At 46.0% G+C, this 144,179-nt stretch overlaps 1 protein-coding gene across 1 annotated transcript; it reads right to left on the minus strand.

The window, feature by feature from the left end:
- Positions 1–34,804: 34,804 nt before the first annotated feature.
- On the minus strand, positions 34,805–114,196 carry PEMT (phosphatidylethanolamine N-methyltransferase). Its single transcript, XM_040440883.1, has 7 exons — positions 114,000–114,196; positions 111,061–111,168; positions 83,417–83,532; positions 67,768–67,913; positions 46,431–46,542; positions 36,372–36,446; positions 34,805–35,180 (listed from the first exon to the last, which is right to left on the minus strand). Exons 2-7 carry the CDS (start codon positions 111,151–111,153, stop codon positions 35,126–35,128), a joined length of 597 nt encoding a protein of 198 aa, XP_040296817.1. The 5' UTR covers positions 111,154–111,168; positions 114,000–114,196; the 3' UTR covers positions 34,805–35,125.
- Positions 114,197–144,179: the final 29,983 nt, after the last annotated feature.

Raw genomic sequence — 144,179 nt, forward strand, 5'->3', positions numbered from 1 at the left:
ATAGTAGTTATATTCTTGTACATAGGAGCAGTATTATAGTAGTTATATTCTTGTACATAGGGGGCAGTATTATAGTAGTTATATTCTTGTACATAGGAGGCAGTATTATAGTAGTTATATTCTTGTATATAGGAGCAGTATTATAGTAGTTATATTCCTGTACATAGGAGCAGTATTATAGTAGTTATATTCTTGTACATAGGAGCAGTATTATAGTAGTTATATTCTTGTACATAGGGGGCAGTATTATAGTAGTTATATTCTTGTACATAGGAGCAGTATTATAGGAGTTATATTCTTGTACATAGGAGCAGTATTATAGTAGTTATATTCTTGTACATAGGAGCAGTATTATAGCAGTTATATTCTTGTACATAGGGGGTAGTATTATAGTAGTTATATTCTTGTACATAGGATACAGTATTATAGTAGTTATATTCTTGTACATAGGAGCAGTATTATAGTAGTTATATTCTTGTACATAGGAGGCAGTATTATAGTAGTTATATTCTTGTACATAGGAGCAGTATTATAGTAGTTATATTCTTGTACATAGGAGCAGTATTATAGTAGTTATATTCTTGTACATAGGAGCAGTATTATAGTAGTTATATTCTTGTACATAGGAGGCAGTATTATAGCAGTTATATTCTTGTACATAGGAGCAGTATTATAGTAGTTATAGTCTTGTACATAGGAGGCAGTATTATAGTAGTTATATTCTTGTACATAGGAGGAGTATTATAGCAGTTATATTCTTGTACATAGGGGGTAGTATTATAGTAGTTATATTCTTGTACATAGGATACAGTATTATAGTAGTTATATTCTTGTACATAGGAGCAGTATTATAGTAGTTATATTCTTGTACATAGGAGCAGTATTATAGTAGTTATATTCTTGTACATAGGAGCAGTATTATAGTAGTTATATTCTTGTACATAGGAGGCAGTATTATAGTAGTTATATTCTTGTACATAGGAGCAGTATTATAGTAGTTATATTCCTGTACATAGGAGCAGTATTATAGTAGTTATATTCTTGCACATAGGAGCAGTATTATAGTAGTTATATTCTTGTACATAGGAGAAGTATTATAGTAGTTATATTCTTGTACATAGGAGCAGTATTATAGTAGTTATATTCTTGTACATAGGAGGCAGTATTATAGTAGTTATATTCTTGTACATAGGAGCAGTATTATAGTAGTTATATTCTTGTACATAGGAGCAGTATTATAGTAGTTATATTCTTGTACATAGGAGGTAGTATTATAGTAGTTATATTCTTGTACATAGGAGCAGTATTATAGTAGTTATATTCTTGTACATAGGAGGTAGTATTATAGTAGTTATATTCTTGTACATAGGAGCAGTATTATAGTAGTTATATTCTTGTACATTGGAGCAGTATTATAGTAGTTATATTCTTGTACATAGGAGGCAGTATTATAGTAGTTATATTCTTGTACATAGGAGGCAGTATTATAGTAGTTATATTCTTGTACATAGGAGGCAGTATTATAGTAGTTATATTCTTGTACATAGGAGCAGTATTATAGTAGTTATATTCTTGTACATAGGAGGCAGTATTATAGTAGTTATATTCTTGTACATAGGAGCAGTATTATAGTAGTTATAGTCTTGTACATAGGAGGCAGTATTATAGTAGTACTTGTTATTATTGGGAATTGCATTTTAAGTAAGACAAAAGCTTCAATGACTATAAACTTTCTTTGATAAGTTGTAAATAACACTCTGTAAAGATCCTTGGTGAATCCTAAATTGGAGTCAGGTCATGAAATAGGTCAGGTCATGAGAAGGTCTCGCTCACCTGCTTAATCCCCAATTTATATTTTTCGTTCTCAGATAACCTGCAACATGTTGTTACTCAGAGAATGAACTCTGTATAATTAGAAAATGACAATCTCTGATTATAATCTCAGGCTATCCGTTTGCCGAGAGTCTCTAAGTTGGTAGATGAGGGGTTTATGTGACCTTGCTACCGTATATACAGAAACAATGTGTAGAACCATAAATGGGTTTGATGATTGCTGTCTATAGAAATCTAGTTTATTAGGGCAAACGATAGGCAAAATATTCACATACTTTATAATACAGAAAGCAGAAAATGATATCTGTACATTATTAATTTCTGGTAAAAAAAAATCTGCCAGGTTCTGGAGCAGCAAATATTCTGGATTGCTGGGTCATCATAGACATTTACATTAAGACTTATGTCTATATTCACACATTATATTATAGTTTAGATTTATATTTGAATCTATATATCTACTTTACATATATATCTAATGTGTACATACATTACATTACTTATCGTGTACTGATCCTGAGTTACATCCTGTATTATACTCCAGAGCTGCACTCACTATTCTGCTGGTGGAGTCACTGTGTACATACATTACATTACTTATCCTGTACTGATCCTGAGTTACATCCTGTATTATACCCCAGAGCTGCACTCACTATTCTGCTGGTGCAGTCACTGTGTACATACATTAGTTATCCTGTACTGATCCTGAGTTACATCCTGCATTATACCCCAGAGCTGCACTCACTATTCTGCTGGTGGAGTCACTGTGTACATACATTACTTATCCTGTACTGATCCTGAGTTACATCCTGTATTATACTCCAGAGCTGCACTCCCTATTCTGCTGGTGCAGTCACTGTGTACATACATTACTTATCCTGTACTGACCCTGAGTTACATCCTGTATTATACTCCAGAGCTGCACTCACTATTCTGCTGGTGGAGTCACTGTGTACATACATTACATTACTTATCCTGTACTGATCCTGAGTTACATCCTGTATTATACTCCAGAGCTGCACTCACTATTCTGCTGGTGGAGTCACTATGCTAAGCTGCCGGAGGGGAATTGGCAAGAAATGACGCGAAGCACAGATAATGTTCCTCATCTCACCGAGCGCCTCAGGATCCCTTTGTGTTGGATTACAGATATTTACTTTCCTATATTTTATTAGTTTATTTTGATGCAGTCACTGATTCAGAAACTGGGTCACGGGGAGGAGAGGAGCAGCAAAAATCTACAAGAAGCAGGATTCAGATAGGTAAGAACTGGAAAGTTAGAAATGGGTTGGAATAAGAACATTTTCTTTGCCAAGAAAACTACTACCCCTTAGAATGAACATGACCATATGCCCTCTCTTGCATTGCATTTTGGCAGACGTATTTTTTTCTCCATTAATACTACAGCAAAAAACTTTGCTCTTTACAGAAACTAAACCAGCAGGGGCTGCTAGGAAAGGTGAAGTCAGAGCTAAGAAGGTAACCCTTGATCTGAAGATCTAAAATGATCTAACGAAATTAGAAGTACTGTCCATATTCTTTGAGCCCTATTCCTTTCCTTGGAAAATACTTCTACCCCTAAACCTTCAGTGCTGTTCTTCTTTCACGAATTATTGCTCTATGCATTTCAAGTACAGAAAAACGAAAAGACCGCACAAATAATCTTCACTTAAAACCTTCCATTTTGTGCATATGGCTCCTAGGCATTCTTATGTGTCTCCTTGGTTACCCCCCCATAGAACTGCCTATTCTTGTCCGCGATTGCCGACAAGAATAGGACATGTTTTATTTTTTGGCGGAGCCGCGCTCCGGAAATGCGGACGCGGAGAGCACATAGTGTGCTCTCCGCATCTCTTCCGGCCCCATAGAGAATGAATGGGTCCGCACCCGTTCCTGATATTGCGCAACGGATGCGTACCCATTTGCGGACGTGTGAATGGACCCTAACATATAGTTACAAAAGACATAAGTCCATCAAGTTCAACCAGTTTCGACTTTCTTAGGCCTCTACTGACTAAAAGGAAACTCGCGAGCGCGGGATCAGACGACACAGGGTTTGTTATGTAGTCTGTAACCATGGAGACAGATAGCTCTTCATGAAGGCTGTATGCACTAAACAGTAGGAGATTTATAATCCAAATTACTTACCAAGTTGCTGCAGATTTTTAAATGTTTGCAAAAGTATTCATGCCCTTTGTTGAGAAAGAGTCAATAGGGCTTCTACTGAAGGGCCGTGGGGAAATAATATGAAGCGCACAATGTGTATCATGTATGGGGGAAATCGACATGGAGGATAACAGAGAGACGCGGGACATTATGGACATCACTGTGAATGTGCTGTATAGGTCCATCTTCTCTAGGCCATTGCGGACTCTATAGGATCGGACATGACACTCATCTTGTTCAGCACCAGGGACAGCGCCCATTATACAACTGAGCAAACAGCTACAGCCATCGGTCACAGCTCATCCAGAATTCTCACGAAAGGGACGCTAACCCTAAGTCCAGAAGCTGAATCAGCTGCTATCTGTTGAAACATGGACTCCACAATACCTCCGAAGGCGTCCTGTGGTATCTGGCACATTTGAAGCAGGTCCTGTAAGCTGCTCGATGCGGCCTCCATGGACTTGTTTCTCCAGCACATCCCATAGATGGCGATCGGCTTAAGATCTGGAAATGTGATGACAAGTCACCAACCACCTTCATCTCTTTGTCATGTTCCTCATTCCTGGACAGTCTTTGCAGTGTGACCGGGGAATTATCCTGCTGAAAAAGGGGATATGGCTGCCATTGTATAGGTAGGTGGTCATGTCATATCCACATGGTGCCAGGACCCAAGGTTTCCAGAAGAACATTGCCTAGAGCATCACATTGCCTCCACCAGCTTGTCTTCTTCCCATAGTGCACCTGGTGCCATCTCTTCCCTAGGTAAGTGGTGCACATGCACCCAGCCGTCCACATGATGTAATATTATTCAGCAGACCAAGCCGCCTTCTTCCCATAGTGCACCTGGTGCCATCTCTTCCCCAGGTAAGTGGCGCACATGGCCTTGGCCGTCCACATGATGTAATGTGATTCTTCAGACCAGGCCGCCTTCTTCCCATAGTGCACCTGGTGCCATCTCTACCCCAGATAAGTGACGCGCATGGCCTTGGCCGTCCACATCATGTAATGTGATTCAGCAGACCAGGCCGCCTTCTTCCCATAGTGCACCTGGTGCCATCTCTACCCCAGATAAGTGACGCGCACACACCCAGCCGTCCACATGATGTAATGTGATTCTTCAGACCAGGCCGCCTTCTTCCCATAGTGCACCTGGTGCCATCTCTTCCCCAGGTAAGTGGCGCTCATGCCCCTGGCCGTCCACATGATGTAATGTGATTCAGCAGACCAGGCCGCCTTCTTCCCATAGTGCACCTGGTGCCATCTCTTCCCCAGGTAAGTGGCGCTCATGCCCCTGGCCGTCCACATGATGTAATGTGATTCAGCAGACCAGGCCGCCTTCTTCCCATAGTGCACCTGGTGCCATCTCTTCCCCAGGTAAGTGACGCACATGCCCCTGGCCGTCCACATGATGTAATGTGATTCATCAGACCAGGCCGCCTTCTTCCCATAGTGCACCTGGTGCCATCTCTTCCCCAGGTAAGTGACGCACACGCACCCAGCCGTCCACATGATGTAATGTGATTCTTCAGACCAGGCCGCCTTCTTCCCATAGTGCACCTGGTGCCATCTCTTCCCCAGGTAAGTGGCGCACATGCACCCGACCGTCCACATGATGTAATGTGATTCATCAGACCGGGCCAGACAGTTGTAGACCAGACCATCGGACCTGTTTCTTCCATGGTTCAGATTTGATGCTCATGTGCACTTCATAGGTGGTTTCAGCAGTAGACAGGGGTCACCATACACAGCAAGCGGCAATGTCCTGACACCTTTCTATCATTGCCAGCAGTAATGTCCGAAATTTGAATTTGTGTGACAGTAGCTATAACATGGGATCGGGCCAGAGGTGCTAGTCCTTAAGAGGAACATTACAGGTGATGAGCATGCACCTAGGAATTAATGACCTCATTGTATGGTGGTGACTTCACTTTCACTCGCTGGCACGTGCCCGAGCTGCCGGTGATCATAACAATAAATGCATTGTCACCTCCTCAGACAATGTTGGTTTATCTCTGAGTCATCTGAAACTTCCCATTAATTAAAGAAATAACAAACATGATGGCATGTCTGGTATGTTCCTCTGCATAGGTGTGACAAACCCAAATCCCAGGTCCATCTTCGATCATGACTGGTGCCACCTGGGCCAAGCCTTTCTCTAGTGCCATCTAATGCTATATCTGCCATACAGGAGAGCTCTTCCCTGGGAAGCCGTCTTCCATAGGCGCTTATCTGCCAATCTTGTGTTATTGGAGAGGGCGGTCATATAAGTTACAACCCAACCTTCCCAAAAGCAGGTGACAAAAGTGACACAAAAGGAAAAACGTACGATTTTTTTTCCAGTTGTATGTAAATAAACAATCTACTGTAATCTACCTTGTATTTCAATACCTCTGCTTGCTAGATTGGAACATTTTTAATGCATCCAGAGGCCTCAAATGATTCATGTTCATGAGGTGCGAGGGGAGCTCTGATACATTGTTGCGTGAATGGGTGTTTCCATTCGCTGAAAGCAAGCAGAAATGTCAAGGACTTCATTTGTGTCTGATGACAGAGCTCCAAATCCCCTGCAGGAACAGAAGTAAATAAGTCTGTCTGCAGCCACCACTAGGGGGAGCTCACTGCATACTGTTAAAGGGGTTTTCCAGGATTTTAATATTGATGGCCTAACCTCAGGATAGGTCATCAATATCTGATTGGCTGGGGGCCGGTCCGACTCCGGCCACCCCCACCAATCAGCTGTTTGAATAGGTTCACGGCGTTGAAGTGAGTGCCGCGGTCTCTTCCTCGGCCTGTGACGTCACGTTCATCGGTGACATGAACTAGCGCAGTTTAGTCCCATTTAAATGAATGGGCTGCAGTACCAAGCACAGACACTATACAATCTGCGGCGCTGTGAAGAGGCCGCGACACTTACTGGAGCTCCATGGCTTCTTCAAACAGTAGATCAGTGACAGTGCCAGGGGATGGAACCTCACCAATCAGATATGGATGAAATATCCTAAGGATAGCCCATCCATAATGTACTCCTGGAAAACCCCTTTAATAAATTGAACTCAATAATAACACAGTCTGTGGTGAGCTCCACCTAGTGGTGGCTTCAAGCAGACAGAATTTTACCATTGTTATACAGTCATTTATGAGGGGTTATACACCTCTATATGGTATCTGATAATATAGAAATGTACTGTGCCCTGTGGTCTCTTCCAACCTCTTCATGGTCTCGGGCGGACAGTCTACTTGGCTGCTGTACAGTAAAGTCACACGACAAACCTCCATCAGCCTCACATTTCCTTATAACGTCCCGACTGCTGCCAAATTTTTGTTTGTCATCTGAGAGGTGCTGGGAAGTTTCCCTCCCATGGACTCAGATTACAGTAAGAAGGTGATATTGCCGTCTCTTTAAAGGGAACCTGTCACCTCAAAATGGCATCTGATGGCGATTAGAACATCGTTTTTGTCATGTATGGAGCATCAGATTACCGGATCAAACACATCATTAATAACAGACTGGGGGCCACTATAAGGTAATGCTGGCGGTTTTATATGCGATTTTGAGGTGACAGGTTCCCTTTAACAACATTTCCTTGTGAAGTCATCAGGAGGGATTAGGAGATGGCATCTCTGTAATGTTCGTCTGTCGACCAGGAAGTCCTAAATATTTCCACCCAAAATAATTTTTAAAAGGGTTCTCCGGGAATAAAGAAAATGAAAATACTTAAATGTTACTTTATTATAAATATATTCCCAAATACCTTTAATTAGTTATAATGGCTTGTTTTGTCTGGGGAGCGATCATTACGAGAAATAAAATGGCCGCTGTCCTATTAGTACACAGAAAACCTGTCCTAATCACACAGGAGGACAAGTTACTTTAGAGCACTGAGCCAAACAGCTGCCTCATCCTCCTCTCCCCTCTGCTTGTCAGGGATTATGATCCTGAATACAGCTGATAAGATCTTCAACTGAATCTCTGTGGGAATGGAGTTCATGAGTAGACTGTGGTAATGCAGGCTGCATACAAGAGCTGCTGCACATTACTACATCCCCACCTCCTCTCTGTACTTCATGTCTCCTCATGATCTTCATTCCTATAGAGATTCAGTTGAAGATCTTATTAGCTATATTCCGGATCATAATCCCAGACAAGCAGAGCAGAGAGGAGGATGAGGCAGCTCTTTAGCTCAGTGCTCTAAAGTAACTTGTCCTCCTGTGTGATTAGGACAGGTTTTATGTGTACTAATAGGACAGTAGCCATTTTATTTCTCCTAATGATTGCTCCCTAGGCAAAGCAAGCCATTATAACTAATGAAAGGTATTTGGAAATATATTTATAATAAAGTAATATTTAAATATTTTCATTTTCTTAAATTCCTGGAGAACCCCTTTAAGGACCATTAATGTGGCCGCCAGTACTCACCCCATAGGGGTTATCTTGAAGATTTTCTAGACCGCTAGCATATCAAGACAGATTTGCCAGTCAGGAGCTTGGGATAGTTGGGTAGGAAATGAGGTGCTATGGAGGCCATGTTGGTTTCCCTTGACATTCAGTCATTATTCTGGTTATATAGCGGGTTTGATAAATCACAACACAAATGGGCAGATTTGCCATTCAGGAGTCTAGGAAAGTCGAATGACGATCCTCACATTGCAAGTGAACGGAGACCATCCTGAATCGGCCTGGTTGAGCAGTGATATAGCAGGGGTTAATAAATCACAGCAGATTTGTCATTCAGGAAAGCTGGATGATGACCTCGCTGGGAACGGTGATGGAGGCCATATTGGGTCACTACAGTCTTGAATCTATGTCGAGGTGGCAGCAGTTCATAAATGACAGCTTCATAGGGCAGATTTGACGTTGAGGAGTTTGGGAAAGTTGGGTGACCAACCTTACGGAAGGTAGGATGGAGGCCATCTTCATATTTATTGCAGTCTTTCCAGGTGTTGTGAAACTGCAGATGACGGAGGATTTGCCATTCAGGAGAGTGGGAACGGTGGGCGAGATCTACTGCAGTATGCAGGGAATAACAGCCATCTCTCTAGACCCCCTGTACGGGTCCATGTAGCTCGTGTCGGAGTCTACACAGGGCTATACCTTTCTAATTTTAGGAAAATCCCAGAATTGAACGAGCGCCAGTATCCGCTCGGGAGAATTCTGAGGAAATCGGCCTTGCAGTTGGGGTCAGTGATGGAGAAAGGTCCCAGGAGACGTGAATCTGAGCAGACGTGACAGACCATAGCAGCGCTAACCTTACCCTGCATCCCAGGAAGGGGTGAGAATTCATTATTATTTGGTTCAACGGAATTTTCTTCTGAAGTGCAGATTTCTATTTCGGGAGCTCTAGATAATCAGCCTCGTTTCTAGATAAACTCCACCGACAAGTCGTTTTGGAAGAAATCTTTTTCTAAGGCCTCTTTCACACGGGCGTCCCGGATATGCTCCGGATGCGTCGTGGGAAACCCGCGCGAGTGCGCACGCAATTTCAGTCAGTTTTGACTGCGATTGCGTTGTTCAGTTTTTATCGCTCGGGTGCAATGCGTTTTAAAAAACTGAATGTGGTACCCAGACCCGAACCCGGCCTTCTTCCCTGAAGTTCGGGTTTGGGTTAGGTGTTCTGTAGATTTTATTATTTTCCCTTATAACATGGTAATAAGGGATAATAATGCTTACTAAAACGTCGATGGAGGGGTTAAAAAAATATATAAATTTAAACTCACCTTATTCACTTGATCGCGCAGCCGGCATCGTCTTCTTTCAGGACCTGCAAAAGGACCTTTGATGACGTAATCGCGCTCACCACATGATGAGCGCGGTGACGACAGCGCAGGTCCTGCTGAATGAAGATAGAAGATCCTTCTATCTTCATTCAGCAGGACCTGCGTGGTGAGCGCGATTACGTCATCAAAGGTCCTTTTGCAGGTCCTGAAAGAAGAAGAAAGAAGACGATGCCGGCTGCCGGATGACGGGAGTTAATTTTTTTTATTTTTTAACCCCTCAATCGACATTTTAGTAAGCAATCTGTATTAAGAACGCTATTATTTTCCCTTATAACCATCTTATAAGGGAAAATAATAAAATCTACAGAACACCGAACCCAAACCCCAACTTCAGTAAAGAAATCAGGGTTCGGGTCTGGGTACCACATTCAGTTTTTTCTCACACGCGCGAAAAACGCATTGCACTCGCACGGAAAAAACTGAACATCAGAACGCAATCGCAGACAAAACTGACTGCAATTGCGTGCCTACTCGCGCGGGTTTCCCGCAATGCACCCTGAACGCATCCGGCCCTCATCCGGCAGTGTGAAGGGGGCCTAAAGGGGAAGTCCACCTTACCATGGAGTCAAGTGGGACAGAGCTGGGATGCCCCAAATAAGGGGCCATGATGGTATTTAGAAAGTTAATTAGTACTGGTCAACAATCTGCAAGAAAGTAGTCCTTTAGTAATTTCCAACTGTACTTAAAGGGGTTTTCCTGGCCTAGAAAAATAGGGCTGCCTTCCTTCCTTGAAGAAACGCCTGTCCACAGATTAGGTCTCCTATTGCAGCTCAGCTCCATGGACGTGAATATGTCTGAGTTGCGATACCACATACAGCCAGCAGACAGGGGTGGTGCTGTTTTTTGCAAGGCAGTGGCCATGGTTTTCGAATCCTGTACAACCCCTCTTACAGAATGCTGTGGCCTATCTGTTCCTGGAAACGTTGAAGGTTCTAGCCCTCAGACCCCTTATCTATATACAAGTTCATAGCTTTCCCCTTTAAATCTTTGCCTTTTATTACGGGATTCAGCCACCGCGTCTCACCTCTGCCAGACAGTAGTTTACACATGTATAGGTTTTTAGTTAGTTCCGCTCAATTTCATCCCATAGTTCATTGAGTTCATTCCCATTTCACATGCAGAGAGGCAGAAGCTCAAATTCTATGGAAAGTGAAGTTTTTTTGACTTGGAAATTTACATTTTTATGAGGCTAGAAAGTTCACCTAACAGACCTTCAGAAAACACCCCAATCAACTTAGTCCTACAAATCCTACTCTGACAGCAACAGTGCATTTATATATATTTTTTATACATTTTTTTTTAAAATATCATAAATAAGATGTCCAGGACTCTCATCTATTTGTCAGAGTGTAGGGTGAGTAGGACCCAAACATCCAAGCATTACATAGACAGGTAATTTCTAAGTGCAGCCTGTAATTCCTCATCTGCCCTGTGGTGGAGCTGTTGGGAAACTGAACACTTGCTGCTGGTTACTTTCAGCGATCGCAGCTGATTGCTGGGAGTCCTTGCTGCAGAAAATCCTGCCATCCGATTATCATAAAAAAAAAAACTTTAAAACAAAAATCTGAGATGAACCCACTCATATGATTGTCATTTAAAATATGCAACAAAGTAGCCCTGTAGTAATTTCCAACTGTACTTAAATCGGTTGTCCTGGTTTAGAAAAACATGGCCTCCTTTCTTCCTTGCAGAAACGGGCCACGCCTGCCCATAGATTAGGCCTGGTATTGCAGCTCAACTCCATTGAAGTGAATATGGCTGAGGTGCGATACCACATACAGCCAGCAGTTAGGAGAGGAGCTGTTTTTTTGCAAGACAGTGGCAATGGAATCGTGTACATCCCCTCTTATGCTGTGGCCTATCTGTTCCTAGAAATGTTGGAGTATCCAGCCCCCAGACCCTCTATTTTCTGACATCTATATATATAAGTTCATTGGATTTCCCCTTTAAATCTTTTCTAATTAAAATTATGGGATTCACCCATCGTGTCTCACCTCTGCTAGACACGAGTGTAGGTTTCTGGTTAGTTCTGCTCAATTTCATCTCGTAGCTCATTGAGTTCATCCCTATTTCACATCTGGAGAAGCAGAAGCTCAAATTCTAAGGAAAGTGAAGTTTTTTTGACTTGGAAAATTACATTTTTATGAGGATAAAGAGTTCCCCTAACAGACCTTCAGAAAACAACACAATTAACTTAGTCCTACATATCCAACTCTGACAGCAACTGTGCAATTACGGTATATATATTTTAATACTTTATTTAAAAATATCATAAAAAATTTTATTTTATTTTTTCTCTCTATTTAATGGTTATGGGGGGTCCCCCGTTCAGGAACCTCATTTATTATAGAACCCAAACATGGACAGGCCATTGATTTCTAAGTGCATTTGTAATTCCTCATCTCTCCTGGGGAGGAGCTGTTTGGAAATTGAACACTTGCTGCTGGTTACTTCCACAGTTCCACGGTTACTCCACAAGGATGGCCTTACATAATATTCGAATTTTCTGATGCACTTACTTTTGGGTTTTTATTAGCTGTAAGATATAATCATCAACATAAAAAAAAAAAAAGTATTGAAATAGATCCCTCTGTGTGTAATGAATCTATAGGAGCCTCACTTTTTTAAATTGAATTACTGAAATAAATTACATTTTTAATTATCTTCTAATTTATGGAGATGCACTAGTATAAAATATAGAGGTCAGTGCGGCTGTACTGGTAAACACTAAGTGCCCCCATATACATACCGTCCTATATACACATCACAGGCTATGGTAGGTCTCATCTGGGACATTAACATTAGCTCCTCTTCAATACCCCGCTATAATGGTTAACCTCCATTAAGTGACTAGACATGTCATGCTGGCAGAGCGTGATCCCTCCACTACACACATGTTTCAGGGTATCGGGTTCACAGCTCACTTCCAGTAAGGACGCAAACGCTCCATATTTAAAGGGACATTTTAATATGCAATAATGTTTGCACCTTCTGCTCTGAGCTCCTGCAAATCACCTAAAAATGTTTATTGAAATCATGAAATCCTCCTTCCCATCATAGAGAAGACGGCTGTTGTCTGCCATTTTTGGAAATTTATATTATTTTAAACTTAAAGGGGTTATACAGGAAAAGATATTTATGACTTATCCTCAAGATAGGTCATCAGTATCAGATCTGCAGGGGTGCAGCTGTTAGAAGTGCTCTTGGGCGCCGCAGCGCCTCTTTCCAAGCCAGTGACACTTACCTTGTTGCCATGGATCAACCACTTTAATATAACATCCTTAATGGTATAGGGTGATGAAGAGGTTAATGTGACATTCCTGGTGTTGGGGTTAATGCAGTGGCGACTCTAGGAACAATATATAGGGGGGCACAAAGATACCACAGTCAAAAATGGGGGGGCAAAAACAAAATAAGTATATATAAATAAGATTACAAAATACGGAGAATTGCGGTCTGCAGGGATACATTTATACTAAAACTATTTACTTACAAAAGAAGCCATTCAGTCGTCTGCTGTGCCGTCCTCTGCTTGCTTCCGCGGATTCTTTCCCCTTCTTTCTGTCTCTCATCAGTGCGCAGGCGTACTGTTATGGTGGATCTGTGGAAGACACACTGTTATGGGGGCATCTGTGGAAGACACACTGTTATGGGGGCATCTGTGGATGACACTGTTATGGGGGCATCTGTGGAAGACACTGTTATTATGCCTCTTATTAGCCCCCATTATGCCTCTCATCACTCCCATATCAGCCCCCATGCCTCTCATTAGCCCCCATATCAGCACTTATGCCTCATTAGCCCCCATATGCCTCTCATCATTAGCCCCCATATGCCTCTCATCATTAGCCCCCATATGCCTCTTATCATTAGCCCCCATATGCCTCTCATCATTAGCCCCAAATGCCTCTCATCATTAGCCCCCATATGCCTCTTATCATTAGCCCCCATATGCCTCTCATCATTAGCCCCCATATGCCTCTCATCATTAGCCCCCATATGCCTCTCATCATTAGCCCCCATATGCCTCTCATCATTAGCCCCAAATGCCTCTCATCATTAGCCCCCATATGCCTCTTATCATTAGCCCCCATATGCCTCTCATCATTAGCCCCCATATGCCTCTCATCATTAGCCCCAAATGCCTCTCATCATTAGCCCCCATATGCCTCTTATCATTAGCCCCCATATGCCTCTCATCATTAGCCCCCATATGCCTCTCATCATTAGCCCCCCATATGCCTCTCATCATTAGCCCCCATATGCCTCTCATCATTAGCCCCCTTATGCCTCTCATCATTAGCCCCCATATGCTGCCTCTCATCATTAGCCCCAAATGCCTCTCATCATTAGCCCCCATATGCCTCTCATCATTAGCCCCCCATATGCCTCTCATCATTAGCCCCCCATATGCCTCTCATCATTAGCCCCCCATATGCCTCTCATCATTAGCCCCCCATATGCCTCTCATCATTAGCCCCAAATGCCTCTCATCATTAGCCCCCATATGCCTCTCATCATTAGCCCCCCATATGCCTCTCATCATTAGCCCCCATGTGCCTCTCATCATTAGCCCCCATATGCCTCTCATCATTAGCCCCAAATGCCTCTCATCATTAGCCCCCATATGCCTCTCATCATTAGCCCCCATATGCCTCTCATCATTAGCCCCAAATGCCTCTCATCATTAGCCCCCATATGCCTCTCATCATTAGCCCCCATATGCCTCTCATCATTAGCCCCCATGTGCCTCTCATCATTAGCCCCCATATGCCTCATCATTAGCCCCCATATGCCTCTCATCATTAGCCCCCATATGCCTCATCATTAGCCCCCATATGCCTCATCATTAGCCCCCATATGCCTCTCATCATTAGCCCCCATATGCCTCATCATTAGCCCCCATATGCCTCTCATCATTAGCCCCAAATGCCTCTCATCATTAGCCCCTATTATGCCTCTCATCACTCCCATATCAGCCCCCATGCCTCTCATTAGCCCCCATATCAGCCCTTATGCCTCATTAGCCCCCATATGCCTCTCATCATTAGCCCCAAATGCCTCTCATCATTAGCCCCCATATGCCTCTTATCATTAGCCCCCATATGCCTCTCACCATTAGCCCCCATATGCTGCCTCTCATCATTAGCCCCCATATGCCTCTCATCATTAGCCCCAAATGCCTCTCATCATTAGCCCCTATTATGCCTCTCATCACTCCCATATCAGCCCCCATGCCTCTCATTAGCCCCCATATGCCTCTCATCATTAGCCCCAAATGCCTCATCATTAGCCCCCTTATGCCTCTCATCATTAGCCCCCATATGCTGCCTCTCATCATTAGCCCCCATATGCCTCTCATCATTAGCCCCCATATGCTGCCTCTCATCATTAGCCCCCATATGCCTCTCATCATTAGCCCCCATATGCCTCTCATCATTAGCCCCAAATGCCTCTCATCATTAGCCCCTATTATGCCTCTCATCACTCCCATATCAGCCCCCATGCCTCTCATTAGCCCCCATATCAGCCCTTATGCCTCATTAGCCCCCATATGCCTCTCATCATTAGCCCCAAATGCCTCTCATCATTAGCCCCCATATGCCTCTCATCATTAGCCCCCATATGCCTCTCACCATTAGCCCCCTTATGCCTCTCATCATTAGCCCCCATGTGCCTCTCATCATTAGCCCCCATATGCCTCTCATCATTAGCCCCCATATGCCTCTCATCATTAGCCCCCATATGCCTCTCATCATTAGCCCCCATATGCCTCTCATCATTAGCCCCCATGTGCCTCTCATCATTAGCCCCCATATGCCTCTCATCATTAGCCCCCCATATGCCTCTCATCATTAGCCCCCATGTGCCTCTCATCATTAGCCCCCATATGCCTCATCATTAGCCCCAAATGCCTCTCATCATTAGCCCCCATATGCCTCTCACCATTAGCCCCCTTATGCCTCTCATCATTAGCCCCCATTATGCCTCTCATCACTCCCATATCAGCCCCATGCCTCTCATTAGCCCCCATATCAGCCCTTATGCCTCATTAGCCCCCATATCAGCCCTTATGCCTCATTAGCCCCCATATGCTGCCTCTCATCATTAGCCCCAAATGCCTCTCATCATTAGCCCCCTTATGCCTCTCATCATTAGCCCCAAATGCCTCTCATCATTAGCCCCCATATGCCTCTCATCATTAGCCCCCCATATGCCTCTCATCATTAGCCCCCATGTGCCTCTCATCATGCCCCCCCCTAGCGACGCCACTAGGTTAATGTAACAACTCGAGTGATCAATGGTAATGACAGGGTTAACTTATCATCCCTGGTGATCTAGGTTGGTGAAGGGGTTTATGTAAAATCCCTGGTGGTCTAGGCTGGTCAAGGAGTTAAATGTGACATCAATGATGGCCTAGGGTGGTGAAGGGGTTAATGCGACATCCCAGGTGGTCTGGGGTGGTGAAGGTGGTCAGTATATCATCCTTTTTTGTCTAGGGCGCTGAAGGAAATCACCTGAGAACCAAGCGCTACTCTGAGAAACATATAAAATGGGATGCTTGTTTTTAGGATTTGACTACAGGGTAAACCAGAGATGGCCCGCACAGCATGACAGCAATTTTTTCAGCTTTAGGACTACCCTTTAAATACCCTAACCCCACCTCCATTACGTCAGCAGCACCCATCAGACAATACTGCATCTAGGACAAACGTCAAGCCCTTAAAATTGGGCCTGCTATGCAGGCACCTACTAAGCCGCCCATTAGTAGTATCAACTAGCTGTGCTTGACCCCACCACTTGGTTTCAATGACAATTCAAAAGTTTAAGACCCCTTTACTTAATGGTGATCTCTCACAGGGGGTAAATACTTTAGCTCCTTAAGTGGCCACGTTCTTTAATTACCCATCCTCTTATATTATACAGTGGAGCTTGAACCCTTCAGAAATGTCTATATTTCTGCAAAAATTTGACTTAGAACTACATCAGATTTTCACGCAAGTCCTAAAAGTAGATAAAGATGACCAAATCAAACAAACAAACGAGTCATTATTGAGGAAAATGATCACGTCTGTGAACCTTTAAGATTAGCAGATATTTGAAGTTGATATTAGAGTCAGGTGTTTTCAATCAATGGGATGACTATCAGGTGTAAGTGGGCGACCTGTTTTATTTAAAGAACAGGGATTTGTAAAAGTCTGATCTTCACAACATGTTGTGGAAGTGTATTATGACAAGAACAGGAGATTTCAGAGGACCTCAAAAGAAGAGTTGTTAATGCTCATCAGGCTGGAAAAGGTTACAAAACCGTCTCTATAGTTTGGACTCCACCACTGTGCAAACGGAGGAAATTTAAGTGCAATAGTGTAATAGGTCACAAAGGCCTTTCTCACATTAGCTAATGTTAATGATGTTTATGAGTTCACCGAACAATAGGGTGCATGGCAGGAATTCAAGGAGAAAGCCTCTGCTCTTCAAAAAATAACATTGCTGCCCATCTGCAGTTTGCTAAGGATCACCTAGACAAGCAAAGAAGGTTATTGGAACAATGCTTAGTGGATAGACGAGACCAAAATACATTTTTTTGGTTTAAATGATAAGAAACCTCATCCCAGCACAAAAACCTCATCCTATCTGTGAAACATGATGCTGGTAGGATCATGGGTTGGGCCTGTTTTCTGCATCTCAACGAGGGGTTTCTGCCATCATCAATGGAACAATGAATTATACCAGCAAACTCTAAAGGAAAATGTCAGGACATCTACCCGTGAGCTTCATTTCAAGAGAAGATAGGTCATGCAGCAAGACAACGACCCTAAGCACATAAGTCGTTCTACTAAAGAATGGCTAAAGAAGTTAAAGTTTTGGAATGGCTGCGTCAAAGTCTTGACCGTAATCCACTAGAAATGCTGTGGAAGGAGCCGAAGTGAGCAGTTTAGGGGAGGAGACCACCAACATGGCAGGGCTGAAGCTATTTTGTAGGGAGGAATAGGCGAAAATTCGTCCAAGCCGATGTGCAGAACTAATCAGCAATTACCGGAAACATTTAGTTGCAGTTATTGCTGCAAAAAGGGGGCCATTTTCCTCAATAAATAAATGACCAAATCTAAAATGTTTGACTCATTTGTTTGATTTGGTTATCTTTATCTACTGTTAGGATTTGAGTGAAAATCTGATGATGTAGTTTTAGGTCAAACTTATGCAGAAATCTAGAAAGTGTGGAAGAGTTCACAAACTTTTGAGAACCACTGCATTAACCAACCAACGAAGAATCTTCTCTGAATGTTTTTTTTTTACCCCTGAACGTCCATTTCCTAAGTATTCCTGAATCACTTGTTTTCATTTCCCATGAATTTTTACATGTAGTTTGTAAACAAGACGTCTGACTCCTAAAGGTAAACAGAGCCCCCCAGTAGTCACGTGCGGAGCAGTGGACCCGTGGAGACATCTCTCATTCCACACGTTAGTTCTCAGCCCTTTCTGACCTCCTAAAGGCCTCCCAGTTAGTAAGGACCCGGCACATTCCAGTTCTAAGGGCTCCTTTGGTCTTTGCTTTTGAAGTGACTCTCAAGAAGCTGTGTGTAAACATTACAATGAACGTGAGCCTAAGGTTACAAGGGTCGCAGGCAAGTTCCCTCCATGTGGCAAAACTTTGTGAACCCCCTGACCTATATGTGGTTAATATTTATTGTACTTTTCTGCTGATCTGCAAAACAGCAAAGGCTCATACTAAGAAATAGGACTGAGTGAGCAGGAGTCTTTGATGTCAGCAACCTAGTATGTTGTAGGACTGGTGGACCGCCTGGAGATACCTGATTGTCCTGTGAGGTACTGTTGCCCAAACATCACTGCACCCATCCAACGACCCTCGAGACAGCGATATTAACACACATGCAGAAAATAATATAAAACATCCTGTGAAATATATCATTAACTTTATAGTCAGAAAGGAAGCCGTTACTAATATGGGGGCTTCTGGAGGGGTGTGTAGACTTCTGCACTTCAGATTTCTCAGAACTTGTTGCGTCTTCTCATTTTTCTTGCTTCATAGATAATAAAAAAAACATTCTCCTGCCGAGAATGAAATATAAACAATGACAAAGAAGCCAGAAGCTAAAAGCCCGGGGCATCTGTGCCAAGTCTCCTTCACCCACATGTTCTATAGATGACACTGAAACCGGTTCTTTCAGAATCTGTCAGGTTAATGTTAGTTTCCAGGAAGGAGTCATTTACACTAAATACATAAAGATCCAGAAAATGGTAAATGATGACAAACAATCACTACACAAGCCTATAAATAATAATATATACAGAAACTAGTATAATACTGTTCCCTATGTACAAGAATATAACTACTATAATACTGCTCCTATGTACAAGAATATAACTACTATAATACTGCTCCTATGTACAAGAATATAACTACTATAATACTGCTCCTATGTACAAGAATATAACTACTATAATACTGCTCCTATGTACAAGAATATAACTACTATAATACTGCTCCTATGTACAAGAATATAACTACTATAATACTGCTCCTATGTACAAGAATATAACTACTATAATACTGCTCCTATGTACAAGAATATAACTACTATAATACTGCTCCTATGTACAAGAATATAACTACTATAATACTGCTCCTATGTACAAGAATATAACTACTATAATACTGCTCCTATGTACAAGAATATTACTACTATAATACTGCTCCTATGTACAAGAATATAACTACTATAATACTGCCTCCTATGTGCAAGAATATAACTACTATAATACTGCTCCTATGTACAAGAATATTACTACTATAATACTGCTCCTATGTACAAGAATATAACTACTATAATACTGCCTCCTATGTACAAGAATACAACTACTATAATACTGCCTCCTATGTACAAGAATATAACTACTATAATACTGCTCCTATGTACAAGAATATAACTACTATAATACTGCTCCTATGTACAAGAATATTACTACTATAATACTGCCTCCTATGTATAAGAATATAACTACTATAATACTGCTCCTATGTACAAGAATATAACTACTATAATACTGCCTCCTATGTACAAGAATACAACTACTATAATACTGCCTCCTATGTACAAGAATATAACTACTATAATGCTGCCTCCTATGTACAAGAATATAACTACTATAATACTGCCTCCTATGTACAGGAATATAACTACTATAATACTGCCCCTATGTACAAGAATATAACTACTATAACACTGCCTCCTATGTACAAGAATATAACTACTATAATACTGCCTCCTATGTACAAGAATATAACTACTATAATACTGCTCCTATGTACAAGAATATAACTACTATAATACTGCTCCTATGTACAAGAATATAACTACTATAATACTGCTCCTATGTACAAGAATATAACTACTATAATACTGCTCCTATGTACAAGAATATAACTACTATAATACTGCTCCTATGTACAAGAATATAACTACTATAATACTGCTCCTATGTACAAGAATATAACTACTATAATACTGCTCCTATGTACAAGAAGTTAACTACTATAATACTGCTTCTATGTACAAGAATATAACTACTACAATACTGCCTCCTATGTACAAGTATATAACTACTACAATACTGCCTCCTATGTACAAGAATATAACTACTATAATACTGCTCCTATGTACAAGAATATAACTACTATAATACTGCTCCTATGTACAAGAATATAACTACTATAATACTGTTCCCTATGTACAAGAATATAACTACTATAATACTGCTCCTATGTACAAGAATATAACTACTATAATACTGCTCCTATGTACAACAATATAACTACTATAGGGAGCCTGGCTGTGTAGCCGAATGGCTGCTAGTTTTTGAGCTCCTCATCCTTGCTGGTGTTTTAACCCCTTTTTAAGCCTAAAAGCATCGCACAGATGGGCAAAGTGGGGAGAGATCGCTCCAAAAGATCAACCAGAACCCACTCCGGTTCGGTCCAAACAACCAGATATGGACCAATTCCTGAAGAAACAGCCGAAACCTCGGCCTGCAGAGACACCCAAGATGGCGCCGAATGCAGCTCAGCTTTCCGACATGGAGGACTACTCCGATGCTGGCAGTGCTTCTGATGCCTCTACCTGCAAGTCCCGCAGACGAGGGGGCACCTTCTCCAAAGAAGTGCTTCTTGAGGTACTGGACTCAGCCCTGGCCCCTATCAAGAAAGATCTGGCTGATATTAAAGAGGATATCCGCAACATGGGGCACAGAGTAGCGCAGCTCAAAAATTCGCATGATGTTGCCATCAAGCGCGAAGAAAAGACCTACAATGTTATTCGGGCGCATGCCGACCTGCTCAATAATGCACCTCTGTGAATTGAGGATCAGGAAAATATCAATCATCGAAAAAAATCTGAGGATCTGAGGCCTGCCGGAAATCGGGCGCATCCGAAGCGCTGAATAAGGTTGCGCTAGAAATATTCGCGGATCTCTTAGGCCTGGAGAGGCCTGCGAAAATCATAATCGAACGTATTCACTGCGCCTTGAGGCTTAAGCCTAAAGCCTCTGACCCCCCTCGAGACGTCATTTGCGGTCTCCTCAGTTATGTTGACACGGCCGCACTTATGAAGGCTTGTAGAGAGGTGCGCCCATCCTGTTTTTCCAGGACCTGGCTCCGTCCACCTTGGCTAGAAGGCGTCTACTCCGCCCGCTACTTGAGGCACTCAAATCCTAAGCCACCCCGTTCCGGTGGCTATTTCATTTTGGCTTTGCCGTCATGAAAAACGGGCGACAGATCACTATGCGGATTTAAAAGCGGCGTGGGGACAACTGGGACTTACCCCTATTGAGATTCCCTCGTGGATGCCGGCAGACCTGGAGGAACCACCACTCCCACCTCCCCGGTCGGAAGAATGGTGCCCTGTCTCGACCAGAAAAGCGGCCAAGCTCAGTAATGACCGATTGCTCTCAGCAAAAACCTGAACTAACAATCCTTACTGAGGTCCGTGAGACCCATCATGATTCTATTCCGCTCGCTCAGAGCCCTACTTTTTCTGGCCTGTTTAGTTTTGTGCCCCATTGGAACTCTGCAAGCATCTAATCGCCTCCGGGCCAAATGAACCCCGGCTCTGAAGCTCGCTGCTGTATTGCATGGTTTACTAATTTTGTGTTTCATGGTTGTCTTACTTATTACCGTTGTCCTGCTCACTTCCCGTCCTAATTAGCTGGGGTTAACTTGGCTTTTCCATCTGTCTGATCTTTCCTTACCCTGATGGCCGTTCAGTGGCCCTCACTAGCTCTACGGGATCCCCACCTGACAGACCCCGGTTGCTCGCCGTGATGAAAAAGGGTCTTTCTCGAGTCAGGTGCTCAGTGGAGCTATTGTTTTTGGCTCTGTATTTGCTCTTGCTTTACCTGTTCACTGTGTTCCTCCCCTACCTCCCTTTTGTGTCTTTTTTCCGTCCCCCACAACAGATGTCGTCCAAAAACCGTTTAGAAGGCATGCTTTACTCTCACACTTTAGAATGGCGTCCGTCATGATATCTTCTCTCAACGTCCGGGGGCTGAATGAGCCATGCAAACAAGGTGTCGATTGCCTACTTCCAAGAAACCCATTTCCGTAAGGGTAAGATTCCTACCTTACCTCCCAAAATGTTTTCTGAATGGTTTCACAGCACCTATAGCGCGGCTAGCAGGGGTGTCAGCATAGCGATTCACAAACAGCTCCCATTTAAGCACTCTACTATCTCTTCAGACCCTGAGGGTCTCTATCTGTTTGTGAAGGGCACTATTGCTGACACGCCGGTTACCCTAGCGAATGTTTAGGCACCTAACCAGGGTCAAGTAGCTTGGCTTGTTCAAACCCTCGCCCAATTAGCCTCTTTTAAAGAGGGTATGGTGATTCTAGGGGGCGCTTTCAATGTCACCCTTGAACCGGCCTTAGACTCATCCAACAAGAAGTCAGCTGTCACGCACACCCGTCTACGACGCTTGAAACTTGCTTTGAAGAGGCTAGGTGTTCTAGACGTGTGGCGCATCATGAACCCCTCTGACAGGGACTTTACCTTTTATTCTAATGCTAAATCCTCCTACCACAGACTGGATTATCTTTTCCTCTTCAACGCACATGCCAATAGGGTCACCCTGGCCAAAATAGGGAATATTACCCTTTCAGACCATGCCCCTATCTTTTTAAATATTTCCCTGCGAAGCCTCCCAAAGAAGGAATGGAATTGGCGCATCAATGACACTCTTATCCTAGAACCATCTTATGCTTCTAAATTATCCTCTTCATTAAATTAGTTTTTCAGGCACAACACCTCTGGCTCATCTTCCCCCTCCCCGTCCATTACATGGGAAACCCATAAAGTTGTCATAAGGGGGGGAACTGATCGCCCTAGGAGCCCACCTTAAAAAACAACGTTCGCAGGCCGTGACTACGCTGCTTTCTCGCATAGAAACCCTTGAACTAGCCCACAAACACTCCCAAGCCCTTAAGTGTGATGCTGAGCTCTCGGAAGCTCGAGCAAAGCTCCAAAACTTGTTGAATGTTACCTCAGCTAAACTCCTTTTGCACTGTAAGTTCTGTTCCGATGCCCACGGGGACAAGGGTAACATGTTGATGTCAGCCTTAGTTAAAAAAACAACGCACTGACTCCTTTATTGCAGCTGTCAAAGATGCTGGAGGCGCACTACATAAATCTACCCCTGATATAGCGAAAGCCTTATGTGCTTTCTATAAAGATCTTTACAACTTAGCACCTACTAACCAATCCACGCCGGAGCACATCTCAGAGGCAACCAAAAAATTCCTTTCTTCCCTACAGCTCCCATCCATCACCCCCTTGCAATCATCCCAGCTGTTGGCCCCAATTACCGACTCTGAAATCCTTACGGTCCTCTCTTCTATCCCCTCCGGAAAGAGTCCGGGCCCCGACGGCTTTTCTATATCCTACTACAAAACCTTTAAACATATATTGGTACCCCATTTCAAGGCCCTTTTCAATTACCTACTCACAGGAGGTTCCCTCCCTCCCCAATCGCTTTCGGCCCATATCACTGTCATCCATAAAGAAAACAAAGACCCCCTAAGCTGCGGTAGTTACCGTCCAATTTCCCTATTAAATACCAACGTAAAATGGTGGGCAAAGATCCTGGCCCAACGGATCCAAGCTGTCCTCCCCGATATCATCAATAGGGAGCAAGTGGGCTTTGTCTCTGGCAGACAGGGGAGCGAGAATACGGCCTGTCTGATACACTTGATAGCTTGTGCTAGACAGGCTTCCGCACCTCTGGCCTTACACCGTACAGACGCGGAGAAGGCCTTTGACAGGGTCAATTGGCACTTCATGGCCCGGGCCCAGTCAAAATTTGGCCTCCCTGACCAATTTATCTGAGCTATTTTTTTCTTGTACTCGTCCCCCTCTGCCAGGGTCAGGGTCAATGGTACCATTTCACCGGCCTTTTCCATCACCAATGGCACAAGGCAAGGATGCCCATTATCCCCGGCCCTTTTTATCATAGTCATTAGAAACCCTGCTCGCTAAAATTAGGCAAGATCCGGATATCGAAGGGATCCGAGTGGGCTCGCATACCCATCTTACTGCAGCCTTCGCAGATGACCTTATGGTGACCTCCTTCCCTAAGCTACAAGCCCTCTTTGAGGAGTACGGGTTGATCTCCAATTTCAAAATTAATTACAGCAAGTCGTTGGCCCTAAATGTCTCCTGCCCAACCGCTATAATTAAAGACCTCAAACGCTCCACCGCTTTTTCTTGGGCTTCCAAATCTATACCCTTTCTAGGCACTCACATCTCGGCAAACCCTGAAGACTTGTTCATCCTGAACCAGGCCCCCTTACTAAGTTCTATTAGGTCACACCTACGTTCCCTGAGGCACCCCTTCATCTCGTGGATAGGTAGGAAAAACTATCTTAAGGCCTTCATAGTCCCTAAACTCTTATACTTAATTCAGACACTACCAATCTGGTTGCCCCATTCCTTCTTTGTGGAGGTACTCCAAATTTTCTCCTCTTTCGTGTGGGATGGTAAATTCCCTAGGATTGCTTATGCTACCTTGACACGGGAAAATAGACTGGGAGGTGTTGGTCTTCCCGATATATATCTATATTATAAGGCTTCGATACTGGGTAAAGGATTTAGTCTCCTTTCCAGTCAACCGTCAAACCTCTGCTCCCAACTGGAACGTGACATACTTACCTATAAAGAAAAGTTAGTCCTATGTGGTTTACATTCATGCACGGCTAATAATAGGTTTCCATCTCCCATATGGAAAGGCCTCCTAGTAGAATGGGCCAAATTGTATCGGTCCCTAGATCTCAAATTCCCTAGCCCACATCTACCCTTGCACCTCCTTCAGTTTCATATACACCCTGCCACCCTCGAGCCTTCTGGGATATGGCCCCTACTATCAGACCTCACTCTACAGGATATTATTTCTGAGACTGGAGTAAGATCTTTGACCTTTCAAAGGTCAAAATGGCCTCATTTCTAGCCTCTATGGCCTTTCGGAAGGATTTAACAGTTCTCGAAACGTCACTCAGGCCTACTGATGATCCCTCTTGGCTGGAGAAAAGGCTCTCCTCAACTCGCCTTCCGTCTAAGCCCCTCTCTACACTACATAAGGAGCTGCTCTCCTCCGCACCCCCAGACTTACAGTTTCTGAAGGCCTGGGAGAAAGAGCTCTCAGTAACTCTGTCTGAGCCTGACAAAGCTTTTATCATTACACACTCCCATGGCTTCAACCGATGCATCAAGATCCAGGCTAATTCCTAAAAATTATTGACGAGTTTGTATAAGACGCCGGAGTGCCTTCATAGGCTCAATCCTGACATCTCGGAGCTGTGCTGGAGGTGTGGAACAGAGGTTGACTCGCTCTCCCATCTATGGTGACATTGCAGTAAAATCCGCCCTTTTTGGTCCCTGGTTGAAAATTTGTTGAACCAGATCTGTGTTTCACAAGTGCAGCTAGACGCTAAACTGATTTGCTTTGGAGCCCTAATGGTTCTCTGACTCCCTCTAAATCCAATCTCCCGACCATGCTTCTCACCGCGGCTCACTTATTGATTCCCCTCCCTCCATTGCGGCATGGATTAAGAGAACAGACCAAATATTTAGATTTGAGGAACTGGCCCATTGGGAAATTCATTCTAAATCTCAGTTTCTGAAATTATGGCTCCGCTGGAAACAATTCCGAAATTTTTAGATTCCTAAGAGAGACGACATTCTACATACCCCCTTCCTAATCCCCTCCCTCCCTATTTTCCCCCCTTGTCCACCCCCCTACTGTTTCTCATGTTTACACATGTTTTTCTTTTTATAACGCAATGTGATTGATGTCAATGTCCAAGACTGAATTAGATATTGAATTGTGCTGCCAGCTGCGACTGGCTTCTCGGGACGACATGTCTTGTCCTTGTTGACATCTTGCCTCTTAATAAAGAGAGATTTGGTTAAGAATATAACTACTATAATACTGCTTCCTATGTAAAAGAATATAACTACTATATTACTGCTCCTATGGACAAGAATATAACTACTATAATACTGCTCCTATGTACAATAATATAACTACTATAATACTGCCTCCTATGTACAAGAATATAACTACTATAATACTGCTCCTATGTACAAGAATATAACTACTATAATACTGTTCCTATGTACAAGAATATAACTACTATAATACTGTTCCTATGTACAAGAATATAACTACTATAATACTGCTCCTATGTACAAGAATATAACTACTATAATACTGCCTCCTATGTACAAGAATATAACTACTATAATACTGCTCCTATGTACAAGAATATAACTACTATAATACTGCTCCTATGTACAAGAATATACCTACTATAATACTGCCTCCTATGTACAAGAATATAACTACTATAATACTGCCTCCTATGTACAAGAATATAACTACTATAATACTGCCTCCTATGTACAAGAATATAACTACTATAATACTGCTCCTATGTACAAGAATATAACTACTATAATACTGCTCCTATGTACAAGAATATAACTACTATAATACTGCTCCTATGTACAAGAATATAACTACTATAATAATGTTCCTATGTAAAAGAATATAACTACTATAATACTGCCTCCTATGTACAAGAATATAACTACTATAATACTGCCTCCTATGTACAAGAATATAACTACTATAATACTGCCTCCTATGTACAAGAATATAACTACTATAATACTGCCTCCTATGTACAAGAATATAACTACTATAATACTGCTCCTATGTACAAGAATATAACTACTATAATACTGCCTCCTATGTACAAGAATATAACTACTATAATACTGCCTCCTATGTACAAGAATACAACTACTATAATACTGCTCCTATGTACAAGAATATAACTACTATAATACTGCTCCTATGTACAAGAATATAACTACTATAATACTGCCTCCAATGTACAAGAATATAACTACTATAATACTGCTCCTATGTATAAGAATATAACTACTATAATACTGCTCCTATGTACAAGAATATAACTACTATAATACTGCTTCTATGTACAAGAATATAACTACTATAATACTGCTCCTATGGACAAGAATATAACTACTGACCTCTGACCCACCGCGGGATGTGATCTGCGGTCTTCTTAGTTTCGTGGATACAGCCGGCCTCTTGAGAGCAAGCAGAGAAGCCGACAATCTGAGGTATGAAAATTCCCCCCTCCTGTTTTTTCAAGACTTGGCACCTACTACATTGGCAAAGCGGCGTATTCTCCGTCCATTACTGGACGCTCTGAAAGCATCTGCTACACCATTTAGGTGCCTATACCCCTTTGGCCTGGCCATCTTGAAAAATGGCAGGCAATTCACGGTTCGCACGCCGGCGGACTTGAAATCCATCTGGGGTCCGCTCGGCCTAGCGCCCATAGATGTTCCCTCTTGGATGCCTGCAGATCAGGGGGACCCCTTGCCTGCCCCACCAAGAGTAGATGCCTGGCTGGATGTATCCCCAGGGAAAGCCGAAAGAGCCGAAAAAGACCGGCATAACACCTGAAAGCTGTGATTCATGAACTTTGCTACCTTAATGGGGTTTTTCTAATAGTAGTTGTATCTGTGCCTCAGGCTACCGGGCTATGTGCCTATTTCTCCAAGTTCTCCATACATACGCGAATGGAGATGTTTATGTACCGAGCTTTAAACCCCCTGAAGTTTTGTGGGGTCTCTGTTAAATGAAAAGAGTGCTGCTGTTATACTGGTGGACTGCTGTCCTCACAAGTCTCCGTTGCATTGTCCTGGTATGGATGTTTGTATTTGCACCATTACCCCACCCCAGTTGATCAAGATCTGGGGTCACACCGGTTCCTCACATTGAGATGTTCACCCCCCCCCCCCCCCCCCCCTCTGAAAGCCTCTCAGTGGCTCTCAGTTGTCCCATGGAAGCCCCCCCCCCCGATGGATCCCCGCTTGATGTCGTGATGAAAAAGGATCCTATATGCGTCAGGTGTTTCATGGGACTTCTCCAGTGTGTTCTAGAATGTTTGTTGCCATCTAACATTCATTTGTTCTTCTTCTACTTTTCCCTACAACTGTTGTCCTGCCCTGTCTGTCCGATTATCCTTTCCTTTTTGTCCTCCTTCCCTGATCTATTGGAACCTGCCATATGTTCTAAGATTGTACCCTTCCAGAGGATTATGCTCTTCTCCCCACCCCTTGATTGGTTACCATGACTACCTTTGTTGTATCCTCACTGAATGTCCGGGGTCTGAACGAGCCATGTAAAAGATCTCAGGTATTGTCATTTTTGCAAAAAGATAAAACTTCTATAGCTTACTTTCAAGAAACGCATTTTAAAACCGGAAAAATTATGAAATTACCAACTGCGAAATTCACCCAATGGTATCATAGCACTCATTCATCAGCTAGCAAAGGGGTCAGCATTGCAGTGCACAAAAGTCTTCCGTTTAAACATACCGCGACTTCCGTAGATCCTGAGGGGCACTTTTTATTTGTCAAAGGCCTCATTGCTGACACCTCTGTTTCACTGGCGAATATATACGCCCCCAACAGGGGTCAGATCCCGTGGCTCGTTCGGACCCTTAGATAACTGAGCTCCTTTAAAGAGGGAATGCTTATTCTAGGCAGGGATTTTAATGTGGCCTTGGAGCCATCTTTGGACTCCTCAGTGGGCCGGTCGTCTATTACGCACAGGCTTTTGAGACGTCTTAAGGTTTCTCTGAAAAAATTTGATGTATTAGATGTGTGGCGCACATTGAATCCCTCGGGAAGGGATTACACTTTTTATTCTCATGCAAAGGCTTCATATCACAGGATTGACTATCTTTTCCTTTCATCGGCCAATGCCCCATTAGTCTCCAATGCTAAAATTGGGAATATTGTACTTTCAGACCATGCCCCAATTTTCCTAACTCTCTTAATTACCGGCCTCCCAAAGAAAGATTGGACGTGGCGACTAAATGATACCCTTATCCAGGACCCTGATAATATCTCCAAGCTATCAGCCTCATTGTCTGAGTTTTTTAATATAAACACATCTGGTCCCTCTCCTCCATATATCCCCATCATTTGGGAGACGCACAAGGCCGTGATTAGGGGCGAATTGATTGCTCTTGGCTCTCATGTCAAGAAAAAACGTTCTCTTGCCCAGAACCTGTTAATGTCCCGCATCACGGCTCTGGAGCTCACCCATAAACAATCTCAGGCCTCCCATGTGGCCACAGAGTTGTATGAAGCCAGAAATGACCTGAAAAATCTTCTAAATGCTACCTCCGCCAAATTGCTGTTTCGCTCTAAGTTCAAGGCTTATGCCCATGGGGACCTGGGGAATAAATTGATGACAGCCCTTTGTAAACAACAACAGATGGATTCCTTTATCCCTGCTATTAAAGATGCGTCGGGCATCAAACGTAAAACCACGCCTGACATAGCGAAGGCATTTTGCGCCTTTTATTCCAAAATTATACAATTTACCGCCCCCGAATCAAGCAACTCCAGAACTGATAGCCAGAGCGTCGGACGAATTCCTCAGTGCACTTAACCTCCCATCCATAAGCCCCACGCAGGCCTCCAAGCTCACCTCCCCAATCACAGACGCAGAGATACTAAAAGTGCTGTCCTCAATTCCCTCTGGGAAGAGCCCCGGCCCCGACGGTCTGAATATCTCATATTATAAGGCCTTCAAAGAAACATTGCTGCCGCACTTTAAGTCCCTCTGCAACTATTTACTAACTGGAGGGTCTTTGCCGCCACAATCCCTAATGGCCCATGTTACCATCCTTCCAAAGGAAAATAAAGATCCCCATGAAGGCGGCAGTTACCGCCCCATTTCATTATTAAATGTGGATGTCAAGTGGTGGGCGAAGATCTTGGCCCAACGTCTCCAATTGATGCTCCCTGATATAATTTATGGCGAGCAAGTTGGGTTTGTCCCTGGCAGACGGGGCAATGAGAACACCATACGTCTTCTGCACTTGATGTCTTGGGCACGGAATAATTCAGTGCCAGTGGCATTGCTGAGCACTGACGCAGAAAAAGCTTTCGACAGGGTGAGCTGGTCTTTTATGTCTAAGACGTTGTCGAAATTTGGTATACCAGAGCAATTTATTACAGCCATCTTCTCATTGTATCTAGCCCCCTCTGCCAGGGTCAAAGTCAATGGGACCCTGTCCCCAGCATTTGACATTACCAATGGCACGCGCCAGGGATGCCCACTTTCCCCGACCCTTTTTGTCCTGGTAATGGAGACCTTGCTAAGCAAAATCCGCCTATAATCTGAGATTGAGGGCATCACTGTAGGCTCTCAGAGACATCTGACAGCTGCCTTTGCGGATGATCTCCTGGTGGGGACTTCGAACCCTAAAGCATCTTTCCCCAAACTACTCACTATTTTTGAAGACTTTGGCTTCGTTTCCAATTTTAAGATAAACTATTCCAAGTCCATGGCCCTTAATGTCTCCTGCTCTGCAAGCTTAGTGCAACTTCTTAAAGATTCCACCCCTTTCAAATGGGCCTCAAAAGATATACCATTCCTTGGTATCCGTGTGACAGCAGATCCCAAAGAGTTATTTTCCTCCAACTACCTCCCTTTACTGCAATCTGTCAAAACGCAGCTTCAATCACTGAAAATGCCATTCATCTCCTGGATAGGAAGGAAAAATTATTTAAAAACATACATAATCCCCAAGTTCTTGTACCTTATACAGACATTACCAATCTGGATCCCACAGTCGTTTTTCATAGAGGTCCGCCGGATGATGTCCCTCTTTCTTTGGAGGGGTCAGTCCCCTAGGGTGGCATACACCATTCTGACTAGGGAGAAGAGGTTTGGAGGATTTGGGCTGCCTGATGTACATACGTACTATGAGGCCAATCTTATGTGTAGAGGCATGAACCTCCTCTCAGAACATCCTGGGAATATTTGTTCCCATTTGGAACAGACGTTACTCACTAACCGTGAGAAATTGATCATGTGGGGGGTCCGTCCATGTTCCCCCACAGCTTCCAAGTTGCCTCTGCTGTGGAGAGGGTACCACTCACCTGGTCTATGTTATATAGCTCCAAGACACTTAATTTCCCCAGCCCCGAGCTCCCATTACACCTACTGCAGTCCTTTATTCATCCCTTAGTTCAAGATGCCACGGGAGTCTGGGCCCTGCTCAAGAATCACACCCTGCAGGATGTGCTGTCACTGGAGGGGGAACTGGATTGGGATGGGGTTCTCCAATTGCCTAGAGTTCGCTCAGTGCCGTTTCTACATCTCCATAGTTTTAAAAGGGACATAAAACATTTGCAACTGCAGACCTCTCACCTTGCCTCACCTACTTGGTTGGAGCGGAGGCTGAGGTCCGCGCGGCCCTCCAGCAGACCTTTCTCCACGATGTATAAGGAACTATTATCCTCTACCCATTCCGACCCACATTTCCTGAGTTCCTGGGAAAAAGAGTTATCCATCAAACTATCGGACCCAGAAAAAACCTTCATATTGACCAACTCACATGGCTTCAGGCTTCAAATCCAGGAGAACTCGTATAAATTGCTCACCCGCTGGTATAAAACACCAGAGTTCCTTCATAAACTTAACTCAGAGATTCCGGAGGTCTGCTGGAGGTGCGGGGCGGGCGTCGGCTCTCTGTCACACATCTGGTGGAGCTGTTCAAGAAAACGTCCTTTCTGGAGCCAAGTGGAGAATTTAATAAACAGAATTTGCTCCACCTCCATCGTCCTGGATCAAAAACTGATCCTACTCTGGTGTCCTAATGCATCACTCACTCCGGCCAAGTCAGATTTACCAACTATACTCATTACAGCTGCCCGTCTTCTGATTCCCCTGTTATGGAGACAAACCCTATCTCCTACCATCTTGGGCTGGATGGAAAGAATAGACCAGTTATGCAGGTTTAAGGAGTTGGCCCACGGGGAGTCACACTCTCGCATGAAGTACCTCAAAACGTGGCTTCCCTGGAAGAACTTTAGATATCCCACCAACTAGGTCAGGAATATAACTACTATAATACTGCTCCTATGTACAAGAATATAACTACTATAATACTACTCCTATGTGCAAGAATATAACTACTATAATACTGCTCCTATGTACAAGAATATAACTACTATAATACTGCTCCTATGTACAAGGATATAACTACTATAATACTGCTCCTATGTGCAAGAATATAACTACTATAATACTGCCTCCTATGTACAAGAATATAACTACTATAATACTGCCTCCTATGTACAAGAATATAACTACTATAATACTGCTCCTATGTACAAGAATATAACTACTATAATACTGCTCCTATGTACAAGAATATAACTACTATAATACTGCTCCTATGTACAAGAATATAACTACTATAATACTGCTCCTATGTACAAGAATATAACTACTATAATACTGCTCCTATGTACAGGAATATAACTACTATAATACTGCTCCTATGTATAAGAATATAACTACTATAATACTGCCTCCTATCTACAAGAATATAACTACTATAATACTGCTCCTATGTACAGGAATATAACTACTATAATACTGCCTCCTATGTACAAGAATATAACTACTATAATACTGCTCCTATGTACAAGAATATAACTCCTATAATACTGCTCCTATGTACATGAATATAACTAGTATAATACTGCCTCCTATGTATAAGAATATAACTACTATAATACTGCTCCCATGTACAAGAATATACCTACTATAATACTGCTCCTATGTACAAGAATATAACTACTATAATACTGCTCCTATGTACAAGAATATAACTACTATAATACTGCCTCCTATGTACAAGAATATAACTACTATAATACTGCTCCTATGTATAAGAATATAACTACTATAATACTGCCTCCTATGTACAAGAATATAACTACTATAATACTGCCTCCTATGTACAAGAATATAACTACTATAATACTGCTCCCATGTACAAGAATATAACTACTATAATACTGCCTCCTATGTACAAGAATATAACTACTATAATACTGCCCCTATGTACAAGAATATAACTACTATAATACTGCTCTTATGTATAAGAATATAACTACTATAATACTGCTCCCATGTACAAGAATATAACTACTATAATACTGCCCCTATGTACAAGAATATACCTACTATAATACTGCTCCTATGTACAAGAATATAACTACTATAATACTGCTCCTATGTGCAAGAATATAACTACTATAATACTGCCTCCTATGTACAAGAATATAACTACTATAATACTGCCCCTATGTACAAGAATATAACTACTATAATACTGCTCCTATGTACAAGAATATAACTACTATAATACTGCCTCCTATGTACAAGAATATAACTACTATAATACTGCCTCCTATGTACAAGAATATAACTACTATAATACTGCTCCTATGTACATGAATATAACTAGTATAATACTGCCTCCTATGTATAAGAATATAACTACTATAATACTGCCCCTATGTACAAGAATATAACTACTATAATACTGCTCCTATGTACAAGAATATAACTACTATAATACTGCCTCCTATGTACAAGAATATAACTACTATAATACTGCTCCTATGTACATGAATATAACTAGTATAATACTGCCTCCTATGTATAAGAATATAACTACTATAATACTGCTCCTATGTACAAGAATATAACTACTATAATACTGCCCCTATGTACAAGAATATAACTACTATAATACTGCTCCTATGCACATGAATAGAACTACTATAATACTGCTCCTATGTACAAGAATATAACTACTATAATACTGCCTCCTATGTACAAGAATATAACTACTATAATACTGCTCCTATGTACAAGAATATAACTACTATAATATTGCTCCTATGTACAAGAATATAACTACTATAATACTGCCTCCTATGTACAAGAATATAACTACTATAATACTGCTCTCTATGTACAAGAATATAACTACTATAATACTGCTCCTATGTACAAGAATATAACTACTATAATACTGCTCTTATGTACAAGAATATAACTACTATAATACTGCTCCTATGTACAAGAATATAACTGCTATAATACTGCTCCTATGTACAAGAATATAACTACTATAATATATTCCTGTACATACAAGGGCAGTAACTATTATAATACTGCTCCTATATACAATAATACAACTACTATAATACTGTTCCATATGTACAAGGCATTATCTATCATATCTGTGTATCTTTTTGCAGTGGCTCTGGTTTGGTGACTCTGTGTGATGGGGCAGGAGGCTGGTTGAGGTCTGCAGGCATTGTGCCATACCGCTCGCTGCGCCTGCAATCACACAGGACAATTATGTTTTCTTCCCGCTTACTAAAAGGAGCCCTGCGGTATAATTAGGTGACACAATGTGCCGGTAGGGGAACATTACTCTAATTAGCCAGGAATGTCTCAATGTGAAATTAGATAATCAGAGGACAGAATACAATTTCCACCTTCTCTCGTCAATGACGGCCACCAAGGAACATTTTTTGTTAAAACTTTATTATTCGTGACTTTTCCAAAGAGGTAAAACACATAAAATTAGACAAAGTTTTCTCTCGATGGTCTTGTAAACAGTAAAACAGCTTCATGGTGTAAAACCTAGTATTATAACGTAAGCTAGAAAAAAACAAAACCTGCAGGCAGCCATGTTGTATGGGGATGCAGACAATCAGCTGAGGGATCAAGTACTCGGTGCCTCTATCAGGTTATTGCTTCCCCGAATACTGTTTAATCGCTTGCTGTATGAAGCACACAATGGCGGCCCATATGATGTACGAATCCCCTCCCCCTCGCTGGACCGCGGCAGCGATTAATGGCTCCTCTTGCTTTTTGCTTTGTTTCTGTAAATCTTCTCAGTAAAAGGCCTACAATGGAGGAAGAAGTGAAGACGTCAGAGACATTTACAATAATGGCAGAGCATCGCTGCAAACTTAGGGGGCAGTAGAACTTGGCGCACGCGAAGACCGCCTCCCATCGTTTTCTACAGAGGACTGCGGATTACAGGCATGATAAGAACATGTCCTTTCTTGGTGTGGCCATAAACCTCAGCCGCATGAATGTCAGCTTGGCATCCCATTAAATACAATGGGAGGCGGATCATTCACGGCCAACTTCTGGTACGGAATCCACGCCAAATTCTGCCACGTGAACGGCGCCTTAAAGGGCACTCTCCCCTTCCTAAAATCCATAATAAACATAAAGTCCTCAAGTGTCAGTTGGTTAGACATTCTCAATTATCTTCTAGAAAAGCTGGGTGACCACCAATATGGCCGCCACTGCCACTTCCACAGTGGTGGTCACCCAGCTTTCCCAGAATCTGATATAAGAAACGGCTGAAGACGGACTATCAACACCTGACGTTGTCCTCTAACTTAGAGGACCCCTGCACCCCTCGTGGTCCCCGGGTAAGGGCCTCGCTGGGTTATGCTTCGAGTGGCCTTTAAATTACCGCCGCGGCCGGTTAGGATGCACTGCTGAGGACTTGTGAGGACAGGTCCGGGCCCCGTGTGCCTCAGGTGGACGCTTCATTATCGGTCACCTTATGGAGCCCAGATGCAGGCGGTGGTGCCAGGTCTGTGTGCGCGGCGGCGCAGCCTCTTATTTCGCCTCAGTGACTATCGCTCCCTCTGTTTTCCGGTAATATCCCGGACTAGACACACATGTGCTGGAATATCTCACATCTCCTCCGACCTGAGATTCCACATGTGCGCCCGTCATTTCTGAAATCACACAATATTTCTCATCTCTCGTATAGAAAGACGTCTTAGCGGCCGGCTGTGGACTTCATAGCGCTAAAAATAGAGGAAAATTGCAGCAAAAATCCCATAATTTCCTCATAATTACCTTGTCACCCAGCTCGCCGAGACGCCTTCACAGAACTCATACACACACACACACACCTCTTCTCTTCTATTGCTCTATGTATGTGCCAGTTTGAACCGTAATTTTGGTATTGTATTCATACTATAGATTAGCATAGCAGACTAGGAAAAGCTTGAAAATGAGCGGTAGCTGGAGAGATGTGTGTCCATAAAGAAACATGGGAGATCACCTACCCTTCAAACCAGATGGCAACTTTGTAGCATAGGGCGACCACTGCTGTGAGGGCGAGTCCTGCCGGGCTGGAGTTCCTGCGGTAAACCAAAAATATACAAGAACATAAGAGAGTACACCGCAGGCAGTATTATAGTAGTTATATCCCTGTACATAGGAGGCAGTATTATAGTAGTTATATTCTTGTACATAGGAGCAGTATTATAGTAGTTATATTCTTGTACATAGGAGCAGTATTATTGTAGTTATATTCTTGTACATAGGAGGCAGTATTATAGTAGTTATATTCTTGTACATAGGAGGAGCAGTATTATAGTAGTTATATTCTTGTACATAGGAGGCAGTATTATAGCAGTTATATTCTTGTACATAGGAGGCAGTATTATAGTAGTTATATTCCTGTACATAGGAGCAGTATTATAGTAGTTATATTCTTGTACATAGGAGCAGTATTATAGTAGTTATATTCCTGTACATAGGAGCAGTATTATAGTAGTTATATTCTTGTACATAGGAGCAGTATTATAGTAGTTATATTCCTGTACATAGGAGCAGTATTATAGTAGTTATATTCTTGTACATAGGAGGCAGTATTATAGTAGTTATATTATTGTACATAGGAGGAGCAGTATTATAGTAGTTATATTCTTATACATAGGAGGCAGTATTATAGTAGTTATATTCTTGTACATAGGAGGCAGTATTATAGTAGTTATATTCTTGTACATAGGAGGCAGTATTATAGTAGTTATATTCTTGTACATAGGAGGAGCAGTATTATAGTAGTTATATTCTTGTACATAGGAGGCAGTATTATAGCAGTTATATTCTTGTACATAGGAGGCAGTATTATAGTAGTTATATTCCTGTACATAGGAGCAGTATTATAGTAGTTATATTCTTGTACATAGGAGCAGTATTATAGTAGTTATATTCCTGTACATAGGAGCAGTATTATAGTAGTTATATTCTTGTACATAGGAGCAGTATTATAGTAGTTATATTCCTGTACATAGGAGCAGTATTATAGTAGTTATATTCTTGTACATAGGAGGCAGTATTATAGTAGTTATATTCTTGTACATAGGAGGAGCAGTATTATAGTAGTTATATTCTTATACATAGGAGGCAGTATTATAGTAGTTATATTCTTGTACATAGGAGGCAGTATTATAGTAGTTATATTCTTGTACATAGGAGGCAGTATTATAGTAGTTATATTCTTGTACATAGGAGCAGTATTATAGTAGTTATATTCTTGTACATAGGAGGCAGTATTATAGTAGTTATATTCTTGTACATAGGAGCAGTATTATAGTAGTTATATTCTTGTACATAGGAGCAGTATTATATTAGTAATATTCTCATACCTATACGCAGTATTATAGCACTTGTACATAAGGGACATATAGCCTACAAAGCTTGGTACATTTAGATATAAAAGAAAGATCTGGAAGCATTGCCTTTCGCACCTCTGTGAATTTGTGTGGGATTTCTGAGGCACAATAAATGAGTGCAGGGCTGTTTTTTCTCACTTCTGAGGCTGCAGGCCGAGCGGTGATATTATTGTCATCAATGCCATGTTGCAGCGAGTGTACAGTGAGTCCATAATATAGAGCTATGGGAAATATTCATCACTGCAGGTGAGCGGTGAGCGCTATTTTTACTTCCAGCCGCCGCACTGCTAGAGGCAAGTCTATGTTCTAAGTTTCGAATTAATCATCACATAGAGCGCCAGGTATAAAGATTTGTGATGACATCAGAAATCAGGCGGCGTGAAAGTTATAACACCACGTCACTTCATGACAGGAATATTTTTAGATTTCAGGTTGTGAAAAATCACATAATGAACATGAGCCAAAACTCACGGGCCATGCTTGCGCAGTTTTTAGCCTGAGGGGGCGGTCCATGACACAAGGTTTTACAAAAAGAATATCCCTGTGTCGTGCTCTGCCCCCTCAGTCCTTGGACAACTAAGGCCTCCTGCACACGGACATTTTTTTTTTCCGTTTCCGTTCCGGTTTTTTTGCTTTCCGTATACGGAACCATTCATTTGAATGGATCCACACAAAAAAACGGGAAAGTACTCCGTATGCCTTCAGTTTCCTTATTTCCGTTCAAAGATAGAACATGTCCTATTATTGTCCCTATAACTGACAAGGATAGTACTGTTCTATTAGGGGCCAGCTGTTCCGTTCCGCAAAAATAGGAATGCACACGAACGTCATTCGTATTTTTTGCGGACCGCAATAATACTGAAAAAGCCATGCGGTTGTGTGCAAGAGGCCTAAAGGTGCATTCTGCTATTGAACGCTATGACCACCTTAAAGGGGTTGTCTAGGATTTTTTTTAAATCCCCCTCTTCCCCAGATGGACGTCCGGTCCCCACTCATCAAATTCCACATGGACGTGGTCACTTGCACAGCCGCAACCAATGACTGTCCTCCCCGATGTTGTGTCGTCAAGCGGCATATGACCCTGCAGTCACCAATGAGGCCAGGTGAGTATATGTTTGGCTGGGTGGTGGTGGTGGTAAATTAATAACATCCTGGGAACCCCTTTATGACAACTTGAAGGGGTTGTCCAGGATTAGAAAAACATGGCTGCCTTCCCACACCTGTCCATAGGTTGTATCTGGTATTCCATCTCAGCTCCACTGGACTGAACGAGGCTTAGCTGCAATACCACACACAACCAACTGAAGGCAGCCATGTTTTTCTAATCCTGGACATCCCCTTTAATCATTGTATACTGAACAGTTCTGCAACATTTTAATATACTTTGTGTTTCAATTCGTCACCATGTTCAAGATGTCTGCTTGCTGTCAATCATTAGGAACACACTGCAGAGATCTAATACATCTCACAGCTTAGGGTTTGCCACCATGGTTTTCAGTCTAGACTAGGCGATGCCCAACCTGCGGCCCTCGAGCTGTTGCAATACTACAGCTCCCAGCATGCCCTAATAGCTGTAGGCCAGGGATGGCCAACCTGAGGCTCTCCAGCTGTTGTAAAACTACAATTCCCACCATGCCCTGCTGTAGGCTGTCTGGGCATGCTGGGAGTTGTAGTCTTGCAACAGCTGGAGGGCCGCAGGTTGAGCATGCCCAGTCTAGACAATCCTCCCAAGAGGGAAACCATCCGATGCTACTGCCTGTACCTAACAGAGGACTGCCATCCTAGACTGACACATAATAGCAAAGCCTCAGCTGTGTGGGCAGGACTAGTTCAGGAAAGCTAGAGCCGTCAGCATCCTTCGGCACTCCAGCTGCTGTGAAACTACAACTCCCAGTCTGCACACTTGCTTGGTTTTTCTTGTAACTCCCATAGAATTGAAAAAAGCATGCTGGGAGTTGTAGTTCCAGAACAGCTGGAGTGCCGGAGGTTGCTGATCCCCGAGCTAGAGGATGGGAAGATGACCTAGTCCTTCTACCATGTATCAGTCCTGACAATCCTCTTGTCAGCATCTCTCTCCTGTCCTAGCATTTTTGCTACAATGTATCAGTGCATGTACACTGGACAGTTCAGCTCACAGAGGATCGTCTAGATGCGATCCAGGTTTCATCCCTGCAGGCGTATATATATACGGACGCCGTGTCCCTCCATACAGCGGTGTCAAGAATCGCCGCACACTGAACGCCTGACACTCTGCGTATTTAAAAGGAATTGAAGGCTTTGATGTGCGGTAAGAAAGACGTTGTATCCGTCCGATTTCTGTCTGGCGGTATCCACAGCTGTGACGCGATGCGGCCGCCCGGATGACCATCTCCTAGCTTCCGTATTGACCGGCTGCAGTTTTTCATCTAACTTTATTGTCACTGATTTTATTTTTGTTTTTTCTTCGCAATATGGATCAAGGTCACATTTTTTTATTATTTTCAATTTTTTTCCCCTTTTGTGTAAAAAGTCCAAAAAGAGCCCCACACTTGTCCACGCGTGGGGTGTGGAATTGCAGGCCAGCTCCACTGAAGTCAATGCGGCTGAGCAGTAATACCGTACACGACCCGTGCGTGGTGCCGTTTTAGGAAGAAGGCAGCCATGTTTTTCTAGTCCTGGACGGCCCCTTTAACAAACTTTAAAGGGTCGTGCCAAGAAGGGATATTCTCCTTAGGGGGCGTTCTCATGCTGCAAGGCGTGCATCTGACCCAGTTGAATGGAGTCAATCCACTTGGGAAAACTGCGGCAAAAATGGACGTCAATTTTATATATTTTTTTCCTGCAAACTGGATTTCCAATCAGGCCGCAGCGTGCGTGGATCCCCATTACAATCAAAAACACTGCCACGCCTGCCCACAGGCTGCGTGTGGTATTGCAGAACGTACATTTCATTGGAGCTGAGCTGCAATACCGGACACAACCTGTGGACAGGTGTGGCACTGTTTCTGGAAGGAGGCAGCCATGTTTTTTCTAATCCTGTACGTCTCCTATAACAGGTTCCCTTTTAAGGGCCGATTTATTCTGGCCACTTTGCCCCTCTGGTCACCGTCGCCCGCTGGTCATCGAGGTCGTATCCTGTTCAGGTGCCAAGACTCGGACGGGTAAAACTCCCTGATCCGCGACAACGTTTCCTGTATAAATGATGGGGACAAGAACATCCCGCACAGAGGAGTGCACCGATTGCCGGGTCCGAGAGTTCAGATCCTCCCCTCTAAATGACAGGATTCAGTCCGCGAGTCTAAAACAAAACATCCTTATCCGAGAGGGACCGAGCCGGGTGACGGGGTTCAGCTTAAAGGGCGTTTGCCGTTCAAAAATGTATAAAATAAATCTCCAGTTCTACCGACTGTTATCATATCTGTTGCTGGAAAGCTGGGTACAGCCCGATGGTGCCACGTCCACTGACGCATGATTTTACCACGTAATCGTGTGGTCATTGCTCTCATGGGTGGGCGTGGCTTGGCTGCATGTGGTCAGCTCTGACAAGGTTAAAGGGGTTATCTCACTATTTTTTTTTTACATATTTCAAACAAGCCCCTAGATCTGAATACTTTGATAATTGCAGGTAATTAAATACATTTTGTATAGACACTGAGCAAATCAATAAAATCTGCCACCTGCTGTTTGTTCTTTTCCTTATTTCTATGTCCACCTCGCTGAGGTGGTCGCACATGCTCCGTTTAAATCTTCAGCTGTCTCCAGTTTTATCTGTGACAGTGCTGCAGCAGAAAGAACACGCCCCCTGAGAATGTATACGCCCCCTAAAAAAATAATAATAATCCAGCAGGGCAAGTGGAGCAATGAATGGGGAGATCTCTGGATCCATTTGGGGGTATTCTTTAAATGAATCATGGGAAAACTGCTTGAATTGATATCTAACTGATTCAGGCTGTATATGAGATGTTGGTCCTCACCCAGCTTTCTCAGAAACAGATAACTGGATAGAATATTTAAAGGGATTGTCAGGACTTTACTACTGATGGCCTCTCCTCAGAAGAGGCCATCTATATTTGATCAGCAGGGGTCTTACACCCTGCAGATCAGCTGTGCTGGAGCTACACAGCTATGTCCATAGTCTAGTGGTTCCCACCGAAGGGGATAAACTGCAATACACCACGCGACCTGTGGTCAGGGGTGGCGCTGTTTTGGAAGAAAGCAGCCATGTTTTTCTAATCTTGGACAGTCAGGGGTTCTCCACTTTGGACAGTCTATTTTGTTAGACGAGGCCACCCAACAATAAGCTGATCCCACGGTGACATACTAGTCACTTTATTAATTGGAGAGGTCTTTAAGACACTGGCTGGTTGGGGTCTGGCCACTGGGATCCCGAGCGGTTTTATCCTTAGAAAGTTGTCCTCACTACAACTCCTAGCCTTTGGGTACAGGATCCATGATCATCATAATTGCAGCCAACCATGGATCATCTGTGCAACTAGTTATGCCTGAACCGCTCCGGAAAACTGATTAATACCGCCTAGATGAAAGGCTCCCAAAAAAAACCACTCGGTGTACATGACGTCATGTGTCCTCGCGTGCTCCACTAGTTACTGAAGGTCCTGCCTTGTTTACCTGCTCGGCCTCTGCGCTCAGGGACGACGGCGTCTTACATAATGGAGAAACAGATTGAAATTGACAGAGTTCAGGCTGCAATGGCGGCGGAGATCATGCGAGGTGAATGGAGATGCTGTATTTACAGGAACTCATAGGACACCAGGTTGTCAAGCTGTCAACTAAAAAGTTTCACCACCAAAATACTTTTTTTAACAAAAATCTGATTAATAAAGGCGGAATGAGAAGAGGGGTGTCATCTATTTATCTGCTATCAACTCAAAATCCAGTCTCCAGTGTCTGCCAAGCTGGTTGCTAGGGAAATATTACCATAGTTACGGTCATCTTAACAAGGTTCTCAGGCAGGGAGTCCTTAAAGGGTTCTCCGGGAATTATTTAAAATGGCCTAGAACAGGGATCAGCAACCTCCGGCACTCCAGCTGTTGTGAAACTACAATTCCCAGCATGCTCCATTCATTTCTATGAGAGTTCTGAGAAGAGCAGAGCAAGTATGCATGCTGGGAGTTGTAGTTTCACAACACCTGGAGTGCCGGAGGTTGCCTACCCCTGGCCTAGAGTATGAGGAAGACTGGTTGACACCATTTGTAGAACTGCCTAAAGGGGGTGAGAGGGAGCGTGTCCTCACTACAATAGATAGTAATGAAGTGATCCTGTCTAGGATATGCCATCATGGCTGAGCAGCCTGAGAGGAACGCTCACCAGTGTGCAGTATATGCCAGTAGTGAGGCGCACACCCCTCCCCTGCAAGCGATGGCAGACAGTCCTCCTCACTTTCTAGGAGAGGTTGCTGGCGGCCATTTTAAATCATTTCTGGAGAACCCCTTTAGCAACCGGTCTGTAGATTATTCAGGCCTTCACTTTAAATAAGTGTCGTCACTGAACAGAGGACAGAAATGGGACGAGGGGACTTGTCAGGAGAGAAATCAGACCTTTCGGTGCCCCTACCTATATTTTGGTAAATTTTAAAGGGGTTTTCTCATCTCAGACAATGGGGGCATATCGCTAGGACCCACACCTATATCGAGAACGGAGCCCCGAAAGTGAAGGAGAGCGCACTGCGCATGCGCAGCCGCCTTTCATTCCTTTCTATGGGGCCGCCAGCGCTCGGCTATTGCCGTATGCCCCATAGAAATGAATGGGAGCATGGGCTGCGCATGCGGGGCACGCTCCCATTCACTTCTATGGGAGAGGCGGGGATTAGCGCTTGGTGGTGGACAGACCCCGGGAAATCTGGGGTCCTCTAGCCACAGCACTCCCCGCTCCGTTTCATCGATATAGGTGAGGGTCCCAGCAGTGGGACCTGCACCTATCAGACAATCGGGGCATATCCTAGCTATAATGAGTGTTTAGGAGGTCAGAGAGCAGAGATAAGGAGCCATAAAAATACAAATCCTGGTGTTAGAGAATCTCAAGGCTGTACAGAGAAAGGGGCTCAACATTTTTAATAAAGACCAACTAGAAAAAATATTTTTATCTCAAAATGAGTATAATGCAACAATTAAAAACATTGCCCCAAAGGGGTACATAGCCTTTAAGGGCCAGTTTAAGGACAGAGCTAAAAGTGATGCAACCAACACATGGGAAACCTGTCCTCCAGTTCTGGACGGCTTTGGCCACCAGTTTATGGGCGATTACTGGATTCAATGTCACGATCAAGGTCGGCCTGGGACAACGGCTGTCCTGTTGAAGCCTTCCATGTGCAGCCTTAAGGGGCCACACACTTTCAACAGCTTAGACCAACAGCTATTTTCCCCCCATACACATGCATACTCGGCTTGGCAAGTGTGCAAGTATTTTCAGCGGGAAGAGAGTAACAAGCCTCTACCACCTCTGAAAGTGACAGTCTCTTGGTCATGTTGAAAGGATCGGGCATTTTGAAATCCCTGCCAACCAGTGGACCCCCCCCCCCCATTGTTTTACGGGATTATCACAATTATTACTGCTGGTAATTTTTCTAAACATTCTCCACAGGTTTTTTGTGTTTTTTTTTTTTTCTCTTTTGTCTATATCCAACCAAAACGCCAATGTTTCTTGGCAGCTCGGCGCAGCAATATTCCCCCGTCCCCCTGGGATTGGTCTGTTACACTTTCATGAAATAACATTTCTGCCGGTGACTTATTACACAGAACAGCGTTATTACAGCTTGGCCGCGCTCCGGCTTTCTTTCTAGGCCGTGTTCCGCTGGCTGAGCCTTGCTTTTACTAATACATCTCCTATCAGGTCCTTGATTTATTTATGCAAAGGAGAACAAATTTACATGGCCGCGGTAATTGACTAACTGCGCTCGGTCCCCAAAGGCAGAGCATGGTTAGACGGCATTAACTCATTAAACAAAAGCCTATTGGCGAGCCGCCTGCCTTCTCCCTTATGTTACCGGGGCCTCGTTACTATAACTGGCTGGTGATATACATTAAATCAGTTCATAATCGGCTAATGAGGACAATAATTAGACAATGTACTTTCTGCAGTTAGTGATTCTTGCACACCAGCTGTGCCGAAAAGCTCCTGGAACAGTTTATTCAGTGTCCCTGGGGAGAGGGAAGGGATGATGGACATACGGAAGGTTCTAGAACTTACCAGTAGGGACTAATTTGTAGAACAGATTAGGTACAGTTTGCAATACAAAAGTTAAGAGCTCCAGTCTTTTTCTTCTAATGGGTGGGTGGGGGGCTACTCAGTGACATTAGTTACCTCCAGACATGCACTGGGGTATCTGGGGGTAGCCAATCAGAGTGGGCAAGGTAGCATAGCAATATAATGCTAATGGACATTAGTGGTGGAGAGCTGATTGGCTATAGGGTGTTCTATCTCCGCCCACTTCATAAGAGATCTGCTGTAACCATTGGTGTGATTTCATTAATTAGTGAGTGTTCTATCCCCGCCCACTTCATAAGAGATCTGCTGTGACCATTCCTGTGATTTCATTGGATAGTCAATGTTCTATCTCCGCCCATTTCCTAACAGGTCTGCTGTGGCCTTTCCTGTGATCTGCTTTACCTTCTGCTGCTGTGATCTGTTCCATGACTTGATTGGCTGCAGGACACTCTATTTTCACCCATTTCAACACAATGGACTGTTTGTATTTGGCTGTCTTAGGCGGGGTTCACATCACGTTTTCTGCCTCCGTTTGACGTGTACGTTAGAAAAAAAGGATCCAAAAATGCAGCGCACCACGTTCTTGTATCCTGCACAGTCCGGTAAAAAAAACTTATAGGTTTGTTTATTTATTTATTTACAATAGAACTCTATGGTGAACGGATGGCACTGTATGGCATCAGTCTGGCATCATAATGGGATGGGAAAAAACGTGATGTGAATCCAGCCAATCTGGACATTCAGTGGTTAAATACACCGACAACAGAAGAACGACCATGAGATGCCCCCTACTGACTCCTCCTAACCTTCACTGGGCATAAGCACCAAAAATAAAATGTAAGCTTGACTGATCAAGGACACAGAGTCTGATATGTGAAGGTTATAATACATGTACAGTGCAAAATATCTATCTATCTATATATCTATCCATCTCATATCTATCTATTATCTATCTCATATCTATTATCCATCTCATATCTATCTATCTATCTATCTATCTATCTATCTATCTATCTATCTATCTATCATCTATCTCATATCTATCTATCTATCTATCTATCTATTATCTATCTATCTATCTATCTCATATCTATCTATCTATCTATCTATCTCGTAGCTATCTATCTGCCCAATTCTTCATGCCCTAAACAGAGGTGCGCAGACAAAAGCAGGCCATACAAATCAGACATACATTGGTGAAGCTGCAGATTCTGGCAGGACCTGCCGACCATCTATGAGTATGAAACATTTGGCTGCCATTGGTTTGACGTGTTAAGACAAAAAAAAAGGGATTGGACATGCTGAATTTCAACATGCTGGATCCTCTATTCTCCAACTCCGCTCCCTATTGAGAACACATGCATGCTCAGTCAAATCGTGTGGACACAATCTATGGGGAACTCATCAGGAACAACCAGTAGGACCCCAGCTGGAGAGGAGACGGTGGTCAGGACTACTTACAGGAGGGCCAGACCCAGGTAATTGGCTGTACTCCCCCAATACATTGGATTCTCCATGACATTAAATGGGAAGCCGGTCACTTTCTCTTCCATCAGGATTCCAAAGTAATCACCTGCAAGAAAAAAAGAAAAAGAACAGAAGTCATCTCGAACCAGCGCTGACGAGAAGATCCAGCCATTCCAATCACTAGTGACCTCACTGAGGCGCCCTGAAGCTCATGCCTCAATGAACCTAATGCATGGTCTAGCCTCGCCTTACCTTGGGATAACAAAGCAAATTACATTTAGTTTGCACTAATAAATAGGGTGAAAATGGCTAAATCCTACAGATGCCTTCGCTATAAGACCCCCCTATAAAAACTCAAACCCAAAATGTAAGAGTAAGTTCCTTGGTTCAGATACTTTTGCCATCTGTATAGTGGCTGATGATCCGTTTTTTCCCCTCCATAGACACAGCCTTACAAGTAATTTTGCTGCTTGCAGTCACCACTAGGGGGAGCAATCCAATGAGCGATAACGGCGGCAGCATGTCCGGTGAAAACTGCTTACATGCAAAACGTGTTTACAGAAAAGTTGCTACGTTTCGGCTATAGCATAGCCTTTATCAAGCACAATGTGATCCCCAAATGACCCTGCTTAAAAAGTGCAAGCCACACCTCCACAAACCGACGTGGCCAATCACATGATACATTAATCATCCACAATATATCCACTTTAGTTCCTTCCTACGTAGGATTCGGCCCCTATCCTACTGCCTTCCCTCAATCGGTCAATTTGTTGTGACACGATATCAATATAGTGCAGTGAGCTCCCCCTGGTGGTGGCTGCAGGTAACATGTCACTAGGTTTATGCAGGAGATTTGGAGCTCTGTGTCAGAAACACAAGCGATAAAGATATATTAATCAATGCAGAATATTGAACGTATTAAAGGGGTTGCCCGGCACATAATAAAAGTCTTTTAGGGCTAAATGGGTTAAAAAACAAGTTAAACAAGCAATACCTCACCAATCTAGCGCTGCTGCCTTTCTGATGCTACCCCTGGTCCCATCCTGACGCACAGGAAACGCCCGTTCAGCCAATCACTGGCCGCAGTGGTGACCCGTCTCAGGCAGTGATTGGCTGAGCAAGCATTTCCTGTGAACCGAGATGGGACGGGGAGGTAGAGATGAGCTGGGCATGGGCAGCGTCATGTCAGAAGTGGTCTGCTGAGGTGCGGATTGCTCATTTTTATTTTTTTAACCCATTGTGCCCCTGTTATAAGAAATTTTCAACAACCCCTTTAAGGATAGAGGGGAGGGGGGGGGGGGGGGGGGGTTGCAGCAAAAATGCTGATAATAGTGATACAACACATTACGGATGAGGGATAAAACAAAGTGACCTGTGTCCTGAATGACAAATGGCGACAATTACATTGGCGCTTACGTAATTCTGCAATTTTTATCCGGCAAAATGTCAAGGGTCTAAAGATACGCGCTATTGTGTTGGGATGGTAATGAGGTCTCCAGCAAAACTCCTCACTAACGAAGCAGCAGTTTCATGCGGTGACATATATGTTCGATGGAACAATCTCCCGGGGAGACATGGAAATTTATGTGACGGCGTATAATGTAGTCAGATACGTAATACTGCAGTAACGAGGGACATTTATCCCGGGGACGGGGATAGCATAAATGGGCTGTATGTATCATTCCTGATTAAATCTCACCACATTTCCTCCCAAAAAAGGATGGAAAATCCTCAGGAACTGTATCTGTGCCTGGGAAAGCCGGGTGACATGAACATGACCACACTTGTCCCACAGGTTCCCGACCATCCTGCACAGGTATTCAGTGGCATTACTCCTTCTCAGTAAAACCAGGGATGTGTCCATAGGGGGCGTCGCACCCCAGTATTATAAATGGAGCACGCTAGGTGGGGTGCGGGCCCCTCAGTTAGGTCCCGACTCACGGGCTGCGCTCCTTTTTGATGGATGACACTTTTTAATACAGCAAAGTCACGATGAATAACCGGGGCAGCAATCTCCAGCAAAGCAGGCGCACATAACATAATGACACACAGGACCTATCGGGGCCGAGCTCCTTGTGAGGCGGCTGCTAACAACCTCCGCTCCATCTCACCGTCTCCGATACAGAAATGAACAAACGGCTATCCGGGTCATTCATTGGATGAGGGAAAAAGAGAGGAGGGAAGGAAGGAAGAAGGAAAGGAGGTGGACGGAAGGTGAAGGGAAAGGAAGAAGGAACGAAGGATAGGAGACAGACGGGAAGTGAAGAGGAAGGGAGGAGAGGGGATTGATGGAAGGTAAAGAGGAAGGTGAAGAGAAAGGAAGGAAGGAAGGAAGGAAAGAGAGGGGGTGGACAGAGGTAAAGAGAAAGGAAGAATGAAATTAATGAACAGGAGTGGATGAAAGGTGAAGACTAAGAGAAAGCAAGGAAGGAAGGAATGAAGGAATGAAGGAGAGGAGATAGACGGGAGGTGAAGAGAAAGGAAGGAATTAAGGAGAATGGGTGGATGGAAAGTGAAGAGAAAGGAAGGAGTGAAGAAGAGTGGATGGGCAGATTGTTAAGAGGAATGAAGGAAGGAATGAAGGAAAGGGGGTGGACAGAAGGTAAAAAGGAAGAAGGGAAGGAAAGAGGGTGGACGGAAGGTGATGAGAAAGGAATGAAAGAAAGGGGGTGGACAGAAGATGAAGAGAAAGGAAGGGAGGAATTCATGCACAGGGTTGGACAGAAGGTGAAAAGGAAGTCAAGAATCAAAGAGTGTGAACGTAAGGGGATGAAAAAGGAATGAAGGAAAGGGTGTGGTTGGAAGGTGGAGAGGAAGGAAGGAAGAAATAAACGGGCGTGGACAGAACGGTAAGAGGAAGGGAAAGAAGGAAGGAAAGAGAGGGGGTGGAGTTAAGTTGAAGAGGAGGGAATGAAGTAATGAACAGGGATGGATGGAAGGTGTAGAGAAAGGAAGGAAGTAATGGAGGAAAGGGGTGGACGGACAGTGAAGAGAAAGGAAGGGATGAAGGAAAGGGGTGGAGAGAAGGCGAAAAGGAAGGAAGGACAGAATGGAAGGGAGTGGACGGAAGATGAACGGGCGTGGAAAGAAGTGTAATGGAAGAAAGGAAAGGAAGAAGGAAAGGGGGTACATGGAAGGAACAGAATAGAGAAAGAGGTGGAGGGAAGATGAAAGAATAAGGCAAACAAAGAAAAAGAAAAAAGTAGGGAGGAAGGTAGAAAAGGGGAAAGAGGGAAAAGATAGAAAAAAAGAAAATAAAAGTAATAAGAATGTAGCAAAGAAAGAAGAAAAGGACAGAAGAAGACGCCTTCTGCGCGGACACCACCGCTCCGGCCTTCGTGCTGTCGCTGTTTTCTGAGAGCCAACAAAGCGTTTAATATAAAATCCTGCTAAATTATTTGTATTCTGAGGAAAACGGCTTCTTCTGACAGGTCCGGGGTTCTGTAGGGGCCTCTACAATTCACTGCTCACTCATTCCACATAATTGGCAGACGGTATGAGCCGGCCCCATATGTGTTCTTGCCCCACTTCTACAAATATCACCCTGGTAAAGTGGGGCACAGCGGGTCAGCAGACAGAACAACAAGCAAACCAGCAATCTACGGAAATAAACTCCAGCGCATTGATTCTCGCAGACGTAAGATGAAGCAATTAACTGAGGAGAAGAGAGAAATCCATCAGCACTCAATTTACTTCATTTAAAAGCCGCACTGTGACCTCTTCTGGTACAAACAATCATAGGCGCCCCGTCTACAGGGATACAACACCCCGTCCTGATCTATAGGGTCAATGCCCTGCAGAACCCCGAATCACCTAGTCAACGGATACCACAATGGGACAATGGCCATTTACAGACAGACCACAAGGACACACTGACATTTGGGGTACAGGATAAAGACACTGACACTCGGGTTACAGGATAATGACACTGACACTCGGGGTACGAGATAATGACGCCGACACTTGGGGTACAGGATAAAGACACTGACACTCGGGGTACGAGATAATGACGCCGACACTCGGGGTACGAGATAATGACGCCGACACTCGGGGTACGAGATAATGACGCCGACACTCGGGGTACGAGATAATGACGCCGACACTCGGGGTACAGGATAATGACACTGACACTCGGGGTACGAGATAATGACGCCGACACTTGGGGTACAGGATAAAGACACTGACACTCGGGGTACGAGATAATGACGCCGACACTCGGGGTACAGGATAATGACGCCGACACTCGGGGTACGAGATAATGACGCCGACACTCGGGGTACAGGATAATGACACTGACACTTGGGGTACAGGATAATGACACCGACACTCTGGGTAGAGGATAATGACACTGACACTTGGGGTACAGTATAATGACGCTGACACTTGGGGTACAGGATAATGACGCTGACACTTGGGGTACATGATAATAACACTGACACTCGGGGTACAGGATAATGACCCTGACACTTGGGGTACAGGATAATGACACCGACACTCTGGGTAGAGGATAATGACACTGACACTTGGGGTACAGTATAATGACACCGACACTCTGGGTAGAGGATAATGACACTGACACTTGGGGTACAGTATAATGACGCTGACACTTGGGGTACAGGATAATGACGCTGACACTTGGGGTACATGATAATAACACTGACACTCGGGGTACAGGATAATGACATTGACACTTGGGGTACAGGATAATGACGCTGACACTTGGGGTACAGGATAATGACACTGACACTCGGGGTACAGGATAATGACGCTGACACTCGAGGTACAGGATGATGACACTGACACTTGGGGTACAGGATAATGACGCTGACACTTGGGGTACAGGATGATGACACTGACACTTGGGGTACAGGATAATGACACTGACACTTGGGGTACAGGATAATGACACTGACACTTGGGGTACAGGATAATGACACTGACACTTGGGGTACAGTATAATGAAGCATGGAATAGAATGCAATATCGGGGGCCCTTCATTTGGACTTTTCACTCGGATCACCATCTTCCTTATGAAGACTCCTTTGTCGGGGATGGTGCGACTTCTCAGAAGTTGGGGGGGACGTCAGCGGGGGCTCCACTATTACGCTCTCGGCTATTACTCTTTGTTGGGCAGGCGCTGGTCCCTGCGACGTGACGCGGAGTGTGACACGGCTCTGTGAGATCAGACAGTATTTGATTCCTAGGTGCGATTTTCTCGTCTCCTCGAGGAATGCGTTCTCCATGGCGACAGCAGCGCATGCAATACGGGGCTCTGAAACGACTGATCGGGAGGGGGCGGGGAGGCAGACGCCGATTGTTCGGGGCCACCATTATCAGTTTCGTGGAACACTCACCTCGCATACTCTCATCTCATCTCAACAATACCGAGAATCGCTGCACAGATAATTGCGGCCTGTAATGGGGTATAATCACCAAGTTAGCGCACAGGAATGTGCGGCGGGTGACTCGCCCATTATAATGTGTAGCACGCTGGTGCACGACTAGTTCTAACTGACCTTGAGAAGGCAGCTCGGTGAAGCAGGGACAAAATCTGGGAGTTTAAGGGGTCTTCCAGGACGTAAAGAGGACCTCTCACCTCTCCCGACATGTCCGTTTTTAGCAATCACTTGCATCCCCCGTGTAATAACAATTCTGGAGCATCGAGTCTAAAAACTCTATGTTGTGCCGTTCCTGTATTATTCCTCCTAGAAGTTATGAACGAATTATTAGCAGTTTGCAATAAAGATCCAGATGGGTGTTACCAGTTGGGCAATGACACTGGCAGCCCTGACTGGATGTTGTCAGGCCGAGCAGGGGCACTGGTAACACCCAGCGGGACCTTCATAGCAGACTGCTGGGAATTCATTCATAAAACGTCTAGTAGGAATAACAGAGGAAAAGCATAACAGAGTCATAAGAATAGATCCTCCGGAATTGCTATTAGTAAAACGGACATGCGAGGCGAGAGGTTCTCTTTAAGATAAGCCACCAACGTTTGGTCATGGAGGACCGCAGAATGAAGCCGGCACAGAGACAGCGCCATGCATACAATGTGGCTGTTCCTGGTACTGCAGCTGAATCCCATTCGCTTGACTTCAGGGTCGGACCCCCCATTCATCAAACATCAATGGCCCACCCTAAGTGCTAGGACCTCTTTTATGGCCTCCCTAGGGGGGCATTTATCTTCACCCTCTTCCTGGTCAGATCTGATAATGAGAGGAGATCGGAGGCGTAACCTGAAGCTTCTGTAACAGCGCCCCCCACCTACCATGTGGCAGTTATAAAACTAGATCCTTCTTATACGGCAGAGGATCTCGGGGCCCTCTAATGGGCCAGGGCCCGGCTGCTACTTATTAATTTCTCATGGCTACGTCCGTGGATGACATTACCCAACTGGAGATGTTAGGAAGGGGGAGCGGGAACCGGACACGCTCGATAATGAATATATTGTGTTTTGCGGAGCGAGCGGCTGTAGCGGTGGTTATTACGGACGAGGATGCTCGTTATCTGATGTCATTACCTCTGCCGCCAGGTCCTTGTACTTCAGCCTCCCGTCACAAACAGCACAAGAGGCAGCTGCTTCATGGCGTGATACATGTGAAGTGGTCCTCGAGGAAGACGAGGCCAGGGTACAAGAGCGAGGAGAAGTCAAGCCTGACACAACATGGCGGGGACAGGAGTCGTGCGCAGCCCTATATACAGGGGCAGGCTGCACGCACATCCCCAAATCCACATGAACCCTATATTAGTCGTCATTACTATGCTGTGGTCACCCCTTCCACCGGCTCCCTCTATCCTACAATGCTATTCGTGAACCAGGAGGATCAGGATGAACGGTGCCACGTCCTCCCCAAGTAACGCTCTGGGAGGACACAGAAAACGGTGAATGTATCAGCGTATCACTGAGTAACACTGCAAATTGGAGGGAGCTGGAAATCCCTTTAAAGGGGTATTCCGATTAGAAAGAGTTATCCTCTATCCGACTGCCGAGCCCCCGAGAAATGGACGGGACGGCCAGTCGGAAAAGCGCGGCACTGCTCCATTCACTTCTATGGGAGCGCCCAGTACCGCACTCGCCTGTCTCCCGCGCTCCCCAACAAATGTAAGGAGCTGCGGTACGCATTTCCAACAAGCTGCTCCGTCCGTTTCAGTGGGCCCCCCGTTCTCCTGATCAGTGGGGGTCCCAGCGGTAAAACCCCCACCAATCTAATATATCCCCTATGTGGACAGGGGATAGCTTTCTCTAACCGGAATAACCCCTTTAAATTCGGAGGGTCTCCCAATATGAAGATGGACACAGGACATCCTGCAGCTTGTGGCTGGGACCCTCAGTGATCAGCTGTAATCCGGCAGCAGGTTTCAATGTCTCTGCAGCACCTCTGCAGGGGACATGAGGTATTACACTGTGTCCACCGAGATCAATAGGCTGTTTGTGTAAAGTATGGACATGCCGGGTCCTCCATAGCCATAGACGCTCCTGACAGATCGATTAAGGCATGCTCAACCTGCGGCCCTCCAGCTGTTGTAAAACTACAACTCCCACAATGCCCTGCTGTAGGCTGTTCAGACATGCTGGGAGTTGTAGTTTTGCAACAGCTGGAGGGCCGCAGGTTGAGCATGCCTGGATTAAGGGTTTGCTAGGCCAGACAGCCCCTTTAAGGCCGCAGTTTGCAGTCAGAGGGGGTTAAGACGGCTGTGTAATCACAGATCTTGCAGTGCTATAGGCATGGTAACCGGGAGGAGACGTGACATGAGCACAATAACCTTAATGCATTATGTATGCCGTGCTGCGCCTCTAGGTCGTTTAATCATGTGCGCAATTTAAGACGATGTATAGCGCTCTGGTTTTATGCACGATCTGTGTCAACACTCCCCCCACCCCCCATTCACCTCGCCTCCGAGGCTGACGCCAGTCGTTCAGTGGGCATCGCGTCAGAAAATAGATGGCAGCAGGTCACCCCGTTATAGTGTGGGCTCTGTCACTGCCTTAAAGGTACCGCCGCTTAAATATCCGACTATTAATGTGTATCCCCCTTCAAGCAGATTTCAACCTGTACGATCCATTGTCTTCCCTGAAGATAAGGGGTGTCAGGTGAGCATGGCAGCCGCTTATCCTCTTGACTGAAATAACATGCCAAGCTGAAGGTATATTTTTATAGGGGCGTGAGAATGATGCTATGGACGGTCTGCTCTACGTAGATATATTTATACCTGCAAGCATCGCTGGCGCCCATAAGGCAGCATTAATAGGGACGTCTGCCCCCCACAATGCAAGTGACTAGAACCAGTACAAAGGCTCCCGCTGTTCTGTTAGTCATCGCTCTCCTTACATCTCCAGTCACTTTCAACATCACAGGCACAAAGAATCAACGCTAAGACTGGTGGCACAGAGAGGAACAGATCATAAATACAGCATCAAACCCTCTAGCCTAGACTGCAGCACAGAGTGTTTCAGGCCATACATGTAAATGACCTTAGTTATTGTACGGATTCTAAGTTATATCCTATATTATACTCCGGAGCTGCACTCACTATTCTGCTGGTGGAGTCACTGTGTACATACATTACATTACTTATCCTGTACTGATCCTGAGTTACATCCTGTATTATACTCCAGAGCTGCACTCACTATTCTGCTGGTGGAGTCACTGTGTACATACATTACATTACTTATCCTGTACTGATCCTGAGTTACATCCTGTATTATACTCCAGAGCTGCACTCACTATTCTGCTGGTGGAGTCACTGTGTACATACATTACATTACTTATCCTGTACTGATCCTGAGTTACATCCTGTATTATACTCCAGAGCTGCACTCACTATTCTGCTGGAGTCACTGTGTACATACATTACATTACTTATCCTGTACTGATCCTGAGTTACATCCTGTATTATACTCCAGAGCTGCACTCTCTATTCTGCTGGTGGAGTCACTGTGTACATACATTACTTATCCTGTACTGATCCTGAGTTACATTCTGTATTATACTGCAGAGCTGCACTCACTATTCTGCTGGTGTAATCATTGTGTACATACATTACTTATCCTGTACTGATCCTGAGTTACATCCTGTATTATACTGCAGAGCTGCACTCACTATTCTGCTGGTGGAGTCACTGTGTACAGAATAGTGAGTGCAGCTCTGGAGTATAATACAGGATGTAACTCAGGATCAGTACAGGATAAGTAATGTAATGTATGTACACAGTGACTCCACCAGCAGAATAGTGAGTGCAGCTCTGGAGTATAATACAGGATGTAACTCAGGATCAGTACAGGATAAGTAATGTATGTACACAGTGACTGCACCAGCAGAATAGTGAGTGCAGCTCTGGAGTATAATACAGGATGTAACATAGGATAAGTAATGTATGTACACAGTGACTGCACCAGCAGAATAGTGAGTGCAGCTCTGGAGGGGGGGAATGCAATGTATAATAATTTGGGGTACAGCAATCCTTACATGAAAAATGCATCCTAAATTCTGTTCATTCCCAGCTCTCACTTCTGGACCTCAGCTCTGCTATATCTGGAGGAGGGGGAAGGGGGGGGGGGGGGGCAGGGTAATGTAATGTATGCATATTCACCTGTAATAAATGTCACGTCAGAAAGTAGGACAGAGAAAGACAAAGATAATTTTTTTTTTAAATGAGGAGGACAAGGTCTGAAGATGAATACGATGGGAGCGCGGTGGTGCGGGCGGCCGGGCCGTCACAGATAAGTTATTATTTATATGAGGACGCGGAGAGCAGAACAAAAGACGCCCGTGAACAATGGACGCAGGCAGCAAAGAAATGGCGTGGCACAGTAACCCAGTGGGGACGTCACACCAGTTTAACCTACATTGTAGACTTCTAGCATTTTCCAAATGTCTCTGGGACACAAAAGAAGTGATTCAGCTTCTTATATAAGGGGCCGATATACGACGCTGAGCGCTTATATAAAGGGGCGCCGCGCACGTCCGCCATTGTTACCTGCAAGAAATGTTACATTGTAACCGGGGCTGAAAGCAAGAAACATGGGATCTGGGACAAAGAGATACAATGTATTCACTCGTAGGAACATCTTCTGTCCTGAGAATGTTTTCTCCTTTTCGGTTAAGTTTCTTAGGTTCTGTTCACATAGGTATTAGCACAAAATGCGCAGTTTCTGCCGCAGAGGTGCAGTGTGTAGTTCCATGGGGCGAATTCGAATCAGGCTTATCCACACTGAATCCGCTTGCCTTATTCTTCACTGTTTTATTGTTTTTTTTTGTGCACAGAAATTTTCTATGTCATGTGACTACGGTTGTGGGATGGTCACTGGATGTGGAACACTGTGGAGCACTGGCTCCGCTATTTCCGTCGGCCCCACAGAAATGAATGGGAGCGGGGGGACGCGCGTGGCCGGTACGCTCCGATTTACTTCTATGTCCTCCAGCCACCACCTTGCGGGGCTCCGTTCTCGATATAGGTGAGACAGAGATGGGACCCGCACCTATAAGACAATGGGGGGCATATCCTAGCGATATCCCCCCCCCCCACACTGTCTATGATGAGACAACCCTTAGGGGCTCATGCACACAAACTTATTTTTTTTGTCCTTGCCCGTTCAGTTTTTTACGGCCTGTATGCGGAACCATTCGGAAATGACTCCGTGTGCATTCCGTGTCCGTATGTCCGCAAGTCTGTTCCCCACAAAAGATAGAACATGCCCTACTCTTGTCCATGTTGCGGACAAGGACAGGCATTGTTACAACGGATCCGTAAAAAAAAACGGATGTAACACGAACGTTACACAGATGTCATCCTTTTTTTTTTGCGGATCTGTGTTTTGCGGACTGCTAAATACATACAGGCGTGTGCATGAGCCCTTATTCTGTGGATAAGTGTTGTTAATGGTAAACCCCTTTTAACTAACCGCAGTAACCGAGTTCACACGGGCGTTGCGGGAAAATGTGCGGGTGCGTTGCGGGAACATGCGCGATATTTCTGCGCGAGTGCAAAACATTGCAATGCGTTTTGCACACGCGTGAGAAAAATCGGCATGTTTGGTACCCAAACCCGAACTTCTTCACAGAAGTTCGGGCTTGGGATCGGTGTTCTGTAGATTGTATTATTTTCCCTTATAACGTGGTTATAAGGGAAAATAATAGCATTCTGAATACAGAATGCATAGTACAATAGCGCTGGAGGGGTTAAAAAATAAAATAAAATTTAACTCACCTTAATCCACTTGATCGCGCAGCCCGGCTTCTCTTCTGTCTTCTTCTTTGCTGTGTGCAGGAAAAGGACCTGTGGTGACGTCACTACGGTCATCACATGGTCCGTCACATGATCTTTTACTGTGGGGATGGACCATGTGATTGGACCATGTGATCTGACGTCACCACAGTTCCTTTAGCCGGCAGCTTATGATTAAAGTAGTAAGAAGAGACCGGCAGCTACGCGATCAAGAGGAGAAGGTGAGTATATTATTTTTTAACCCTCAATTGACCACCTACTAAGCATTCTGTATTAAAGAATGCTATTATTTTCCCTTATAACCATGTTATAAGGGAAAATAATACAATCTACACAACACCGAACCCAAACCTGAACTTCTATGAAGAAGTTCGGGTCTGGGTACCACAGTCAGTTTTTTATCACGCGCGTGCAAAATGCATTGCACCCACGCGATAAAAACTGAACAACGGAACGCAATCGCAGTCAAAACTGACTGCAATTGGGTACCTACTCGCGCGGGTTTCCTGCAACGCATCCGGACCTTATCCGGACACACTCAGCCTAAGGCTTCTTTCACACAAGCGTGACGGATTAGGTCCAGATGCGTTTAAGGAAACTCGCACCAGTTTGCAAGCAAATTCAGTCAGTTTTGTCTGAGATTGCGTTTAGTTTTTTCCGCGCGGGTGCAATGCGTTTTTCACGTGCGTGATAAAAAAATGGAAGGTTTACAAACAGCATCTCCTAGCAACCATCAGTGAAAAACGCACTGTATCCGCACTTGCTTGGGGATGCAATGCGTTTTTCACTGAAGCCCCATTCACTTCTATGGGGCCAGGGCTGCTTGAAAAACGCAGAATATAGAACTTGCTGCGTTTTTCACGCAACGCAGAACTGATGCGTGAAAAACAACGCTCATGTACACAGTCCCATTGAGATGAATGGGTCAGGATTCGGTGCGGGTGCTATGCGATCACATCACGCATTGCACCCGCGCGGAAAACTCGCTGGTGTGAAAGAGGCCTAAAGCAATGCACTAATATTGATGGACTATCTATATTGACCGCTTTCGGTAATGGCCTATCCGCCAGCAGCAAATGCTACATTGCAGCAACACCGTACAATGCTAGGATCGGCATAATAAGAAGGAAATACTTGCACCCTCCAGGGTCTTCTGGACCATACCCCGGCTGACCTACTACTTGCAGACAATGGGCCATTACGCAGTCAGGCCGACAATGGCGCTTTTCATTCTGACACGAAGGTTGATGTGCTGCTCGCCGTGACACAGAAACCTTCATCCGAGCCGGGTCTGCATTGTTCACCTGAGCAGCCTCTCGACGACCGCCGGTGACACAGGAGGATAAAAGCCGATCCCTCCCCATTCATTGGGTGTCCTACTGACCGCAATAATGGGGAAACGTCCAGAGAAATCACCCAGCTTTCCTACAATCCTGAATATCAGATACACCTACTGATCTACAAGTGGCATGATGCCATTCAGTACCTGATGGCAGCCATACTGATTGGAACCTAAGAAGTTTAAAAAAAACTATTTCTAAATATGCTATTAGAGAACTGTGAGTTAACAGGGGAGGGGGTCCTACTTCAGGGACTACAGGGCAGCTTTAAAGAGCATCTCTAGCTCTGGAGGACCCCAGCCTGTCCATACATCACACACAGCCCATTCATTGCAAAGAGTGTTGTAATACTTAATTTCGCCTGTGGTGGCACTGCAGGGAAACTGAACACTTGTTGCCTGGCCCTCCCACAGATGAGAGCCGATCACTGTGATCAACTTGTTACAAGGGACCCTGCTAAGAATAGAGGATTGTCCAAAGTGGGTTGGCCCACAAATAATAAACAATTATAACCTATACACCGAACAGGTGAAAGATGTATGATCACTGGACGCGCGATCCCCACCGGTCATGAACAGGGGACCTCGAGAATGGTGCAAAGCATGCTCACTACCGCTCCAATCAATGTCTGTGGGACTGAGATAGCGGAGTCCATCCCATAAATATCGCATGCGTGGATACCGCTCCATGTCTATGGGACTGACTGAGATAGCGGAGTCCATCCCATAAATATCGCATGCTTGGCCACCGCTCCATGTCTATGGGACTGACTGAGATATCGGAGTCCATCCCATACATATCGCATGCTTGGCCACCTCTCTATGTCTATGGGACTGACTGAGATAGCGGAGTCCATCCCATCGAATGGAGTGGTAGTGCACATGCATGGCCACCACTCCATGTCTGTGGGACGGACTGAGATATCGGAGTCCATCCCATACATATCGCATGCTTGGCCACCTCTCTATGTCTATGGGACTGACTGAGATAGCGGAGTCCATCCCATCGAATGGAGTGGTAGTGCACATGCTTGGCCACCACTCCATGTCTGTGGGACGGACTGAGATATCGGAGTCCATCCCCTAAATATCGTATGCGTGGATACCGCTCCATGTCTATGGGACTGACTGAGATAGCGGAATCCATCCCATCGAATGGAGTGGTAGTGCACATGCATGGCCACCGCTCCATGTCTATCGGACTGACTGAGATAGCGGAGTCCATCCCATAAATATCGCATGCGTGGATACCGCTCCATGTCTATGGGACTGACTGAGATAGCGGAGTCCATCCCATCGAATGGAGTGGTAGTGCACATGCATGGCCACCGCTCCATGTCTATGGGACTGACTGAGATATCGGAGTACATCCCATAAATATCGCATGCTTGGCCACCTCTCTATGTCTATGGGACTGACTGAGATAGCGGAGTCCATCCCATCGAATGGAGTGGTAGTGCACATGCATGGCCACCACTCCATGTCTGTGGGACGGACTGAGATATCGGAGTCCATCCCATAAATATTGCATGCGTAGCCACCGCTCCGTTCAAACAGGAGTCCATTGAACCCCTATTCTGGTCATCTGTGCAAGTCCATGTTTTTCATGGGGCAACCACTTGCCCAACACGGCCCACCTATGCAACCAGCCACTGGCCAACCTGCTACTGGTGCATCCCAGTTACTGTGTGGATATATTATGTATACCCAGCCTCTCACGTGCTGCCTCGGGCTTTACGAGGACATTTAGCAAAGAAAAACAAGTTAATTACATACAACATTACGAGGAATCGGCTGCTATTACAGAGCCGGACTGACCTGGCGTGTACCGGACGCAGGATCATAACACGGCCAGTGACTGCTATTATTTCGCTCCAGATTAAACCAACTTTCAGGCTGTGTAAGAATGCACAAGCGCACACATCTACCTGCAGAGGAAGTCCCTGATATACCGCTCTCATCAGCGTATCGTCCTTTAGAGGAGGTCGGCTGGCTGATTTCCCATGATATACGGGTTTTTTTTACGCGAGTCTGTGCATGCAGCTCCACAGGCAGAACACATGGCATGTGGTGCTGGAGGCTGTGACAACCTCATACCGTATGTGTGAAATGGTTGTCACCGCCACTGGATGACACAATACAACGCCTGTGAGGGTTCGGTGGATCATATGAGCACCTGGTGGACAAAGGGTATCATGGACAAAGCCATGGGCAGGAGCATATATGGTGGGACATGATGTCCCCTATGGCCTGAGACCTTCTCCCTGTGCGTGTAGTGTACCCCTAACCCTCTAGGGCAATTGCTTGCATGACATAACCCCTTTAACACTTTCCCTGCCAAGACAGTATCTACTATGTCCTGGAAGGGAAGCACCAGCCAAAGTCATATCTGACACGTCTTTGCTACCAAAGGGTCAGGATCACGCTGGATGGTGGCTACAGCTTTTACAGGGGCTCTGCTCGCTCTTATACATTTTTTGACCTACGATGTATATTTTTCTACACATTCCACACAAGGGAGGCAATTTCCCAATGACGTCAGATTTCAATGCCTGAGCCAATCGCGTTCGGCGTTCTGCAGACCTGGACAGCGTCAACCATTGCTGCATTTCCCATAATCCATATATTCTCCATGTATGAGCTGGGATGTTCTGCGTTCACTCCTAGTCATGGGACAAGACCTGGTCATCGCAGATTCCAAGGAACTGAATTCATTCCTTCTTCTGTTGACTTTTCGGCTTAGGACATTTCAGGCTTCGCCCAGTTTACCGGGGCACGGGCGGAAAGCTATGTTTTTGCAGACTATTACTTCCTACTTCACTGAGGTTCTGCTTATGCTCTGCGCCAGTCTGTCAGCAGCCTCGTGTTATGTCATCTACTGAGGAAACTAAAAAGGCCACAGCGACATCAGAGGATTCTACTGGAGACGAGAAATAAAAGAAAAACTACGAGGAAAAAAGCCGTGAAAATAAGGGGGAGATCTTTCAAGATTGGTGCAAGGGATAAGCGGGGGTGTTGCCCACTGTATCCAATCAGATTTCAGCTCTCGTTCCTCAGGGGCATTCTGGTAAGCAGACTGATGGCGAGGGGCAACGCCCCTGCTTATACCTTTCATCATTTCTCCTCTCCTCACCACCACCTCAAGGACTCAAAGTGGAATTTAGAATTCTGGCCCCTTAATGGGTTCAATGGCCTCCTGTGGAGACACACCCCAGATAAAAAAGTGACGGTATGTCACGCCTAAAAGGACACATTTTGGAGTGAAGGTGAATATGAAAGGGTAGGTATGGTGTAAAAATCGGGCCCCCTCCCCAATCACTAGAATAGGGGACACCAGCCCACCAGGGGACAGCCAGACTTGTAGAAAGTTATTGTCAAGCAAGCTCACTTCCTCTCCGTGCAACTCTAGGAGTGAGCTCAGCTATTTCTGTACCGCCCACACGGAATAGTAGTGAGCATGCTCAGCCATTTCTGTACCACCCACACGGAATAATAGTGAGCATGCTCAGCCATTTCTGTACCGCCCACACGGAATAGTAGTGAGCATGCTCAGCTATTTCTGTACCGCCCACACGGAATAGTAGTGAGCATGCTCAGCCATTTCTGTACCACCCACACGGGATAATAGTGAGCATGCTCAGCCATTTCTGTACCGCCCACACGGAATAGTAGTGCGCATGCTCAGCTATTTCTGTACCACCCACACGGAATAGTAGTGCGTATGCTCAGCCATTTCTGTACCGCCCACACGGAATAGTAGTGCGCATGTTCAGCCATTTCTGTTCCGCCCACACGGAATAGTAGTGCGCATGTTCAGCCATTTCTGTTCCGCCCACACGGAACAGTAGTGAGCATGCTCAGCTATTTCTGTACTGCCCACACAGAATAGTAGTGAGCATACTCAGCCATTTCTGTACCGCCCACACGGAATAGTAGTGCGCATGCTCAGCTATTTCTGTACCGCCCACACGGAATAGTAGTGCGCATGCTCAGCCATTTCTGTTCCGCCCACACGGAATAGTAGTGCGCATGTTCAGCCATTTCTGTTCCGCCCACCCTGAATAGTAGTGCGCATGCTCAGCTATTTCTGTACCGCCCACACAGAATAGTAGTGCGCATGCTCAGCCATTTCTGTACCACCCACACGGAACAGTAGTGAGCATGCTCAGCTATTTCTGTACTACCCACACGGAATAGTAGTGCGCATGCTCAGCTATTTCTGTACTGCCCACACAGAATAGTAGTGAGCATGCTCAGCTATTTCTGTACCGCCCACACGGAATAGTAGTGAGCATGCTCAGCCATTTCTGTACCGCCCACACAGAATAGTAGTGCGCATGCTCAGCTATTTCTGTACCACCCACATAGAATAGTAGTGAGCATGCTCAGCTATTTCTGTACCGCCCACATAGAATAGTAGTGAGCATGCTCAGCTATTTCTGTACCGCCCACACAGAATAGTAGTGCGCATGCTCAGCTATTTCTGTACTGCCCACACGGAATAGTAGTGCACATGCTCAGCCATTTCTGTTCCGCCCACACGGAATAGTAGTGCGCATGTTCAGCCATTTCTGTTCCGCCCACCCTGAATAGTAGTGCGCATGCTCAGCTATTTCTGTACCGCCCACACAGAATAGTAGTGCGCATGCTCAGCCATTTCTGTACCACCCACACGGAACAGTAGTGAGCATGCTCAGCTATTTCTGTACCGCCCACACAGAATAGTAGTGAGCATGCTCAGCTATTTCTGTACCGCCCACACGGAATAGTAGTGCGCATGCTCAGCCATTTCTGTACCGCCCACACAGAATAGTAGTGCGCATGCTCAGCTATTTCTGTACCGCCCACACAGAATAGTAGTGAGCATGCTCAGCTATTTCTGTACCACCCACACTGAATAGTAGTGCGCATGCTCAGCTATTTCTGTACCGCCCACACGGAATAGTAGTGCGCATGCTCAGCCATTTCTGTTCCGCCCACACGGAATAGTAGTGCGCATGTTCAGCCATTTCTGTTCCGCCCACCCTGAATAGTAGTGCGCATGCTCAGCTATTTCTGTACCGCCCACACGGAATAGTAGTGCGCATGCTCAGCCATTTCTGTTCCGCCCACACGGAATAGTAGTGCGCATGTTCAGCCATTTCTGTTCCGCCCACCCTGAATAGTAGTGCGCATGCTCAGCTATTTCTGTACCGCCCACACGGAATAGTAGTGCGCATGCTCAGCCATTTCTGTACCACCCACACGGAACAGTAGTGAGCATGCTCAGCTATTTCTGTACCGCCCACACAGAATAGTAGTGAGCATGCTCAGCTATTTCTGTACCACCCACATGGAACAGTAGTGAGCATGCTCAGCCATTTCTGTACCGCCCACACAGAATAGTAGTGCGCATGCCCAGCTATTTCTGTACCGCCCACACGGAATAGTAGTGAGCATGCTCAGCTATTTCTGTACCACCCACATGGAACAGTAGTGAGCATGCTCAGCTATTTCTGTACTGCCCACACAGAATAGTAGTGAGCATGCCCAGCTATTTCTGTACCGCCCACACGGAATAGTAGTGCGCATGCTCAGCCATTTCTGTACCGCCCACACGGAATAGTAGTGCGCATGTTCAGCCATTTCTGTTCCGCCCACATGGAATAGTAGTGAGCATGTTCAGCCATTTCTGTTCCGCCCACACAGAATAGTAGTGCGCATGCTCAGCCATTTCTGTACCGCCCACACAGAATAGTAGTGAGCATGCCCAGCTATTTCTGTACCGCCCACATAGAACAGTAGTGAGCATGCTTGAAATCTTTTCCATGGACCCCCAATTATAGTGATTGAAGGGCTCTAGGTGGTCAGGACTTTTTGATCTAACACAATGTGGCTGGTCACTTCTTAGACTTCACATAGTTAAAGGGCACCTGTCAGCCGGATCTACCATATCAACCCAAGCATAATGCCCGTTAGGGTTGACCAGGCTGATTAAAAGGATACCCGTCTTGTAATAATCGGTTGCAGTGTTCTCCAGAACAAAGATTTTTTTTTTGTTTATGCAAATTCTGGATTCTGTGCACCGAGGGGCGGGGCTTACCCATTTAGTGCACCTCAGCTTTCCCGTGATGGCCACGCCCCTGAGTAGAGTAAAGAATAAAAAGTATTTTTCCTCTGGAATGCCACAAAAGATTTTCACAAGACAGGTATCATTTTAATCAGCAGGGTCAACCCCGCCAGTCAATATCCCTGGTTCAATTGGGTTGATCAGTGCTCTTTGCATTACAAGGCCCATAGGGGTCGCCACGATTACTGCCGGCAGACCACTGAATAATACACAGATAGACACTGTCACATTTCCAGCTCCATTACTCCTCTGCCTGTTTGATTTGATTTTTTAGAGCATTTTTTTTTTTTTTTTTGGAAAGTTTGTGACATAAATTCCAAAGCTACGTAAGAGGCGGATAAGGTCATCTTAACGCCACTTTAAAAAATTCCATTTTTTCCTCCTCCAATACAACCCTGGCCTTATTCACCGCAGCGGACGGTGAAAAACAGGAGGGAAAAAAATAAATAAAAAATAATCTGGCTGAGAAAGGTCATTGTGCTCTGCACTGGGCCGGTGACGCAAGCACGCAGATTACAAGAGCCATACCTTGTACTCCTAGCAAGCGTCTGTTTAGGTGAAGCTGTCAGTGCATGCAGCTGCTCTGCAGAACGCCCAGGGCCGCTCACCCGGGGGTTAATGTGCGGCATGCCGTCTCATAACCCGGCTGCTCAGATCGCATTCAGCTGGAACCGACTGATACAAACAAGCTGCTGTGACCGGCAAAAAATAAGTGAACCCCTGACGTTTTGTATGTCCCTATGTTTTGTGTAAATACTAAAATCGGGCTGATCCCACGTCGAGGAATTTCAAAAATTCGTACACAAGGGAAATCTCTAACCTCCTGCGGATTAATTTTTATTTATTTTTTGTTTTGTATTTTAGAGGAAAAAAACAAAAACAAATTTTTTTTTTTCAGTATTTGTTTTGTATTCTATAAAGGCAGAATTATACCCTTTCAGTGCCAAGCCCCTGCAACTGCCCCTCCCCCTATAATGGCTGTAATCTGAAGGGGCAGCGACTCGCACGTTTCGGGATCCCACACACCTAAATGGTAATTTCGGTCGTTTTATTTAGGTGAAGTTTGTATATGGTTGTTGTTATTAATTTCCAAAACAATTTTCTCTTTCCTTCCCCACCTTCCAGGAACCGCAACTTTTTTTTATTTTTCTGTCGACATGGCCGTAGGAGGATTATTTTTTTGCATTTTTTTAATGGCACCGTTTTAATGGGTTATATTATATAATGTATTCCCAAAAAAAACATGTAAAAAATATTTGCTGAGCAGAATGGAAAGAAAAAAAAAAAAAAAACACAATTCCTGCATTGTTTTCTCATTTTCGATTTCACTGCGTTCCCTGTGGGATAAATTACGCGATACTGTAAAATATCTGACGCTCTCCTCCCTCTGTCTAACTCAGGCATCCTCAAACTGCGGCCCTCCAGCTGTTGCAAAACTACAACTCCCAGCATGCCCGAATAGCCTACAGGTATCTCTCCCAGGGCACTGTGGGAGTTGTAGTTTTACAACAGCTGGAGGGCCGCAGTTTGAGGATGCCTGGTCTAACTGCTCAGATCAGTGGTCACTATTGGCATCTGAGGGGGTTAAAAATACAGGATCGGAGTTAAAGGGGTTCCCCCAGGATTTACATATTGAGGGTGAGGGTTATCAATGCGAGATGGGTGAGGGTTCGACTCCCAGCACCCCTGCCGATCAGCTGTCTAAGGAAGCCACGGCGCCGTCCATCGTATAGTGGCTGTGCTTGGTATTGCAGTTCAGCCCCATTCACTTGAATGGGACTGAGCTGCGCATTGGCCATGTGACCGATGTACAGAGATGTCACTGGCCTAGGAAAATGGCGTAAACGCTCACTGGCCTAGGAAAATGGCGTAAACGCTCACTGGCCTCTTCATACAGCTGACTGGTGGGGTGCCGGGAGTCGGACCCCCGCTGATCTCATACTGATGACCTATCCTGAGAACAAGCCATCAACATGTAAATTCCGGAAGACCCAATGTAGGCTGGTGCTAGCAGTACACATGTATGGAGCAAGCTGAGCCCGTTACACACGCAAATCGGACGTACATGTATGGCACAATGTGCTAAGGGGTTAAAGGGTATGTAAACTTTTGAATGGATGAACAAGCAGACCTTGTTTCCTAATCTCGGCAACCCCTTTTAGCAACTTTGCAAACAATCTCGATAACAAAATCTCTGATCGTCGAGTGTCTACAGCTCCTAGGCGGACTTATGTGTCTCCATGGGAACAGACTACAAACAAGCCGCACGGCCTCACTTCTCTTGAACCTTATCAGTGTATGTAATTAAGAAGTATGCAGGGTTTGCTGCCTGTAACCATGGAGACACATAAGCCTGCATAGGAACTGCATACACAAAACGGTAGTACATTTTTAGGCAAATCTTTTTGTTTTGTTCATTTTAACTAGAAATACCACATTTTAAACCTAGTGATAAAGTATGTGCACCCCCGATAGGATGTAACACTGGACTAGGAGAGCAGGATCAAAAGGAATCTTAATCTGACCGCCATCTTTCATATCTCAGGAAGCTTCTGCCCCATGTAATGTGTGAATACGTCTTCAGACATCACGTGGGGTCTCCTCTGCTGAGCACAAGTCTATTGAGTAAGATCTGATTTTAGAAATGAAGAAATTACCGAGATAGGTTCCAGCAAAGCCGAGCGCCAGGAAGCTGGAGACGACGAGCACGCCACCCGACGCCACCAGCGCCGCTCCGACATAATAGAACTCCGGCCTCTTCAGGATCCACCAGTGCGGCTGATGGGACATCGCTTCCGAGAAGCTGCAAATAAATCAGAAAACAGGAGAAAAATGAGGATAAACAGAGCGCGATGGCGACAATCACCCCCCAAAACACGGAGACTCCCAGGTGCTAGAGACAAGAATAACGGAGAGCAAAAAAGAACAAAGTGTGGGGAGGGGGCATATTATTAAAGGGGGTTATCCAATGTCATAAACTGTGCCCCCATGTGCCGGGCCCCTCACAGCGAATATACTAACCCCACTCCCTGCACCGCTCCTGGTCCCAACAGCACCGCTGCTGCTTCTCCCTGTGCGCCGATGAAAACATCCGGTGTTGGGGGGCGGGGTAAGTATATTCACTGTGAGGGGCCCGACACATGGGGGGACAGTTTATGATATTGGATAACCCCTTTAAATGTCCCAAACCTGGAAGACACCCAAGTGGTGACCCTCATAATGGAAGACTGAGCTCAGCCCCTGATCGGTAAAGCCCCACCCATGAGGAACCATATGTGACCATGCCATTACTACCAAGTACATTCATCTCTCTCATATCTCTCTCATATCTCTCTCATATCTATCTCATATCTCTCTCATATCTATCTCTCTCTCTATATCTCTCTCATATCTCTCTCATATCTATAGCTCTCTCATATCTATAGCTCTCTCATATCTAGCTCTCTCTCATAGCTCTCTCTCATAGCTCTCTCTCATAGCTCTCTCTCATAGCTCTCTCTCATAGCTCTCTCTCTCATAGCTCTCTCTCTCTCATAGCTCTCTCTCTCTCATAGCTCTCTCTCTCTCATAGCTCTCTCTCTCTCATAGCTCTCTCTCTCTCATAGCTCTCTCTCTCTCATAGCTCTCTCTCTCTCATAGCTCTCTCTCATATCCATCTCTCTCATATCCATCTCTCTCATATCCATCTCTCTCATATCCATCTCTCTCATATCCATCTCTCTCATATCCATCTCTCTCATATCTCAGCTCCTGTATTCTGCAGATGGTGCCTTCAGGGGAAGAACAGGGCCCCAATGCAAAAAACCTCCTGGTTGGGGGCCAAATCTTCCTTCAGGGGTGCTATCATTCACTGTCTGCAGAGGTCTGCCCCGCATGGTAGGTGGTGGTGCGGGTTATGGATTCTCTCCAGTCTCCACCCCGGTAATATCAGATTTTTACCATTTCTACCAGGTAACAGACGAATAGCGGTTACAGTCTATAGATAATGTGGAGATAGAGAAGTTTCCACAGATGTATCTGTTAGGCTCTGGACAATTTACAGTCACACGCAGTTAATGGGTTTCAGTTTCCACTGGAAATCCATTTAGCGGGAGTGGGATTACTCGGTAATTGTCGTTATTAGGGCCGATCCAGCGCTCTCAACCTCTTTCCACCATAAACTCCATCCAGTGTTTATACATAGACTTTTTTTCCATAAATCTCACGGCTGGACCATATCCAGATCTCCGTCCTCCGAGGTCAATGAGCTCCTGAATTCTGTCCAAGGACTATTCATCTCGTTATCCATGCGGTATGTGAAAGTGGCTTTATTGCGGAAACATCTGATCTTAAAGGGACGGTGCACTCAACATCTGCCTGTCTCCCTGTAACAAATCTGCTGCATGTAAGAGTACGTTCACACGCGACGTATACGCTGCAGATTTGCCATACCAGCAAAGTGGATGAGATTTTTAAAGAAATGTCATTCACAGAAAATCTGCATCGCAAATTGACCTGCAGTATGAACTTAAAATCCTACGTAAAAAATATAAATAAAAAAGATTAGTAATGCCAGAGAACATAGGGAAAGGCGCAACTTAACGGCCTTTAGGCTGCCTTTCCCGTTCGATAGGCAAAAATGCTCAAAAATAAATAAAATAAAAACACACATCTTTCTGTTGCTGCCTTATTAATCAGACCTGTGATTTGCTGATTGCAGAGTTGTTGTTTTTTTTACGAAAGTTTGCGGCTTTTCTAACTGCAACCTTATTAGACCCCAGGTAAATGATGACCACTATAAGAGGAGGGAGCGACAGCTCTGGAGACCTGAGTGATGACACTTCCACTCGCTGCGAGTTTCCGATCACACATAATGATAGTGTACATTACAGATGAGCAAAGTCGGCAAACAAAACATTAAGCCTCATGTGACCTGGCGAGCGAGGAAAATCTGGGGATGCGAGCACACGGACGGACGGAGAAGAAGACGACCGTCAGCTTTTTTTCTCAGTCGTCTTTGCCTCCCACAAGGGAAACTGGATGACAACCACTAATGGCTTCTGAACCAGGACGAGCGGTGCATGGGACTGCAGAATATTCTTGTATGTTTTGGCTGGCCAAAAAAACCTGTTGGCTGGAGAGCTTGCACTCTAATATCACAGACAGTCCTATCATGTGGTCACCTGGCCTACAGGACGGAAAGGGTTACTGCACCATGCTTTCAGCTCTGCAGACACAACACAGCTCGCAGGCCTCTTATCTGACACATTACTGCACTTTGTCATAACCTGCGCTGTTTGCTTTCTGCTTGAAGGAACTTCACGTATGGAGGGATGGTGCTGCTTCTGGATCAACCAGAAGATGCCATCTGCTGCATCGGGCAGGGGGGAAGGAGAGCACATGATGGCCCTCGCCCTGCTGGGTGCAGTTGTGCATGAACACCCATTTAAAGGGACAGCACCACCAAAAGCTTCACTGGTGATTTTTTTTTAGCAACAATTTTAAGCATTTCTCGTCTTATACTCTAGCCACATCCAGAGCTGCATGCTGAATTCTGCTGGATACCGCTTCCAACCATAGTCCCTTTGTGTTACCCTGACCCTTCCATCACGCTGGAAATCCACCCAGAGAGTACAACTCCCCTTGTGCTACAAACATACTAATGACATTGAAAATTACAACTCCTATCATGCTGCAAACATACCGATAGCGCCAAAAATTACAACTGCCATTGTGCTGCAAACCTGGAGACCTACTGTAAATGTACAACTCCCATCATGCTGCAAACATACCGATAGCGCCGAAAATTACAACTGCCATTGTGCTGCAAACCTGGAGACCTACTGTAAATGTACAACTCCCATCATGCTGCAAACATACCGATAGCGCCGAAAATGACAACGCCCATTGTGCTGCAAACCTGGGGACCTATCAGGAGGTGTGCAACACCCATCATCATGCTGCAAACTTAGGAATCTCACTGAACACTACAACTCCCATCATGCTGAAAACCTTGGATCGCTTTGAAAGGTACAATAGGCTGCAAACCTGGGGTCCTCCCTGAGGAGTGCGATGTTATAAACCTGGAGAATTTGCAAGAATCCCATCATGCTCCAAACCGGCCGTTCACCTTGAAGATTACAACTACCATATTGTTGCAAAGCGGTGAACTATTTGAAGAGTACAACTCCCATCATAGGGTGAAGGGTACAAACATCCATCACGCTGCAAACCAGATCTCCCTAAAGAGTACAACTCCCATTGTGCTACAAACTTGGGGATCCGCTAGAAAATAAATAAATAAAACTCCCATGACGCTGCAAACCTGGAGATCTCCCTCGAGAGTACAACTCCCAACATGTGGACAGGGGATAAGTTTACATCTTTGGATCGCCCCTTTAAAAGCTGATCATGCACATCAGATCAGGGGGGGGCCCTTCCCCCAATTTTCCCATGGTGGGAGTCGGGGGGGCCCTTCCCCCAATTTTCACTGCGCTCAATGGTGGGGGAGGGGTGACATACCACCCAATTCATAAATATAAATAAAAAAAATTAAATTCGGCTACTTTTCCCCTTTTCCACAGTGAGCGCAAATAACAGTTACAAAGTTACCAGCGGTTAGGTCACATGTCTGACCGAGAGGCGGAGCTAAACCGCAGTCTGTCTGCAAATAACAGTTACAAAGTTACCAGCTGTTAGGTCACATGTCTGACCGAGAGGCGGAGCTAAACCGCAGTCTGTCTACAAGGCCAGATTTTTAAAGCAGCTCTGTGCAGGAATAGAGAAAAGGACATGAAATAACTCAAAATCAGTATAAAAACGGTAAAGCAAGCGATTTACAAAAATATTCAACTTTTTGCTTAGATTCAAAAGAGAAAAATTCAGCAAAAAGTGGAATGACACTTTAAGGGTGTGTGAATTCTGCCCACACTGAGCCCTTTATTGTGGTCAGACCACGTCATTAAATCTCCCTCTGAGCGCTACCTTGAGTAGGTGACTGTATAACGGCGCCCTTGGTTCGCCTTTAATGCCTGCTGCTTTACTTCCAATTAACGAACTTTAGAAAGTAGCGGGAGGGAATAAGCAGAGATGGCTGCGACTTTATCATCTGCCCGGTCGTGCACATAACTACTGTTTACAGCGCTAATTAATTACTGCAGGAGAAGCATTATAAAGGACAGCCTGGCATTAATCTCGGCTGCGGGATAATTCACCGCTGGCAGTGTCAATGAAATGGAGGAAAACAAACCGCTTGCTGGAAGAGAATCAGACATTAAAAGCCAGATGATTGATTTCTCAGAGATAAACAACACCCGGGCACATGAATGGGCTAGATACGAGGCAAGAAAACAACACGAATCTGCCGCCCAGAAGATGCCAGCGCCAGGGACGTCTCTGTGAGGACACAGCAGGCATGGAGGTCACACTAATACCGCCATACAGCATTGCACCCGGTATTAAAGGGGAGGCTCCAATGAGGTGACCGCATGGGCTCACCAGGATCCAAAACCATTTTCCCTTCAACTGACAAAGACAACAGCGTCATAAAAAAATAAAAAAATAAAGTGCACCACGTGTCGCCACAAGTCCCACATCATATATGGACAAGCAGAAGGACCCGGCTTCGCGACGGGTATATTTCATTTAATGTTGGTGTGTGAGGTTAAAAGATATACACAGTGTTCTCCATACAGTGACCTCTACAGCATCCCGCCCCTTTAACAGTGACTTCCACAGTACCCTGCCCCTTTAACAGTGACCTCCACAGTGCCCGCCCCTTTATCAGTGACCTCCACAGCGGTCTGCCCCCTTAACAGTAACATACACAGCGCACGGAGTAAAACTGTGTTTAGAGCAGTTGGGATTGGGAGAGAAAGACTTGCAGGCTTGTATTGGGGAAGGGGGCTATTTTTTGGGGAATATCTCAGGAACGGTACGTCCTAGAGATCTGACATTCCCGGACACCTGATGTACCTGTGTGCCAAATTTCGTGAAGATCGGTCCAGTTGTTTGGTCGTGCATAAAGAACGTCCAGACAGACAAGCAGAAACTCATTTTTATATATATCTCTTACTAGCAGAAGGACCCGGCTTCGCACGGGTATATTTCATTTTATGTTTCCGTGTGTCATAAAAAGATATTGACAATTTCCCCCATAACAGTGACTTCCACAGTGCCCGCCCCTTTAACAGAGACCTCCTTAGTGCCCGCCCCTTTAAAAGTGACTTTCACAGTGACCACCCCTTCAACAGTGATTTTCACAGTCACCGCCCCTTCAATAGTGACCGCCCCTTCAACAGTGACCGCCCCTTCAAACAGTGACTGCCCCTTTAACAGGGACCTTCATAGAGCTCGCCCCTTTGATAATAGTGACCTCCACAGTGCCCGCCCATTTAATAACAGTGACCTTCACTGTGCCCGCCCCTTTAAAAACAGTGACCTCCCTAGTACCCGCCCCTTTAAGCAGTAAAGAAAAATGGCTGGGTTGTTCTGGAAACCTGGAGTAAAACTGTGTTTATGGCAGTTGGTATTGGCGGGGTGAGGGGGCTAATTTGTTGGCAATATCTCAGGAACGGTAAGTCCTAGAGAGCTGAGACTCGGTCTAAAACCTTCCCGGACGCCTGATGTACCTGTGTGCCAAATTTGGTAAAGATCCGTCCAGTCGTTTGCTCGCGCACATCCAGACAGACGTCTAGACAGACAGACAGAAACTCCTTTTTATATATATAAAAAGGAGTTTCTGTCTGTCTGGACGTTTTTTATGCGTGACCAAACGACTGGACCGATCTTACACAGGTACATCAGGTGTCGGGGAAGGTTTTAGACGGGGTCTCAGCTCTCTAGGACGTACCGTTCCTGAGATATTCCCAAAATGAGCCCCCCCAATACAAGCCTGCAAGTCTTTCTCTTCAAATCCCAACTGCTATAAACACAGTTTTACTCCAGGTTTCCATAACAACCCAGCCATTTTTCTTTACTGCTTAAAGGGGCGGGCACAGTGGAGGTCACTGTTATTAAATGGTGGGGCACTGTGGAGGTCAATGTTATTAAATAGGCGGGAACTGTGGAGGTCAATGTTATTAAAGGGGCGGGCGCTATGAAGATCCCTGTTAAAAGGGCGATCACTGTGAAAGTCACTGTTAAAGGGGAGGTCACTGTGAAAGTCACTGTTAAGGGGGCGGTCACTGTGAAAGTCACTGTTAAGGGGGCGGTCACTGTGAAAGTCACTGTTAAGGGGGCGGTCACTGTGAAAGTCACTGTTAAGGGGGCGGTCACTGTGAAAGTCACTGTTAAGGGGGCGGTCACTGTGAAAGTCACTGTTAAGGGGGCAGTCACTGTGAAAGTCACTGTTAAAGGGGTGGTCAATGCTAAAGGGGCAGTCACTGTTAAAGGGGCAGGCACTGTGGAGGTCATTGTTAAAGGTGCGGGTACTGTAGAGGTTACTGTTATGGGGGAAACTATCGATATCTTTTTACGACACACGGAAACATAAAATGGAATAGGTGAAATATACCCGTGCGAAGCCGGGTCCTTCTGCTAGTCTCATATATATAAAAATGAGTTTCTGTCTGTCTGTCTAGACGTTCTTTATGCGCGATCAAACTACTGGACCGATCTTCACCAAATTTGGCACACAGGTACATCAGGTACATCAGCTCTCTAGGACGTGCCGTTCCTGAGATATTCCCCAAAAATGACCCACATTAGCCAATACAAGCCTGCAAGTCTTTCTCTTAAAATCCCAACTGCCATAAACACAGTTTTACTCCAGGTTTCCATAACAACCCAGCCATTTTTCTTTACTGCTTAAAGGGGCGGGCACTGTGGAGGTCACGGTTTTTAAAGGGGCCGGCGCTATGAAGGCCCCTGTTAAAGGGACGGGCACTGTGAAAATCACAGTGAAAGGGGCAGCCACTTTGAAAGTCACAGGTTAAAGGGGCAGTCACTGTGAAAGTCACAGTTAAAGGGGCAGTCACTGTGAAAGTCACTGTTACAGGGGCGGTCAATGCTAAAGGGGCGGGCACTGTGGAAGTCCCTGTTAAAAGCGCGGGCACTGTGGATATCACTGTTAAAGGGGTGGCCATTATGTAGGTCACTGTTAAAGGGACGGGCACTGTAGAGGTCACTGTTATGGAGGAAACTGTTGATATCTTTTTATGACACACGGAAACATAAAATAAAATAGATTAAATATACCCGTGCGAAGCCGGGTCCTTCTGCTAGTAAGAGATATATATAAATAATGAGAGAGATAAGACCCATGGCTGTAGTTCTCCTGATTAAAACGCAGTTTTTCTATTGTGGATCCGAGGATCGGTTCCCGAGTTAGGATACGTTATCTTAATATGCAAATTAGGCTTTTGGTGCAATAAAGGCGTCACTATTGCTTTTGCTGCACCCAAGCTCAGCTCCTTTCTGTGGCCAGCCCCTCCCTGGCTGCTTTGATTGACAGGACCAGGAATTGGTAATGCAGCGATGGAGGGGCTGGCCACAGAAAGGAACGAAGTTTGGGTGCAACAAGAGCAATGGTGACGCTCTCTTTGCACCAAAGGCCTAATTTGCATATTAAGGAAAATTATCATAAATGGGAACAAAGTCTGAGATCGACAAAAAACAAACAAACGGCAGTTTAATCAGGTGACGCACAGTTATGTGTCTATGCAAACAGATGGATGGGAGGTCGCTGGTGACAGATGCCTTTAGTACATAAATTGTGTTACACCAGAGTTACATCCTGTATTATACTCCAGAGCTGCACTCACTATTCTGCTGGTGCAGTCACTGTGTACATACATTACTTATCCTGTACTGATCCTGAGTTACATCCTGTATTATACTCCAGAGCTGCACTCACTATTCTGCTGGTGCAGTCACTGTGTACATACATTACTTATCCTGTACTGATCCTGAGTTACATCCTGTATTATACTCCAGAGCTGCACTCACTATTCTGCTGGTGCAGTCACTGTGTACATACATTACATTACTTATCCTGTACTGATCCTGAGTTACATCCTGTATTATACCCCAGAGCTGCACTCACTATTCTGCTGGTGCAGTCACTGTGTACATACATTACATTACTTATCCTGTACTGATCCTGAGTTACATCATGTATTATACTCCAGAGCTGCACTCACTATTCTGCTGGTGCAGTCACTGTGTACATACATTACATTACTTATCCTGTACTGATCCTGAGTTACATCCTGTATTATACTCCAGAGCTGCACTCACTATTCTGCTGGTGCAGTCACTGTGTACATACATTACATTACTAATCCTGTACTGATCCTGAGTTACATCCTGTATTATACTCCAGAGCTGCACTCACTATTCTGCTGGTGCAGTCACTGTGTACATACATTACTTATCCTGTACTGATCCTGAGTTACATCCTGTATTATACTCCAGAGCTGCACTCACTATTCTGCTGGTGCAGTCACTGTGTACATACATTACTTATCCTGTACTGATCCTGAGTTACATCCTGTATTATACTCCAGAGCTGCACTCACTATTCTGCTGGTGCAGTCACTGTGTACATACATTACATTACTTATCCTGTACTGATCCTGAGTTACATCCTGTATTATACCCCAGAGCTGCACTCACTATTCTGCTGGTGCAGTCACTGTGTACATACATTACTTATCCTGTACTGATCCTCAGTTACATCCTGTATTATACTCCAGAGCTGCACTCACTATTCTGCTGGTGCAGTCACTGTGTACATACATTGCTTATCCTGTACTGATCCTGAGTTACATCCTGTATTATACTCCAGAGCTGCAATCACTATTCTGCTGGTGGAATCACTGTGTATATACATTACATTACTTATCCTGTACTGATCCTGAGTTACATCCTGTATTATACTCCAGAGCTGCAATCACTATTCTGCTGGTGGAATCACTGTGTATATACATTACATTGCTTATCCTGTACTGATCCTGAGTTACATCCTGTATTATACCCCAGAGCTGCACTCACTATTCTGCTGGTGCAGTCACTGTGTACATACATTACTTATCCTGTACTGATCCTGAGTTACATCCTGTATTATACTCTAGAGCTGCACTCACTATTCTGCTGGCTGTTATTGGAAACCGTCAATAAGCTTGCTATCATACATGCCTTTAAGACATTAGCTGAGTTCCTAGTATACAGGGCACGTTCATTTTTTCCCTACATCACATGACATGTACATAGGACACTTCCCAAAATGAATGGGAGATTTCAACTCGGAATCTTCCAGAATGGTTAATGCATTATGTAGATTAGAAGAGGAGCCCAGTTTTACTATTGGGGTCTCTCTGGGTTCTCTAGCGCCCTCTAGAGTGCTAGTTCTTCAGACTTTGCTCCCTTAGTAAAGGATCCGTTCGGCGCAGGTAACTCATACTTTTGGAGAAGCAGAACCTGCTGAGCTCGACACCATCTGCTTCTTGGCGCACGGCAGTCTGTCTCAGACAATACTCCGCAGGATTTATTTCCGTGTGGGTCACATATGACATGTATAACACGGCTCGGAAACAGGAGAGAGCAAACAGTCGGCATCTGCCCAGAAACGCTGCGCTCCTGCATCGGCTGTAATTAAATACTCGTTTAACCTAATTACCTAATTTTACACAACAGGGGCCCGGTGCATCTACGGAGATTGAGTGCGCGCCTTTTGATTTTCTATATTAATCCAGAAAGTAAAATTAACAATGAAGAAAAAAATAAATGACGAGCGAGACAACGGCGGCGAGACGCCTGAATATCGCGGGCTCCGTAATTATATAAAATGGAGCTTTATAAAAATAAAGACCGGGGCTGAACACAAAGCTGCTGATGACAATGTCTGCGGGATGCAGGAAAGACGTGTTCATCAGCTGAGTCACAAACAAGCAAGGAAGGTTGGACGGCAACAGGAGAACTACAAGTATCAGCATCTCTTCTATATGAAATACCATGGCCAGACTTTTATATTGATGACCTATGCTCAGGATAAGTCATCAATATCAGATTGGTCTGGGTCCGACTCCCGCCATCCTGGCGATCAGCTGTTTGGGCACTCCGGTGAGCGCCAGGGCCCTTGACGTCACATTCCTTGGTCTTGTGGCCTAGGCGCAGCTCAGTCCCATTCATCTGAATGTGGCTGAGCTGCAATACCAAGCACAGTCAATGGGCGGCGCTGTGTTTGGTAAGCTTCGAAGAGGACGCAACACTCAACGGAGCTGCTGCTGCCATCGATATCATAATCTCAGAAAATCTCTTCAAAAGGCTTTATCTAAAGCAACTAAAATAAAAAAATATCCTATTGTTTTTTGCCTACAGCATCTATAAAAACCTATAGGTTTCCAAGGTAACAGACAACAAGTGAGCTGAGTGTAGTCGGATCCGTCAGTCCTACTCCCTGTGATTGGTCCCCTAACTCCTATTACCTTGAATTCGTTAGGTTAGCAAGATTAAAGGCATGTTGACTGCAAGATCCGACTACGCAAGGTTTGTCTGTTGTCTGTTACCATGGAAATATATCGGCTTTCATATGAAAACAAATGGCCTTTTTAATTAAGGCTATCTGAAAAATTGCCTATTTATTTAGATGTTGTATGGCAAGGCATTTTAGTGGTTCCATCCCCTTTAATCCCTTGTAATGTAGTTGGTTAGAGGTACCTGATACCTGGCCGCATTCCTGAAGTATGAAGTAAATGTACATGCGTACTGACCTTTAGGTGGGGTTAGCAGACAACCAGATATGTAACAAAAAGCTCAGCTCCATTGAGGGCATCATCAGGGTAAGATGTCTTGTTACCATCACCTCTCTTGTGTTGGGCGCTGGTCAATGGGAGCTCGCTCGTTTGTTCATGGCTTTTGGTACCTTGCAACCGAACCAGAGTTCGGGAAATGTTTTTTTACAGTAGAAATTGATTTATGAAGTTATTATGTTAAGTGTCGTGAGACTTCGCGAAGTAATAACTTCGGCTCATCGGAGCCAATACATTCTAATACTGTACAGAGTTCCTGCTCCGTACAGTATTAGAATCAAGTTTTATGCGAATCGACTTCGGATGTTTCATCCAAAGTCGATTCGCTCATCCCTAGTAATATAACTACTATAAGAATATAGCTACTATAATACTGCTCCTATGTACAGGAATATAACTACTATAATACTGCTCCTATGTACAAGAATATAACTACTATAATACTGCCTCCTATGTACAAGAATATAACTACTATAATACTGCTCCTATGTACAAGAATATAACTACTATAATACTGCCTCCTATGTACAAGAATATAACTACTATAATACTGCCTCCTATGTACAAGAATATAACTACTATAATACTGCTCCTATGTACAAGAATATAACTACTATAATACTGCTCCTATGTACATGAATATAACTACTATAATACTGCTCTTATGTACAAGAATATAACTACTATAATACTGCTCCTATGTACAAGAATATAACTACTATAATACTGCCTCCTATGTACAAAAATATAACTACTATAATACTGCCTCCTATGTCCAAGAATATAACTACTATAATACTGCTCCTATGTACAAGAATATAACTACTATAATACTGCCTCCTATGTACAAGAATATAACTACCATACTACTGCTCCTATGTACAAGAATATAACTACTATAATACTGCTCCTATGTACAAGAATATAACTACTATAATACTGCTCCTATGTACAAGAATATAACTACTATAATACTGCTCCTATGTACAAGAATATAACTACTATAATACTGCTCCTATGTACAAGAATATAACTACTATAATACTGCTCCTATGTACAAGAATATAACTACTATAATACTGCCTCCTATGTACAAGAATATAACTACTATAATACTGCCTCCTATGTACAAGAATATAACTACCATACTACTGCTCCTATGTACAAGAATATAACTACTATAATACTGCTCCTATGTACAAGAATATAACTACTATAATACTGCTCCTATGTACAAGAATATAACTACTATAATACTGCTCCTATGTACAAGAATATAACTACTATAATACTGCTCCTATGTATAAGAATATAACTACTATAATACTGCTCCTATGTACAAGAATATAACTACTATAATACTACTCCTATGTACAAGAATATAACTACTATAATACTGCTCCTATGTACAAGAATATAACTACTATAATACTGCCTCCTATGTACAAGAATATAACTACTATAATACTGCTCCTATGTACAAGAATATAACTACTATAATACTGCTCCTATGTACAGGAATATAACTACTATAATACTGTCTCTATGTACATGAATATAACTACTATAATACTGCTCCTATGTCCAAGAATATAACTACTATAATACTGCTCCTATGTCCAAGAATATAACTACTATAATACTGCCTCCTATGTACAAGAATATAACTACTATAATACTGCTCCTATGTACAAGAATATAACTACTATAATACTGCTCCTATGTACAAGAATATAACTACTATAATACTGTCTCTATGTACATGAATATAACTACTATAATACTGCTCCTATGTCCAAGAATATAACTACTATAATACTGCTCCTATGTACAAGAATATATCTACTATAATACTGCCTCCTATGTACAAGACTATAACTACTATAATACTGCCTCCTATGTACAAGAATATAACTACTATAATACTGCTCCTATGTACAAGAATATAACTACTATAATACTGCTCCTATGTACAAGAATATAACTACTATAATACTGCCTCCTATGTACAAGAATATAACTACTATAATACTGCTCCTATGTACAAGAATATAACTACTATAATACTGCTCCTATGTACAAGAATATAACTACTATAATACTGCCTCCTATGTCCAAGAATATAACTACTATAATACTGCTCCTATGTACAAGAATATAACTACTATAATACTGCTCCTATGTACAAGAATATAACTACTATAATACTGCTCCTATGTACAAGAATATAACTACTATAATACTGCTCCTATGTACAAGAATATAACTACTATAATACTGCCCCTATGTACAAGTATTTGCTGTTCTGGCTGGGTATTCATCAGCTTCTTCTCCCTTGTACTTGCTCCTGGGCACTTTTCTCAGATCTCGTATTCACTGAGGTGAGCAAACACCGTTCAGCACGTCCACAACTGATAGGACAAACCCAAGATACAAAAATCACTAATCAAAGACAAGGCCGAGTTGCGACACAAAGTAACAAGGTCAATGAGAAGTGCACCCAGGTAACAGCAGGCTGATAATGCAAAGAAGACATGCCGGTCATAGTAACACTGGTATTACGTAGGATTATAACCTCTGTCTTCAGCGCTTGAGCAAATTGCTTGTCATGCACAGGCCCTGTACTATGTGTAGGTTATACATATATAAGGGAAGTATATATATGGCGATTAATCCATAAAGAGGAGTTCCGTTAATCCGATATCCAAAAACCTGCAAAGCCCAATAATGTGGCACAGAACATGCATATAATAGCGCCACCTAACATGCACGTAGGGCCTAACGAGACCTTGATCCCATGGGAGAAAAGTTCTCTAGGGCTCATTTACACGACCGTATGGTTCCCATGCCCATGTTTCGGTCCGCAATACACGGGCATCAGCTGTGTGAACTCCGTGTTGCGGATCTCAAAAGATTGGACGTGTCCTATCTTTTGCGGTGCAGAACACAGATCTGAAAGCCCATCCAGGTGTTTCCAAGTGTTTCCATGGGATTTCAGGTCGGAGCTTCTGGACAGATGAGAAATGTCCTATCATTTGCCGTACTTTGCAGATCGCGGCCCCGTTCAAGTCAATGGGTCCGCATCCGCAACACAGAGTTCACATGGCCGATGCCCGTGTATTGCGACACAAGCATGGCGACCATAGAGTCATGTGAATGAGCCCTAACACCATCACCTCTGGAGCAGAAGACGATGTTCAGAGATCCTGAGCCGTCCTCCTCATCTCGGGTGTGCACTGCTAGGCGGCATACTATCAACTGGATAGGGCGATACTTAAAAGGTGCAAAAACATTTATTATGTGTTTTAGACACTTTTTGCTCCTTAATAGTCAAGGAGGAGTGGTTTATTTTAAGGGGATTTTGGCTTAAAAGAAAGGGAAGGTCATGGCTTAACATACGATGTGTGCAAAAATTTGGGCGCAGAGTAAGGCAAACAATAGGCGGTGTAAAGGGGGAGATTTACTAATCCCGATTTAGTCAGTCTGAAAATGTGCCATATTTATCACCGGGGTGCACGCTGGATGACAAATCTGGTGCATTTTTAGACACTTTTATCTAACTTCACATCACCCATGGGTCGGCTTATTTTTACAATAGTGTTCAAATAATAAAGCCACACTGTGACAGTATAATACCGCTGCTTACTCTCATCACATAAGACCAAGGCAGTATCTTCAGATGATGTTAAGAACACAAGGCTGGTCCTCCAGAAGAGGTTGAGAACATAAGACCGGGACAGGTCCTCCAGAACAGGTTGAGAACATAAGACCGGGGCAGGTCCTCCAGAACAGGTTGAGAACATAAGACCGGGGCAGGTCCTCCAGAACAGGTTGAGAACATAAGACCGGGGCAGGTCCTCCAGAACAGGTTGAGAACATAAGACCGGGGCAGGTCCTCCAGAACAGGTTGAGAACATAAGACCGGGGCAGGTCCTCCAGAACAGGTTGAGAACATAAGACCGGGACAGGTCCTCCAGAACAGGTTGAGAACATAAGACCGGGGCAGGTCCTCCAGAACAGGTTGAGAACATAAGACCGGGGCAGGTCCTCCAGAACAGGTTGAGAACATAAGACCGGGGCAGGTACTCCAGAACAGGTTGAGAACATAAGACCGGGGCAGGTCCTCCAGAACAGGTTGAGAACATAAGACCGGGGCAGGTCCTCCAGAACAGGTTGAGAACATAAGACCGGGGCAGGTCCTCCAGAACAGGTTGAGAACATAAGACCGGGGCAGGTCCTCCAGAACAGGTTGAGAACATAAGACCGGGGCAGGTCCTCCAGAACAGGTTGAGAACATAAGACCGGGGCAGGTCCTCCAGAACAGGTTGAGAACATAAGACTGGGGCAGGTCCTCCAGAACAGGTTGAGAACATAAAACCGGGGCAGGTCCTCCAGAACAGGCTGAGAACATAAAACCGGGGCAGGTCCTCCAGAACAGGTTGAGAACACAAGGTCGGGGCAGGTCCTCCAGAAGATGTTCAGAATGAGTCACGGGTCTTGAAGATTAGATGATGGAGACCCCTAAACAGTGAAGGCCCCAGAGCGTTTACCCACTTTGCGCTATGCACTGACTTACCAGTGGCTCCTGAAGATGGCCAGAAATATAAGTACAGCCCCCAAGATGTAGCATGCCACGTTCGGGGATCCAAAAATCCTGGAGAGCGATTGTGTGCGGTACTCCCATCTCGCCACCTGTGGGGAAAACCAAAGTTACTCTAGGGAAGCATAAAGTGGGTCACACCACAAGGTCCTACAGAGTAAGGGGATCCGTTATTAATTAAAAGTGGACAGCCCCTTTAAGCTACCAATATACATTAGATAGTATTGCCCGATTTGAACCGTTGGCCTCATGTAACTGGAGCGGCAGCCTTCTAGTCCTATGCAACTGTATCTCCAGCCTCTGGTTTTACATCTCCGCTTTGCCTCGTTTTGTGTACACAGCCAGGCGATTACCCTATTTTTGGAGGTATCTAACTGGGACAGGCCGCATTTCCCTAGCTACAAGCTGTTTTTGTTTATTAGCTCAGCCTGAGGTATCCAAGCAGATGCCGCAGAGCCTATCGAGAAGGCCGGGCGCCGGCTGCGTCACTCCGGAGTTCCTCTGCACTGTCCCATAGAAAAGAGGACAATGCGGCTAATGACCTGAAATGGGACAATGACCATTTACAGTAAAAAAATAATAAAAATAAAAAAAATACCCATAACTGAGAACAAACAATCCGGGCAGGAGATAGGAGCTCGGCGAGACCAGAGGCCGGTGCACCGTGACGTTAGGACATACAACTCCCAAACTTAACCCCCCTAATAATGTAACAGAGGCATAAACAGCGCCTATCTCTAAGCGAGCGAGCACGGACCCGGCAGACGGATGTTATGACAAGCCGCTTGGTAACGTGACAAAGCGCCAATGTGGACTGAGGGTGGCACGGAGCTCGCCCGAGGGCTGTGGACGGAGGCCTCGGGCAGTCTCGTGCCCAAAATGAAAACCTCTGCAACTTTCTGATAGTCTCTATGTGTTTGTTACTCACCATATTTAAGATCTCTGCTTGCTGTTAGAACAGGAACGCTCTGGTTTATGTGCGTGTGGCTGAAAAACGCATCCAGGTCTAGGGGCATGTTCAGACAACGCCGATTGATCTGACGGCAATTTGTATAAAAAAAAAAAAAAATTAAAAATCAGCAGCGGAAATCGGAGGCTGACCTTTTGGATTTCTGCTGTGAATGTCCCACCGCTGTGCCCATGTGAAGGTTTTTGGGCAGATTTCACCCGGGTTTTGATGCAGTCAACGGGCCGAAATCTGCATGTATTCTCCAATAGGATATGCCCTAATATTTCTCCCAGCTGAGGGTTTGTTACAATTGTATCCAGTCTGGACAATCCTATGTGAACAGAATGGATTCCAAGCCGATACATTTTAGCCGCTCTGATACATTGTAACAAACTAACAGGAGGGCAGAGAGAGGTGTCTAAGTATTTCTAAAGGCAAGCATCCACAAAACTATAATCACCCCTTAGAGACATGGACTGTACCACAAGCTGATGCACAACTACAACTCCCAGCATGCCCCAATAGTAGTGGAACCACAGGCTAAAAACTCATGAACTTAGACTGATTCATTGTAGCGAAAACCTCTGCCGTGCAGCAGGACCAGGTCAGGATGAGTTTTCAGTCCTTTCCTATCGACGACAATATTGTGTCCGCTCACTGACAGCAAGCAGAGATCTTGGTGAAACAAAGTGTATCAGAATGATGCAGAGAACAAATATCTCAAGCAGGGATCCCAGTTATACCAGTCACACAGGTCGGGTGCGAAGTGGGCAGCATGCAGCCCCGCGAGGCAGGCGCACGGGGGACCCTCTCCTCATATAGGTGTTAGTGTAGATCTTCCCGGAATTTTTTTCTATGTGATATATGAAGATGAAGTAATGATTCAGAGCGGTCGGGGGAGGGGTGCAAATAGAACGATTCCCAGAAATACCGTTCATTGGGTACTTAAAGGGGCGTCGGAGGTCTTGCAAAGACCCCTTCAATCTATTCTATTTCTGCTTACGTGCCTTTAAAGATGAAGGCGTAAGCGTGCATTTTGCCCATCAGAAGTCTGGGAAAGCTGGGTGACAACCCTTCTGGGCGCTCTGGTGGAGTTCAAGGGTAGAACTACCTTTACAAGCACAGACCTAGTGTAGTCTGATCTTGCATTACCTTCCTCAACCTCCTGGGACGTCAGAGAGAAGTTAGCGGGATCAGACTACACAGGGACTGTTGGTAGTCTGTAACCATGGAGACACACAAGAAAAAAATAAATAGTGGATTTTCACGCACAACTATTACATTTTTTTATTGCTGAAGAATTGAAGCAATAAAAGTTTGGCTGCCAAAGTCCACACACCCTTCAACATCAGAGTCAGCGCGGGGAACACCAGGTGTCATGGCAGATATGAGCTTTCCCGACGCGGCGTGTACTGAGGGTATTACCCAACGATGAATGTCAGCTGTCCGTGTCCCTGAGTCTGGTAGGAAACGCCAGCTGCACCAGATTTCAGCACACGTCATTTCTGTCCCAGACCGGTCAGGGGCAGGGTCACATATGTCTTTCACGTGTCTTAGTGCACCCTGTGTAATACGCGAGTCAACCGCCACAGACCTCACTGTCTAACCCTACAGCATGCAACGTATTAATGAATCACTAGGGTACTTTCTCCTATAATAAATGATTGAAAGCGTTCGTAAAGTAAATGTTCTTAATAATCTGAGCTCCAGACCCCAGACGTAAATGATAAAATCCTGTCTACCCGCGGCCACCACTAGGGGGAGCTCAAATGCAATACATAAAATAGTACGCGGCAAGCCCAGTGGGTTGGACGAGCAGCGCGTCCCTATACAAATTCAATAGGAAAAAGTAATCGTGCCATTGTCGCACGTAATTGCAGTCATGCAAATTAACGGACTCGTTTTTTAGCAGATTGGACGCAATCTCAGGATCTTCATCCATTTTGGCCAGCTCAAGCTGCACAGGGCATTAGTACGAGCTAATGTCACTGGTCAAACAGCTGTCGTTGCCCACATCTCTCCGTAATCCGATTATATTCCGTACAATATTCCAGCTGCATCGGTCACGCGCCGGTAACGCATACTCACCGACGCACATCTCACCCGGCCATGCGGTCATCTCAACATCCGGGACGCTGCAGAAATAGCCTAAAACATGGTCTCATGTCAGATTCTAATCCTGGGGCACGCGTGCCTCTGTCCTGGATGACTGATCGTTACAGTCCCGTGGCTGACCGTATCTGGTATGCGGCTGCGACAAGCCAAGGCCTGATGGTGGAGGAGCTGCAGCCGCGGTCAGGGTGATGCGAGCACAGCACAGCAGGAACAGAAGGATGAGCTACTAAGATTCATGGGGTTGTCCCACGAAAAACAAACAAACATTCTACAGATTTCAAACCAGCACCCGGCTCTGAACACTTTTGTAATCGCATGTAATTAAAAAGTCTAGCCACTGAGCTATTCAATGAAATGTATCTGTAGAGCGCCACCTGCTGTTTGTTTGTTTTTTCTTATTTCTTTGTCCGCCTCTCGGGGATGGCCGCACATGCTCTGTTTCATCCTTCAAGTGCCTCCTTTGCTAGGATAGGGAGAGAGCTGATGCAGAAAGGACACGCCCCTGAGCAGCAGCAGAAAGGCCCCCCCCCCCCGAGCAGCAGCAGAAAGGACACGCCCCCTGAGAAGCAGCAGAAAGGACACTCCCCTTGAGAGCAATGAATGGGGAGATCTACGGATCCACGCGAGGTACAGGACTGGTTCTAGCTTTTATTTTTTTTAAATTAATTATTGTGTACATGATGTCCGGTTTTCGTCTTTTAAATTAATCATGGGAGAACCCCTTTAATATACAGATTGTACTGTTACTGACGCGTGTGCAGCTGGAGCTGTGGGTCAATTAAAGGGGGTCCTGGTCCAAATCATGTAGCACTTGCAGCTGATGGCCGTACTGATCACCAGTTGCATTCGCTGAATTATTATGAACTAGTTTTATACACAGATCAAAATGTTCCCGTGGAAACAATGCATCCAAATAATTGAAAAATTGGCATTTATCGAATTACAAAGCCCCCGGCTCAACCCTGTAAACATCGCAGGAGACATCCTGACTTAATAGCTTTCTGGGAACCTTAGTAAAAGTGCAGGTTCGTAATGTGATCAGCGTCGGGTGAACTAGTGACCGGGGCCGCAGCGCAAGTTCACCGTGCCATGGGTGACTGGTTCTACCAAAGGGTTTGCAAATATCCGGAATCTGTTGGGTTTTTAGAAAACCGATCGAGGAGCGATGAATTCTTCACGTGATGAAAAGAACAGAAGTCACAAATTAATTTGTACGAGCGTATGGTAATTATCAAAATAAATAAATAAATCCATAATGAGTTTATTTTAATCTGTTCTCTCTGCCATGAAGGGAGCGGTGCGGGGACTGATGAGATAATGACATGCGCTGTACATCACCCGCACTCTCGTTACCCGGCCTCTAATTGGCCGTTCAGGCGATGTCTGACCTCCTGTTGCTCACCTGCAATTGAGCGGGGCCGCGTACTCTTCCTAGTGAGCGGTACAAACATCTAGTTCTAATGTCTAATTGGTTCCCATCACTTAGATACAAGTTCGCGAAACAAACCCGCCAGTAATGTGTGTGAGCGCTGATAAATGGTTGCAGAGCAAACCCAAGAGCCTCGCTCTTCTGTACGGATACCGGCCATGTGCATCCTGCAATTTTCCCGCAGGCCCCTTTATCAGAATGCCTATTATTTTGCAGGACGGACATGTGGACATACAGATGCGGGAAGCAGACGATGTGATGTCCCCACTGAAATGAACGGGCCCGCATCCAATCCGATGTGGAAATAAATATGGTCGTGTGCATGAGGCCTAGGAGTCAGATGGCTGCTGCTGTGTAGTCTGGACCGCCCCCTCACACCTACTGTAAGGCAGAAAAGGGGCGGGCCAGACTACGCAATATTAAGGTGAAACTACTTCAAACTGACACATTTCAGGAATAGCCATTTCTAAGGATTCACGATCTACAACTCAAATGTGACCGATACTGGTGCACATATTACAATCTGATCATGCATTCTGGTTCTACGTACAATCTGATCATGCATTCCGATTCTAGATACAATCCGATTGTGCATTTCGGTTCTAGATACAATCTGATCGGGCATTCCGATTCTAGATACAATCTGATCGTGCATTCTGGTTCTAGATACAATCTGATCGTGCATTCCGGTTCTAGATACAATCTGATCGGGCATTCTGGTTCTAGATACAATCTGATCGTGCATTTCGGTTCTAGATACAATCTGATCGTGCATTCTGGTTCTAGATACAATCTGATCGTGCATTCCGGTTCTAGATACAATCTGATCGGGCATTCTGGTTCTAGATACAATCTGATCGTGCATTCTGGTTCTTGATACAATCTGATCGGGCATTCTGGTTCTTGATACAAGCTGATCTTCCTGTCCCGTCCATGCAGCAGTACAGGGCTCCATAAATGTATTTTGCAGATGCTTTAATACATAGTCCTATGGGATTTGCCAAACTCCCGAGACTCCTTTGATAACTTGCCCGGTTTCTCCATGCGTCGTTGTGCGTACTCTGGTAGACAGGATTAGCGGACGCAGTATAGAGGCAACAAGTTCTTTGGATCAAACAGTTCAGTGTTTTATTCACACTTTAGGCAAGTGACAAACCAAGCAGTCATATTCAAACAAAAAGTCACCTTGCGGTGTTGGTGGTAATTCACACCATGCGGCAATTCTGCCTCAAAGAGTCCTTGCTCACAGCAGCACCAACCTATTTTCACGCCAAACAGGTAGCAAGCCTTCATCCAGATCCCAACACAGAGACATAGCTTCCGATTCCAGCTGCCTATTTAAGGACAGCCAGGTGCTGCCAAAACCCGGAACCGGCATTTAAAATCTGGTCCGGTATTTGACCTTACATAGCTGTAAATCAGGGAGAAAAATACCTGTTTTCCCAGACCAAACCTCTCACAGTGTCCAGTGTCCCCCCCTCCCTTGTTCAACCCTGAGGGGGTGAACACACGCCAGACAGTGTACCCGGGACAGGACATCTCTGTTGCCCTGTAACCGGCCTGCCCTGTGCTCCACCGAAAACTTAAAGTTTTGTAGAGAGAGAAACCATCGGGTGACCCGGCCATTTCTGTCCCTGGCCTGGCTCATCCACTTGAGAGGGGAGTGGTCGGTCACCAGACGGAACTTTCTCCCCAACAAATAATAGCTGAGAGACTCGAGTACCCACTTGATAGCCTGGCACTCTCTCTCTCCACAATACTATACCAGGTCTCGGCTGGGGTGAGCTTACGGCTGAGGAAGACAACAGGATGCTCCTCCCCGATGACTTCCTGAGACAGTACAGCACTGAGGCCTACTTCGGAGGCATCGGTCTGTACTATAAACTCCCTTTTGAAGTCGGGCGTCACCAAAACCGGGGACCCACACAGGGCCGACTTCAAAGCGGAGAAAGCCTCTTCCACCCGATCATCCCAGTGAACCATCATTGACTTGTGTCCCTTCAAGAGTCCTGTCAAGGACGCGGCTAGAGTAGCAAAGTGGGGAACAGACCTCATGTAATAGCCCACCGTTCCCAGGAATTACTTTATTTGCCTAGTGGCGACAGGTCGGGGCCAATTTCGTATCGCCTCTATGTTTGTTCACTTGGGGTTTGATGACTCCACGCCCAATGACATACCCCAAATACTTTGTCTCCTCTAACCCTAGTGCACATTTTTTGGGGGTTTGCGGTTATGCCAGCTTTCCGAAGGGAGTCCACTACAGCCAGGTAAGCCGAAGCATACTGACGATGTGGACGAAGCACAATGTCCATTAGTCGCTGAAAAGTGGCGGAGGCGCCATGCAGACCAAAGGATAAGACCTTATATTGATACAGCCCTTCAGGCGTGATGAAGGCCATTTTCTCTTTGGCAGCCTCCAGTACCCTTTCGCGAGGTCCAAAACAGAAAAATACCGGGCTTGTCCTAACCTCTCAATAAGCTCATCCACCCGGGGCATGGGATACACATCGAATTTGGAAACCTTGTTAAGTTTTCGAAAGTCATTACAAAACCGCAACATCCCGTCCGTCATGGGTATCAATACTATCGGACTGGCCCACTCACTATTTGACTCCTCAATGACGTCTAGCTGCAACATGAGCTGCACATCCTCCGATATGGCCTGTCGCCGAGCCTCGGGCACCCGGTATGGTTTTAATCTGACTTTTGCCTGAGGCTCAGTGACAATGTCATGCTGGATTATGGAAGTGCGCCCAGGGAGGTCCGAGAACACATCCGAGTTCCGACTAACGAACTCCCTGGCCTCCTGAGTCTGTTTAGAGGAGAGGCTGTCAGCAACTTTTACTGTGGCAGCCGCCTCTCTTGCATCAGACCGAGGGGCCGGTACCTCTTCTCCTAGAAAACCGGGCCGCGAGCTGTCTTCTGTACAGGTTCCCCTATCTTTCCACGGTTTGAGTAAATTCACATGGTAAACCTGCTCCGACTTTCGCCGCCCTGGCTGGTGTACCTTGTAGTTTACATCTCCAACTTTCTCAAGTACCTAGTAGGGCCCCTGCCACCTAGCCAGGAAATTACTGTCCACGGTCGGCACCAGAACCAAAACCCGATCACCCAGGTTACAGATCCGGACCCGAGCCTGCCGATTATAGTAGCTATAGCTACTAGAGAGGGGTCGTTGATCCAGGGAGATATTCTGATGCCTGATTGGAGTCGGGAAGGAATTTTTTATTCCCCTAAAGTGGGGAAAATTGGCTTCTACCCTTTTTTTTTTTTTTGCCTTCCTCTGGATCAACTTGCAGGATGACAGGCCGAACTGGATGGCCAAATGTCTTTTTTCGGACTTATGTACTATGTTACTATGATTATAGAGCAGACTCTGGGCTCGCTGAGCTGCCTCCATATTCTCCCTAACAAGAGGCAACACTGTCTCTATCCGATCCTGCATCTGGGCAACGTACTCAATGACACTTTTATGTGGAGTGGGTTGTTGTTTCCACGCCTCTTTGGCCACGTCCAAGAGACCGTGAGGATGTCTGCCATAAAGCAGTTCAAAGGGTGAGAACCCAGTAGAGGCCTGGGGTACCTCTCGCACTGCGAACATGAGATAGGGCAGAAGGAGGTCCCAGTCCTTCCCATCTTTAGACACTACCTTTTTTAACATATTTAATGTTTGGTTAAACCGTTCTACCAGACCATCTGTTTGCGGATGGTAAACGGACGTCTGTAGTTGTTTTATGTGCAGCAACTTACAGAGTTCCCTCATCACCTTGGACATAAAAGGGGTCCCTTGGTCAGTCAGAACCTCTTTAGGTAGTCCTCCTCGGGAAAACATCTCCGTTAACTCCTTAGCTATGAGTTTGGCCGAGGTATGTCGCAGTGGCACCGCCTCCGGGTACCGAGTGGCGTAGTCTAGAATGACTGTTGATGGTGTGTTGATGACCTCTGGCGGACTTCGGTACTGGGCCTATGAGGTCCATAGCTATTTGGTCAAACGGTACCTTGATAAACGGGAGAGGTACTAGAGGACTACGGAAATGTGGCTGGGGGCTAGTTATCTGGCAGGTTGGGCAAGACTTACAAAACTCTTCCACTTCTTTGAATATGCTGGGCCAGTAAAACCACTGTAGAATACGATCCTGAGTTTTCTGCAGTCCCAGGTGACCCCAGAGAACGTGTTGGTGGGCTAGATCTAACACAAGCTTGCGATAAGCCTTGGGGACCACCAACTGTTCAATAGGTAGTTGGTTTACCCAATACAACATATCCCGATGACACTGACTCTGCCCCAGGTTGCTGTGGTTCACCATCTACTAGTAAAACATTTTCCCAGGTGCAGGATAGGGTTGGGTCCCGACGTTGGGCGGTACCAAACTTATACTCAGAGACATTGAGGTCTGCCAATTCAGGACCAGGCGGCAAGTCCTCCATGTCTCCCACCATCACTCTTAGCGGGGTTGTCTCCCCCTCTTCCACTGAAGTGGCGGTCACCCCTACCGCTGGCCCTTCGGTCTCAGATTTCCAGGGTTCTGGTCTCCCCCCTGAGCCGGGCCACTCTGCTGGGGTTACCCCTGTCTCATGGGTATAAGTTACTCTCATAGTAGGCCACAGTGCCGGGAAGCCTCTCCCTATTATAACTTCATAATGTAGATTTGTGGCGACAGCCACCTCGTGGGTCCATCTACCGACCACCGCGGTTAGAGATACCAGCACGGTGGGGTAGTCTTAAGTCTCCGTGGATGCACATCACCCCGAATTTGCAGCCAGTATACTCAGTGGACCGCACCAGGGTAGCCCTTACTAGGGTCACCAGACTCCCTGTGTCCAGCAGAGCCTCCGCCGGAGTGTCTCCCACTTCCACCTGGCACAAGTGATCTAGAGACTCTGGGGTACCTGTTGCACACAGCCTCCTGGCATATAGCGACTGACGGTAGCTATAGTTAGTATCCATGGGCTCAACCAGATGGGGATAGACAGCCCTTACATGGCCAGGCTCCTACACCGCCAGCAGACTATCGGAGCCAGGTCCGCCGTGGGTACATCCTGGGCGGGTTTTATCGGCTCAAATCTCCGGCCTGGGGTGGAGATTTCCGGGGTTTTCCAACCCCCCTCCCGACAGAATCCTCCTTTAGATTCCTGGTAGCTTCATAGCGTTCCACCAGGTCGACCATCTCAAGGACATTGCCAGGAGACATCTGACCAACCCAGTGCTGGAGAGGGTATGGCAAAGCCCTTCAGAACATATCGGCTAATAGTCTATCCAGCATAGCCGGGGGACTCAGCACATCAGGCTGTAGCCACTTTTGCAAAAGGTGGAGCAAGTCATAATCCTAGGTCCTCGCAGGCTCAGCCGGCTTAAACCCCCACTGATATACCCGCTGGGCCCGAGCCAACATATTCACCCCCAGTCTTGCCAAAATCTCACCCTTTACTTTTTGGTAGTTGGCCGCTTGATTGTCTGGCAAGTCGAAATACAGCCGCTGGGAATCGGATGCCAGGAACGGGCGACGACCTCAGCCCACTGGTCATGGGGTAGCTTTTCCCTGATGGCCACTTTCTTGTACATCGCCAGGTAGGTTTCAATGTTGTCTGCGGGGGTCATCTTAGGAATCGCGGCACGGACTGCTTTCCAGGCATCGTGGACGCTCCTGCTGTCACGTGTTGTAGCAGCAACTGGTTGGTCTCCTGCTGCTGCTTATTTAGCCTCACGTTGCTGCAGGTTTGTCTCTCGCTGCTGCAGATTAGCCTCCATGAGGGCCTTCACAACAGCCTCCATTTTCTCATGGGGCACTGGTTGTAATACAGCTGGTTTAATGTACGACCGTGCCTGAAAAACGCAGAAAACAAAAATATCGACGTTCACGCCAGCCTCACTGCTCGTGCCCGCATCCTCCACTAATTGTGGGGACTTGCTCTGGTAGAGAGGATTAGCGGAATCAGTATACAGGCAACAACAAGTTCTTTGGATCAAACAGTTCAGTGTTTTATTCACACTTTAAGCAAGTGACAAAACAAGTAGTCATATTCAAACAAAAAAGTCACCTTGCGGTGTTGGTGGTAATTCACACCATGCAAAGAGTCCTTGCTGATAGCCACACCAACCTGCTTTCAAGCCAAACAGGTAGTAAGCTTTCATCCAGACACAAGGCTCCCAGATCCCAACACAGAGACCTGGCTTCTGAGCCCAGCTGCCTATTTAAGGACAGCCAGGTGCTGCCAAAACCTGGATCGGCACTTAAAATCCGGTCTCCAGTATTTTAACTCACCTGTGTGTAAATCAGCCCAGCAGCACATGCTGGGAGGAAAATACCTGTTTTCCCAGACCGTGATTTAGGATGTGTGACAGACAGAACATGAACAGGGAGTTAAAATACAAGCCAATATCTCAATCCTGCCTAGAGAAGCCTGTCACAGGCCCAGGGTTCAGAGCTGAGGTTTTGTTTCAGTTGTACCTTAGATTGTGAGCCCCATTGGGGACAGTGTGAAGCTAATGTCTGTAAAGCGTTGCGGAATATAGTAGCGCTATATAAGTGCATAAAATAATAGTTGTATCCAGTCTAAGCTTGGGCGCTGTTCACACTTGCATTTTTTCCAGCACTGCCTGCATTGCTATTCTCACGCTTTACCATACCAGCACGCTAGCAGAACCTGGATGGATCCCGTAAGTCAATAGTATAGCTGTCATGGCTCAGTTAAACAGAAGCCAATGTGAACGGAGCCCCAACTCATCACTAGCACACGTCTATCTCCTGTTCTGATAGTTTGCTACAATGTATCAGCGCCCGGGTGATGGTATCAGGTTGTCTCCATTGAAGGACTGCCTACACTGATACATTGAAACAAACCCTCAGCTGCAATCGGTTATTAATGGGATTGTCCCTGTGTTTAAGGCCTCATGCACACGACCGTTGTTTGTCTCCGCGTCCGTTCCGCCGATTTTAGCGTTTCAGGTGCGGACCCATTCATTTCTATGGAGCCGTTGAAAATGCGGATAGTGCACCGTTTGCCATTCACCGACAGCAAGCGGCAATTTTAAAAATGTACAATAGAAAATTGCATAGATTTCCATTACACAGCCACAGTGGCGACTCGACCCAATGGCAATCAGATGGATTCACGCGTAGCGCGTAACCTGGTCGCTGGCTAACATGAAAAAGCGAGGTAAGTTGAGTTTAAAGAGACCTACGACAGAAGTGGCAGCCAAAGCAGCAGATGGGCGAGTAAGTGCCTTAACAAACCAGCTCCACACTGGGATCTGAGCGGATGATTTACCTCGGATCATCCTCCCCGCACTCCGGGAGCCGTGCATTATATACCTGAGGTTTGCCACTCGAGCAGCGCTTGGCAGCGGCCATTGTTTTGCAGAGATAACTAACGCATTTCATGCCGGAGGACGCCCCGCTTCCATAGAAGACGCTCGCCTACACTTTCCACAGAAAGATAGATTGGACTTGTGTGTGCGCGTTGCGTCTCCCCGGGCGCACGTGCTTGATGGGATGTGACCATCTTCCCGAGTATCTAGAGAGAAGCCGAAGTGACCCGGAGACGATCACAGGGGGAAGAGACTTCTACACGAAGGGTTAAATGGAGAAGAAATATATCTGCACATCCATCATGTCCCCCTGTGCCGCCCCCCACCCCCAGGCTGACCACAAAATACGGCTTCACCTCATCCAAATTCTGTGGAAGAGATGAGCATCAGACGAGACAAAGGTTAAAGGGCAACTCCAGAAAGCCCCATAAATTGTAGTTCTAAGTGCGGCATCGCTTCCCGGTCATAAAAACAATCACATGAGGAATCACATCACATCATATGGATGGCCGGGTACGTGTGTCACTTACCTGGGGAAGAGATGGCACCAGGTGCACTATGGGAAGAAAATGGCCAGGTCTGATGAATGACATTATATTATGTGGATGGCCGGGGGCATATGTACCACTTACCTGGGGTAGAGATGGCACCAGGTGCACTATGGGAAGAAGGCGGCCTGGTCTGAGGAATCACATCACATCATGTGGACGGCCGGGGGCATATGTACCACTTAGGGCTTTTTCACACCTGCGTTCTTGTCTTCCGGCATAGAGTTCCGTCGTCGGGGCTCTATGCCGGAAGAATACTGATCAGGATTATCCTAATGCATTCTGAATGGAGAGAAATCCGTTCAGGATGCATCAGGATGTCTTCAGTTCCGGAACGGAACGTTTTTTGGCCGGAGAAAATACCGCAGCATGCTGCGCTTTTTGCTCCGGCCAAAAATCCGGAACACTTGCCGCAAGGCCGGATCCGGAATTAATGCCATTGAAAGGCATTGATCCGGATCCGGCCTTAAGCTAAACGTCGTTTCGGCGCATTGCCGGAGCCGACATTTAGCTTTTTCAGAGTGGTTACCATGGCTGCCGGGACGCTAAAGTCCTGGCAGCCATGGTAAAGTGTAGCGGGGAGCGGGGGAGCAGCATACTTACCGTCCGTGCGGCTCCCCGGGCGCTCCAGAGTGACGTCAGGGCGCCCCAAGCGCATGGATCATGTGATCACATGGATCACGTCATCCATGCGCATGGGGCGCTCTGACGTCACTCTGGAGCGCCCCGGGAGCCGCACGGACTGTAAGTATACCGCTCCCCCGCTCCTACTATGGCAACCAGGACTTTAATAGCGTCCTGGCTGCCATAGTAACACTGAAAGCATTTGGAAGACGGTTCCGTCTTCAAATGCTTTCAGTACACTTGCGTTTTTCCGGATCCGGCGTGTAATTCCGGCAAGTGGAGTACACGCCGGATCCGGACAACGCAAGTGTGAAAGAGGCCTTACCTGGGGTAGAGATGGCACCAGGTGCACTATGGGAAGAAGGCGGCCTGGTCTGAGGAATCACATTACATCATATGGATGGCCGGGGGCATATGTACCACTTACCTGGGGAAGAGATGGCACCAGGTGTAATAAGTGAGGACGGGAGTCTAATTACAGAGTTCTGGACTTCACTGTATAGGAAGGTGACTGCCGGTCAGGAGCCGCTGGGGCCCCGTACTGCAGCAGGTGCCGCCCTATAGAAAATTCTAAGGCGGATTATGCAAACTGGGACAATCAGTTCACTGCGGCCAAATCATCTGACTTCACTCAGCACAAAAAAGTGAATCCTTGAGACATAAAATAACAAATTTATCTCATTAAATTAAATGTAGAAAATTGTTGTTGGAGGTTTTTAATGAATTAGATAAACTAGACGAAGGGAAGGAATGAAGGGGATAAATATATATACTACCTACCAACAGCTGCTCTGTCTATTACCAGTGCTCCCAGCTCAGCGTCATTGCCTACTGAAGTCCGCCATAGTCTGAATTCCTCAGGCGGCAGCTTTACACTGCAGCTTTGCTTGTTCAGTGACTCTAGCATAGCTGCTATGTCTATATGGGAGTCTGAAATCCATCGCCCTGTCTCAACAGAGTCTCTAGATTTTGTTCCTCCCCCATGCTTTACACGGCAGCTGTGCTTGCTCACTGAATCCAGCATAGCTGCACTGTCTACTGGAGTCTGAGGTAGTCTGAAATCCATCACCCAGTCTTCCCCCCATGCTTTACACTACAGCTTTCTTGTTCACAGGCTTTTGCATAGCTGAAATGTGTAATGGAGTCTAAAGTAGTCGGAAATCAGTCTCCCTGTCTCACCAGAGGCTCAAGCTTCCATTCCTCCCCCATACTTTACACTGCAGCTCTACCTGTCGAGAGTAACCGCCATGTATTAGACTCAACAGGTATGACAGCTCCGTTATTACACGTCCAGGCAGTGTAAATGTGATCACGCCTGGTCCTGTCAGTCAAAGTGCAGTAGGCGCGGCAGTTGCAGAGAGAGCAGAGCCTCTAGGTGTAACGGCAACGCCCCCGTTGCTCCTAGAGGCTCATTTGCATATATAAAAACTTATTTTTTCTCAGCAATGCGGGCACATATGAACATGGGACCAACACAGATGCCGTCAGCTGCCAAGTGCACATGTAACAGGTCAGCCAGAGTCATAGGGACAAAACTGCTGACAGATGCCCTTTTAATCCCTTAAGTCCTGGACAATCGGACACAGATCTGTAGCCCACGGACAGTAGCCTGCGATCAGACCCATCTACAATGCAGTATAAAGTGGTGCGATATAGGGATAAATATGTCAATGCGTATCTGCAGTGATCCATGGCCAGCACTATCACAAGGGGGCGCCACCTCCGACGCTCGGGGGCTCAGGTGCAGACACGAAATCTACTTGGACGGAACAGACTCATAAAACACAAGACAGACGAGGGGAAAAAACAAAGCGTCCTAAGAGGAACGAGTTCATATTTCTCAAGGCTGGTCGGAAGAAGCTGTAATGTACTCGCCGAAGAAAACGTACGGGAACAATACAGCGTCGGCTCTCGAGATGCGGAACACTCGGATCTCACTTGTCCTCGCCGCAGCGACACAAAACGTACGAGAATTCCTGCAGCCGCAATTCCTGGAAACCAAAACCCTCAACATTTTATTAAAGGGAAACTAAAAATAAATCACCAAATAATGAGTTAAAGGGCACGTCCATCACTCCCGATACGGACGTCAGCGGTACAGGGGACAGATATTTTCGAACATTGTTTTTCTTATTATTCTAAATGGCATTTTTTACATGCTCTTTAGGCCTCATGCACACAGCCGTGCAGTTTTTCGCGGATCCGCAAAAAACGGAAGCCGCCCGTGTTGCCTTCAGCAATTTGCAGAACGGAACGGGCGCCGGCAATATAAATGTCTATTCTTGTCCGCAAAGCGCGGACAAGAATAGGACATGTTATATATTTTTTTTGCGGGGCCGCGGAACGGAGCCACGGATGCAGACAGCACCCAGAATGCCGTCCGCATCTTTTGCGGCCCCATTGAAGTGAATGGGTCCACATCCGAGCCGCCAAGAGGGCGGCTCGGATGCGGAACCAAAGAACGGTCGTGTGCATGAGGCCTTATCCAGGAAGTAGTTGTTTTCTCCTGTACTCACTGTCGCCCCCTGCAGGAGTAAGGCCTCTTTCACACTTGCGTTGTTGGGATCCGGCATGCACTTCCGTTGCCGGAGGTGCCTGCCGGATCCGTAACAACGCAAGTGTACTGAAAGCATTTGAAGACGGAACCGTCTTCCAAATGCTTTCAGTGTTACTATGGCACCCAGGACGCTATTAAAGTCCTGGTTGCCATAGTAGTAGTGGGGAGCGGTATACTTACAGTCCGTGCGGCTCCCCGGGCGCTCCAGAATGACGTCAGAGCGCCCCATGCGCATGGATGACGTGATCCATGTGATCACGTGATCCATGCGCTTGGGGCGCCCTGACGTCACTCTGGAGCGCCCGGGGAGCCGCACGGACGGTAAGTATGCTGCTCCCCTGCTCCCCGCTACACTTACCATGGCTGTCAGGACTTTAGCGTCCCGGCAGCCATGGTAACTATTCAGAAAAAGCTAAATGTCGGATGCGGCAATGCGCCGAAACGACGTTTAGCTTAAGGCCGGATCCGGATCAATGCCTTTCAATGGGCATTGATCCCGGATCCGGCCTTGCGGCAAGTCTTCAGGATTTTTGGCCGGAGCAAAAAGCGCAGCATGCTGCGGTATTTTCTCCGGCCAAAAAACGTTCCGTACCGGAACTGAAGACATCCTGATGCATCCTGAACGGATTACTCTCCATTCAGAATGCATTAGGATAATCCTGATCAGTATTCTTCCGGCATAGAGTCCCGACGACGGAACTCTATGCCGGAAGACAATAACGCAGGTGTGAAAGAGCCCTAATGCATTTTATAGGCACTGCCAAGAGGACTTGGGGGATGGGAAAGTGACAAACTGAGTCCTGTCACCTCTCCTAACAGGTCCGCTTTGGTGACTACTTCCATCCCCCATGTAAGAGCACAACTATTTCTATGACTCTATGTTGTGCCATTCCTCTATTATTCCTGCTAGAAGTTTAGAATATAAATTAAGGTAGAACTGGGTGTTACAAGTTGGGGGGGGGGGGGTCGTCCCTGCACAGTCTGACACTGGTAGCACTGACTGGACAAAGTCAGACCGTGCAGGGCCCTTTTTAAGGCTACGGCCAAATGTGGTACAAACACTGCGGATCTTCGGAAAGTAATTGCACGTGGAAAATCCGCCCCGTGTGGTCAAACCCTAAACCCACACGGGCCACTACCTCTCACCAAACCATTAATTCTTATGACCAAAAATATGCGGCATATCCTATTACCTTACTCTCAATGCCAGGAGGAAGCCGACTTCATATAAAGCCACAAGTATTTCTACTATAGCTGGAGGCTGCACGTAAAGCAGGGACAATTATGCGAGTGCTCACCGGGATCCAGAAAAACTAATTACGCCTGCCATGAGCAGGTATACCGGAAATTTGTGCCCTAATTTATGCCCATTTCTGGTGCAAATTATGGTAAATCTGTGCCACGCCGCTCCCACTAATAAACCCTGCCCACTATTCTCATCACTTCTAAAAAGTGAAGAGGAAGTGAAGATTTTTGCAAAATTGTGCAACTTCTGTACGTCAGAAAACTGGCGTACCCCAATCCCAAACAACGTGGCAGAAAATGGAGAAAACACGTTGTTTGCAAAACCCGAGAACATACAAACTTCTTTGATTTAAATTCGAACCCAAGACCCCAGGGCTGCGATGCAACATTACCCAGCACGGAGCTGCTCCCCAGCGTGGCTACTTTCACACTAGCGGTTTTTGCGGATCCATCATGGCTTCCGTTACAATAATACAACCGCATGCATCCGTCATGAACGGATCCGGTTGTATTAGGTCTGCTATAGCCAAGACGGATCCGTCATGAACACCATTGAAAGTCAATGGGGGACGGATCCGTTTTGCATTGTGTCAGAGAAAACGGATCCGTCCCCATTGACTTACATTGTGTGTCAGGATCAGTTTGGCTCCACTTAATCAGGCAGGGTTTTGGTGTCCGCCTCCAGAGCGGAATGGAGACTGATCGGAGGAAACTGATGCGTTCTGAGCGGATCCTTTTCCATTCAGAAAGCATTAGGGCAAAACTGATCCGTTTTGGACCGCTTGTGGGAGCCCTGAACGGATCTCACAAACGGAAAGCCAAAACGCCAGTGTGAAAGTAGACTAAGCCAAAGCTAAGGAACAATTATGGCAAATAGTAAGGCGCCCACATCTACACATTGTACACAAATGTATAGGACAGATCCCGGGCTGTGCAGTACCTCCCTGCCCGGCTACATCTAGGTAGCTCTATAGAAATCTATAAGACGGCTTCTGAGCATGTGCAGCACTTTTCTGACTGGCTACCTCTCAGCTGCTCTACAGAAATGTATAGGACAGTTCCTGAGCACGTGCAACACTTCCCTGCCCACCACCTCGCAGCAGCTCTACAGAAATGTATAGGACAGTTCCTGAGCACGTGCAACACTTCCCTGCTCACCACCTCGCAGCAGCTCTATAGAAATGTATAGGACGGCACCTGAGCATGTGCAGCACTTCCTTGCCTGGCCACCTCTCAGCAGCTCTATACGATTATATAGGACAGCTCCCAAGCATGCACAGTGCTTCCCTGCCCAGCTACATTTAGGTAGCTCTATAGAAATGTATTGAACGGCTTCCGAGCATGCGCAGTAGCTCCCTGCCCGGCTAATGCTCAGCAGTGCTATAGAAATGTATAAGACGGCATCTGAGTATGTGCGGCACTTCTCTGCACAGCTACCTCTCAGCAGTCCTATAGAAATGTATAGAAATGCGCTATAGAAATGCATAAGACGGCTCCTGAGCATGTGCAGCACTTCCCTGCCCAGCTACCGCTTGGCAGCTCTACACAAGTGCATAGGACAGTTCCTGGGATGCACAGTTACCTCCTTGCTCCTGCATGCGCAGTAGCTCCCTGCCTGGCTTCCTCTCAGCAACTCTATAGAAATGTATATGACAGTTCCTGGGCTGCACAGTACCTACCTGCCCAGCTACATCTAGGCAGCTCTATAGAAAATGTATTTTGGACGGCTCTCAAGCATGCACAGTAGCTCCCTGCCCAGCTACCTCTCAGCAGCTCTATAAAAATGGATAGGATGGCTACTGAGCATGAGCAGCACTTCCTTGCCCGGCTACTTCTCGGTAGCTCTACACAAGTGTATAGGACAGTTCCCGGGCTGCACGGTACCTCCCTGCCCAGCTACATCTAGGCAGCTCTATAGAAATGTATAGGATGGCTCCCTGCCCAGCCACCTCTCAGCAGCTCTATAGAAATGTATATGCCGGCTCCTGAGCATGTGCAGCACTTCCCTGCCCGGCTACCTCTCAGCAGGTATATAGAAATGCATAAGAAAGCTTCTGAGCATGTTCAACACTTCCCTGCCAGGCTACCTCTCAAGTGGCGCTATAGAAATGTATAAGACGGCTCCTGAGGATGTGCAGCACTTCCCTGCCCGGCTACATAGAAATGCATAAGACTGCTTCTGAGGATGTGCAACACTTCCCTGCACAGCTACCTCTCAGCAGCTATATAGAAATGCATAAGACTGCTTCTGAGGATGCTCAACACTTCCCTGCCCGGCTACCTCTCAGCAGCTATATAGAAATGCATAAGACTGCTTCTGAGCATGTGCAACACTTCCCTGCCCGGCTACCTCTCAAGTGGCGCTATAGAAATGTATAAGACGGCTCCTGAGGATGTGCAGCACTTCCTTGCACAGCTACCTCTCGGCAGCTCTACACAAGTGTATAGGACCGTTCCCGGGATGCACAGTACCTCCTTGCCCAGCTACTCCTAGGCAGCTCTATAGAAATGTATTAGACGGCTTCCGAGCATGTGCAGTAGTTCCCTGCCCGGCCACCTCTCGGCAGCCTTATAGAAATGTTTAGGACGCTTCCCGAGCATGCAAAGTAGCCCTGAAACCCTTCTATACCACTGCAAAATAATGGTCGAGATCGGAATTACCCTTTAAGCAGGAAGTGACCACCATAGCATCAAACTAGCATCAAAAAGTAATTGCCACTTTTTTCGACCACCAAGACCATTGCTTGAAAGACCCAAAATTATTTATAGAACCCTATCCTTGAAGAACACGGGGATCCGAAAATGACCCTTAATTATAACCAGACATCACGATTCGTGAGGCCTCCACTAGAATGTCATGTCCTGTGCATCGGGTACAAGGCGAACACCGGAGCACCCACACCTCTCTCCGTCGGCCCGGCCTTTTGGCGTTCAAGGGGTTAACCCGTTTTTAATTTTGCGTACAGGAGTTGAATGTTACAGTGGGGAAGGACAGGCTGTACCTGCACAAGCTGCTGGAGCGGGGAGCTAATGACAAGATACAAACACAAGCCGAAACCCAATCTCCCTGGAGGTACACACAACAAATCCGCAATCACTGGATGTACGCATCCTTCTAATCGCACCCGGACAGCGGCTCTCGAGCGCCCGACCGCAGCGCGCAGGATAGAGTTCCCTATTCTTGGGTAGAGGCACAGTCTGGAACATTTCCCAGGAATGACAGAGCTGCCTGGAGCTATCGGGTGAACGGTCCGGTAATGGAGAAGAGCGCCTTGATCCAAACGTAACACATCGGGAGGGAGGGGGGACATAAAACAAGCTGGAACGTCGAAGCAGCGCCGGGGAGAACACGAGGCCCGGGAGGGGCAGTCGTTTCACCTGGTGAACATTGCACCACAGTACGGCATGCTCTGTGCAGACACTGAACAAGCAGCAGAATATGTAGAGCAACGCGTTCTGTGTCCGATTTTTAAGAACTTTATGTGAGCTATATCTCCCAACCAAAGCCCTGAGACACAACGATGGGGGTGATACTCCACCAAATATTCAAAAATCACATGACTTTCTCCATAATCTTATCTCAAAGAGCAGTCAGGTGGCGCTCTCTCTACCGGGACACCATCAACATTACCTTTTATCCATTGATAAAGCACCTGATGGTTTACACAGCTTCTCCAGTCCCAACCAAAGCTGCATTAAAAAAAAAAAAAAAAACAGGAGGTGAGGGGGGGTCCAAGGCAATGCATTGTGGGAACTGTAGTTTTATCTACAACAAACTGCTGTGGACATGACGTCCCACAGATACTCAGTACAGGGATGACTCAACCAGCAGGGGGTGCTATAAGATGTGAACTATGAAGGACAGCAACGGACTAAAGTCACAACACAGAAGTGACGTCAGATGAGAGCACGACAAATATAAGATGAGTATCGCCTGCACCCCCTTATTTCGGCGAAAGCAGAATTATTTCCTTCAGTGCTGACTGCTCTTTTGCTCTGCTCTATAATGCACAGCTGCGACCAGCTTATCTGAATGTTCCACTGGAGCCTTGGGTAGTCTGAGACATACCTCTGTGCCTCCAATTCCTGCTTTCTTCCTCCACCATGCTTTACACCACAGTGCAAATTGAGCAGGAATATAGCCGTTTTATGGCAGCCTCTGCCTGCTGCTACACAGACAAAGTACAGGATGCCATAAATGGCAGTGGACCTTCTGAAGAGATCAGCTGCTTGCAGGCAGTGCCGCCTTGGTAACAGTATTTTAGGGAGTTGTAGTTTATGCAATTGCCTTACTCCTTAGTGTAGCATCACCCGAAAACTTACATCTGCCAGACTAAGGCCTCTTGCGCACAAATGTTGTGTGCCCGTGCCCGTATTGTGACCCGCATACCGCGGGTCCGCAATACACGGGCACCGACGCGTGTGAACTCCGCATCACTTGAATGGCTCCGCGATCACGGAGATGCCGAACGGAAGCACGGATCGGAACCCCACTGTTCTATTCAGGTTGAATGGGTCTCCATCCGTCCCGGCCGCCACATGGAAGTTGCCCATGCATTCGGGACCGAAATTGCGGTCCCCAATGCACGGAACGGGTGCACAACGTTCCTTTGCAAGAGGCCTAAGTGTGTCAAATACTGTGCACACCTTGGGGCCGGGGAAATCAGTCCTCAAGTCTTCTTTATAGCGAGGATGTCCTTTTAGGCGCCAGGGCCCCATACTATAAAAATAAGGCTGCTTTACACTGAAACGTTACTATCTGTGGCACCAGGGGAGACCAAAACCCTGTGCAGGTTCTCGCCAAACAATAAAATGAGGATGAAACCAAGCTGGAACGGGGCCCCCTCTGTCCAGGGGTCCCATAGTAGCCGTAAGACCTACCTTCATGGTCTCCACATTCACGGCAGTGCGCGACGGGGGCCTGTTCTAGAGAAAGAAGCCAGAGGTGGATATCCTGTGGAGAGGTGCACCCTGTGGATATGCCAAAACTGTCCGGATGGGACAACCCCTTTAATGAGACCTCGTGGTGAATTTGGCGCAGGAAAAATCAAACCTAGATCTTGAGCTGTAATTCATGCCGGAGTAAATTATAGCAAATCTATCCTCTCCCTTCTGCGGCGTAAAATTTTTGTACAAAATTCCCCTTTGTTGTGATTCGTAAGTAATGTGCGCAGCTCTGAATGTGACTAGAGCATAAAACACAATGTAACCCCAGATCATAAACTGCATCAGTATTTCTCTTCTTAATACAATCCTACACACTTTTCCATCTCCACGTCATAGGAGTGATATATGATGAGGACAGCGAGGTGCGGAATATCCCGGGGTGAAGGCCACCACCGCACGGGAACATCCGCCGCCCGTATTACAGGAGTCTACTGAGCTGGCCACGGGTCACACCGACTCCATGACCTCCTCCAGGTGTCAGAAATAGACGACATACAGGACCTTAAGGCTTCCCTGCCACGTATCTAAGCTCCAAAGTATCTACCCATTAATGGTGCCTAACAAAGTGCAATGCAATTAACTCCATAGTGACCGGCACTGTCCCTGTAGAAGGAGATTCAGTAATATTACACGATGGGGACAGGGTCATATTTACAACAAGGCACATGAGGGCGCGTGCCTAGGGTGTCAAGAAAGGGTATAGCAGTACTTCACAGAGAAAGCGCACGATTTATGTTGATTCTTTCACCTTAGTGCCCCTTATCAGGAACGTTTTTTTTTGTGTAGCTACAAGTCAGGAGATTTAACCCTCACACTGCTTACCTACAGATAATGTCACGGTAATCTCTTCCGGGAGGCTGTGTATGGGTTAAATCTGACTTAGTGCTGCATCTAACAAAAGTAAGTGATAAGGAGACATCAGAGCAGTCAGATAAGGAGAAAGGAGAAGCCAGTATATGACCTATATGTATATGTAAGGATTTCTCTGCCGGTCACACAGTGGCGATACACCTAGCAAGGGTTAGGGCTTGTTTGTGCTCCGGCCTGTGAACATGGAGACATTTTTATACCGAGCGCTCAGAGATGATGTCCGCGTCCTGCCTGTTCTTCACTTCAGTGGATGAATCTAGAGGGAACATCAGAGCTGTGGTTTTTCCAGTCACAGCCTGCACCATTGATGATGAAGATGCCTTTGGACTTGTGCATTAGGTTTATATTTTACTGGCTGCTGTATAAGGGTATATTTCAATGTGATGTTTTTTAAAATTGCATTAAAAAGGCTTTTAAAACCGCACTCAATTTTACCGGCTTTGTTGCAGTTTTTTGATGCGGTTATTTGCCATGTATTTTTTTCAGGTTTAAAATCAAAACATTTCACGTGTATAAACTGCACGGCCAACAACGACATCATAAAACCACAGCAATCACGGTGAAACCGCATGATCAAAATCATATCTACTGTATGACCTCAAGTCCATGGGTGGCTATAGCCAAACTAATAGGGGACGTGAGCAGGAGACGCGCAGGGTGCAGGATATACTCTGATTGGGGGGGGGGGGGGGTATACTGCTGTGTGGTTACCTGGGACAGTATCAAACATGAAAAGCTTAGATACACTGGTTCAGAAGACTGTATACCACATGATAGGCTTCGATATACCCAACCAGCAGACCGTATCACACAAAACAAGGTTCGGATACACAGCTCTGCAGACAATATCATACATGACAGGCTTAGATACACAGCTCAGCAGGCAATAGCATACATGACAGGCTTAGATACACAGCTCAGCAGGCAATAGCATACATGACAGGCTTAGATACACAGCTCAGCAGACAATATCATATACGACAGGCTTAGATACACAGCTCAGCAGGCAATATTATGCACGATAGGCTTAGGCCTCTTGCACACAAGCGTATTTTCATTCCGTGTCCGTTCTGGTGTTTTTTTGCGGACCGTATACAGAACCATTCATTTTAATGAGTCGGCAAAAAAAAACAAAAAAAAAAAAAACGGAAGGTACTCCGTGTGCATTCCATTTCCGTATTTCCTTTCCGCTAACAGATAGAACTTGTCCTATTATTGTCCGCATAGTACTGTTCTATTAGGGGCCAGCTGTTCCGGTTCTGCAAAACACGGACGTCATCCGTATTTTTTGCGGGCCGTAAAATACATACGGTCGTGTGCAAGGAGGCCTTAGATACAGACTTCTGTAGACAGTATCATGCATGATAGGCTTAGATACACAGGTTCAGCAGACTGTATCACACATAATAGGCTAAGGTACACCCGCTCAGTGACAGGCTTAGAGCGGATCAGATGAAAATGCATAAAATATTATGAATTAGTAAAGCGTCTTATGGTTCTCGGAGACAGTATCACACAGCATGGGCTAAGATACACTCGCTCAGCAGCACATGATGGGGAGTGTAGTCCGTGTAGTTCTGTATCGCACGTGATAGACATAGATACTCTGGATCGGACCACCCATCTTTAGACCACTGAGAGTTAATTGCATTAATATGTGACCCCCCCCCCCCATCCCCAGATCAGCGGGTTACACTGGCTGCGCTGCTCCATCTTCCATGAAATGACACCGGTGCTCTACATACAAGGGCGGTGTAGGCGCACTTCAGGGAGTGGGCAGCTGCTATTGAGTTCACCTAGATTTGGGTAGCCGCTGTATAACGGTGCACCTGCCCGCTCCTATGAAACCTCAGGCGACATGTCATCTATACAGTAACAACAACATCCACCGGCTGCGTGAGGTGGATGCCCCAGGCACGTAAATCTGTGCCCTCGTCCACGTCACAGATGCAATCGGCGGCAGAAATCATTTCTAGGTTTATCTGCTTCTGGAAAAGCTGGGCGACAACCGAGTCACCGATACGGCTCAGTTGGGATACGTCATCCAGCTTTCCCAGATGAAGCGATGAAAGCTGCGCGATAACGCCTACGGCAAGCAAGACGTTTAAGCCGCTCATACACGTTAGGCATACATCAGACCACCTAATGTGGACTGGACTCTGATGGGTGAGAAGGATCGGGCAAGATGGAGCACACCGTGTCCGATCCTTCCGTTCTCAAGGGAGACAAGCCGATGCCAGAGGAGCCTGGAATGACAGGGGCGTCTGGCTCGCTCCGCTATCGCAATTCACAGTGCATTCATAATCAGCCGAGCCCAGCGTGTATGGGAGGGGTGGGATAGCTGGCAGTCGTGCAATGTGCTGGGAGCATTGTTTTCTCATCTCCGAAAGCTGCAGATTCCAATGTTCAAACAGCCTGATAGCTGAAAATCTCCCACATGTGCTGCCAAGAAGAATAATGATCAGGTCCCTGAACCTACACTGAGCTGCGAAATCCCTGAAAAACACCGGCGGCAGAACAAAAAGGTGTCTAAACTCTACGTAAAAGTTTCATATAGCTGAGCGCCGTGTCTGTCTACATACAGTACAGACCAAAAGTTTGGACACACCTTCTCATTCAAAGAGTTTTCTTTATTTTCATGACTATGAAGGCATCAAAACTATGAATTAACACATGTGGAATTATATACATAACAAACAAGTGTGAAACAACTGAAAATATGTCATATTCTAGGTTCTTCAAAGTAGCCACCTTTTGCTTTGATTACTGCTTTGCACACTCTTGGCATTCTCTTGATGAGCTTCAAGAGGTAGTCCCCTGAAATGGTCTTCCAACAGTCTTGAAGGAGTTCCCAGAGATGCTTAGCTCTTGTTGGCCCTTTTGCCTTCACTCTGCGGTCCAGCTCACCCCAAACCATCTCGATTGGGTTCAGGTCCGGTGACTGTGGAGGCCAGGTCATCTGGCGCAGCACCCCATCACTCTCCTTCATGGTCAAATAGCCCTTACTTTCAAAGTTTTCCCAATTTTTCGGCTGACTGACTGACCTTCATTTCTTAAAGTAATGATGGCCACTCGTTTTTCTTTACTTAGCTGCTTTTTTCTTGCCATAATACAAATTCTAACAGTCTATTCAGTAGGACTATCAGCTGTGTATCCACCTGACTTCTCCTCAACGCCACTGATGGTCCCAACCCCATTTATAAGGCAAGAAATCCCACTTATTAAACCTGACAGGGCACACCTGTGAAGTGAAGACCATTTCAGGGGACTACCTCTTGAAGCTCATCAAGAGAATGCCAAGAGTGTGCAAAGCAGTAATCAAAGCAAAAGGTGGCTACTTTGAAGAACCTAGAATATGACATATTTTCAGTTGTTTCACACTTGTTTGTTATGTATATAATTCCACATGTGTTAATTCATAGTTTTTGATGCCTTCAGTGTGAATCTACAATTTTCATAGTCATAAAAATAAAGAAAACTCTTTGAATGAGAAGGTGTGTCCAAACTTTTGGTCTGTACTGTACATCAGGCCATACAGTGTCCTAGACAGGCGCAGTACCTTCACAGAGAGCAGTGCCAACACCGCATCCATACGGAAGGCATGCCAGCCAACCAATACTGATCCCCAAGATCTGGGCCCATTATACGGCACCTCTACAGGACAAACTTTCCAAACATGTTCTTTTAGATGGAAAAAAATAACAAAAACATAAAATTAGCCCGAAAAGCCATAAAAAACTGTGGAATGCCGCCGCAGGGGAGGATAAGCCAGCGGCACAAGGAGGAGCCTGGATGTGACAACAGCGGCTGGGGAGCTGTCAATCAAGACTGGGCGAGCAGGGATAGACACTGAACAGCATGCACAAATGCCCGCTAGACGGTTCACAGGCCATTAGCACACAGTGGAGGGCGTATTAAGATATTACATCTCTTTTCCTGCATCTGAAGAAGAAAAACAGACAGGCCATGTTCGGAAAGATTGTCAGGTCATCAATTACGGCATGGTGGTGGTTCAGAGTAACAGGTTCTCTCCAAATTATAAAATTGTGGATGCCTGCATTCACCACTAGAGGGAGCTCGCTGTCCACCATTTATACACTGCAATCTGTAATAAGCTCCAGCACTCCCTCTAGTGGTGGCTGCAGGAAGGCAGAATTTTATCATGTAACTGTATCTATCCAGGTGGGCCGAAGCTCTGTCTCTAATATATTATGAAATGAGTCAGGACAGAACGATGGATGTTGATAGGCGGACATTCATTTTCAGAAAAAAATTAAATTAAATTACAACCATTTTAAGCCTGTCCAGTGAAGAGCGAATCAATTTGTCTCATCAACTCGAACTCTACACCCGAGACGGGGTGTCCCCGCAGCTGAAGACACTCCGCCCTGCCGCTTGATTGACAGGGCAGGACCATCTTGTATCACTGTTCCGAGTGGCGGCACAAGAGCAGAGACTCTGCTTCCGCTACTGGAGAGGCGACTGTGCATGCGCCACATCATTTCCGAGTAGTGGAGCATGAACAGTCGCTACTTCAGAATAGGAAGCACAGTCTCTGCGCTTGCACAGCTACTAGGAGCAGTGATGCAGGCGGGAGATTGTCAAGGCCAGCCGCCAGCGTCTTCAGCTGCGGTGACGCCCCTTCAAAAAGGCGTAAGACTCCGGTTGAGGAGACGAAATTCATCTCTAATTCAACGCTACAATTAAGGAAAGTACCTGCATGTACTTGCATACCTTTCTAGAACCCAAAGTTGCCTTCCCCTAGTGTATTGGACACGAGGTGCGAGTTTAGGTTGCCTAGCAACCACTGCCATATTCTACTTGTATACAACAGACTGCCTCCTCAGGCGGCACAGGCTTGTTCAGATTTTTCCCCTTTAATGCAGCGGAAAATACAAACTGCGAAAGAAAACCTGCAGCCTATTTAGCACAAGGGGCAAGAGAGGAGAGGATGACAGGAGGCCGGGTGTAATTCCGACCACGGGGGAGACATTTCCTTTCGTCAGCCCCCCGATCCGAACACTCACCACATTCCAGAACAGCGGATTGAATAGGATGCAAGCTGTAGCGAACAGGAAGTTGTATTCCGTCAGCTCCACATACCGCGACAGGTCCGCCATGACGGAGAGGTCAATCTGCAAGACGAGAAGTTACAGTTGGTCAGTTCTGAAGCGTTCAGCCACCGGTAATAGTCACCCTCGCAATTCGCTAGGCAATCAAGACGTCACGGAGGTACAAAGTACCTCCTGACTCAGCAGAGGCCGGTGACACGCTCATGGTGGACACAGAAGCCATACATTGACTCTGGACTATGTCCCCTGACGTCAGGCCGGGACGTCCTGATCAGAAGATTGTACATTCCTGATCCTTATTCCGTCCGGCTCTCTTAGGCCTCGATGACAAGATGGTCAGTGGTTCATCTGTGAAAGATCCTTGTTTGGTCCGTGCGTCATCCGCGTCTAGGGGTGCACCGGCCATAGATCCTACAGGGAAGTTTCCCGGTGGGGCCGATGCCCTCCTCACAGCCTTTGGCCAACTAAATAACGACGCGATGCTCTCAGCATTAATTAAAGGGGTATTCTCATCTTCCCTTTTCATACTTACCTTTCTTGAGCGCGACGTTCACTTCCTGGATTCTTCTCCCGGCCGGGCCGCGCTTGCGCAGAAGACTGAAGATTTTCTCCCGGCCGGGCAATGTCCTGAACGCGCACGCCGCCGCGGTGACTTATTCCTGACCTTTATAGTACAGAGCCGGCGTGCTCGTTCGCGGCTCTGTACTATACTGGCCAGGAAGAAGTCATCATGGCGCGTGCGCGTTCAGGACATTGCGCGGCCCGGCCGGGAGAGAATCTTCAGTCTTCTGCGCAAGCGCGACCCAACGGGATTCGACAGGAGAGGTGGCCGTAACCAGGGGAGACCAAAGACGACATCAGGTAAGAGGGGACTTATTTTCTAAAAAAAAAGGGTGGGAATTGGCTAATAACATGTATTTAGAAAAATGACCACTGTCAAATCATTAACAGAGATCATTGTGATGGGAATACCCCTTTAATATATGATGTCAAAACCCCAAAAACATTGGCGGAATCGTGTTTTTTTTTTTTTTTCCAATTTTACCCCATAAAGAATTGTTTTTCCGTTTTCCAATACAATACATGGTAAATTAAATGGCGGCATTAAAAAAAATGCATCTTGTCCCGCAAAAAAAATAAGCCCTCAAAAAGCTATGTGAACAGAAAAAAAAAAAAAGTTATAAATGTAAAAGCAAAAATAGGCTCGGTCTTCAAGGGGATGTCTAGACATATTTACCTGCTCCCCTCCACGGCTTCCTGGACTCCACCTGTCAACTTCCACACGCAGCGCTGCAGCCGGGTCTCGTAGGCATGTCGCCGTCATTGGCTGCAGCAGAGCACATGACCCCGGCCATGCGGACGTTAAAGGGTTTCTATCACTTGGTATGACATAATTAGCTCTCAGACACTAGCGATCTGCTAGTGTCTGCTCTGGCCAACCATCCTAATATAACTGTTTATTGGGCAGCCGTTTTGCTAAAAAAATAACTTTTATAAATATGCTAATGAGCCTATAGGTGCTATGTGGGCGTCATTAGCACCTAGAGGCTCCGTCTACCTTCATACACAGCCACCGCCCAGCGCGTCCCTCCAGCCCGCCCATCTCCTGCTGAATGCGATCCTCCGTGTGACGCAACGGACGAATTCTCGCGCATGCGCCGTGCGCGGCTGTATTCGGCGCATGCGCAGTGAATGTCTGACCGCTTCCCTGCTCAGACATCTCTACTGCGCCTGCGCCGATGACGTCATAGTGCTCCAAGGAACAGGCGCAGTGGAGATGTCTGAGCAGGGAAGCGGTCAGACATTCACTGCGCATGCGCCGAATACAGCCGCGCACGGCGCATGCGCGAGAATTCGTCCGTTGCGTCACACGGAGGATCGCATTCAGCAGGAGATGGGCGGGCTGGAGGGACGCGCTGGGCGGTGGCTGTGTATGAAGGTAGACGGAGCCTCTAGGTGCTAATGACGCCCACATAGCACCTATAGGCTCATTAGCATATTTATAAAAGTTATTTTTTTAGCAAAACGGCTGCCCAAAAAGCTCTTATATTAGGATGGTTGGCCAGAGCAGACACTAGCGGATCGCTAGTGTCTGAGAGCTAATTATGTCATACGAAGTGATAGAAACCCTTTAACAGGTGGGAACTGGAAACCCAGTGGAGATGGCAGGGGAGACAAGGAGCTGGAAAGTAGTGGTGCGGAGCAAGTATAAAAAAAAATAAAAAAATCCTGGACAACCCCTTTAAGGCGTGCGCACTGCGGAACAGCCCCAGGGAAGTCCCCGTGTATTTTGCCAAGTGCAATTTCTAGAACAATGGCTCTTCAGCTACTGCAAAACTACAACTCCCAACAAGCATGATTGGAGTAGTAGTTTTGCAATAGCTGGAAAGACATAGGTTGGGGAACATTGCTCTGCAGCAGGGATCAGCAACCTCTGGCACCCCAGCTGCTGTGGAACTACGACTCCCAGCATGCACACCGACTCAGCTGCTCTTGTAACTGCCACAGAAATGAATGCAGCATGCTGGGAGTTGTAGTTTCAGAACAGCTGGAGAGTAGCGGAGGTCGCTGACCCCTGCTCTAGAGGATCGACACTGACACGGGAACTTCTATATAATAGACTGCCTCCCCCGGCTGCACAGACTTGTTAAGGCCCTTCCGCCAGTCCCACTCTATGCCTTGTGATAAAAGCCTTTTCTGGACAATCCCTTTAATAAAAATAAAAATCAGCCATCATCACTATGGAAACTGCTACTTGCTTTCAGTTCCTGAATATACTGATAGTGGACAAGCCCTTTAAATGTAAATAATGGGGATTGTAGTTATCAGAAGCTGCTACCCCTCCCCCCTCCTCAATGTTATTACACGGCCACTAAAAAGCATGCAGTAGTTACCTTAGAATAATCCAAATTACTGAGCCCTCCACAGCACTCCCAGTGCTCAGAAGCCACTCTGTGTGACAGGCTGTGGGGGACACAAGCGTCAGGGCATCGCTGAGGTCAGGGGCTAAAGGTCTCACGGGGGAGGGGGGGCGCCTGTCAAAGGTCACGTGTAACGCGGCCAAATCGGTGATGGCTAATACTATACCCGGAAGGGACCTGCTGACGTCACAGCATCACGTGGTAATCCGAGGTCGGAAACTGGAGAGCCGCGCGCTCATTCCAACAGTGGGAAGGTTTTGGTTCTTTTTCACATAGAGTGAACGGGGGGAGGGGCTGTGTTCTAGGTAGGTGTCTGTGGGGTAGGGCTGTTTGTAGGTTGTATGTGAGGGGCTGTACACTGAGATGGGGGGGGGAAGCTGTGGATGCTGAGATATCCGGTTGTATGCTGAGACTGGGGGTCTGTGTTCTAGGTAGGTGTCTGGGCTGTATATGGGGGGCTGTGTTGGAGGGAGGTGTCTGTGAGGGGGGCGTGTGGGGTTGTACACAGAGATGGTGGGGGCGTGTGGGGTTGTACACAGAGATGGGGTGCCGCGTGGGGTTGTACACAGAGATGGGGGGGGGGGGGCGGGGGGGGTTGTACACTGAGATGGGGGGGCCTTGTGGGACTGTACACTGAGATGGGGGGGGGGCCGTGTAGTGTTGTACACTGAGATGGGGGGGGCCGTGTGGGGTTGTACACTGAGAGGGGGGGGGGCCGTGTAGTGTTGTACACTGAGATGGGGGGGGGCCGTGTAGTGTTGTACACTGAGATGGGGGGGGCCGTGTAGTGTTGTACACTGAGATGGGGGGGGCCGTGTAGTGTTGTACACTGAGATGGGGGGGGCCGTGTAGTGTTGTACACTGAGATGGGGGGGCCGTGTAGTGTTGTACACTGAGATGGGGGGGGGCCTTGTGGGACTGTACACTGAGATGGGGGGGGCCTTGTGGGACTGTACACTGAGAGGGGGGGGGCCTTGTGGGACTGTACACTGAGATGGGGGGGGGCCTTGTGGGACTGTACACTGAGATGGGGGGGGCCTTGTGGGACTGTACACTGAGATGGGGGGGGCCTTGTGGGACTGTACACTGAGATGGGGGGGGCCTTGTGGGACTGTACACTGAGATGGGGGGGGCCTTGTGGGACTGTACACTGAGATGGGGGGGCCTTGTGGGACTGTACACTGAGATGGGGGGGGCCTTGTGGGACTGTACACTGAGATGGGGGGGGGCCTTGTGGGACTGTACACTGAGATGGGGGGGGGCCTTGTGGGACTGTACACTGAGATGGGGGGGGGGCCTTGTGGGACTGTACACTGAGAGGGGGGGGGGCCTTGTGGGACTGTACACTGAGATGGGGGGGCTGTGTAGTGTTGTACACTGAGATGGGGGGGCTGTGTAGTGTTGTACACTGAGATGGGGGGGGGCCTTGTGGGACTGTACACTGAGATGGGGGGGGCCTTGTGGGACTGTACACTGAGATGGGGGGGGCCTTGTGGGACTGTACACTGAGATGGGGGGGGCCTTGTGGGACTGTACACTGAGATGGGGGGGGCCTTGTGGGACTGTACACTGAGATGGGGGGGCCTTGTGGGACTGTACACTGAGATGGGGGGGGGCCTTGTGGGACTGTACACTGAGATGGGGGGGGCCTTGTGGGACTGTACACTGAGATGGGGGGGGCCGCGTGGGACTGTACACTGAGATGGGGGGGCCGCGTGGGACTGTACACTGAGATGGGGGGGGGCCGCGTGGGGTTGTACACTGAGATGGGGGGCCGCGTGGGACTGTACACTGAGATGGGGGGGGGCCGCGTGGGGTTGTACACTGAGATGGGGGGTACGTGTGGGACTGTACACAGACATGTGTAACGTAGCTAAATCTCACACCCTTTCGGGATGGGGAAACGCTCCTTTGATTCTGATTGGCGAGATGAGAACGATGGCGACGATTGGTTCATATAAGACGCTTTCTGATTGGCTGGCGTTCCACCTCGTGATTGGTTGGGTGCGGCAGGATGCTGCGGGTTAGTCTGGTTGCTATGACAACAGCATCCCTCTTGTAGTGAGGGGATTTTTTTTTTTTTTTATCATCATGGCGGCGGGGCACACCAAGGAAGAAAAGTGCAATAAAATGATGAACTGTATAATGGTGCTGCGTTACTGATGCCCCTGAGAAGGCGGTGAGCCCCCTGATCAGTAATAACCCACCCATTTCATGTCATTTATGTGTTTTGGACAAAGTAAAGCCACCTGCAGACAAAAAAAACAAGAAAAACAGCGTTTGCGCTTTAATATAATGGATTTTCACATCTAAAGACTATGGTGTTGCCATAGCAACTCCACAAACGGCTTCTCAGCGACTCCATCATGTATTATTTGTGAATTATACTTTATTATTGTCCATTTGGCAGGATCGTTTCGTGTTTTGCTCCTGCGCCATTACCAAAATTTCTAGTCTTTTTTGCAAAGTTTTAACAATACATCACCTCAGGGATCAGTTTCCATTCTGTTCAATAAAAGCAAGCAGGAATCTTGAAAAACCTCAGACTTGGGTGCATTTTCCAACATATATCCTGAACATTGAGATAAGGCCGTGTTCACATCACGTATACACTAGGGCTGCAGCTGACGATTTGAAGAGGACTTTAATCAGAGAGAAAAAAACCTCACATATGGAACAACGGATCCGTGAAACAACAACGGTCGTGTGCATGAGCCCTAAGAACGTGACGTCCGCTGTTGCTAAGAGGATAGAGCAGAGGGAGGCTGTACTCTAAAGGCAGGTTCCTCCTATACAAGCCGACCTGTAATTGACATCATTAGTTGCTGGGCAGATTTGTATTATATATAGCGAACGCTTGTCTATAATATTCAAAACTCCAATTAGAGACCTTCTATGACATATCAGGGAAACGTATTCATTATGGCTGCAATATACAGTTGCAAGAAAAAGTATGTGAACCCATTGGAATGATATGGATTTCTGCACAAATTGGTCATAAAATGTGATCTGATCTTCATCTAAGTCACAACAATAGACAATCACAGTCGGCTTAATCTAATAACACACAAAGAAATAAATGTTACCATGTTTTTATTGAACACACCGTGTAAACATTTACAGTGCAGGTGGAAAAAGTATGTGAACCCCTAGACTAATGACATCTCCAAGAGCACGTCTGATCTGCAACCACAGGAAACGTTTGGTTGAAGTTATTGCTGCCAAAGGAGGTTCAACCAGTTATTAAATCCAAGGGTTCACATACTTTTTCCACCTGCACTGTGAATGTTTACATGGTGTGTTCAATAAAAACATGGTGACATTTAATTCTTTGTGTGTTATTAGTTTAAGCAGACTGTGATTGTCTATTGTTGTGACTTAGATGAAGATCAGATCACATTTTATGACCAATTTGTGCAGAAATCCATATCATTCCAAAGGGTTCACATACTTTTTCTTGCAACTGTATCTACATATATTTTATCAAGTAACTGGTTGAAAGTGGTCACAATGACTTAATGGCTAAAATATTGGGACAAGGAGAAGAAGAACCAGAGGGGAGATATAACAATGCCTAAAAGCAGATTGTCAGGTTTTGCCTAAACTTAAGATAGCCTAATAGGCTGAGATCATTATTTAAAGGGTAACTGTCATGTTTTTTTTATTTGCCAGTTTATTAGAGCTAGGCATGTATACCTGAGTTAGTGTCACGGGGTGCAGAAGGTGCACTCGGTCTCCCATCAGCCGCAGACCTGCTGCTTAGCTTCGGGAGCGAGGATCTGTGTTTGGCCTCGTTCCCAGGGCGGCTTTGCTAGCTGGGAGGCTCCCTGCTCCTGGGTCTGCCTTGAGCTGATCACTCGGTGCTCGACTTGTCTGTCTGTCGGTCATGTGACGCTGGCCACATCACATGACCCTCAGACCCCACTATAAATACAGGCAGCCTGCTAATTCTAGGTTCCTGGCTATTTGTTAGACTACTGAATACTACCTGATCCTGTTCCCTGACGATCCTTTGCCTGCTCCTCCTGTACTGCGCATCTCTCCTGGCGGCTTCCACCTGACTATTCTTTGCAGACTCTTGTTGTATTTCGTTTCTCTCCTGGTATTTGACCTTGTCTTTTCCTGACTATTCTCTGCTCATTCCTTATTACTGCGTAGCTCTTTAGGTATTGACCCGGTCCGTTCATGTTCCATTATTTGTCTTGTCTGTCTTCCCAGCACGTATCCTAAGTTAGGGACTGCCGTCTAGTTGTCCCCTGTCATTAGGACTTGTGAGGCAAGTAGCCAGGGTTGAGGGTGGAGCGCAGTGGTCACTATCCTCCCCTCTGTGTGTAGTGTACGTGACCGTCACAGTTAGTCTGCCAATGATTGTAAAAAGATCTAATTACCTTATAATAACAGCTTTCATTAATGTCCTCTGTCCTTTTCCACTGCTCTCTTAAAAGACGTTGCTGTGGCTTGTCTGTCTTCCTAGTATAAACAGAAGACAGAGGGGCGGTCCTTCACACTGCCTGCTGCATTAGGCTTCAGAGTGAGGAGGCGTGTCTCTCAGTAATCCAATCTGATTGGCTGGCAGGGAGCTGCTGGCTACAGCAAGTGTGTATGGGAAGTGAGGGAAAGCAGTTTTGGCCTCAGAGAACTGGCAGAGGAGCCATCTTGAGAAGGTCCTCATATTGTAAATGTTTAAACAGCCGTAACTAAGGGGAAAACTCAAGGAAAACAGTGGTATGTGAAGAAACCAAAAATTGCTTTATGTATAATGCTGCTGGAGCAGTAACATATGCTAAAATTGATTTTTATGAAAACATGACAGTTACTTTTTAAATGACCTTCAACCATATCTTAGGGTCTTAGTTTTATAAACTGTGACCACCCCTAGGCATGAGAGCACCAGTTAGGAAACACTCAGCTTTTTTGGGGGGGGTCCCAGTTGCCATTCATAAGACTCGTTTTATAGTTAATTGGGGTCAGTCCACAATAACGGACCTAACCCCAAGATAACTTGTATGTATGAGTTCCAATGGGTCGCATATCAGGGGCGTACATAGAAATCCTTGGGCCCCATAGCAAGAATCTTAATGGGGCCCCACTAACTCCGTCCACTGGCCCATCCCACCACCTGCCCTGGCTTCTCCCCTGCCATACCCCCAGCAGTTGCAGCCGTGTAGACATTAGGAGCTACTTTCACACTTGCGTTTCTATTTTCCGATATTGAGATCCGTCATAGGGTCTCAATACCGGGAAAAAACCCGCTTTTGATTGTCCCCATTCATTGTCTGAGGGCACTGTCCACTATAAGCAGCACACAGGGGGTGCTATGGTGGTGCTGGCATAATAGTATACCAGTGCCACCATAGCCCCCCTTGCCTTATGAACTGTCAGAACCTCCTAATGCATACCTCAGCTGCTGCAGAACATATAAAGCTTCGTTCACATCTGTGTTGGGGCCTCATTCGTGGATCAGGTCATAAATGCTGGACACAATTTTATAGCCTGGAAGATGGAAACCTGACAGATCTCATCATAGTCAGCGGGATCCGTCAGGTGTTGTCGTCCATGAAGTGCCAGATCCGGAACTGCAGTGATTTTCGTTGTTGTGCTCCTATGACGGCAGAACAGCGACCGTCACCAGCACAGAAGTGAACAAGTAATACACACCTCAGCTGCTGCAGAACATTATAATAGTGACAAGGGAACTACAAGTCTCATCATCACCAGATTATTATTGGAAATTAGGGAGCAACACAGGGAGAGGTGAAAGTGGAGAGAACTACAATTTCCAGCATGTCCAGGCTGTTATGATCAGATACAAGTAGATATTACACAGAGTATAAAGCCGGGTTCATATCACCGTTTAGTTTTCAGTTCTTCTGATCCGTCAGATAAACAGAAAAATAAAGAAAAAAAAATGATCCTGTATTTCAAGCATCAGTTCTGCACATTTGGCATCCGTTTATGCCATTTCTGTCGGAGATCCGTTATTTTAGACAGAAAAAAGTCCTCCATGCAAAACGGAAAACTAAACTGTGATGAGAATCCAGCCTAAGAAAAGAGAACTACAACTCTCAGCATGTCCAGATTATAGGACATCATCTAGTTGTACCAGGTAAGAGCTTTAAAAAGAAATAACTATAACCCCCAGTATGGCCAGACTTATTATGGGTCATCAGTATACATTCCAAAGAGGGGGTATAAGAGGAGAGAACTACAACTCCCAGCATTACCAGCCTGTACTAGGGCATACGTTTAAATTACATTGAGAAACATATAATACGACAAAACTACAACTCCCAGCTTTTCTAGGATGTTATGTTATCCCAGAACACCACTAACCTCTCCTTCAGGCACCACACAGAAGCTCCGCCCCCTCACAGCGATATGCCACAGGTCTTTCACCAGTCCTCTGCACTGGTCACATGATGATGACATCACCAAAGGTCCTTTAGACTTCTGCTGCTCTGCTATTCATTGGCTTCCTGCACTGGTCACATGGTTGATGACATCACCAAAGGTCCTTCGCCACCTCTTACTTTCTCAGGTAGCCATACAAGTGTAATTAGTGGGCGGGGCCTATCCTCCACGGCGGGCCCCCTTCCCCCAGGGGCCCCATAGCAGCTGCGTGGTCTGCCTCTATTGGAGGTACGCCACTGTCGCATATATAGCCCCCAAAAGGGTCATCATTTAGATGACAAACCAAGTGGGAGTCGTAAGTGCACAAACCCAGCATTCAAACCGGCAACCCTGATCAACCTGCAAATAAGGTGGATAGAATAGGAGAAATTACTTAGAGGAATAATAGGGGACCCTAAAGAAATCGGTTGGAGACATCTGTGCAGTCGGAGTAAAAATGAGGGCAGACAAGAAGATATATGGGAGTCCTTGGTATCACATGGAGAGCCACCTGCAAAGGAAGAATAAAAAAGGTTACACAGCAAAAATAAATTTTTGGGCACAAAACTTAAATGGTAATTCTATGTTACAATTCTAGACGAAGATGTTTAATCCAAAGTATCTGTTAAGTCCTTTTGGTTCTAAAGTGTCCAATCTGTAAATCCATTTCAGTTCCAATTTCTTCAGCATAGTTTAGCGATCGCCGCCCCTGCTGGGTTGTGGAACCCCTTCAAAAATCTCAGTTGAGAGATGTTATGTCGGTATTTGGTGAAATGCTCAGAAATCGGGAGATCTTTTTGATCATGGTTGCAACACTGTTGCTAAAGGGGGTATAACTAGTGACAAAGGGGATTCTGTTAGTTTCCTTCCTAGTCCCTCTATTTGTCAAGAGTTTGTGTCTTGTTATCTTCCCACTGTGTTCCTGGTGTTTTTTAACTACACTGCTCAAAAAAATAAAGGGAACACAAAAATAATACATCCTAGATCTGAGTTAATTAAATATTCTTCTGAAATAATTTGTTCTTTACATAGTTGAATGTGCTGACAACAAAATCACACAAAAATAAAAAAATGGAAATCAAATTTTTCAACCCATGGAGGTCTGGATTTGGAGTCACACTCAAAATTAAAGTGGAAAAACACACTACAGGCTGATCCAACTTTGATGTAATGTCCTTAAAACAAGTCAAAATGAGGCTCAGTAGTGTGTGAGGCCTCCACGTGCCTGTATGACCTCCCTACAACGCCTGTGCATGCTCCTGATGAGGTGGCGGACGGTCTCCTGAGGGATCTTCTCCCAGACCTGGACTAAAGCATCTGCCAACTCCTGGACAGTCTGTGGTGCAACGTGACGTTGGTGGATAGAGCGAGACATGATGTCCCAGATGTGCTCAATTGGATTCAGGTCTGGTGAACGTGCGGGCCAGTCCATAGCATCAATGCCTTCGTCTTGCAGGAACTCCTGACACACTCCAGCTACATGAGATCTAGCATTGTCTTGCATTAGGAGGAACCCAGGGCCAACCGCACCAGCATATGGTCTCACAAGGGGTCTGAGGATCTCATCTCGGTACCTAATGGCAGTTAGGCTACCTCTGGCGAGCACATGGAGGGCTGTGCGGCCCTCCAAAGAAATGCCACCCCACACCATTACTGACCCAATGCCAAACCGGTCATGCTGGAGGATATTGCAGGCAGCAGAACGTTCTCCACGGCGTCTCCAGACTCTGTCACGTCTGTCACATGTGCTCAGTGTGAACCTGCTTTCATCTGTGAAGAGCACAAGGCGCCAGTGGCGAATTTGCCAATCTTGGTGTTCTCTGGCAAATGCCAAACGTCCTGCACGGTGTTGGGCTGTAAGCACAACCCCCACCTGTGGACGTCGGGCCCTCATATCACCCTCATGGAGTCTGTTTCTGACCGTTTGAGCAGACACATGCACATTTGTGGCCTGCTGGAGGTCATTTTGCAGGGCTCTGGCAGTGCTCCTCCTGTTCCTCCTTGCACAAAGGCGGAGGTAGCGGTCCTGCTGCTGGGTTGTTGCCCTCCTACGGCCTCCTCCACATTTCCTGATGTACTGGCCTGTCTCCTGGTAGCGCCTCCATGCTCTGGACACTACGCTGACAGACACAGCAAACCTTCTTGCCACAGCTCGCATTGATGTGCCATCCTGGATAAGCTGCACTACCTGAGCCACTTGTGTGGGTTGTAGACTCCGTCTCATGCTACCACTGGAGTGAAAGCACCGCCAGCATTCAAAAGTGACCAAAACATCAGCCAGGAAGCATAGGAACTGAGAAGTGATCTGTGGTCACCACCTGCAGAACCACTCCTTTATTGGGGGTGTCTTGCTAATTGCCTATAATTTCCACCTGTTGTCTATCCCATTTGCACAACAGCATGTGAAATTGATTGTCACTCAGTGTTGCTTCCTAAGTGGACAGTTTGATTTCACAGAAGTGTAATTGACTTGGAGTTACATTGTGTTGTTTAAGTGTTCCCTTTATTTTTTTTGAGCAGTATAGTTTTGGGGGATACCCTCTCTCTATAAACTTCCAACTCCTATAATTTAATGTAGTTTGAGTGTTTTGATCCTCACTTACAATTCTTCTAACTCATAAGAATTGGCTGTAGGGTAAGGACTGAATCATCCCTCGTGGACGTGAGCTTTTGAAATCGAGGATGTTATTCCTGTCCATTGTCTTAATGTATAAGTCTGTTTGCAGAGTGCCCCCTATCGGGTAGACTGACATATCCAGGAATTGAAGTTTCTCAGTTGAACAAACACAAGTGAACTGCAATTTCTGATGGATACTGTTAAGATAGGTGTTGAATTCCTGTAGTGACTCCCCTTGTGCCTGTCCAAATAAAGAAAATTTTGTCAATGTATCTCATCCATCCCCCCACATTTTGGAAGTAGCTGGATGGATACACATGAGTCTCCTCAAAGTGTGCCATAAATATATTTGCATACGCTGGGGCCACATTGGACCCCATTGCGGTCCCTCTGCATTGTATATAGAAATCATCCTTAAAAAGAAAGTAATTACATGTAAGGGTGATCTCCAAGAGAGACAGAAAAAACAGTATCTTTCATGGGGAATGGTTTGAATTGTGTAATGTATGTTGTACCGCTTCAAGGCCCTTGTTGTGGTCTATACTCGTGTAGAGACTAAGTACATCAAAGGAGACTAGTAAATGACCTTCCTCAAATTTGTGTTCACCTAATTTCAGCAAAAAATGCGAAGTCTCTTTGACAAATGAAGGTGCAGAAATGTTAAAATTCTGAAGAACTCTGTCTAAAAAGATAACAATTGGGGAGAAAATGGAATTTACACCTGAGACTATTGGTCGTCTAGGTGGATTATCCCTGTTCTTGTGTATCTTCGGCAAGGTGTAAAAAAACGGAGTGACTGGGTGTGTTGCAATGAGTTAGTTCTTAGTTGGTTCTTTTGCCGTCCAGTTGGTAGTTTCTTATAGACTTCTCCTTTCGTATAGTCCTCCATATCCCAGAACCATTTTTGTCATTTGGTAATACACATTACATATGCCATCCAAACATGTCCAAGGGTCTGACATATGCCAGAAGAGTGTCTTTTGGGCATGCGCTGTTGCCTAAGCCAGCGCCATATGTTGTGGATATATATTGAGGGCATTTACGGACGTATATAGCAGCAGGCATTTCATGGCCCCAAGCAATGTTATGTGTGGGGGGGGGGGGATTACTACATCAAGCCGCTAAGCCCTGTTCCCCACTGGCCTGCTAAACCCCAGTCTAAGCTTAGTACTCCAGACGGGGTACTTCAGAAGGGCCCCCTGGACCCCTGTGCTGTTCAATCGGCTGCACAGGCGATATGTCCGTTCCAGAAGTCATTTTTTTTTGAGCTAACGCCTTATGGCCAGTAGGGCCCCCGGATCTCTGGGTCTTGGTTTGTGTGGTGCAAAATCTGCCCATGCGTATCGGTTAAGGATGAGCGAACTTGTGTTTTGAAGTAACTTATGGTCCGTGGTAGAGGAATCCATAACGGAATTCTTAGATAACCCGAACGTTGTACACCAAACTTGAAACGCAAGTTCACCCAACACTAGTATCGGAATTCCTATAGGATTAAGATTCCCTGTTTAATGCAATTGAATGAGTTACAATCAGGAGGTGAGGGGTAATTATTGCTGTAGTATGCAAAATAGGGAGTCAAAACCCTTTCGGAAAATCAAAAACGACCACCAAGAAGGCTAATTTTTGTGCAAACTTATTTGCAAGACATTTTAAACCAAGAGGACCCAGGCTCCAAACAGGTTGGCCATTGAGGCATCTGGAAAGGCCCCTAGGTCCTCTGTTTTATGTAGACTGCAGTGCCCGTCAGTAGATTTCCTCCAGGAACGGAGGCCATTTTGCTGTAGACGTTATTAGTATCCTTATCCATTCACTGGGTCGTCAGTCACCGAAGGAATCCCGAGACAGTACAAACAAGGAGGATGTTTTGACTCCGGCCAGAAGCTCGGCCCTCCCTGTGTACCGTAGCCATTGTGAAGTGCCCCCATCTGGGTGACGATCTCTTGTTCTCTCTTTCCCTTGTGTCACACTGACATTTTCGTTCATCAGACCATCCTTCTCCCCATGCGGAGGATGGGTGTTGTTTACCCAGCTGCCCCCATTCTCGGTGTCTGTTATTCCACATGTTCCCTTTTCTGACGTGTTGTTTTGATGAGTTTCGCTCTCGTGTGTTTGCACAAGATTATGTTTTGCAGACTCCGAGGACTTTTAGATATTTTGCTAGAAAGCAACCGATAGATGGCAGTTCTGTCTGATAGGAACAGACATATTTTGCCTAAATACTTTTGTTTTTACAAAATTGTTCTATATGTGCAGCAGCCCAGACCTGGGGGGTATCTTAAAATGTTTTATTATGTATTGTTATGGTCTGCTGTTCATTCCAGCAAGACGAGGTATGGTTGGAAGGAAGAGGGGCCAACCACCATGTTCCTCCCTTTTTTGGTAGGGGTAGCCTGGTCCTACTTCCTGCCAGAAGGGGGAGTTCGAGTCCAGACGGAAAGGAGATAGGATGCACATGCCAGAGCTCCTACTCCAAGGGAACATATCCAGTTCTCCTTAAGAGACCTTCACTCTATAGACATCATCAGAATCAAGAACACTGCTTCCAGAAAGCTTCTGTGTGCCTAGACAGCAGAGTGATCAGCAAAATCACAGCTTTACAGACCCTTCTGCAGATGAGGGACTACGGCTCAGACACCCATCACCCAACGCTAAGCTTGTACCACACACTGGACTCCTATGACCACAATTGCCTGCAAGTTCCATTTAAGGGTACTTTCACACTAGCGTTATTCTTTTCCGGTATTGAGTTACGTCCTAGGGGCTCAATACCGGGGAAAAACGCTTCCGTTTTATCCTAATGCATTCTGAACGGAAAGCATCCCGATCAGTATGTCTTCTGTTCAGTCCCTCTTACGGTATTTGGCCGGAGAAAATATTCCGGAACACTGGACGCCGGATCTGCCATTAATTTCCATTGAAATGTAAAAATGCGAAAAAAAGAAGTAAATACCGGATCCATTTTACCGGATGACACCGGAGAGATGGACCCGGAGTTTCAATGCATTTGTCAGCCGATCCGTCTACAAATAATATCGGTTTGCCTTCCGGATTCTTCTAACGCTAGTGTGAAAGTACCCTAATTGCCACACAAGTAGCCATTATACCTCCTCATCTGGTGCCAGAAACTGCACTTTGCTGGATGTGCCACAAGCTATATCTTTCACTAAGTAAAGAGAGACTTTTACTTCTGGCCTGATTCTTCAAACTACATTTCCACTGCGCCAAATCCCAGGGTGTGATGGCCTGAGGGAGAACACTATAACACCTCATCAGGGGCCACTACCACTCCAATCCTCAGCACTAGTTCCTCAGGACCTGACTGTATATTGTGGGGATTCGCTCTGGTAGTTAGGATAAGCGCAGTACAGAGGCAAAATACAAGTTCATAATTCAAATTTCAGTGTTTATTCACACATGGTGCCAAAAACAAAACGTCACTTTTGCAGTGTTGGTGTTACTTCACACCCAATGGAAAGTTAATATAACAAAAAGTCACCTTGGTGGCAGTCCAAATACAGGCTTTAGGCGGCCTGTTCCCCTGACACACGGGTCTCAGCTCTCCAGCCCAGCACAGAGACCTGGCTTCTGAGCCCAGCTGCCTATTTAAGGACAGCCAGGTGCTGCCAAAACCCGAACCGGCACTTAAAATCCGGTCCGGTATTTGAACTCACCTGGCTGTAAATCAGCCCAATAGCACATGCTGGGAGGAAAATACCTGTTTTCCCAGACCAAACCTCTCACTGTGTCACAATATGTAGAGTCCAGACGTCTATCACACCTGGTTCTGCTGGGGCGGTATTTTGTGCTGCTTTATGGTATTGCTGACCCCACCAACTTCTGTTGTCCCTGCCTACTTGTATTGCCCCACCTCCTTTTAGCTTGGACCCACTGACTTCTAGGTTTTTGACCCCGAGCTGCTTTTAGTTCCCAGTCCATTCCTGGTCCAGTGGGGACCAGAAGGAGAGAAGAACGGAGCTCAGGACTGGACCCAGAGGGCTTGTGATGAGACTTTCTGTTTTAACCTTTGCATTCTGCCCAGCCAAATCAACAGGGGTTCCCAGTCTCTGAGAACCTTCAGCTATGAGGTGCAGAGGATGCATTCGCTCTCAGCCCCTGCTGTCTGAGGAGGCCCAAAGTCTCCTCTACCACAAAAGAAGACAATGGCGCACCATAGTTGTGGGGCCTCTTCCCTTTCTGTCTCATTCACAGCAAGCTGGCGGAATTCCTCTTTAAAGCTTGACAGCTGCCGCAGCCATTACCTTGGTAGTGCGCCTCACATAAATAATAAATGCAGGACATGCTGTTTATGAACAGCTGATCTCAGCGCTCATCTGCAGAGTCCGGATACTCCAGGTGAAGCCGCCTGACCTCACATACCTGCCTTTTTTTTTTCCACTTGAGCTCTGTGGACGAGCTGGGCCGCCGAGGACATGGAGAGCAGCGCAGCATAACAAAAGATATCTCCCAATCTCAATATGCTGAGTGAAATTAGAGGAACAATCCTCCCAGGATCTGACAGAGCCGGCGGGAGATTGATTTTTAACCACGGACATTCATATTGCGACGACCGGGCCACAGGGGTGGAGTGAGTGAGTGAGAGTGATGATGTGCTGATTGAGGGTAGTAGTTGTACTCACTTTTCCTTAGCTCCCTGGGCCGGCGTGCTGTGGAGAGCAAGACTACACAAAATCCTCCGGGGCACTCTCTATCGCAGGGAACACCAGCCAGATGGAAGTTGAGGTGCCCTTGATGGTAATGGGTATGCTTAGAGTGCTTTGGTGGCTGGGCCCCTGTGTTCGTGACGCCAGCACCGTGAGGTGCAAATTAGGAGATGAAGTAGAATGATGAGAGAGGCAGTAGTTGAACCAAACAGGAACTTTACTTGTAAGTTGTAGTCTTGCAATAAGTAGCATTCAATATCATTCCTTTGTCTTACATGAAGTTGGTAAAGAAAAGATGATAAAGCTGCAAATCCCAATTAGCAGGCTCTGTGAGGTGTAGTCTGTAGGTTCCAGGTTAACTTATGCAGGAGTGGTAATGATACTTGGTTCCTGATCTTGCTCTGGCTATTCAGTCTTGCAATAATATGAATCCTCTGGTACTAATAGTATACAACTAGAGATGTCGCGAACATAAAAATTTTCCGTTCGCGAACGGCAAACTCAAATTTTCGCAAATGTTCGCGAACGGGCAAACCGCCATAGACTTCAATAGGCAGGTGAATTTTAAAACCCACAGGGACTCTTTCTGGCCACAATAGTGATGGAAAAGTTGTTTCAAGGGAACTGTGGCATGCCGGAGGGGGATCCATGGCAAAATTCACATGGAAAATTACGTAGTTGACGCAGAGTCGGGTTTTAATCCATAAAGGGCATAAATCACCTAACATTCCTGAATTGTTTGGAATAACGTGCTTTAAAACATCAGGTATGATCAGGTAGTGTAAGAGTTACGCCCGCTTCACAGTGACAGACCAAACTCTGACAGACCAAACTCCCCGTCTAACACACCGCAAACAGTCCATTTGCACAACCGCAGACTCCCCATTTGCACAAGGTTGGATACCAAGCTAGCCATGTCCCGTTCCTTGTCCTCACTGACATCATTGAAGGTCTCTTCCTCCACCCAGCCACGTACAACACCAAGGGTCCCCGAAAGGTGACAACAAGCCCCCTGGGACGCCTGCTGTGGTTGGTCTTCCACCTCCTCAAAGCAACCTTCCTCCTCTGACTCCTCTTCTTCAGACTCCTCTCTCTGCGTTGCCGCAGGTCCAGCAATCGACAACGACAAGGCTGCTTCTGGTGGTGATGGTGACCACAACTCTTCCTCTTCATGCTCATCTACGGCCTGATCCAGCACTCTTCGCAGGGCACGCTCCAGAAAAAACGCATATGGGATGAGGTCGATGATGTTGCCTTGGGTTTGACTGACCAGGTTTGTCACCTCCGCAAAAGGACGCATGAGCCTACAGCCATTGTGCATGAGCGTTCAGTAACGCGGCAAATAAATACCCAGCTCCGCAGAGGCTGTCCTCTTTTTTTTTTTTTATTAAAAAAATCTGTTCTTACCAGTTTAATCTCTGTTTTAGGGGCCGGTGTATGGAATAGATTTTAGGAACCGGGAGATGGAAAAAGATGGTTGGTCGGTCCTCTTACTTCCAATTTGGGGCACTGCGCGTGTGCCGTGCAATGTACTGTGCCACCCTATATGAGTGGTGTGTTAAGTAGTACTATTCTTATCAGTTTAATCCCTGTTATGTCCCCTATCAGGGGACGTGTATCGAATAGATTTTAGACAACCGCAAAGAGTTGTCAATAGTTGACACACTCATGACATAAATTTTATTCCTCAATGCGTCAATCTTGGTGTAGAGATGACTGTGCTCGTGCGCACGTTTGGAAGATTGCAGGCGATGGGGGTTTTTCAAAGCCTATGGTCGTGCTGAGGTAGTTCAGTGACAGTTAAGTGACCCAGAAAACAATGATTCTGCAGTGTGGGCCCATTGTTGGCCTAGTAGGCTTTAATGATCACCTTAGATGATCACAAAGAAAATTTATGTTTTTTCTATGCAAAATTATCCATCTGGGGTGTGCCAACATTGCCAACACACTCATAGAGGTGATCGCTTCATTGTGGTACGCAAGCCCCTTCACCACAACAAGGTAACGATCACGAAGGGGAATTGACACATGTATGTGCCTTTTGTTTTGTCTTTGCAGCAACAGAGGCCAGAAAAATTAGGCATGTACACATGCCTGAAAAATTAGGTATTGTTGCAGCGGCCGGAAAAATTGATGTTTTCCAGGCAGAAAGTGCACTAAAACATTGCGGCTTGAACCCTAGTTGGTGCCGGAGAAGTCACGCAAGTCATCCGGCATGCAGAGATAAAATACAGCAGCGTGTGGACCATTTTTAGCCCAAGGCAGCTGATCTCATCAGGCCTTTTTTAGTCAAATGCATCCCCCACTGTCAGTCCCTTCGGGATCCATGCCTCATTCATCTTAATAAAGGTGAGGTAATCTAGACTTTTTTGACCTAGGCGACTTCTCTTCTCAGTGACAATACCTCCTGCTGCACTGAAGGTCCTTTCTGACAGGACACTTGAAGCGGGGCAGGCCAGAAGTTCTATCGCAAATTGGGATAGCTCAGGCCACAGGTCAAGCCTGCACACCCAGTAGTCAAGGGGTTCATCGCTCCTCAGAGTGTCGATATCTGCAGTTAAGGCGAGGTAGGGTGGACCCCGAAGGGCTGTGGCGATGCGTAGGACTTAAAAAGCTCTGCATGTCCTCCATCAACAACACGTCTGTAAAGCGTCCTGTCCTTGCCGGCGTGGTTGTGGTAGGAGGAGTATAACTTTCACCTCTTCCCCTGTTGTGCTGTGACATCACCCTTATACGCTGTGTAAAGCATACTTTTTAACTTGTTTTGGAACTGCTGCATCCTTTCCGACTTCCGGTAATTCGGTAACATTTCAGGCACTTTCTGCTTATACCGGGGGTCTAGTAGCGTGGCCACCCAGTACAGGTCGTTCTCCTTCAGCCTTTTTATACGAGGGTCCCTCAAAAGGCATGACAGCATGAAAGATCCCATTTGCACAAGGTTGGATGCCGAGCTACTCGTGTCCCGTTTCTCATCCTCACTGATCTCATTGAAGGTCTGTTCTTCCCCCCAGCCATGTACAACACCACGGGTACCAGATAGGTGACAACGAGCACCCTGGGATGCCTGCTGTGGTTGGTCTTCCTCCTCCTCAAAGCTACATTCCTACTCTGACTCCTCTTCCTCAGACTCCTCTTCCAGCGTTGCCGCAGGTCCGGCAAGCGATGATGACAAGGCTGTTTCTGGTGGTGATGGTGACCACAACTCTTCCTCTTCACGCTCATCTACAGCCTGATCCAGCACTCTTCGCAGGGCACGCTCCAGGAAGAAAACAAATGGGATGATGTCGCTGATGGTTCCTTCGGTGTGACTGACTAGGTTTGTCACCTCCTCAAAAGGACGCATGAGCCTACAGGCATTGCGCATGAGCGTCCAGTAACGTGGCAAAAAAATACCCAGCTCCGCAGAGGCTGTCCTAGCACCCCATTCATACATCCACAGAGGCTGTCCTAGCACCCCGGTCATACAAATACTCGTTGACGGCTTTTTCTTGTTGGAACAGGCGGTCGAACATTAGGAGTGTTGAATTCCAACGTGTCGGGCTGTCGCAAATCAAGCGTCTCACTGGCATGTTGTTTCGCCGCTGAATATCGGAAAAGTGCGCCATGGCCGTGTAGGAATGCCTGAAATGGCCACACTATATATAAAAAAAAAGCAGACTGATGTACTAGCCCTAAAAAGGGCTTTTTGGGGTGCTGTCAGGACACTGTCCTTACAGCAGATCAGATGAGTCTTTGAGGACTGGAGTGGACACTGAATACACTGGCCTAGCTTACGATTTCCCTATTAATTCAGCAGCAGCTGCACTCTCCCTGCTCTCACTAACACTGCAGCTTCAGAATGAATCTAAGATGGATGCTGTCCTTGCTTTTTGATAGGAGGTGGGAGGGTCTGGGAGGGAGGGTATGCTGATTGGCTGGAATGTGTCTGCTGACTTTGAGGTACAGGGTCAAAGTTTGCTCAATGATGTCGTATAGGGGGCGGACCGAACATCGCATATGTTCGCCCGCCGCGGCGAACGCCAACAAGCGATGTTCGCCGGCGAATAGTTCGGGACATCTCTATATACAACCCAGGGGCGGTCTCCCTCATGGCAGGCAAACTCTCTGCTCCATTCTGCTTGAAGACGTCCTATAAGCCTGGGTACTTATGCATAAAGCGTTGTACAATCAGATTCAACACATGTGCCATGCATGGCACATGTGTCAACTTGCCCAAATTCAATGCCGCCAACAAATTGCTTCCGTTGTCACACACCACTTTGCCGATCTCCAGTTGGTGCGGAGTCAGCCACTGATCCACCTGTGCGTTCAGGGCGGACAGGAGTGCTGGTCCGGTGTGACTCTCTGCTTTCAGGCAAGTCAACCCCAAGACGGCGTGACACTGTCGTATCCGGGATAGGAGTAGAGGAGGTGGCAGCAGGCCTGCCTGCAAGTCATGGCGGTGTCACCAACTCTTCTGCAGAGCCACGCATTCCATGCTTGGCAGCCGTCAGCAGGTTTACCCAATGCGCAGTGTAGGTGATATACCTGCCCTGACCGTGCTTTGCAGACCAGGTATCAGTGGTCAGATGAACCCTTGCCCCAACACTGTGTGCCAGACATGCCATGACTTCCTTTTCCACAATAGAGTACAGGTTGGGGATTGCCTTTTGTGAAAAAAAAATTCGGCCGGGTACCTTCCACTGCGGTGTCCCAATAGCTAAAAATTATTTGAAGGCCTCAGACTCCACCAGCTTATATGGTAAAAGCTGGCGGGCTAAGAGTTCCGACAAGCCAGCTGTCAGACGCCGGGCAAGGGGGTGACTGTGACATTGGCTTCTTACGCTCAAACATGTCCTTGACAGACACCTGACTGTGGGCAGATGAGCAGGAACTGCTAAAGGTGAGAGGCGGAGTGGCGGGTGGTTGAGAGGGGGCAAGGAGGACAGCAGTGGTTGACGTGGCTGAAGATGCTGGACCAGGAGGAGGATGCTGGCTTTGAGTTTGTGTGCTGCTTGTACTCATCATGTGTTGATCCCATAGGCGTTTGATGTGAGATCATGTGCCTTCGCAAAGCAGTTGTACCTCGGTGGGTGTTGGACTTCCCACGACTCAGTTTCTTTTGACACAGGTTGCAAATGGCATCGCTGTTATCAGAGGCAGACACACAAAAAAAATGCCACACTGCTGAGCTTTGCAATGACGGCATTCTGGTGGTGGCAACAGCATGCGTTGATTGGCGTGCTGTCTGGCTGACCCCGGGTGCCGATACATGCTGTCTGACTGTGCCACTAGCTCTTTACGACGACCTCCCCCTGCTTCCAACTCGTCTCCTCCTCCTCCTCTCTGTCTCCCCATCTGGACTTTCCCCCTGTTCTTCTTTTCTCCAACTGATGTGTAAATAACTCCTCTGACAGATCAAGTGAAGCGGCTGTGGTGCTAGTGTTGGTGGTGGCGGCAGGCGGGCAAGTGGTAACTTGAGATGTGCCCGAAGCTGAGCTGGAGGAGGATGGTGTGTCAAGGTTCCGAGCGGAAGCTGTAGAAGATTGGGTGTCCTGTGTTAGCCAGTCAACTATGTCCTCAGAACTTTTCGAGTTCAGGGTACGTGGCCTCTGAACACTGGGCATTATTCTAGGGCCAAAGGAAATCACAGAACCACGACCACGACGGCCCCTGCGGGGTGGCCTGCCTCTGCCTGTCATTTTTTTTTAGATTAGTGGTACTATGCGTGCAAGGTACTGTGCCACCCGATATGAGTGGTGGGCACTGGCAGTGGACACAGTACAGTCTGTGGGCCTGACACACTGGCAGGCAGCAACTGCAATTATATTACAGAGAAAAAATTGTATTACTTTTTTATCTGCAAGCTATTGTGCCACCAGATGAGTGGTGGGCACTGGCAGTGGGCACAGTACACTCTGTGGGCCTGACACACACTGGCAGACAACTGCAATATACAGTACAGACCAAAAGTTTGGACGCACCTTCTCATTCAAAGAGTTTTCTTTCTTTTCATGACTATGAAGGCATCAAAACTATGAATTAACACATGTGGAATTATATACATAACAAACAAGTGTAAAACAACTGAAAATATGTCATATTCTAGGTTCTTCAAAGTAGCCACCTTTTGCTTTGATTACTGCTTTGCACACTCTTGGCATTCTCTTGATGAGCTTCAAGAGGTAGTCCCCTGAAATGGTCTTCCAACAGTCTTGAAGGAGTTCCCAGAGATGCTTAGCACTTGTTGGCCCTTTTGCCTTCACTCTGCGGTCCAGCTCACCCCAAACCATCTCGATTGGGTTCAGGTCTGGTGACTGTGGAGGCCAGGTCATCTGGCGCAGCACCCCATCACTCTCCTTCATGGTCAAATAGCCCTTACTTTCAAAGTTTTCCCAATTTTTCGGCTGACTGACTGACCTTCGTTTCTTAAAGTAATGATGGCCACTCGTTTTTCTTTACTTAGCTGCTTTTTTCTTGCCATAATACAAATTCTAACAGTCTATTCAGTAGGACTATCAGCTGTGTATCCACCTGACTTCTCAACGCCACTGATGGTCCCAACCCCATTTATAAGGCAAGAAATCCCACTTATTAAACCTGACAGGGCACACCTGTGAAGTGAAAACCATTTCAGGGGACTACCTCTTGAAGCTCATCAAGAGAATGCCAAGAGTGTGCAAAGCAGTAATCAAAGCAAAAGGTGGCTTCTTTGAAGAACCTAGAATATGACATATTTTCAGTTGTTTCACACTTGTTTGTTATGTATATAATTCCACATGTGTTAATTCATAGTTTTGATGCCTTCATAGTCATGAAAATAAAGAAAACTCTTTGAATGAGAAGGTGTGTCCAAACTTTTGGTCTGTACTGTATATATAAAAATAAAAGCAGACTGATGTACTAGCCCTAAAAAGGGCTTTTTGGGGTGCTGTCAGGACACTGTCCTTACAGCAGATCAGATGAGTCTTTGAGGACTGGAGTGGACACAGAACACTGGCCTAGCTAACGATCTCCCTATTAATTCAGCAGCAACTGCAATCTCCCTGCTCTCACTAACACTGCAGCTTCAGAATGAATCTAAGATGGATGCTGTCCTTGCTTTTTGATAGGAGGTGGGAGGGTCTGGGAGGGAGGGTATGCTGATTGGCTGGAATGTGTCTGCTGACTTTGAGGTACAGGGTCAAAGTTTGCTCAATGATGTCGTATAGGGGGCGGACCGAACATCGCATATGTTCGCCCGCCGCGGCGAACGCCAACAAGCGATGTTCGCCGGGAACTGTTCGCCGGCGAATAGTTCGGGACATCTCTATATACAACCCAGGGGCGGTCTCCCTCATGGCAGGCAAACTCTCTGCTCCATTCTTTGAAAAGGTTGTCTGAACTATAGTTCAAGTAGTGCCTGGCCTTGACTCTACAATGTAGGATTACTAAATCCTGCTTCTGGATTCTAAAAGTTCAAGTAGCTTATCTCTTGGGCAAGGCCCAGGAGAACAGAGCAAAATCTGTCTCCTCTCCTAACTCCTCACTCCTAATCTAAATCTCTCTAACTTCCTGTGGCTGACCTATATAAATGGTGTTATAGTGACCTCTAGTGTTTGTAGTGTGTAATGCATTTTACCAGCCTGTAATAGGAATTTAGCAGCATTGACAAAGGAAAATACAGTGATTAGTGCAAGATGACATGAAAGGGCATATAGCAATTTGGAGTGGCCCATAGACACATAAGTGGGACACTACAATATATTTATGGACCTGTTCCATGGAGCTCAATGTGTATATGTGGACAGACAGCATCCTTGGGCCAGTATAGGGTTAAACGTCACTTGCTGCCCTTGTGCGGTTCATTCCATGTATACTTCTGTGGATATGTGGGGTCACTGTCTAGCCAAAAAATCATGACACATGCTTACCTAGATCACTATGGTCTGGTGGATCCTGTCATCTGCCCTGATGATAGCTTTACCGCAATGATGAATCTTCTGTACCCCAGTCCTTGATTTTGACTGATGTATTGAAATACAGTGAAATTCCAATAATCCGGCATCCTTGGGACTTACAGCTGCCAGGTCTACCAGGATCGGACTGGCCCATCTGAGTACCAAAGGATCCTTCGGTGGGCCCATGCTCTGACAATAATGGACCCCTATTAAACCAGGGCCCATAAGGTCCGATATACACAGAAGGTGGGTTCTCAGAATAATTTTCTCTGGTGGGCCCAAGGGACTTCAGTCTACTATAATAAATGGTGTACATCCGATAAATTGTCAATTGTTAGATATCGCCCTCCGTGACATAAGTGAAGAGCCTTCTCCGCTATGATGGCGTCACGAGGGTTTGCCGCTATTGTAGCATCCTCGCCTTTCTGCTGCTAAGGGGACCCCATGCAGCCAATATGTCATTCACTCCTCGAGGCCTAAAGTAAAATGTTGGATTGTGGGTGTCCTGAGTGTTTCCACAACGGCGCATGCTTCAGGTCGGTGTCTCCTGTTGCATAAGACGTCGCTATAATGTAAATGACGGGCTTAGTGTGGAAAGCAATTAAGAACCCATTGATAAGATATCGCCTTAATTACGCTAATGGCCGCCGTCCGCTCCCACTGCCTGTCTCCGCCACAGGCTTTTGGCTTTCGCATCTCCGGGTGTAATTATAGAAATAAAAGAATTAATGAGTCTTTTGTAAATCATCGTTCAGAATGGGAGGTAATTACCGGTCGCTTGGTGGTAATTTGAGGTAAGGCGGGTGTGTACAGTTGTAGGGGTGATATTCTGAGAAGCGATAGAAAAGTATTCAAAAATGAATAAAATTGTATAATATCTAATTAACCAGAAACCAACCGGGCACCACTGTTGTGACGAATGAGGAAACCTGGCCATCGTCATCGGCCATAATTACCTTCGGTTCCTTCGCAAAAAACGCACAACAGGTTAGTCCATGTGCAGCTGGGGTAAAAGGGTCCTGAAAGTGCCGCAGGAGCCGCCATATCTATCCGATTGCTTGTGCATTGAGGAATTGCATTTTGAGATGTGTGATCTCAAGTGGAGCATCTCTACTAACAGTGCCAGCAAGCATGCCCCCAATAACAGTGCCAGCAAGCATGCCCCCAATAACAGTGCCAGCCAGAGCTCCCCCATTAATGTTACCAGCCAGAGCTTCCCCTTTGACATTGCCAGCCAGAGGAACTTAATGAGGTATCATTTTACTCAGCAGGGTCAATTATACAAGGCATTGTGCTGATTGCTTTAATTTAAGGTTGATCCTGCTGACAGGTACGCATTAACTCACGTATGGGCAGTTCCCTTACAATTACCCAAACTACACCCTTAAGAAATAGGGGGTCATAAGGAAGAGCAGGAAAACCTGTCCCTGTGCTTGATGCCAGATGATACTTGCTGATTCATTGTCGATTTTCCACAGCAAAATACTTCCAGCGTGAACGTCTCCTTACACCATCATTGTGCAAAATTATAACATTCTGTTACCTGCAGCCTCCCCTAGGGGGAGCTCACTGCATACAGATTTATACAGCTCCCAATCAGCCTATTAAAAGCTGCACAAATCCCTATGCATTGAGCTCCACCTAGTGGCGGCTGCAGACAGCAGGTTAGTCCACAGAGGAGATGTATACTGGTGGTTTTCCACTTATGGGTGGAGTTTTCCTTTAGGCCACCTGTCCATGGTCACTATATGGGCCAGTCCCCACTGGACTCTTATCAGGTGCTCACTTATTTTGTGAAATGCCACTGCTGTTCTAAGAAAGAACATAGGCCTGCAAATAAAAGAGGAGTATGATTCCCTGAGCCCAGGAAGAACCAAAAACTATAGAAGATAATCTTCTGTGACGTCACAGGCAACCTGATGATGTCACTCATGAGCTAATCCGTTGTATAGTGTGGTTAATTGCTTTATTGTGTAACTAGCACGATATATAATTGCGCCTCCTCACTCTAGACTCTTCCTATAGGGGCCTATGGACCCCCCAAGCTTTAGGGCCTGGGCCGGACCGCTTTGCGACAGCCTTTCCTATCTCATAGGCCATGGATGTATAAGTTCACTATGGAAGAATGCCGCATTCACCTGGCCCCTTGTGTCTTTTCGGGACGGGGTGAACGACTGGTAGATGTGTGTCTGTGGCATGTGTCGGAGGCCGTGCTGACCATGTTTATGTAGAGCAGTCTGTTTCAGGTGTCCTAATCCTAAACCCATGCGCAGCTGTCCAGGATCAACCGATAAAGCCAGAAATTAGCCAGAAAATGAATAAAGTTATTGACCGTCTATTAATAGTGAGTTACCTGGAACAACCCATAATAAGCGAGGGGAACGAGTGCAAGAACGGCTCTCCATTCATTCATCATGTGCTAGAAAGTGAGCAGTTAGACAACTGTTATTAATAATCGCCATTTATCCAGTGCCAGCTTATTCCGCGGCACATTACATTTAGAGGGTACATGTAGGACGGAAATCAGAAGTTACAGGATATCAAACAACTTGCTAATGGAAAAGATCCTGATGGCAGAATCCATAATGATTATCAGTTTTCATGACCTTCCGTTGACTTTGTGCCCTTCTGGATCTTTGGGTGGTGTCCCGTGCAGCGACCACCACATGGACAATAGCCCAATGCCCAATTTGTTTGTTAACAGCCATGCGGTTTTAGGCAAATTAGCAGTTAGCAACAAGGTAACACTTTATTTCATTTGCTAACCACACAAACACAGGGATTTTGATCACACTAAATACCCAATTCATTTCAACCCTATCCCGCTGAGGAGATCATCAGAACTGGATTTAGGTGAAGATATGGCCATGCAATTGGTCTTTGTTTGGAGGTGTTGCCCCGTTGGCGAGGAACAGGGTCAGGCTGGCAGAGGATCCTCTGGTGGGCCTAGTCTCTGAAGCCATGGTGGTCCCCAAAGGTCCAGGAGAAAAATACCAATTGGAGCTGCCTTTGGAGATAAACACTTGCCACTAGGGTCTGTTACTTTGATTCAAAAGTTATTGGACTTTATTGATGACATACTGTAGGTGTTGGACCCAAGAAAAATCTCCTCTGCTGGGCCCAAGAAACCCCAATCCGACACTGGTGAGGAGTGGATTTAAACCAGGATAATAAAATTTGTGGCTGTGGTTTCACATTGTCACCAAATCTTGTGTCTCGTGGTTCCTGTTTAAGGCTAGCTGCTAAAGGGGTTGTCCAGCTTATTTCTTCATTTTATCTATGTCGTGGACAACGCTGTACACAATATAAAAATGGCTCTCCCCTGCCCCTCTTGGGGGCCGGGTCATCAGTCGTGAGTAATGTGTCCTCAATTGGCACATGAACCAGCAGTGACGTGCCATTTGGGATTGCCTCTGAGATCAATGCCCCTATCTGACCAAAGGTTTACAGGGACCGGAACAGAGCAGCGGGGAGCAGGTGCGTACGAGTTTTTGAACAGGCACAACGGGCTGGGGATCAAAGTAAAAAAAAGTCCAAAGAGTTGGACAACCTCTTTAACATGCAGGTTTCCCTCCATTCCTAGGCAGGTAAGTTGTGATACAAACAAGTACTATGAATTACTATTTGGGCATAGTCAGGAGAGGATGGTGGCATTACCAACTCAAGGAGAGGGAACTTTTTCATAGTTGCGTTCTATAAATCAGATTTACAGCAAGTATAATGATTAAGTACAACATGAGAAGGTGATTCATGCATGTTATTAGGGTAATAATGAAAAGTAAAATCAGTTCAAAAGGAATAATTTTTTTCCATGGAAACAACTTGTAGACGGTTAGACAGTGGGTAGATATTGGTAAGTATCGGTCAAATGGCATAAAGTGACACACAAACACAGTGGTCAGTACTAACGTAATACATCATATTAATAACCCACTGTCTCCTGAGACGTCACTGGACGTTCATGGGTCGGTCACTATGGGAAACACTATATAAATGTGTTTGTGTGGGTGGGTGACTGGTAATTTTTCCTTCTCGTCAGTTGCCTAGAATAGCGCACTGTCTACGTGAACACGGCTCATTACAAGACGAGATATAACTTTTCTTATCGAAGGACTGAAGTAAAGGGAGTTTGGCTCATAAGTCCACTTGTAGATGACTTGCTGCTGAAGTTCACCACTTTTTGAAAGCTCCCATGAAAGCCACATGTGGTCATGTTTGAGAGGGCTACCTTACCTATTGGGTTATGAAACCCTAAGGGGACTTTTGGTAGTATGTTCTTTTATGACAATGACGGATCTGTGCTCTCAAGTCTATAGTCTGGTCATTTACCCCATTGCATAGAAATATTATGATCCAACACCATATATGACTTATCAAGCTAGTCCTTTTGGACCAACAGGTTTGGAGGCCAGTGTACTATGTCACCTTACTGATACATTTCAAGATTTGGGGTTGGTCACATGTAAAACAAAAGATCAATAATGTTTCCTTAGAGTCTGTCCCTCCATTGGAGGATGTTCGCCTGTTCGTTCTTCCATGAGAGATGATTTTCAACAAACTCAAAAAGTTAGGAAATAGGTGATTTGGATTGGTTTTTCCTACCCCATCAGGTTCTAGAGACTCCATTGCATCTCTATGTGGTTGCACTACTTTCTCACTGCTTAAGCCTGATTGAGTCCTCCTCTAATTATATCTGGTTTGCCCCAACTCCCAGGTGTCCCTCGGCCCAGAGGAAATACTGTATTTCTATCTTATCTCATTGCTAGATTTTTAATACTATTTTATTTTTGAATCAACCCATAGGATTTTTCCATAGGACCAAGTGATGGGGACCAAAAACATCATCAAATAGGGTTGTCTTCTTGGGCCAAACATTTTGTGTCAGAACTTCTGGTGGGCCAGTCCGACTCTATCCAAGTTCTTTTTATTGTGTCAGAATCTTCCCATCGGAGTATCCTCCTAGTGGGCTAGCCCAATCATGCCCAACCCCTTCATGACCCCTGCTTCAGGAAAATTAGAAACTTGTCAGTTTAAAAAGGGGGTCAAAGTGCAAAACTGAAAGAAGTGGGGAAAAAAAGAACAACAAACCACAAAATTAAAAGAAATCACAGAGGAAAGTAAATTCCTTTCCACATGGACAAACCCCACCAGATACCCAGGGCCGATTATCTGTCTGGTTGGGTGTACACTGAGCTATGCTACCAAGGGTGGACTCTGTAAATGATGGCTTGTTTGGCCTCCCCGGATTAACATTGTGATGCAATCTTATTTTTCATAACATGGTCATGTCGCATCAATGAGTGTCATAAGGTCCAATCTGTTCTGTCTTTATTTACTTTACTATTTGCAGTAACACGTGATTAGCTTCTGTCTCATTAACCACTGAATGCACCCTTTCTTTAAAGGGGACTTGTCAATAGGTCACTTTAGTTACTCTCGGTCCCCCAAACATCGTTGAGGTGTCATCATGTGTTGCTGCTCTAAGAAAGGGACGGTAAGGCGTGGTGCACCTCAATGGGAAATAGGTCCAGAGAGTCAGGGTTTGAAGTAAACCAGTGTGCTTCTTAACTGGAGGAACTCAAGTGCAAAACAATACAGGCAGTGCACTGAGCTGGCTTCTCCAGTCTCATCTTGGAAACAAAAAGCTTTCATGCTAAGAAAGGCCTGAGCTAGCTCTCTCTCAGAAGGATGGCTCCCTAGCCATAGGCTGGTGGCCCAGGGTCTGTGGCTCAGTCGTTCGGCTGGCTCCCTGGTCACAGGGCTGATGACCCAGGGTCTGTGGCTCGGCATCCCTTTCTCAGCACCTTCTTCTGGTCACTCATGCAGTCTGGCAGAGTCTCTCTTACCAAGCACTGATCCAAATCTGTAGATAACTAGGGGCTCTGACTGCTCTCCTTATATGCAGTTTCTAGCTGAACTAGAACCTTCTAGTGGGAGGAGTGGAGTGGAGAAGCACAGCCTAAACAGAAACAATGGTACAATTTCTGTCCATCATAGACTTGTGAGGGGAATTAATGCAAGCATTATGGGAATGAATAACCAGACACAAACAAATCTTCAGAGATAAACAACAGAGCTAAACCAGGCAGTCAGAAGGTCAGTGTGTCTGTTTTTTATCCTCCAAAACTTTGCATAGGTAGAAAGTCATAAAGTCTCTCAGTATTAGCTGGCTGTGCATTAAACCACAGTGCAGTGCAGCTATAGTGTAATAACAGTGCAAATGAACAGGATATATTATAATAAATATAAATGCAGAGCAACGATATTAAATAGTGTAAGTGCACACAATAGCACAAATCAGATTGCAATAAAGTAGTGAGTTGATGGCTTTGCATAGTGGCAATAAGGGCAAATGTCCATAGTCCAAAGTACCCTTGCTCCAGGGCATTACACCTCCATGACCCATGATGTGGACCTGTATAGAAAAAGTCAGCTGTTTAGAAAGTAAGCTCTGTGGGATCCCCATTCCTTGTTACAGTATGGTGTCCACATTATAATAAATAAAAAAATAATAATGGCTGCACACACATATAAGCAGTAAAGCTGAGAAATGGGGATCATTCTAAATTCAAGTGGTACTATACCTACTATTGGAATCAATGGAAGCTCTTAGCGCACATTTTGATCAAACTTTTGTGTCGGGCCGGGGGGGGCATGGCCGAACCAACATGGAGTGAGGAAGCAGGAACGCAGTGCTCCTCCAAAATCCTGTAAATTACCCTATAAACACCTGGCATAATCGGGGTTGTTTGAGCCCATACAGATAACATCAGATCCCTTAACCATCAGGGACACTTCGCTTAGAACTGAACGCTGCGGCTCGGCTGTCGCACTGCAGGAGCTGACAGCGCATAGGAGAAGAGCAGGGAGACGCGGCCGGAGGAGAGTGCGGAACGGAGCTGAGGCAGGATTCATCGGACCGCAAGGTGCACACTGCAGCAATGGCAAACCGACAGTAGCTCTGACATCTTACCTTAGGCTGCTGCCGGTGCCTGCTGGACTCACGCGACCCGCGGCTGTAGCGGAAGGAAGTCGCGTGGTGGGCGCCATCTTGCCTGTAAAGTTAGTGCGCCGCGGCGCTTCTCTCTATTCCGGAAGACGAAGTGGGACGGCGAGACAGAGTATATCAGTGTCAGCTGCTCTTACATCAAAGATAGACCATCTCCAGTCTGATCTTAGCTGTTTACGGCACGATTTTGACAAAATTCGCGAGAGAACGTCTGCAGTGGAGCAAAGAGTAAGCGACGTGGAAGATGCGTCTAGAACAGTTGGAAATGACACCAGGCAGCTGTTACAACAGGTCCAGATGCTACAAGCCAGAGCGGAAGATGATGAAAACCGCAGCAGACGTAACAACGTCCGTATCCTGGGCTTACCGGAGTGAGTGGAGGGGTCTACCCCAGAAATATTTGCGGAACAACTCATAAAAGAAGTATTGCTTTGTTATAGAGAGGGCGCACCGGGTTCCAACCAGGCCCTTACCGCCGGGATCCCCTGCTAGGCCTTTCATTATGAAAATCCTGAACTACAAGGATAGAGACGCTATTTTGCTAGCTGCTAGACAGAAGGGCAACATCAGCTATGAGAATGTCCGCTTGTCATTGTACCCGGACTTTACTGCCGAGGTCCAGAAGAAAAGGAAGCAGTTTACTGAGGTCCGAGCGCGACTGAGAGATAAAAACGTGAAATATGCAATGATCTACCCTTCTCGCTTGAGGGTGCAAGATGGAGAAACGGTCTGTTTCTTTAATACTCCTGAATAGGCTACAGAGTGGATTGATAGAAATCTGAATGCAAGGCCTCACCGCTGACGGAATGAACTCTGGCGATGACAACTGAAGGAGCTAATAATTGCTTAAATGTTAGATTGTATTGCTGACAGGGTTGTTAAGGGGGGGGGGGGGCACGAGTATTATGTTTCACCACACCACTATTACTCTTGTAACAATCCCTGTTCTTTGATTTTGTCTATTGATCAGATGTTAACCCTATATATACGTATGCTGGGTGGCAATACCCTGAACCAACATGCACTGTTATAGGAGGAACAGTTTATTTACTTTCTCTCACTAAGGTACCTATATGGTATACGAGTTCACCTAATGAGTTAGGGTAGGCTATCATGTCCGGAAGTTGCTAGTTCAGGGTTTCAGGCTCAACTATGTTAGGAAGGTTTGGGTGGGGTGGGCTGGAGAGGGCGTTTATATTGGAAGGTTCTTTGATGTGCTATGTATGTGTGTGTGTGTGTGTGGGAATGTGCCTTCATTGGGCGGAGATTTTGGATATTCTCTCTTTGGTGGGATAAATGGCGTTAATTAAGCTGCTTTCCTGGAACGTTCGGGGTCTTAATAATAAGATTAAAAGATCTTTAGTTTTCAATTATCTGAAGAGGTATAACCCTGACATAGTGTTATTGCAAGAAACACACCTGCAAGGCCAGAAAGTACTCGTCCATGGATAGGCCCCACATATCATGCAGTTTATTCACGCTAGAGGTGTTTCTATCTTAATTGCTAAAAGTCTCCCGTTTCACATACTCTCTGTACAGTTAGACCCTTATGGTAGA

This window comes from Bufo bufo, chromosome 7, assembly GCF_905171765.1.
Source record: "Bufo bufo chromosome 7, aBufBuf1.1, whole genome shotgun sequence".
Taxonomy (NCBI): Eukaryota; Metazoa; Chordata; class Amphibia; order Anura; family Bufonidae; genus Bufo; species Bufo bufo.

What these genes read in the sequence shown, in the direction of transcription:
- PEMT (XM_040440883.1), bottom strand. Translation starts at nt 111,153, where the DNA reads ATGGCGGACCTGTCGCGGTATGTGGAGCTGACGGAATACAACTTCCTG. An exon ending in CTTTGCTGGAACCTATCTCG is followed by an intron (nt 46,543 to 67,767) that starts GTAATTTCTTCA and finishes TTTTTCTTGCAG; the next exon opens with GTGATTACTTTGGAATCCTG. An exon ending in TACCTGGGTCTGGCCCTCCT is followed by an intron (nt 36,447 to 46,430) that starts GTAAGTAGTCCT and finishes GGTTTACCGCAG; the next exon opens with GAACTCCAGCCCGGCAGGAC.